The 123467-nt window shown below is 57.3% G+C and overlaps 10 protein-coding genes across 27 annotated transcripts; 5 read left to right on the top strand and 5 right to left on the bottom strand.

Moving 5' to 3' along the window:
- The first annotated feature begins 8352 nt into the window (after positions 1 to 8352).
- On the top strand, positions 8353 to 13285 carry TMEM134 (transmembrane protein 134). 2 transcript variants are annotated; one of them, XM_032153647.2, is made up of 7 exons: positions 8353 to 8587; positions 9519 to 9583; positions 10025 to 10114; positions 10227 to 10303; positions 12514 to 12558; positions 12758 to 12811; positions 12940 to 13285. In XM_032153647.2, the coding sequence occupies exons 1-7, from the start codon at positions 8414 to 8416 to the stop codon at positions 13020 to 13022; spliced, it is 588 nt and encodes a 195-aa protein (XP_032009538.1). In that variant the 5' UTR covers positions 8353 to 8413; the 3' UTR covers positions 13023 to 13285. The 2 variants fall into 2 exon arrangements, with proteins under 2 accessions (XP_032009538.1, XP_032009539.1); XM_032153648.2 differs by lacking the exon at positions 12514 to 12558.
- Positions 13286 to 15268: 1983 nt separating this feature from the next.
- On the bottom strand, positions 15269 to 22447 carry CABP4 (calcium binding protein 4). The gene is made up of 6 exons (XM_032153642.2): positions 21859 to 22447; positions 21430 to 21460; positions 21205 to 21348; positions 19961 to 20070; positions 19118 to 19265; positions 15269 to 19005 (listed from the first exon to the last, which is right to left on the bottom strand). Exons 1-6 carry the CDS (start codon positions 22285 to 22287, stop codon positions 18977 to 18979), a joined length of 891 nt encoding a protein of 296 aa, XP_032009533.1. The 5' UTR covers positions 22288 to 22447; the 3' UTR covers positions 15269 to 18976.
- Positions 22448 to 24935: 2488 nt separating this feature from the next.
- GPR152 (G protein-coupled receptor 152) lies at positions 24936 to 26340 on the top strand. Its single transcript, XM_032153630.2, has one exon. The coding sequence runs from the start codon at positions 24941 to 24943 to the stop codon at positions 26327 to 26329; it is 1389 nt and encodes a 462-aa protein (XP_032009521.1). The 5' UTR covers positions 24936 to 24940; the 3' UTR covers positions 26330 to 26340.
- A 6966-nt stretch (positions 26341 to 33306) lies between these two features.
- Positions 33307 to 38643, top strand: CORO1B (coronin 1B). Its single transcript, XM_032153629.2, has 11 exons — positions 33307 to 33580; positions 34354 to 34556; positions 34896 to 35018; positions 35122 to 35251; positions 35467 to 35648; positions 35738 to 35857; positions 36563 to 36667; positions 36739 to 36884; positions 37158 to 37215; positions 38068 to 38346; positions 38498 to 38643. Exons 2-11 carry the CDS (start codon positions 34356 to 34358, stop codon positions 38621 to 38623), a joined length of 1470 nt encoding a protein of 489 aa, XP_032009520.1. The 5' UTR covers positions 33307 to 33580; positions 34354 to 34355; the 3' UTR covers positions 38624 to 38643.
- A 337-nt stretch (positions 38644 to 38980) lies between these two features.
- On the bottom strand, positions 38981 to 49391 carry RPS6KB2 (ribosomal protein S6 kinase B2). 4 transcript variants are annotated; one of them, XM_032153626.2, is made up of 17 exons: positions 48310 to 49390; positions 47911 to 47951; positions 47693 to 47813; positions 47338 to 47406; positions 45435 to 45582; positions 44319 to 44376; positions 44139 to 44239; positions 43931 to 44021; positions 43757 to 43847; positions 43527 to 43634; positions 42918 to 42980; positions 42699 to 42776; positions 42490 to 42597; positions 42280 to 42392; positions 40935 to 41064; positions 39627 to 39677; positions 38981 to 39111 (listed from the first exon to the last, which is right to left on the bottom strand). In XM_032153626.2, the coding sequence occupies exons 1-17, from the start codon at positions 48385 to 48387 to the stop codon at positions 39085 to 39087; spliced, it is 1476 nt and encodes a 491-aa protein (XP_032009517.1). In that variant the 5' UTR covers positions 48388 to 49390; the 3' UTR covers positions 38981 to 39084. The 4 variants fall into 4 exon arrangements, with proteins under 4 accessions (XP_032009517.1, XP_032009515.1, XP_032009516.1 ...); XM_032153624.2 differs by lacking the exon at positions 38981 to 39111 and having other exon boundaries at positions 39534 to 39677; positions 48310 to 49391; XM_032153625.2 differs by lacking the exons at positions 38981 to 39111; positions 39627 to 39677 and having other exon boundaries at positions 40172 to 41064; positions 48310 to 49389.
- Positions 49392 to 50880: 1489 nt separating this feature from the next.
- Positions 50881 to 61888, bottom strand: CARNS1 (carnosine synthase 1). Of its 4 annotated transcripts, XM_032153623.2 has the most exons (10): positions 61803 to 61888; positions 61363 to 61389; positions 59863 to 60133; positions 59023 to 59112; positions 58300 to 58787; positions 57884 to 58058; positions 57707 to 57792; positions 56707 to 56938; positions 56329 to 56609; positions 50881 to 53873 (listed from the first exon to the last, which is right to left on the bottom strand). In XM_032153623.2, exons 2-10 carry the CDS (start codon positions 61363 to 61365, stop codon positions 52647 to 52649), a joined length of 2853 nt encoding a protein of 950 aa, XP_032009514.1. In that variant the 5' UTR covers positions 61366 to 61389; positions 61803 to 61888; the 3' UTR covers positions 50881 to 52646. The 4 variants fall into 4 exon arrangements, with proteins under 4 accessions (XP_032009514.1, XP_058294984.1, XP_032009512.1 ...); XM_058439001.1 differs by lacking the exon at positions 59863 to 60133; XM_032153621.2 differs by lacking the exons at positions 61363 to 61389; positions 61803 to 61888 and having other exon boundaries at positions 59863 to 60970.
- Positions 61889 to 67452: 5564 nt separating this feature from the next.
- Positions 67453 to 73956, bottom strand: TBC1D10C (TBC1 domain family member 10C). 3 transcript variants are annotated; one of them, XM_032153633.2, is made up of 10 exons: positions 73613 to 73955; positions 73199 to 73434; positions 72358 to 72457; positions 72035 to 72142; positions 71840 to 71946; positions 71524 to 71638; positions 70848 to 70913; positions 70523 to 70712; positions 68400 to 68554; positions 67453 to 68126 (listed from the first exon to the last, which is right to left on the bottom strand). In XM_032153633.2, exons 2-10 carry the CDS (start codon positions 73348 to 73350, stop codon positions 67779 to 67781), a joined length of 1341 nt encoding a protein of 446 aa, XP_032009524.1. In that variant the 5' UTR covers positions 73351 to 73434; positions 73613 to 73955; the 3' UTR covers positions 67453 to 67778. The 3 variants fall into 3 exon arrangements, with proteins under 3 accessions (XP_032009524.1, XP_032009523.1, XP_032009525.1); XM_032153632.2 differs by lacking the exon at positions 73613 to 73955 and adding an exon at positions 73596 to 73610; XM_032153634.2 differs by having other exon boundaries at positions 70848 to 70937; positions 73199 to 73956.
- A 1729-nt stretch (positions 73957 to 75685) lies between these two features.
- On the top strand, positions 75686 to 79351 carry PPP1CA (protein phosphatase 1 catalytic subunit alpha). The gene is made up of 7 exons (XM_032153631.2): positions 75686 to 75842; positions 76340 to 76471; positions 76620 to 76850; positions 77872 to 77976; positions 78372 to 78595; positions 78679 to 78813; positions 78890 to 79351. The coding sequence occupies exons 1-7, from the start codon at positions 75788 to 75790 to the stop codon at positions 78998 to 79000; spliced, it is 993 nt and encodes a 330-aa protein (XP_032009522.1). The 5' UTR covers positions 75686 to 75787; the 3' UTR covers positions 79001 to 79351.
- Positions 79129 to 85871, bottom strand: RAD9A (RAD9 checkpoint clamp component A). 7 transcript variants are annotated; one of them, XR_009213574.1, is made up of 12 exons: positions 85501 to 85870; positions 85348 to 85418; positions 84796 to 84924; positions 83955 to 84069; positions 83775 to 83874; positions 81732 to 81841; positions 81536 to 81669; positions 81382 to 81446; positions 81156 to 81293; positions 80147 to 80354; positions 79882 to 80069; positions 79129 to 79693 (listed from the first exon to the last, which is right to left on the bottom strand). XR_009213574.1 is itself a non-coding variant. In XM_032153638.2 (11 exons), exons 1-11 carry the CDS (start codon positions 85532 to 85534, stop codon positions 79974 to 79976), a joined length of 1158 nt encoding a protein of 385 aa, XP_032009529.1. In that variant the 5' UTR covers positions 85535 to 85871; the 3' UTR covers positions 79129 to 79973. The 7 variants fall into 7 exon arrangements, 5 of the variants coding, with proteins under 5 accessions (XP_032009529.1, XP_032009527.1, XP_032009528.1 ...); XR_009213575.1 differs by having other exon boundaries at positions 79129 to 79650; XM_032153638.2 differs by having other exon boundaries at positions 79129 to 80069; positions 83955 to 84027; positions 85501 to 85871.
- Positions 85872 to 104182: 18311 nt separating this feature from the next.
- Positions 104183 to 115718, top strand: CLCF1 (cardiotrophin like cytokine factor 1). 3 transcript variants are annotated; one of them, XM_032153620.2, is made up of 3 exons: positions 104183 to 104643; positions 110541 to 110707; positions 112535 to 115718. In XM_032153620.2, the coding sequence occupies exons 1-3, from the start codon at positions 104628 to 104630 to the stop codon at positions 113027 to 113029; spliced, it is 678 nt and encodes a 225-aa protein (XP_032009511.1). In that variant the 5' UTR covers positions 104183 to 104627; the 3' UTR covers positions 113030 to 115718. The 3 variants fall into 3 exon arrangements, with proteins under 3 accessions (XP_032009511.1, XP_032009510.1, XP_032009509.1); XM_032153619.2 differs by lacking the exon at positions 104183 to 104643 and adding an exon at positions 105126 to 105304; XM_032153618.2 differs by lacking the exon at positions 104183 to 104643 and having other exon boundaries at positions 110212 to 110707.
- Positions 115719 to 123467: the final 7749 nt, after the last annotated feature.

The following is a 123467-nucleotide window of genomic DNA, read 5'->3' as shown; positions in this document are numbered from 1 at the left end:
TCAATAACTGAAGTGACGTATCTTGTTAATAAATAGAACAACTTAACACAAAGATGTGATTTCTTCTGAAATTAATCTAGAAATTCAATGAAATCCAAATAGAAACTGGGAGGATTTTTAAAGAACTTGGAAAACATTTTTGTAACATTTCTATAAAGGTCCATGAAAAGCCAGGTCAAGTTTGAACAAGATAACCAAGGAGAAGGGGCTTGGTCTCTTGCGTTAAACCACACCAAAACCCATAAAAACGACAAGGATAAGATATTGGCGAGAAATAGTGAAGTGGGCCAAAGTGTGCCCAGAATTCGTGGGTTCTTCGTCTCACTGACTTTAAGAATGAAGCCGCGGACCCTCGCGGTGAGTGTTACGGTTCTTAAAGGAGGCGTGTCCAGAGTTTGTTCCTTCTGGTGTTCCGACGTTTTCAGAGTTTCTTCCTTGTGGTGGGTTTGTGGTCTCGCTGGCTTCAGGAGTGAAGCTGCAGACCTTCGTGGTGAGTGTTACAGCTCATAAAGGCAGTGTGGACCCAAGGAGTGAGCAGCAGCAAGATTTACTGCAAACAGCAAAAGAACAAAGCTTCCACGCTGTGCAAAGGAACCCGAACAGCTTGCCACTGCTAGCTCAGGCAGCCTGCTTTTATTCTCTTATCTGGCCCCACCCACATCCTGCTGATTGGTCCACTTTACAGAGAGCTGATTGGTCCATTTTGACAGGGTGCTGATTGGTGCGTTTACAATCCCTGAGCTAGACACAGAAGTTCTCCACGTCCCCACTAGATTAGCTAGATACAGAGTGTCCACTGGTGCATTCACAAACCCTGAGCTAGACACAGGGTGCTGATTGGTGTGTTTACAAACCTTGAGCTAGGTACAGAGTGCCAATTGGTGTATTTACAATCCCTTAGCGAGACATAAAGGTTCTCCACGTCCGCAACAGACTCAGGAGCCCAGTTGGCTTCACCCAGTGGATCCTGCACCTGGGCCGCAGGTGGAGCTGCCTGCCAGTCCCGTGCCGTGTGCCCGCACTCCTCAGCCCTTGGGTGGTCGATGGGACTGGGCGCCCTGGAGCAGAGGGCAGTGCTCGTCGGGGAGGCTCGGGCCGCGCAGGAGCCCACCGCGGGACCGGGGGGAGGCTCAAGCATGGTGGGCTGCAGGTCCCGCGGGAGGCAGCTAAGGCCCAGCGAGAAGTCGAGCACAGTAGCTGCTGGCCCAGATGCTAAGCCCCTCACTGCCCGGGGCCAGCGGGGCCGGCCGGCCGTTCCCAGCTCGGGGCCCGCCGAGCCCACGCCCACCTGGAACTCGCGCTGGCCCACAAGCACGCACGCAGCCCAGGTTCCCGCCCGCGCTCTCCCTCCACACCTCCCTGCAAGCTGAGGGAGCCGGCTCCGGCCTTGGCCAGCCCAGAAAGGGGCTCCAACAGTGCAGCGGCGGGCTGAAGGGCTCCTCAAGCGTGGCCAGAGTGGGCACCAAGGCCGAGGAGGTGCTGAGAGCGAGCGAGAGCTGTGAGGGCTGCCAGCATGCTGTCACCCCTCAAAAGGAACCAAAAAGAGAGCTTAGAACATACATATGTGTAGGCAGCTCTACAAGTGCTGTATGATAAAGATGGCACCACAGTCCAGAGGGAAAAAGAACTGGTTGTTTGGACTGGCCAGTGGTAGTGGCTCACACCTAATCCCAGTACTTTGGGAGGCCGGGGCAGGCAGATCACATGAGGTCAGGAGTGCAAGACAGGCCTGGCCAACATGGTGAAACCCCGTCTGTACTAAAAATATAAAAATTGGCTGGGCACGGTGGCTCACGCCTGTAATCCCAGCACTTTGGGAGGCAGAGGCGGGCGGATCACAAGGTCAGGAGATCGAGACCATCCTGGCTAACACGGTGAAACCCCGTCTCTACTAAAAATACAAAAAATTAGCCGGGCGTGGTGGCGGGCGCCTGTAGTCCCAGCTACTCGGAGAGGCTGAGGCAGGAGAATGGCGTGAACCCGGGAGGCAGAGCTTGCAGTGAGCCGAGATTGCACCACTGCACTCCAGCCTGGGCGACAGAGTGAGACTCCATCTCAAAAAAAAAAAAAAAAAGTATATATATATATATATAAATTAGCTGGGCATGGTGGTGAGCACCTGTAATCCCAGCTACTCGGGAGGCTGAGATGGGAGAATCACCTGGACTCAAGAGGCAGAGGTTGCAGTGAGCCGAGATCATGCCACTGCCCTCCAGCCTGTGTGGCTGAGCAAGACTCCATCCCAAAAAAAAAAAAAGGAATCTTGCCCTGTCGTCCAGGCTGGAGTGCAGTGGCACAATCTCAGCTCACTGTAACCTCTGCCTTCTGGGTCAAGCGATTCTCCTGCCTCAGCCTCCCAAGTAGCGGGAACCACAGGCACCCACCACCATGTCCTGCTAATTTTTTTGAGACTTTGTCTAAAAAAAAAACAAACTTGGAACAGAGGCGAATGTACAATAGCCTTGCCCCTCTGGAGGTCACAGTCTGTAACCCCATAAGACCCAAGAACAGCAGAAGTAAGTGAACAATAGGATTAATTTTGGCGGGAATCAGGGCAGCAATAGGACTAGTGGCACCCTAGGGTGGCCTTGCTTACCACATGTCAACCGTAAAGAACTGACTCAAACCCTAGAATCCTTAGCCACCAACACAGGTCAGGCCTTAAAGGGAATTCAAGAATGTCTAGACTCTTTGGCAAACATAGTTCTCAGTAATAGATTAGCATTAGATTGTTTACTAGCTGAACAAGGTGAAGTTTGTGCAGTTTTTAATAAAACCTGCTGCACATATATTACCAGCTCCAAACAGGTTGAGGCTAACATTCAAAAGATCTATGAGCAAGCTACTTGGCTACCTAGATAGAACCACACCACCAACCCCAGCTATATCTGGTCAACTATCAAAAATGCCTTCCCGAGTCTCACCTGGTTTTTTACGTCTGCTAGGACCTTTGATAGCCATCTTGTTATTCCTAATTTTTGGCTTTGGTTGTTTAAACTCTTAGTAAGTCTTCGAGATTGCAACAGTTTCAGGTAAACAAAATGCTGGCACAAGGCTTCCAACCCATTCATCTACTGACCTGGGTAATGAAAGTATCCTGTCTTTTGGACCCTTAGATCAGGTATCTGGAGATTTTTTTTTTTGGGGGGGTGGACAGAGTCTCACTCTGTCGCCCAGGCTGGAGTCCAGAGGTGAGATCTCGGCTCGTTGCAACCTCTGCCTCCCACGTTCAAGAGATTCTCTGCCTCAGCCTCCCGTGTAGCTGGGATTACAGGCATCTGCCACCATGCCCAGCTAATTTTTGTATTTTTAGTAGAGACAGGGTTTCTTTTTGTTTGTTTGTTTGTTTGTTTTTTGAGACAGAGTCTCGCTCTATCGCCCAAGCTGGAGTGCAGTGGCGGGATTTCAGCTCACTGCAAGCTCCACCTCCTGGGTTCATGCCATTCTCCTGCCTCAGCCTCCCAAGTAGCTGGGACTACAGGGGCCTGCCACCATGCCTGGCTAATTTTTTGTATTTTTAGTAGAGACGGGGTTTCACTGTGTTAGCCAGGATGGTAGAGACAGGGTTTCACCATGTTGGCCTGGATGGTCTCGACCTCCTGACCTCGTGATCCACCCGCCTCGGCCTCTCAAAGTGCTGGGATTACCGGCATGAGCCACCACACCCGACGGGGTATGTAGAGATTTTTACCTCTCCAGTGCTAGGCAGGGGCTATGCCCATAAACTCAACAGGAAGCAGTTACAGAAGATGGATCTCTGCCCTTCAGCTGTTCCCTTAAGATTAATAAGTATTTAATCTCTGAGCTGGGAAAGAGGTAGGTGGCAGGACTCAACTCTGGAGGTGGGGCACAGACACCAGACCAGACTAAGAACTAGCTAAAACAGGGAATGCTGGGCGTGGTAGCTCATGCCTGTAATCCCAGCACTTTGGGAGGCTAAGGCAGGTGGATCACTTGAGGCCAGGAATTTGAGACCAGTTTGGCCAACATGGTAAAACACCATCTCTACTAAAAATACAAAACTTAGCTGGGCATAGTGGCGGACGCCTGTAATCCCAGCTACTCTGGAGGCTGAGGCAGAGAATTGCTTGAACCCAGGAAGTGGAGGTTGCAGTGAGCCTAGATCGTGCCACTGCACTCCAGCCTGGGCGACAGAGGGAGACTCCGTCTCAAAAAAATAAAATAAAACAGGGAAGAGGCGAAAGCACCTCTCCATAAGACATAAGACCAGTAAGACCAGTGCATGTCAGTTTACCATTGCCATGGCAACACCTAGAAGTTACCACCCCCTTCCATGGCAATGACCTGACAGACCAGAAGTTACCACTCTTTCCCTAGAAATTTCTGGATAATTCACCCCTCAATTTGCATGTAATTAAAAGTAGGCATAAATACGGCTGCGGAACTGCCTCTGAGCAGCTGCTGGGGGCACACTGCCTGTGGGATGGCCCTGCTCCACAAGGAGCAACGCCTGTGCTGCTGCTGGGCGCTGCTGCTTCGATAAAAGTTGCTTTCCAAAAAGTAAAAAATAAGGCCGGGTGCCTGTAATCCCAGCACTTTGGGAGGCTGAAGTGGGCAGATCAACTGATATCAGAAGATCGAGACCAGCCTGACCAAAATGGCGAAATCCTGTCTCTACTAAAAATACAAAAATTAGCTGGGCGTGGTGGCAGATGCCTGTAATCCAAGCTACTTGGGAGGCTAAGGCAGAAGAATCGCTTGAACCCAAGAGGCAGAGGTTGCGGTGACCCGAGATCACGCCACTGCACTCCAGCCTGGGCAACAGAGCAAGGCTCAGTCTTAAAAAAATTTAAAAAATTAAAAATTTTAAAAAATGTTTAAGTTGCTGTCTACCACCACCAGCTCACCCTTGAATTCTTTCCCAGGTGAAGCCAAGGACTCTCTTGGGCTAAGCCCCAATTTTGAGGATCACCTGCCCTGCATCAGCCTTGCTACGCTGAGGCTGATCTTGAATTCCTGGCCTCAAGTGATCCTCCTGCCTCAGCTTCCCAAAGTGCTGGGATTACAGACGTGAGCCACTGCACCCAGCCTGAAAAGGAGTGATTATTCTTTAACTAAGAGCATGTTAGACAAGGAGTCAAAGACAGACACATAGGAAATATGTGCAAGGTCATAAACCAGCAAGGAATTAATGATTAGATATGTAGATATGCAAATTAGTAGAAAAGGCTAGAAAACCCAATAGCAAAAAGAAAGACAAAAGATATGAAGAGCCAGTTCACAGACAAGGGACACCCAATGGCTGACAAGGGCACAAAGAGCAGCTCAAACTCTCCAGCCATCAGAGAACCCAGTGGAACATGAGGTACCACTTTAAATTCATCAGATCGGCAAGCCATTAAAAAGTTGGATGGTACCGGCCGGGCGCGGTGGCTCACGCTTGTAATCCCAGCACTTTGGGAGGCCGAGGCGGGTGGATCACGAGGTCAGGAGATCGAGACCACGGTGAAACCCCGTCTCTACTAAAAATACAAAAAAATTAGCCGGGCGTGGTGGTGGGTGCCTGTAGTCCCAGCTACTCAGAGAGGCTGAGCCAGGAGAATGGCGTGAACCCGGGAGGCGGAGCTTGCAGTGAGCCGAGATTGTGCCACTGCACTCCAGCCTGGGCGACAGAGCGAGACTCCGTCTCAAAAAAAAAGTTGGATGGTACCAAGTCCTGAGAGAACCAGAAGCCTCCAGGTGGAGTGTCAACTCTCACAGTCACTCAGGAGAGCATCTGTGGTACCCTGTGAAGTCATGAGTGCGTGTGCCCTATAACCTGGAAATCCTACTCCAAGGGGAATTCTCCCACAGTCCAAAAGGGGACAGCAGGAAGATGTTAACTGCAGTGATGCCTGTGATGGCGGGGTTGAGGCCAGTTTGAGTGTGCAACACTGTGGAGGTGAGGTGGATCATAAAGGTGCTAGACACTCAACATGGTATAACCGCATGTAGCTTGTAGAAACAACGAGATGCATGTGGAAAACAGCATCGAGAGCGAAAATGTAAACGTGTAAATAACAGAACTGAATTTTCTGCATGATATCATGTTTGTAAATTGCAAACACATCCACGTAGGAGACAGTGCCATACATGGTACAGAGCCAGGCAGGTTTCAAGGATGCCAACTGAGCATGCTGACATGGGTCTGACAGAAGGCAGGGGAGAGGAAGGAACCTGGGTAGTGAAAGAGGGAAAGTGAATTAACATAACTCAAGTGGGGCCTTGTTCATAGTGTTGATGTGTAACAAACAGAGAAGTAGACTTGACTCAGCTCTGTAAAAACAGGGCCAGGGGTTGGCAGCCTGGAGTTTGCCACACCGCCCAGGTACAGTGAGATCTGTCCAAAAAAAAAAAAAAAAAAACGCTTGTAATCCCAGCACTTTGGGAGGCCGAGGCGGGCGGATCACAAGGTCAGGAGATCGAGACCATGGTGAAACCCCGTCTCTACTAAAAATACAAAAAAATTAGCCGGGCGTGGTGGCGGGCGCCTGTAGTCCCAGCTACTCGGAGAGGCTGAGGCAGGAGAATGGCGTGAACCCGGGAGGCGGAGGTTGCAGTGAGCTGAGATCGCACCACTGCACTCCGGCTTGGGCAACAGAGCGAGACTCTGTCTCAAAAAAAAAAAAAAAAAGAACTCTCTTGACTAAGGTCCATAAAGCTCTCAAGGCTCTGGGGCCCGTCTACTCCTCCCAGGCTCATCCAGTCACCCCGCCCCTTTCCTCGCTGCTGAGCCACACTGGCTTTCTCACATTCTTCCTCCACAGGCCAAGCTCCTTCCCACCTCCTGGCCTTTGAACGTGCTGTTCCCTGGTGCCAGGAAAACACTGAACCTTGCTTTTCTCACAGCTGGCTCCTTCATCATCTGCATTCCTGCTCAAATGTCACCTCTTGGAAAGGTCATCTTTGACTGTGAAATCTAAAGTCAGTTTTGCATCACACAGCACTTGAAATTGTCTCATTTTGCCCTGTTTTATTCACCACTGTATCTATAGTGCCCAAAACAGTGTTTGGCCCTAAATAGATGCTTAATAAATACTTGTGGCAGAAATGAATGAGGGGTTTGCCAAAGACCCAAGTACTTCCAAGTGGTAGAATGGGGATTTGAACCCAGGTCCACCTAATTCATAGAATACTTCTGCTTTTCCACCCCCCACCATCCCCCCGCATGGTTCATTTTTTTTTTTTTTTTTTGAGACGGAGTCTTGCTCTGTTGCCCAGGCTGGAGTGCAGTGGTGTGATCTCCACTAACTACAACCTCTGCCTCCAGGGTACAAGCGATTCTCCTGCCTCAGCCTCCCAAGTAGCTGGGATTACAGACACGGGTCACTGTGCCCAGCTAATTTTTGTATTTTCAGTACAGACTGGGTTTCACCGTGTTGGCCAGGCTGGTCTCGAACTCCTGACCTCAAGTGATCCACTCGCCTCGGCCTCCCAAAGTGTGAGCCCTGCCCTGAGTGCCCTGCCAAGAGTTCAGATTTTATTCCAAGTCCAATGGAAAGCCAAGGGAAGGTTTTTTGTTTGTTTTGTTTTGTTTTTTGAGATGGAGTCTTGTTCTGTCGCCCAGGCTGGAGTGCAGTGGCTCAATCTCGGCTCACTGCAACATCTGCCTCCTGGGTTCAAGCAATTCTTCTGCCTCAGCCTCCCAAGTAGCTGGGACTATAGGCATGTGCTACCACGCCTGGCTAATTTTTGTATTTTTAGTAAAGACGGGGTTTCGCCTGTGGGCCAGGCTGGTCTCGAACTCCTGACCTCAAGTGATCCACCCGCCTCGGCCTCCCAAAGTGCTGGGATTACAGGAGTGAGCCACTGAGCCAGGCCAGCAGCATAATTTTTTAAAAGGGTTTTAAGAATAACACACACATATAAAAAGATTTGTTTTAAAAGATCACTTCGGCTGCTGCGTGGAGACTGGACTGGAGAAATGGAAGACACATAAGCTCTCTGAGCCTCGGTTTCCACATTTGCAAAAATTGGGAGAGCACCCCTCCGGTGCGGGGCTGTTGGGAGTAAGGTGGGGAAACAGTTCCCAAGAGTCTCTTTGGCATTCGAGGAACGGGCTGCGGTGCAAAAGGCCCTGTCAGGGACCTGGAGGTTGGGGCGTGGAAGCCCCACCAAGCCCCCCCACATACAGGCCTGGGGGCTGTGTCCGAACCCGGCACGGGCTGTCGCTTGCCATGGCGGCCACTAAGCGGCATCACGGGCCGGGCACGCTCCGTCTGGAAGAGGCTCCCACCCATCAGCCCGCTCGGGACTCCGCAGCTCTGGCCTGCTAAGGGCGGGCGGGGGCGGGGCCGGCGCGTGGGGCGGAGCCAGGGCCGGAGGGGCGGGGCATGCGGGGGCGGGGCCGCGGCGACGCTGGGTGTGTGGGCGCAGATGGCGGCGGCGCACGGCGCCTGAGCGGGCCGGGGCCATGAGCGCCGCCCGGCCCCAGTTCAGCATTGATGATGCCTTCGAGCTGTCCCTGGAGGACGCGGGCCCTGGGCCCGAGTCTAGCGGGGTCGCGCGCTTTGGGCCGCTGCACTTCGAGCGTCGGGCCCGGTTCGAGGTGGCTGACGAGGACAAGCAGTCCCGGCTGCGCTACCAGGTGAACCGCCCGGCCCACCTAACCCCCTGCCCCTGGCTGGACGGGACCCCAGGCCGGGCCCCAAAGGCTTCAACTCGGGGGAGAATCTGCCTAGAGGCCCCAGCTGAAGCACGAGACCGCACCCCCGCCCCGCGGACGTGACTCTTGATCCAGAGCCCTGCCCAGGCCCTCCCGGTTCCGATACCGGGCCCCAGCCAGCCGGGAAGAGCCCAGAGCCCGGGCCCGGGAGCTCATCCCTCAGCTCCAGCTGGGGAACCCAGCCGGATTCCCCACTCATCGTGGCTACTCGCCCCTGGCCCCCGCTGGGTTAGGGGAGCTCCTCTGTATCTGAACCAGACCTTGCCCCACACGCAGGAGCATCTCCTGTGCCCCAGGCCAGCTAAGCTGATGGGAACCCGCACGCCTTTCTCTATTCTGAAAGCCCTCACCCTAATTCCACCACCACCCCTAAGAGCTGGAGCTCCTCTCACATGACCAGTCCTTGCCCACCCTTTGGCTCCCACTAAACCAGAAAAACCCATTTTCCCAGAAAACCTCCACCCACCCTAGGCTGCTTTTCTTGGAGACCTGGACCAGATCCCTGTGCCTTGAACCTGGGAACCCTGGGCCTGGTCTTCCCTGGCACCCCAATTCCCAAGCTCCCATTCTAGGCCACTGAATGAGAGCTCCACCCTGACTCCCAAAGTTGGGAGGGCTCCTTTCCCTGGAATCCGTGCAGGCTTCTGCTCCCCAGAGCCCTGGCATCCACCCACCTCCTACCTGGTTTCTGTGAATCACCAAACCCGTTCTGCGGGGAGGGCAGAGGGCCAGGTGAACAGCTGCCAGGCGGCCAGGCAAATATGGTTGTGTAGGCCTGCTTTTCTCTCCCCGGGAAGGGAGTGAGGAAGGGCCCCAGCCCAGCAACCCCCCTGAGACCTGTGTTCTGCAACAGAACCTGGAGAACGATGAGGATGGAGCCCAGGCCTCTCCGGAGCCGGATGGGGGAGTCGGCATCAGGTTAGGGCCAGGTGGGGACCCACCCCTGTACCCCAGCCCCAGCTCCTATGCCCAGGGACCCTGCTCAGTCGCCCACCCCACTTCACTGACTCTCTTCCATCCCATCCTATTGATTCCTAGCCTGACCCTCACTTTCCTCACAGGGTCCCCTACACTGTAGGGTCACCCTACCCTAGTGCCCAGCTGTACTCACCTCTTTCAGAAACACCCAGTCTGGTCTGGCCCCCACCTTCATACAGGTCACCTGTCTGTCCTACAGAAACCCCTAGCTCATCCCCAGCCCCTGAATTCATCCTCACCCACCGAGGCCTCTCAGGGCCCACTATCCTGCAAGGGGCCAGCCCCAGTCCCTGCACCATGCCCTGCACTTCATCAGGACTCCTGTCCCAAAGCAACACCGTCCTTGCCTCCCTGCCCCTCACTGGGCGCCTGTCCTTGCAGGGATTCCGGCCGAACTTCCATCCGGAGCTCCCAGTGGTCCTTTAGCACCATCAGCAGTGGCACCCAGCGCTCCTACAACACCTGCTGCAGGTGAGCCTGCCCGCCTGAGCACCCAGCCAAGCAGCCCTGGCTCTGCCCCCACAGCCTCCTGCACCCCCTCCCTCCACCTCCTTCACATTTACCCTGCTCTCCTGCCACCCAGCTGGACGCAACACCCTTTGATCCAGAAGAACCGCCGAGTGGTGCTGGCCTCCTTCCTGCTCCTGCTGCTGGGGCTGGGTGAGTGGCCCTGAGGGTTGGGGTCAAGAGGGGCCCCGTGGGAGGCTCTGCCCTCCTTGACAGCCTCCCAGCATCCTGAGGAGGCAGCTGGCTGCCATCATCACACTCCCATTTTACAGGTGAGGAGACAGAGGCCTTGGGACCTGGGCACACAGCCAGGAAATCACACATAGCTGAAAATGGAACCTGGCTTATCACTCCAAAGACTTTTCCTTTTTTAAAAAATTTAACCTGTTTAATCCATTAGGGGACAGAAGAGTAGCAGCTACCATTTTTTCTGTGTCTGCTTTGGGCAAGGTGCAGGGCAGTTTTATTTTCCCACCTTACAGAAGTCCTACAAGTGAGGTGGTGCCCAGAAGCCACGTGTAGGGGCTCAGGGATGCCAAGTGCCCAGCCAGTGCAGAGCCGCAGGGCACCTGGCACTTCCCCTTGTCTGGCATCTAAGCGCTGACAAGCACCCCTCTCCTACCCATTGCTCAGATGGGGGAACTTTTGGTCCAGAGCAGGCAGATCTCATACCAGGTGTTCTCTGGCTCCCAGGTGCCTCGTTCTTTGGGGTAGAGGAGGCAGAGTCCCCAGAAAGGATCCAGGGTTGGGGTCATGAGTGATCCATAAGGAGGGACTAACTGTGGCTGCTACCCTGGCTCATCTCTCTGCTTCTCCAGGAAGGCCAAGGCTCCCCAGCCAGCCAGGCCCCTGGCACACATTCTGGCCTCTGCTCTGGGTGTTTGAATGCAGGGGAGGGGGCTGCCACTTCCCAGCACCGCTGCACAGCGGCCCCGGTAGTGCTGCCAAGTTCTTTCATTTTTCCTCTCTCAACCCAGCAAGGCAAGCCTGGGGCTACCAGAGCGCCTTAGAGGGCCTTTGTAGGGTGCAGGAAGTGTTTCAGCCCCCATCATACCCTATACCCTTTTTTTTTTTTTTTTTTTTTTTTTTTTTTGAAAAGGAGTCTTGCTCTGTTGCCCAGGTAGGAGTGTAGTGGTACAGTCTCGGCTCACTGCAACCTACACCTCTTGGGTTCAAGGGATTTTCATGCCTCAGCCTCTGGAGTAACTGGGATTACAGGCGCCCGCCACCACACCTGGCTAATTTTTTGTATTTTTTTTAGTAGAGATGGGGTTTCACCATGTTGGCCTCAGGTGATCCACCCACCTCAGCTTCCCAAAGTGTTGGGATTACAGGCGTGAGCCACCACGCCCAGCCCTTTTTATTTTTTTAGAGACAGGGTCTTGTTCTGTTGCCCAAGCTGGAGAGCTGTGGTATGATCACTGCAGCCTCAAACTCTTGGACTCAAGCCATCCTCCCAGCTGAGCCTCCCTAGTAGCTGGGACTACAGGCATGTACCACCATGCTCAGCTAATTATTTTTTTTTTAAATAATAATAGAGACAAGGTCTCACTATGTTGCCCAGGCTGGTCTTGAACTCCTGAACTCAAGTGATCCTCCTGCCTCGGCCTCCCAAAGTGCTAGGATTACAGCCATGAGTCACCACGCCTGGGCTGGGCTAATTTTTTTTTTTTAACTTTTTATAGAGATGGGGATCTTGCTGTGTTGCCCAGGCTGGCTTCGAACTCCTGGCCTCAAGCGATCTTCCTGACTTGGCTCCCTGAAGCACTGGGATTACAGGCATGAGCCACCACACCTGGCCCACCCTTTTTGAAGTAGTCTGGGCAATGCACAAAGCAGTCCATGGTGGCCCCCCAATCCCCCAGGCTTACTACCCACCTTGTTGCAGAGCCCAAAGTCCAGCTCTTCATTCCCCCATCACTCTTCTAACTGGGGACCCAGGACTCCTGCACTGCCCTGTTCTTACCCCCGGTATCCCAATCACCTGTACTGTTAGCTTTCAGGTTCTTATTGGTTCCTCCACTAAGGACGGGCCATAAGGGCAGGGACCTTATCTGCCCTTCAGGGCGGAATTCCCAGTACCAGGCACGCAGTAGGTGTTCCATAAATGTTTGTTGAATGACTAAAAGCCCACCCCAAGGAGCAAAGAAAAATCTCTCCTTTCACACACTTCCCAGGGCCTGCTCAGTGCCTTGCTCTGGAAACAGAGCTTGGTGAGCTTCCTGGGGAGGGTCTCTGCCTAGGGAACCTTCAGCTCAGGTGGTGGGGGGCATCATTCCTTAGGGCTGAGCCGGGCTGGGGGTGGGAGCCCCCGCCCTCACCACTGCTCCTGCCCCCACCCCCGCGGCACCGTCTGTGTGCAGTGCTGATCCTGGTCGGCGTGGGACTGGAGGCGACCCCCTCTCCAGGTGAGCGACCCTCCCGCCCCCACAGGCAGCGGACACCCCTGTCTTGTGACCACGGGTCCACGGCAAGCCCTCCCACCTCCCAGCAGTACACCGCCCCTTTTCAGCCGGGAGTGAGGCTTGCCCGGGCAGTCAGCGGCGGCCCGGAAGGCCTCGCAGCCTCCGCCCCCTCGCCCTGACCGGGCTCTGGTCCCTCCCGCAGGTGTCTCCAGCGCCATCTTCTTCGTGCCGGGCTTCCTGTTGTTGGTGCCTGGAGGTGCGAGCGGGCACCGGGGCGGAAGGGGCGGGGCCGCGGGGAGGGGAGGGGAGAGGCTGTGGGGCGGGACTGAGGGCGGTGTTGCGGGGAGGGGCGGGGCCTCGGCGCTGATAGGCCCCGCCCCGCAGTCTATCACGTGATCTTCATCTACTGCGCGGTCAAGGGCCACCGGGGTTTCCAGTTCTTCTACCTGCCCTATTTCGAGAAGTGACCGCGGCGCAGCGTGGACTCCTTGCGTCCACGGGGGCGCCCCTCGGACCCGCGCCCTGTTCCGTTCCCCTCATCTCAAGGGAAGAGGCCCTCCAGGACCCTCGAAACCCCAGCCCCTAGGGAGTTTGCTCAGGAAGTTTGGGGCATGCAGGCCTGGCCCTGGGAAAGCCGCCGCTCGCCTGCTCTGTGCCTTAACTTATTCTCGGGCCGTGCGGCTGCTAGGTTGCTGTTATTTTGTGCTAATAAAAGAGTAATTCCACCAGAGGCAATTGCTCTCCTCCTCTCCTGCCACTGCTAGCCCAGCCCAGCCCACCAGCCTGACCACAGCCCCCCTCCCAAGGACTGACCCTGAGGCTGAAGGGCTTCGAGCACCACCGAACGCGCTGGCAGCCCTGATGCTGAGGCTTGCCCAAGGGCACGGGGCATGTTAGGGACAGAGGTGGGCGTAGGACTCCTGGCTTGCCAGCCAGGAGGCGGCTGGAACAGCCTGCCCCACCCCCAGCCCTTGGATGACTCAACCAGCCCGTCTCTGTCTAGTGGCCCTGGCCGAGGGCACTCAGAGATGACGCAGACCTGGGGCCTGGAGGCTGGTATCCTAGTTCCAGCCTGGCTCTGGGGCCCTGGGCTGCCACAGCCAGCCCTGAATGTGGGCCATGCCAAGGCAATGACCCAGCCCCCTCCACCCACTGCCCTCCTTCCCAGTCCCAGAGGTTGGGAGAACCTGGGGGCAGAGGGCATGGGAAGCCGCGCCTGACAGACACCCTCAGTGATCAAAGACTTAGAAATGCAGAATGTTAGAAACAAACCATCTCAGAATTTTGGAAAATCCGCATTTCAGAATCTTACGAACCAAGAAACAGAATCTTTGAGAAGCCTGAAATCTGAGATCATAGTAGCTACCAGTTATCAATTTGTTAAAAGGCCCCAGGATGGCCGGGCACAGTGGCTCAAGCCTGTAATCCTAGCACTTTGAGAGGCCAAGGTGGGAGGATTGCTTGAGCCCAGGAGTTCGAGACCAACCTGGACAACATGGCGAGACCCCATCTCTATTTAAAAAAAAAGAAAAGAAAAGGTACTAGGCCCTGCACTAAGCACTGAACACGGGTTCTATCTTGTAATCTTCACTACCTCTGTCCCATTTTACAGATGAGGACTGACTCACCCAAGGACAGCCAGCAGGTGGTGGGTAGAATTAGGAACATAGCCCAGGGCTTTTCCCATGACACTGCGGGGGAGGGAGAAGGAAACGGGCACTGAGCTGGTCCCTCCTACCAGCCAACCAAGAGGCTGGCTGAGTGAGCAAGGGTTGGGAGGCCCTGTTGGTGCACCTGCCCACACAGTCTATCTCCCCCACCGAAACACGGGCCCCACAAATCACTGCAGCACCCAACACAGCGGGGCCTTCAGGATTCTGAGTTAGAGGAATGGACACCCAGACTCCTGCTCTCGCTCCCACCTTTCCAGGCCCCACAGACTTCCCACCCTCATCCCCTATTCAAGGCACTTAGGGGGCACCCATTAGATGCAGGAACTCCTAAACCAGTGGTCCCCCAACGGGCTATGGTAAAGGACCAGTTTTCATTTCTAATCCATCATGGTCCAGTACTTTCATAAGAAGAACTAGCCAGGTGCTGTGCCTCATGCCTGTAATCCCAGCACTTTGAGAGGCCAAGATGGGAGGATCACTTGAGCCTAGGAGTTCGAGACCAACCTGGGAAACATGGCAAAACCCCATCTATACAAAAAATACAAAAATTAGCCAGGCATGGTGGGGCGCCTGTAGTCCCACCTACTTGGGCTGGGGTGGGAGGATCACTGAGCCTGGGAGGCTGCAGTGGAGCCGTGATTGCACCACTGCACTCCAGCCTGGAAGACAGACTGAGACCTATTTCAAAAAAAAATACAGTAACATAAAAGTTTTAAAAACTAGAAAAATGAAATAAAAAACATACAGAGGCTGGGCGCAGTGGCTCATGCCTGCAATCCCAGCACTTTGGGAGGCCGAGGCAGGTGAATCACGAGGTCAGGAATTCAAGACCAGCCTGACCAACAGGGCAAAACCCCATCTCTATTAAAAATACAAAAAAATTAGCCGGGCATGGTGGCGTGCGCCTGTAATCCCAGCTACTCAGGAGGCTGAGGCAGGAGAATCGCTTGAACCCGGGAGGCGGAGGTTGCAGTGAGCCGAGATCACGCCACTGCACAGCAGCCTGAGCGACAGAGCGAGACTGTCTCAAAAAAAAAAAATAAATAAATACAGAATACAAGTCCACAGTTTATCAGATTAATTAGACGTAAAATTACATTTCAATAAATATAATCAGAAAAAACATAGGAAAAAGGAAAAATGACAAAAACCATTGAATATGAACAAACAGACAATTAACACAACACAGAATCGCAACTAACAACTTTTTATTCCTTTTTTTTTTTTTTGAGACGAGTCTCGCTGTCTCCCAGGCTGGAGTGCAGTGGCGCGATCTCGGCTCACTGCATCCTCTGCCTCCTGGTTTAAGCGATTCTCATGCCTCAGCCTTCCCAGTAGCTGCGACTACAGGCACGTGCCACCATGCCCAGCTAATCTTTGTATTTTTAGTAGAGACAGGGTTTCTGGCCAGGCTGGTCTCTAACCCCTGAGCCACCTCGCCCGACTTCATTCTACAATCTTAACAGAAAGTAATTTCAGAAGTGGCGACTCCCATCATTAGAAGTCTGCATTAGGAATCAGCGAGGTATAGTCCACAGAATGGTTTTTATATTTTGTAATGGTTGGAGAAAAGTCAAATAATAATAAGATTTTATGACATAAAATTATATAAATTTCAAATTTCCATATCAATAAATGAAGTTTTACTGTTATTGATTAAATTTCCGACATAGCCACACATTTGTTGACTTGACTTGACTTTGCACTACAAACTTCAACAGCAGAGTTGCGTGAGCAGCTGCAACAGAGACTGAAGCCTCAAAGCTGAAGATAATTACTGTCCAGCCCTTTACAGAGTAAAGTTTCCCCACCCTTAGTCTACATGAACACTTTGACAGAACACCATGAATCTGACTTTTCTCTCCAGTTATTTATAAGATTTGCTGTTTATATTCTGCAGTTTCAGTGGGATATATCCAGATATACATTTATTTTTATTTACCCTACTCTGACTTCAGTTTGTTCCTTCAGTCTGGGGACTTGAAGTCTGTGGAAGTCTTTATGGAAAATTTTCAGCCATTATCTCTTTGGTTATTGCTTCTTGCTCATTCTCTATGTATTTCCTCCGTCTGAGACTCCCAAGGACTTATCTGTCTTTTTCTTTGAAACAGGGTCTCTTGCTCTGTCACCAAGGCTGGAGTGCAGTGGCACGATCACTGCAGCTTCCAACTCCTGGGCTCAAATGATCCTCTCACCTCAGCCTCCTGAATAGCTGGAACTAGAAGCATGAGCCACTACACTCAGCTTATTTTTTTATTATTTTTTAAAGAGGCAGGTTCTTGCTATTAGGCTGGTCTCAAACTCCTGGCCTCAAGTGATCCTCCTGCCTTCGCCTCCCAAAATGCTGGGATTACAGGCATGAGCCACCACACCCAGTCTCCAAGTGACCTTTTTTTTTTTTTTCAGAGACGGAGTCTCGCTCTGTAGCCCAGGCTGGAGTGCAGTGGCGCCATCTCGGCTCACTGCAAGCTCTGCCTCCCGGGTTCACGCCATTCTCTTGCTTCAGCCTCCCGAGTAGCTGGGACTACAGGTGCCCGCCACCATGCCCAGCTAATTTTTTTTTTGTATTTTTAGTAGAGATGGGGTTTCACCATGTTAGCCAAGATGGTCTCGATCTCCTGACCTCATGATCCACCCGTCTCAGCCTCCCAAAGTGCTGGGATTACAGGTGTGAGCCACCATGCCCAGCCTTCCACTGACTTTTAACTACCCTTTAATATTTTCCATCTTTTTGTCTCTCAGTGTTACATTATAAGTGATTTCTTAGATATAGCTTCCAGTTCGTTAATCTTCTTTAAATTGTGTTTAATCTGCCATTTAGCTTATCCATTATTTTTTATTCCAATGGCTGTGTGTGTGTGTATATAAAAAATATACTTTTTTTTTAACAGAAGCCATGTTTTTTTTTGTTGTTGTTGTTGTTGTTGTTTTTGTTTTTTTTTTATTCTCACTCTGTTACCCACGCTGGAGTGCGGTGGTGCAATCTCGACTCACTGCAACCTCTGCCTCCTGGGCTCAAGTGATCCTCCCACTTCAGCCTGCAGAATAGCTGGGACCACAGATGCAAGCACCACCACACCCGGCTAATTTTTGTATTTTTAGTAGAGACGGGGTTTCACCATGTTGCCCAGGCTGGTCTCGAACTCCTGAGCTCAAGCAACCCGCCCACCTTGGCCTCCCAAAGTGCTGGGATTCCAGGCATGAGCCATGTGCCTGGCCTGTTGGGTTACTTTTTAAATCTTCCGGTTCTCTCTTCATACTATCCTGTTACTGCATGTTGATCTCTTTTCCCCTTTTAGCCGTCTTTTATTTGCATGTATCTTGTGGTCTCTTAGGTGGCTGTATTATGTACATGAGATGCCAGTCCTCTTGCTTTTGTCTCTGCCTCGTCTCCTTCGTGGTGGTTTCTTTACTTTTATAATTGGTAGGCTTTTTTGTTTTGTTTTTGAGACGGAGTCTCGATCTGTTGCTCAGGCTGGGGTGCAATGGTGTGATCTCAGCTCACTGCAGCTCCACCTCCCAGGCTCAAGCGATTCTCCTGCCTCAGCCTCCGAGTAGCTGAGATTACAGGTGCGCGCTACCTCGCCCGGTTAATTTTTGTATTTTTAGTAGAGATGGGGTTTCACCATGTTGGTCAGGCTGGCCTCAAACTCCTGACCTCAGGTAATTCACCCGCCTCGGCCTCCCAAAGTGCTGGGATTACAGGCATGAGCCACCACTCCTGGCCCAATAATCTGTAGTTTTTATCACAAGTTCCCCTTTGGGAGCGGCAGGGTTTTTTCCAGTTTTTTTCAGCTTTTCACACCCTGGAGAGAGACTACACGCCTGCTTGAAGGACAGGCCCTGGAGCTCCAGGCTCTTGAGGGCAGCTGTTTCCACTCCGGGCCCTGAACATCTGTATCCTTGCCACTTTCTACCACTGGTCAGTGCAGACAGATTAATATCTTAGCCTTTGGAGACCCTGGAATATATCCAGGGGGGTTGTTTCTTGCTCCCCAGACTCATAGGGTTCTTCTGTCACTCACGGGTGTAGGAGTCCAGGCGCCCAAGCCTCTATCCAGATCTGAAACCCCCACAGGGTCAGCTCCCTCCTACAACCCCAGCTTCGATTTATTTGTCTTTAATACATGGAGCCATCCTTTTCTTTCTTTCAAGCTCACTTTTTTTACACTGGGGTTTTTTGGGTTTTTGTTTGTTTGTTTTTTGTCTTTCATTTTTCCTTTTCGTGGAGAATGGGGTCTCGATACATTGCCCAGGCAGGTCTCGAACTGCTGGGCTCAAGCTATCCTCCCGCTCCTGCCCCACTGACAGCTGGGATTACAGGTGTGAGCCACCGCACCTGGCTCAAGTTCATTAAAAAAAAAAAAATTATAAACATAAGTAGTGGAAGGGGTCCAGCCATCCTCTCCATTAATCATGCCACAGGGGGGTCCCCACTGAATGCTGCCAGTGCCAGGGAACTCCCTACCTCCCAGAGGTCTGGAGAGACCCAAATCTTGCTCACACTGAGGAACGGTGGGCAGCTGAGAGCAGGTCTTCTCCAGGCAGCTTGAGTAGGGGGAGGTAAGGATGAGGGCGGGCGGGTAACATAACAAGCCGACATCGAGGCCAGGTGTTTTCAGAGATAGAAGCAGTCTGGGGGCTGCTGGGTCTCCATCTCCATCCTGGAGGCTCCTGGGGGAGGGCTGCAGCCTGGGTCCGGCTGGTGTCTGGGACTGCAGGGGCAACAGATATTCCCTCCTGGAGCCTCAGTGGCGGGAGAGCATCATCACAAACTCTGTGGGAGAGAAGGGCAGGGCTTGGGTCAGTCCACGTCAGGGATCCCAGGAGGTGCTGGGCTCAGCCTAGGCCCTGGGAGGATGGGAGGGCTTTCCAGGAAGGAGACTCACCGTCAAAGTCTACGGTGCCATCCCCATTGAGGTCCACTTCTCGGAGCATCTCGTCCAGCTCAGGACCCGCCAGCGGCTCCCCGAGCAGAGCCGGCACTGCCTCCCGCAGCTCCACCACCGTAATCCGTCCATCCCTGTCCCTGTCAAACTAAGGTCCCCGCAAGGCTCAGCTCCTCCCACCCAAAGCTGCCTCAGCCTGCAGCCAGCTCCACCCTTTTATTTTTTATTTTATTTTATTTATTTTTATTTTATTTTATTTTATTTTTTGAGACGGAGTCTTGCTCTGTCACCAGGCTGGAGTGCAGTGGTGCAATCTCGGCTCACTGCAACCTCCGCCTGCAGGGTTCAAGTGATTCTCCTGCCTCAGCCTCCTGAGTAGCTGGGATTACAGGTGCCCACCACAACCCTCCGCTAATTTTTGTATTTTTAATAGAGATGGGGTTTCGCCGTGTTGGCCAGGCTGACCTCGAGCTCCTGACCTCAGGTGATCCGCTCACCTTGGCCTCCCAAAGTGCTGGGATTACAGGCGTGAGCCACCGCGCCCGGGCAGCCAGTCCCACTCTTAACCACTGCCTGTACCTAGATGCTCCCCTGCCCACCATCTCTGCCCATGCACACCTTCCACACCCTCCCACACCAAGGTGGTTTGCCTCCTACTCCAGGAAGTCCCCCTGGATGGATCCTCTAGCTGGGAGTGAGCTGAACCCTCTCTGACCCATCCCTGGGCCCCAGTCCCACCGCCTTCAGGGCTCTAGGCCTTCCCAAGGCTGAGACCTGAGTGAGAGGCCAGCAAGGATGCCACCCAGCCCTGCCCTCCTCTGCCCACCTCACCACACTCCGCACCTCTCGGAAGGCGATGCGCAGCTCTCGCACCCCCAGCATATGCGCCGTCTCCTCCCTCAGCTTTGGGCCTATCAGTTCTACAAACTCCTCAAAGTCCACACGGCCACCCACTGCAGACCCAGGAAGAGTGTCACAATGGTGAGGGCATAAAAGCTGAAGCCCAAGGAGGAACATCCCACAAGCCAGACACCCCCACCCCCAGGCTCTGCACCTAGGAAGAAACACCTGTGTCCACGCCTGCAGCAGATAGGAGGCCGGAACCCCCGTCCTTGGCTGCTGGGGTGCTGGGGCTGCTTCTGCTCTTAGTGAAGAACCCAAGTGTGTGAGGAAGAGACCAGGCTTTGGAGCCAGATAGTGCCCTGTTCAAATCTTTTCCCTGCTGCTGATGTGCGTGGCACTGGCTGACTTACTGACCCTCCCTTCCTCATCCTAGGAGCAGGGCAAGGAGCCTACTCCATGGGGCTCATGTTCATGGCCATGAAGTACTGGAGCCCAGTGGGCGGCAATAAATGCCACTTCCAAACACACCCATGTGGTCCATGCCTCAGTTCTAAGATGCCGTCAGTCACACAAAGCACTCATGGTCACGCAACAGCTTTGGGGACAGAAAAGAAGCATGACACCAAATGTCCATCTCAATTGTAAATCACATCCCCATTTTGGAAATTGTAAGGAAAAAATGCAGGAGTCCTGGAATGAAGTGAATACAAGACCTGTCTGAGGACAAACCAGTGAAGGGGAACCACACAGTTCCTGCCATCAGACACTGAGTCGCAAGGCGTGGGTGGGGTCCTCTCCCATCAGGGCGACCGAGATTCAGGCAGCTGCCACCAGGGCACAGGGCTGAGGCAGGGTCACAGAAAGAGAGAGAAAGAGAGAGGGTGCCAGGTGACTAGTATCAGCGGACAGCACTTTATCACTGAGTCAGGGGCTTCTGGGCCAGCGAGGCAGGAAGGGCTCAGGTGAAAGGAGCAAATGTGTACAGCGGCCATGGCAACAGACATCCCGAGCCAGGATCCTCAACCCAAGCCCCAAGGGGCTCTCCTGGGTCTCTGGGCCGCCTTGCTGGGCTGCCTTCCCACACAGAGAGGCAGAAGCTTGAACCCAGTGCCCCTGCCTGGAAACCGCCACCCTCCCTCACTCCCACCGGCACCCCAATGGACTCCCAAGGGCCACCTCCCGCCAGCCCTTCGTGACCCCCTGAACTACGCAGGCTGCCCAGGTGGGCGGGCTCCCGCACTGACTGCGCATCTTGATGTGCTGCGAGACCTCCAGGAGCTCCATCTCGGTGGGCATGTAGCCCAGGGTCCGCATGCAGTCACCCAGCTCCCGGTGGCTGATGTAGCCGTCACGGTCAGTGTCAAACTCCTCGAAGGCGGCCTGAAGCTCTGTGGAGGAGGGAGGTCAAGCCCAGGTGGCCAGGCTCAGGCACAGCTCCCCACCCCCTGCCAGCAGCAAGAGCCACTCACCGTCTAGCTCCTCAGGGCCCAGCTCGCGGTCCTGCAGAGGGAGAGTTCAGGATGTCCCCAGGGCCAGCCACAGCTCTGTCATCCTTCCTCCTCCATCCCCTGCTCATGTTGGCCTGGGCAGGGCCCAGCCCCACCAGAGTAGGAAAAGGATGCTGAAGCCTCGTGGGACCCAGGAGGAGCAAGCTCCCTTTTGTGCTCCTGGGGCCTAGAGCTCCCACAGAGCCCTAGTGTGAATTCTGGCTCTGCCCACCGCCCACGCTGGCCCGAGACCCACCCTTCCCCAAACCGGAGCAACTCTGCCCCACAGCCCAGCCTCAGTCTGGGGCAGAAGAGGCAGAGGGCCTCTCAGGGGCAGGGTGAGCTGAGCCCAAGGGGTGTCTCTCCAGCCCCACCCCCAGGACCCCCAACCCAACCCAGGTCCCACCTAACCTTCCCAAAGACTCGATTGAGCAGGGGCCCGTATGTCCTCTGAGCAGTGTCGTGCCGGGAGTCAGGACGATGTCGGTGGGACTGGCGAGAAGAGGCCGGCCCAGGGGATGCAGGGGGTGCGCCCGCCGGCCCCTCTCCAGTGCTGGGAGGGTTATTGCTGCTCCCCGGGGCCTCGGGGCCTGTCTGCTCCCCAGAGCTGCCAGTGCGCTTTCGAGACCCTCGGAGTCCCCTCTCCTTCTTGCTCCTCTTCCTGGTCAGCGGGGTCTCCTCTGCATCACTCTTGGGAGTCACAACCCCTGCAGGGGGCTTCTGAGGGCCAGTGGCCAGGTTTGGGCCGTGCTGCCCCCTTGCCTGCTCTGTGGCCATGGGGGAGGGATAACAGTGCTCAGAGACACTGCACCCCGGGCACCCTTGGCTTTCAGGACCCATAAAGCTGCTTATGCACCTCCACTGTTAGAGCTGAGAGCCTAGGATCGGGCTCTGAGGGGGATTAGGGTAAGTGAGGCAGGCAGCCCTGGCCCTAATCCCAGTCCTCTGCCCCAGGGCTGGCCAGGGCAGAGCCAGATGGGTCCAGAGAACTGTCCTTGGTCAGAAGCAAGGGACACCAGGACGTGGTGGCTGCCATGAGCCTCAGATGCCAGATCTGCCACTTATTAGCCGGGGGATCCAGCAAATTCCCCTCCCAGCCTCAGTTTCCCTATCTATAAAACACGGGGAATAATGCTAGGGCGCAGAAGACTCAGCCCATGTGTGACATGGGCGGAGGACTTCGTTAGGCAGAGAGGACCAGGGAAGGCATCTCAGGTGGGAGGAGGCATGTGGACAATAGCTGGGAGGTGGGAAAGGATGAGCAAGTGGCCTACTGAGGCCCCCCCGATGGGTGACATCCTGGCCAGAGCAGGGGGCATGTGAAATGGAGGAAGAGGCCAGATCACAGATGCCTCGAATGCCGGTTTGAGGAGCACAGGGAGTGATGTGGGAGGAGGTGGACCTCGGGGTCTTAGAGGCTGCCCTGGGCTAGAGAGGCCCTGGGGAGGAGGGTCTGACTGTCCAGGCCCATCAGGGCTGGGGGAGGGGGTCTGGCTGGTCACTTGGCCCTACTGGGCCAGGGTTAGGGTTTCCCGGCAAGCAGCCCCATGAATGATTGATGTCCTCTCAGCTTCAGTTTCCTGCCCACCTGCCTTAGCGCCGCCAGGCGCCACAAAGCAGGCCCCAGTGAGGGCCGGGGGGACAGCTGGAGCACTGGGCAGGCAGGCACGCCCTGCTCCTTCCACCCATCGGCCTCTGCCTCCCAGGTAAGCCAGGCCTCACTGGTCAGGGCCTCAGTCTGGGGGTGCCTGGGGCTCTGATCCAATAGGGAATGGAGACAGCAGAGGGGGTCAGCCTGAGGAGGAACCCTAGGGGTACGGAGGGCACCAGACTAAAGGCCAAGTGGCTAGAGCCGTGGGCCGTGGGCAGGGGCCAGCCCTTCAGGGCGTCCGTTCCCTCCCCAGACTACACCACCACCTGGGCTCTCATCGCCCTCAAAGGGAAACTCCCTCCCCTCTGCCAGTGGGGAAGGGCGAGGTGGGGCTGCAGGCCTCTTGGATCCCAGGTCTGGGTGCCCCTCAAATCCTCTCACCCTCACCATCCCACCACCATCCCACCGCAAAGCCCCTCCCCTTCTCTGTTTAGCAGCTCCAGGAGACAAACAGGGGTCACCTCCTGCCTGAGCTGTGGGAAGTGGGAGAGGGCCGCGGTGGGGTGGAAGATGCTGGAGAGGCACCAGGGGCTCCTAGGATGGCCCTCCTGACCCCAGGCTGCAGGGTCCTGAGGCTCAGAGACCTCATCCTGAGCCCATGAGTGACACTTGCTGGAGGGGAGGGGGTTCCCACTGCCCCAGACTCCCTACCTTCGGGTCCCCTGGGCCCATGGGAACCAGAGCCCTCCCTTCTTGGAATCCTAAACAGTCGAAACCCAGGGGAGCAGGCATAAAGGGGCCTTGTGATGAGCGGACCAAATGGTCTTCAAACTGCGTTCCCTGGAACCCTGGGGGGTAGGGGGTACTCTTCCCTCCCTTAATTTGAGCACCCCGTTTTAGTTCATATAGGAGTGCCACTAGAATACTTTTTTTTTTTTTTTTTGAGGTGGAGTTTTGCTCTTGTTGCTCAGGCTGGAGTGCGATGGCATGATCTTGGCTCACGGCAACCTCTGCCTCCCGGGTTCAAGCGATTCTCCTGAGTAGCTGGGATTAGAGGCATGTGCCACCACGGCCAGCCAATTTTGTATTTTTAGTAGAGATGGGGTTTCTCCATGTTGGTCAGGCTGGTCTCGAACTCCCGACCTCAGGTGATCTTCCCAAAGTGCTGGGATTACAGGTGTGAGCCACCGTGCCCGGCCTTAAAATACTTTACTTACAGACAAAATTCCATACCTTTAACAATGTTTGAAAGCCTCCAGGTTAGTCTACCCGGACACACTGGGACTCCACATGGCAGAAGATTAAGTCTGTCTGGACACAGTGTCTCATGCCTGTAATCTCAACATTTTAGGAGGCCAAGGTAGGAGGATCACTTGAGCTCACCAGTTCAAGACCGGCCTAGGCAACATAGTGAGACCTTGTCTCTACTAAAAATTTAAAAAGTAGTGGGTGCAACCTGTAGTCCCAGCTACTAGGGAGGCTGAGATGGGAGGGTTGCTGGAACCCAGGAGGTGGAGGCTGCAGGGACTGTGCCACTGCATTCATCCTGGGCAATAGAGCAAAGCCCTGTCTCTCAAAAAAAAACAAAGAAAAGAAAAGTCTGGGTTGAGGCCTGGCACCTCCCTTCCTACCTTCACTGATTCTCTGAACCTTCCCCTCCTTGCCTGTAAAGTAGATTGTATGAGGACTCCATGAGGTCATCCACTTCAAGTCCTTGGCGTAGGATAACTACTCAAAAGGCGATGACAATGGTGCAGGGAGGGATGGTGACTTGCCTGGAGATGCACAGCACCGTCTCTCCCATACTCGGTCATTCACACCATCATTGATTCACCAGGCACCCACTCCGTGTCCAGCAGCCAGGCACCCACTCCGTGTCCAGCAGGACTCTGGGGACCCCAAATGGACACTACTATGGAAGCCGACCTGGGTGCCACCGGCCACGGGCCCCGCACAGAGTTTGATGAGGAGGACTCCTACCCCCAGGGTGGCTGGGACACGGTCTTCCTGGTGGCCCTGCTGCTCCTTGGGCTGCCAGCCAATGGGTTGATGGCGTGGCTGGCCGGCTGCCAGGCCCGGCATGGAGCTGGCACGCGTCTGGCGCTGCTTCTGCTCAGCCTGGCCCTCTCTGACTTCTTGTTCCTGGCAGCAGCGGCCTTCCAGATCCTAGAGATCCGGCATGGGGGACACTGGCCGCTGGGGACAGCTGCCTGCCGCTTCTACTACTTCCTGTGGGGCGTGTCCTACTCCTCCGGCCTCTTCCTGCTGGCCGCCCTCAGCCTAGACCGCTGCCTGCTGGCACTGTGCCCACACTGGTACCCTGGGCACCGCCCAGCCCGCCTGCCCCTCTGGGTCTGCGCTGGGGTCTGGGTGCTAGCCACACTCTTCAGTGTGCCCTGGCTGGTCTTCCCCGAGGCTGCCGTCTGGTGGTACGACCTGGTCATCTGCCTGGACTTCTGGGACAGCGAGGAGCTGTCACTGCGGATGCTGGAGGTCCTGGGGGGCTTCCTGCCTTTCCTCCTGCTGCTCATCTGCCATGTGCTCACCCAGGCCACGGCCTGTCGCACCTGCCGCCGCCAACAGCAGCCCGCAGCCTGCCGGGGCTTCGCCCGTGTGGCCAGGACCATTCTGTCGGCCTACGTGGTCCTGAGGCTGCCCTACCAGCTGGCCCAGCTGCTCTACCTGGCCTTCCTGTGGGATGTCTACTCCGGCTACCTGCTCTGGGAGGCCCTGGTCTACTCCGACTACCTGATCCTGCTCAACAGCTGCCTCAGCCCCTTCCTCTGCCTCATGGCCAGTGCCGACCTCCGGGCCCTGCTGCGCTCCGTGCTCTCGTCCTTCGCGGCAGTTCTCTGCGAGGAGCGGCCGGGCAGCTTCACGCCAGCTGAGCCACAGACCCAGCTAGATTCTGAGGGTCCAACCCTGCCAGAGCCGATGGCAGAGGCCCAGCCACAGATGGATCCCTTGGCCCAGCCTCAGGTGAACCCCACACTCCAGCCACGATCGGATCCCACAGCCCAGCCACAGCTGAACCCCACAGCCCAGCCACAGTCGGATCCCACAGCCCAGCCACAGCTGAACCCCACAGCCCAGCCACAGTCAGACACTAAGGTCCAGACCCCTGGACCCGCTGCCAGTTCTGTGCCCAGTCCCTGTGATGAAGCCTCCCCAACCCCATCCTCGCATCCTACCCCAGGGGCCCCTGAGGACCCAGCCATACCTCCTGCCTCTGAAGGAGAAAGCCCCAGCGGCACCCCGCCAGAGGCGGCCCCGGGCGCAGGCCCCACGTGAGGGTCCAGGAACGCCCAGGCCCACCACAGCAGTGAAAGAGCCCAGGGCAGACAGAGGAACCAGCCAGTCAGACAGGTGAGGAGCTGCGGACATCGTTGTCCTTAAAAACCCTGCCGAGTCCGTCAGGCCTGGAAGGAGGACTTGAGGGAGGGGAAACAATCCAGCCAAAAGTCTCAGGCAGTTCCATGTCAGTGTCCCCTGCTCCCGGCCATCAGCCTTTTCTGTGGTTGCTCCCGACACACACACAGTTGCCCAACAGCCCCCGAACCGCAGCTAATGGCGTCTTGCGGGGTACTGTCCCTCAACACCCCAGACCCCGCTGACAATTCTCCCCTGGGCCTCCTGCTGGAGGAAGACAACAGGGGGCACTTTCCCCAGGCTTGACCTGACCTCCCTTTGGTCCTTCCCTACCTCTCCTCCTCCGGGCCTGAACACAAGGACGTGAAACAAAAAAAAGTCCCTGCAGAGAAGGGGGCCTCCAGGAGCCACCAGCCCCAAGCAGGAGCCTGAGGCCCTGGTGAATCACAAGCTGGCCTGGCATAGCCAAGCCTGGTCCACCAGTCCCCTTCCCCCAACAGTCATTGAGGCTGGGGCAGGGCCTCCCTCAGCAAGATGCCAGAAGAGGCAGGAGCTGCCTAGCCTGGATTCAAATCGAGCCCTGCCATGTCCCAGCTGAGCGACTCTGTGGGAGCAATTTCACCTTCCGAACTCCCATGTCATTGGCTGTTGAGAGGATGCAATGAGAAAGTGTGTAAGGCATCACAAGAGCCTGGCGCACGGAGGGGCCGGTGAACTGGCCTTTCTTCTCCTTCATCCACATAGAGGATGTCCCTTTAGAGGCTGGGGATGGATGGAGGAGGCAGTGGGGAAAGCCACCACCTGGCCCAGGCATCTGGGATCTTGTGACCAGTCTGGGCTGTAGACGCCCCGGTGGCCTAAGATCAGGAGGCTGCCTCTGTGCCTTGGGGGCCTGCAGAGGACTTCAAAGTCTGACTCTATTTAAAAGTTCAATTAGCATCCACCTGCTCCCCACCTCCCGTGGAGGGCTGCACAAGATTCTATGTGGGGGCTGCAGGTACGGAGGGCCCTGATCCTGCCTGAATAGCAGCCTCCCTGAGGAGGCTGAGCCCAAGTGCACGGATGGGAAGTTGTCCAAGCACACAGAGCTCAGGGCACCAGTGGGTCTAGAAAGGGCAAAGGCTCCCAGAGGTCACACAGCCTCTCTAGGGCAGAACCAGCTCTTCCCTCTCAAGCTGCTGATGCTGCAGAAAAAACTAGAAGTGCTGAAGGTCTATCTTCCGACCCCCACTCCACTTCCCTTTTCCTAACCATCGTCCTCTCCTGGCACCCACCCCACCGGCGTTCTCCTGACCCCTCAATGTTCCAGTCATGCCCCCTTATCCCATTAGCTCAGTATCGTGACCTTCAGCAACTGAGATGCCCTTCCCGGCAGGTGTAAATGACAATGATGTCTGATGTGCAACCCTTCCCAGAGACACCTGCATTTTCCAAACGCAGCAGGCTGTGCAGGCAGCCTAGAGTGATACAGTCAGGTCTGGGTTCTGGTTCCTAACTTCCTTCCTCTCAGCCTGTTTTCTCCTCTGTAAAATGGAGTGATCATATTCCCCTTGCAGGCTTGGCAGTTCTGATCATTGACTGAGCCCAAGGATGGGAAGTGCCGTGGGCGGTGATGGTGGTGATACCAGAAGCATAGTCGTAGTGATGGAATTGTGGGCACTGAGGCCCATGGGAGACAGATTTCTGGCCAGGCATGAATTTATTGAATTCATTCATCCAGTATTTCTCGGGCACTCGCTAGATGCCTTTCTGGACAGCCTTCCATTCTGGAGCCACTTGGGTGAGGTTAAGGGTGCACTCTCTTGGCCGGGCGCAGTGGCTCACGCCTGTAATCCCAGCACTTTGGGACCCTGAGGCTGGCGGATCACAAGGTCAGGAGATCGAGACCATCCTGGCTAACATGGTGAAACCCCGTCTCTACTAAAAATACAAAAAAAAAAAAAAAAAAAAAAAAAGTTAGCTGGGCGTGGTGGCGGGCGCCTGTAGTCCCAGCTACTCAGGAGGCTGAGGCAGGAGAATGGCGTGAACCTGGGAGGCGGAGCTTACAGTGAGCTGAGATCGCACCACTGCACTCCAGCCTGGGCGACACAGCAAGACTCTGTCTCAAAAAAAAAGAGTGCACTCTCTGGTGACCATCAGGGTTGGTTGTTTGAATCCTGGCTCCACCACTCACAGGCTGTGTGACCTTCCACAAAGCTCTTAGCCTCTTTGGGACTCAGTTTCCCTGTCTGTAAAATGAGGATCATAATAATGGTACCCATCTCACAGGAGTGTGAATCCCTATGAAGCATTCGTGATTGTTAGCCATTAATTTGATGACAGCAGTGGGCACCCCCCAGTCTCACTCAGCCCTGGGACCAATACTGAGCCACAGGCCAGCGCCTGAGTGGCAGATCGCCTGCCCCCCAGGCCTCCCCACCACAGCACTGCCTCCTGTTCCACAAGGGAAGCTCTCACCCTCCCCATCCCATTGAAGTCCACACTCTGAGCGCAGGGCCTGGACTTCAGTCCCCCTTAGGGCACTCTGCAGTGCCCTTCTCCCTTTTCCTGAGCAGGGCTCCCAGGACCTTTTCAGCATGGCAGGCAGATCAGGAAATAAAACCTCAGCACCAGCTGCTTGCTTTCAGCTCTGGTCCACACTCCAAACCCTACCTCTTGGAGAGTGGGCCAGTCCCACTTCCAAGGACCCCAAAGGGAATCCCACCCATAATGGGTGATTTCTATCCAGAAGAAAGAGCAGTGCTGACTATCACCCTTGGTCGGCCAGAGCAGTGGATGCTCAATAAAGGAATAAGTGAGGTAGCTGGTACCCCAAGGCCACCAGCCTGAGGGAGGTGGGGCAGACTCCACCTGTGGGACAGGATGGGGTAGAATGCCTGAAGGGTTTTACGGAATAAAGAGGAGTTCTCAGGCCAGGCATGGTGGCTCACGCCTGTGATCCCAGCACTTTAGGAAGCCAAGGCAGGCGGATCAACTGAGGTCAGGAGTTCAAGGCCACCCTGGCCAACATGGTGAAACACCGTCTCTACTAAAAAATGCAAAATTAGCTGGGCGTGGTAGCACCTGCCTGCAATCCTAGCTACTCGGGAGGCTGAGGTAGGAGAATTGCTTGAACCCGGGAGGCGGAGGTTGCGGTGAGCTGAGATCACGCCATTGCATTCCAGCCTGGGGCAACGAGAGCAAAACTCTGTCTCAAAAAAAAAAAAAAAAGAAATTATGGTTTAGGAGTTATGCAGCTGGAGGCGATGAGATTCGGACCCTCCCTAAACTGCTCCTAAGATCAGCACTTGAGATATTTTGCAGACCCTGCCCTTGATGGATCAGCTGGCACCACCAGATCAATAAACTGGCTCATCTGATCTTGTGGCCCCCACCCAGGAACTGACTCAGTGCAAGATGACAGCTTTGATTCGCTCTGATTTCATTCCTGACCAATCAGCACTGCTAGCTCACTGGCTTGCCACCACTCCTGACCTCAGGTTGTCCGCCCACCTCGGCCTCCCAAAGTGCTGGGATTACAGGCGTGAGCCACCATGCCCAGCCCTAAACCATAATTTCTAATCTTGTGGCTAATGTTAGTCCTACAAACGCAATCTAGTCCCCAGGCAACAAGGAAGTCTGCTTTGGGAAAGGGCTGCTACTGTCTTTGTTTATAAACTAAGTTTCTCCCAAAGTTAGTTCATCCTACGCCCAGAAATGAACAAGGACAGCTTAGAGATTAGAAGCAAGGGCCAGGCGCGGTGGCTCACGCCTGTAATCCCAATACTTTGGGAGGCCGAGGTGGGCAGATCACAAGGTCAGGAAATCGAGACCATCCTGGCTAACACGGTGAAACCCCGTCTCTATTAAAAATACAAAAAAAAATTAGCCGGGTGAGGTGTAGTCCCAGCTACTTCGGAGGCTGAGGCAGGAGAATGGCGTGAATCCAGGAGGCGGAGCTTGCAGTGAGCCGAGATCGTGCCACTGCACTCCAGCCTCAGCGACAGAGTGAGACTCCGTCTCAAAAAAAAAAAAAAAAAGAGATTAGAAGCAAGATGGAGTCGGTGAAGTTAGATCTCTTTCACTGACTCAGTCATAGTTTTGCAAAGGTGGTTTCCATTGCAGTGAGCCAAGATCGCATCACTGCACTCCAGCCTGTACAACAGAGCGAGACTCCATCTCCAAAAAAGACAAACAAAAAAAAAGAGTTCTCTTAGTGGTCCATGGAGGAGGGTTTTGTGTTAGAGAAAATGGGCATGAAGGTGGGCTCAGCCCCAAGACACTGCCCAGCCACACACCTCCTGCCTACCACATCCCAGGGGACCAGTCTCCTGCTGCCGTCTGGAAGACTCACTCCTTCTCCCATGAGAAATGCCCTTCCTTCCCTCTCCTTCATAGGCGCCAGACATTGATCCTGAGAGTTGTGATTATGAATATTGTTTAATTCTACATTCAGGGTTGCTGCTCATTCATTCATTCCTCATACATTACTTGAACCCATACTGAGTGTTGGGTCTTGTTCAGGGTGCTGGGAATACAGTAGGAAGATAGGCAAAGTCCTTCCCCTTGATTGGCTGACATCCTGGTGGAGGCTGACACAAAGCAAATACACCAATAAGCACGTGATGCAACATCAGGCGGCGCCGGAGAAGAACACAGGCCAGGTGGTGGCTCACACCTGTAATCCCAGAGTTTTGGGAGGCTGAGGCAGGAGGATTTTTTGAGGCCAGGAGTTTGGAACCAGCCTGGACAACATAGGGGACCTCCATCTCTACAAAAATAAAAATTAGCTAGGCATGGTGGCGTGTGCCTGTAGTCCCAGCTACTTGAGAGGCTGAGGTGGGAGGACTGAGCCCCAGAGTGTGAGGCGGTAGTGAGCTAGGACTGTGCCACTGCACTCCAGCCTGGGCAACTGAGCAAGACTCTGTCTCCAAAAAAAAGAACAATGCAGTCAGGATAAGTAAGGCCAAAGAATGGCTGGGTGAGGAGTGGTCCAGGAGAGCCCTAGGAGGAAGTGATGTCTGACCAGAGACCTGAATCAAGAGGGGAAAGAAGGCTTTTTGGGATCTGAGGAAAGAGCTTCCAGATGGAGAGAACATGATGTGCCCAGGCCTTGGGGTGGGAAGGAAGGTGGGTGGGATCTAGATGATCTTTCCAGCCCCAGGGTTTATAGAGCCCTAGGAAAAGCAAGGGCTTTGGACCCAAGCCGATGGGGATTGCATCCGGCTGGGTGACCTCAGGCAGGCACCGCACCTCTCTCTGCCTGTTTCCTCAATGGGGCGTGGCAATGGGAATGAGATGGGAGACAAGCCCGAGGTCACCCTCAGACACACAGTGGGGGCCTCTTTTAGCCAGAGACAAGGCTCCTGTGGCCTCTGCTCTTCCCCGGCTTCCTCCTCCATTCGTCTCTTTCTGGGAAAGGGACGGTGGCATCGGTCAGCCAGGGCAGTGGATGCTCAAGGAAGAATAAGGGAAGTAGCCAGGGCCCCAGAGCCACTGGCCTAAGGGAACGGGGTACATTCCACCTGTGGAACGGGATGGGGTGGATCTGGAGAGGCCAGTCTGGGCTCCTTGTCACAGGAGCTGGCTAGAGAAAGAGAGAGGCCCCTGAATGGATCTCCAGGCCTTCGAGGGAGATGGCGGAGAAAAGAAGGCAAGGTGCAAGGAACTCGCTGGCCATGGCCCCCTTTCGAATTGTAATAAGAAGGCTCAGCAGAATGCACGGATGTTTACCCCCAAAAATGGGACTCCTGGGTCTTCCACTCGCTCCATAAACACTGCTATTTTCTGGATGGGCACAGTGGCTCACAACTGTATTCCCAGCACTTTGGGAGGCTGAGGCAGGAGGATTGCTTGAGCCCAGGAGTTCAAGACCAGCCTGGCCAACACGGTGAAACCCTACCTCTACTAAAAATACAAAAAAAAAAACAGTAGGGCATGGCAGCAGGCACCTGTAATCCCAGCGAATTGGGAGGCTGAGGCAGGAGAATTGCTTGAACGCGGGAGGCGGAAGTTGCAGTGAGCCGAGATTGCACCATTGCACTACGGCCTGGGAGACAGAGCGAGACTCCGTCTCAAAACAAAACAAAACAAAAAACACACCAGCCTGGGCGACAGAGCAAGATACCCCATCTCTACAAAAAGTAAAAGAAAATTAGCCAGGCGTGGTGTTGTGTGTCTGTGGTCCCAGCTACTTGGGAGGCTGAGGCAGGAGGATCCCTTGAGCCTAGGAGGTCGAGCCTGCAGTGAGCCATGATCATGCCACTGCATTCTAGCCCAGGTGACAGACCTTGTCTCAAAAAAAATACCACCCCAACACCTGCTGTTGTTTTCTTTACATTGTTAACCAAGAGCATGAAATTTTGGCCCAGCATGGTGGCTCACGCCTGTAATCCCAGCACTTTGGGAGGCCAAGGCGGGCAGATCACGAGGTCAGGAGATGGAGACCATCCCGGCTAACACGGTGAAATTCTACTAAACATACAAAGAATTAGCCGGTCGTGGTGGTATGAGCCTGTAGCCCCAGCTACTGGGGTGAATTTCTTGAACCTGGGAGGGCGGAGGTTGCAGTGGGCCGAGATCGCGCCACTGCACTCCAGCCTGGGTGACAGAGACTCCACCTCAAAAAAAAAAAAAAAAAGAGCATGAACTTTTATAACTTAAAAAGAATCACGTGAACATATCCACTGTCTGTGTAGATTCTACATTTATTTGTTGGGGGCGGTAATGGGGCCCCTTGGAGGTGTGCGTTCGGTCGGGGGGCCGGGAAGGCGGGGCCTCACCCAATCCTGGAGACTCCTGCGGATGCCACTGTGAGGAGCAAGACCGCGAAGGGGCCTCGGGTCAGCGGTAAGGCTGCACCCGCACCTGCTGCGCCTCTGCGGCGGCCGCCGTCGGCCCTGCCCCGCCCCCTTCTTCCGGAGGAGCTGCAGAGGGCATCGCTCCACCTAGTCCTAGGGAAGCGGCTCTCTCTGGCCCTGTCCCCGGCGGCCCCGCTCCCGGCCCCCCGGCGCCGCTCAGCCTCCCGCCCCGCCCCTCCGCGCGTGACCTCGGCCCCGCCCCCGCGAGCCCCTGCCCCGCCCCCGCTCCGGGTCCCTCTGTCACTTCCTGAATCCTGCTTCCTGCTTCCCAGAGGCCGGGATCCGGAGCCGCCCGAAGCCGGTGCCGCAGCCCCCTGCGCCCCCGGTGCCCCCGGTGAGCGCGGCAGGGCCGGGGCTAGGGGCGCGGGCGGGAAGGGGCGGGGAGGGCTGGGCGGGGCTGCAAGGGCTGAGGGGGGATTGCGGTTCCCAGAAGCCTTTCGCCTCCCCTGTACCCCCCTCTCAGCCCCACTCCCCTTGGCCGCCCAGCCTCTCCTCTCCTGGGCGGGGGGTCCCTGGAAGTTGGGCTCCTGGTTTACCCTGGACCCCGATCCGAGGCCGCTCTGGGTTGCTTCGCGGCCGGCAGCTGCGTCTCGACCCCCGTCCCTTCCTGCGGGCCATGCCGGGGCTCCCTGGACATTCCCTGGGACTCAGAACTGGGCCCTCACTGGGCCCCACAGTAGAGAGACCTTTTCTGCCTCCTCTCTCCTTCTTCCCCATTACCCAGCTTCCAAATCTCTGGGCAGGAAGGAGGCTGCTCCCGACTGGCTGGGACCTGCAGTAGAGCTGAGAGCTCTCCAACCCCGGCGCCTCCCACCTCCTGCCCCCCACACACACCAGAGCCAGGGAGGGGCCCTGCGTCCTGCAAAGCCCCTCAGGACTCAGCAGTGGTCAGGGCCAGAGCATTTACCCCTCAGATCACTGCCTGCGGGGTGACAGGCGGCCAGGCTCTGCACCTGTGACCCCATTCTGTAACTGGGGAAACTGAGACCCAGGAGGGTTACGGTGGCCAGGCCCCTGGTTGCATCCTCCCGGCTCACCTTCAGCAGCCTAGGGAGGGCTGGAGTTGTTGGGATGGACTGGACTGACCCAGGCCTCTCTGTCCCGCAGACATGTCCTTCCGAAAAGTGGTCCGGCAGAGCAAATTCCGGCATGTGTTCGGGCAGCCGGTCAAGAACGACCAGTGCTATGAGGACATTCGCGTGTCCCGTGTTACCTGGGACAGCACCTTCTGCGCCGTCAACCCCAAGTTCCTGGCGGTGATCGTGGAGGCCAGTGGAGGGGGTGCCTTTCTGGTGCTCCCCCTAAGCAAGGTGGGTCCTGTCAGGGTTGGGGGAAGAGGAGGCACCTCGGCCACCCCTGCTGGGCCTTTGTGCGCACCTTGAAACCGTCATCTTGCCATTTCTCACACTGGTGGGCAGGCGTTATAACCCAGATTTATTGCCCCAAGTGTTAGCACAAATGGAGAGTGGCCTGTTGCCATAGCGTCAGGGTTAGAGGCAGCAAACATTTCCTGCTCACCTGGCAAGTGGGGCACAGTCACATCTGGGCCACCTGTGAGCCGGGACTTGCATGTCATTCCCACTCCATGGAGGGGAAAACCAAGGCTCCGGGAGGGATGGAGCCCCCTGACTGCCCCCTCGTGCCCACAGACGGGCCGCATTGACAAGGCCTACCCGACAGTGTGCGGGCACACGGGACCTGTCCTGGACATCGATTGGTGTCCCCACAACGACGAAGTCATAGCCAGCGGCTCGGAGGACTGCACGGTCATGGTGAGGCACAGGACTGGCTGGGCCAGGGTCACGGGCATGGCCCAAGGGGGCCAGCCATAGGACCAGCAGAGGACTGAGCTCGGTGGCCTTGTCCCTACCACAGGTGTGGCAGATCCCAGAGAACGGGCTGACCTCCCCGCTGACAGAGCCGGTCGTGGTACTGGAGGGGCACACCAAGCGAGTGGGCATCATCGCCTGGCACCCCACGGCCCGAAACGTGCTGCTCAGTGCAGGTCTGCACCACCCCCCATTTTGTCCCCCTCCCCACGGACCCCTCCATACATCCCAGCAGCCTCTCCAGGGCCCACATGACAGATGGGAAAGCTGAGGCCCTCAGAGTTAGAGAGACCCGTCTGTCCCAGGGTGGTGGGCAGAATGGGCCTCAGCCTGGTGAGCTAATGGCCTCCTGCCACCCGCTCGGCCCGAGCTGACAGCCCTCACATGCCAGGCTGCGACAACGTGGTACTCATTTGGAACGTGGGCACAGCGGAGGAGCTGTACCGCCTGGACAGCCTGCACCCTGACCTCATCTACAACGTCAGCTGGAACTGCAACGGCAGCCTATTTTGCTCAGCGTGCAAGGACAAGAGCGTGCGCATCATCGACCCCCGTCGGGGCACCCTGGTGGCAGTACGTGGCCCTGGAGGGCAAGGATGGCTGTGGATAGGCCCAGGGCCTTGAACAGGGTGCTGCACTGACCAGCCTGTCCCCCCCGACAGGAGCGGGAGAAGGCTCATGAGGGGGCCCGGCCCATGCGGGCCATCTTCCTGGCAGATGGCAAGGTGTTCACCACGGGCTTCAGCCGAATGAGCGAGCGGCAGCTGGCGCTCTGGGACCCAGTGAGTGGCCAGCCTGAGGGGGCAAACTTGAGACTTGGGCCCCACCCTGGGCCGGGCAGGCAGAGTTCACCCTGGGGAGGCCTGTGGTTCCTAGGTTCTCTGCCTGGCACTTGAGTCTCTCAGGGCCTGGGACTCTGTCAGACTTTCCTCTCTTGCCCTCTGCTCGCCCGACTGCCCCGCCACTCCCCCATGGCCTCCCACTGCCTCCATGTCTTTGCCCATGTTGTTCATGCCAATGGAAGGGCCCTTCTCTCCCTTGCTTGCCTGTACCACCCACTGCCTGTGAAGGGCTCCCAGCTCCTCCAGAAAGCCTCCTCCTCCAGCGAGCCTCCTGGCCCTGCCCTGAAGCATCCTCTCCACCAGCCCTCTCTGCTTCTGCAGTGACCTCCAGGGCCCCTTGAGCAGGGGCTGGTGCCACTGGCACCCCAGCTCCCCATGGTGGGGTATGTTTCAGCACTTGCCCAGTGGCCTGGGCATAGCCTTAAGGCCTGGAGGAGGCTGGAAAAGAGGGACCTTGGGAATAAAGTGAAGCTAGGAGGGCTAGGTGGGGGTCATCGTGTGGGAAAAGGCATAGAGGCGGCAGAGGGCCCACCTGCATTTAGGGGCAGTGCTGGCTGGCCTTAGTGAGGCCAGCTAAGACCCATCCTGGTTTGGGATTAGGGGGTGAGGAGGTTCTGCTTGGCCTGACTGCCCCCAATGTGCCAGGAAAACCTCGAGGAACCCATGGCCCTGCAGGAACTGGACTCGAGCAACGGGGCCCTGCTGCCCTTCTACGACCCCGATACAAGTGTGGTCTACGTCTGCGGCAAGGTGGGGCTGGGCAGGGCTGGTGAGGGGCAGGGAAGAGGCGTGCCCGGGTGCTGAGCCCCCTCCCCACACAGGGTGACTCCAGCATCCGGTACTTTGAGATCACAGAGGAGCCCCCCTACATCCACTTCCTGAACACATTCACCAGCAAGGAGCCGCAGCGGGGTATGGGCAGCATGCCCAAGCGGGGCCTGGAGGTCAGCAAGTGCGAGATAGCCCGGTAAGAGGGCTACAGAGGCCACTCGGGGACAGGGGCATCTAAGGTGAGAGGTCAGGTCATTGGAGGCTGCTTGGGAGCAGGAAACCTTGTGCCAGGGAGGCCCAGCAGGCCATGGGAACTGTCACGAGGCAGCCTGGGTGGGGGTCTAGCCACCTTAGGGGTCAGCCTGCGGAGGTCCTGAGGTGAGGACTGGAAGTGGAGGATGCCAGGAGAGCTGGCGGTGGGTAGGGGGGCGGTGAGGGTTCCACCCATGGCTCCTCCTCGCATCCCCAGGTTCTACAAACTGCATGAGCGCAAGTGTGAGCCCATCGTCATGACTGTGCCAAGAAAGGTGAGGCCGCCTGTCCCTCTGCTCACTTGGCCCTTTCTCCAGCAAGCAGGCCATGCAGTTGTGACCAGGGCGAGGCCTGTGAATGGAACATGACCTAGTATGGTTTGTGGGCAGTGAGCTTGACAGATGCCAGCTTGCCCTTGTACCAGCCAGCTGTTGGGATGTGCCAGTCAGGGGGCAAGTGGGGATGAGACACAGGGTGAGCGGGGGCCCTGCTCTGGATGAGCCACAGGAGAAGGACACCAGGCAGTCAGGGAGGGAGTGGCAGCCACGGAGATCTTCCTGAAGGAGGCAGGACTCAAAGCACAGCTGGGGTGGCACCATCCACTGGGGGCAGGCCAGGCGAAGGGCACGGTGGTGGGAATGGAGAGAGGAACATGGAGTCTGGCTGCAGTGGGGAATCCCATGAAGAGGGGACCAGGCCACATGCGGCTTGGCTTCAGATGCCAAGAGCCTCGGACACACCTCCATGATTCTCTGGCCAGCATTTGCCGACTGCTCTTTCAACATGCCAGGCACATTTCGGGGAGTGGAGCTGAGCTGATAGGGCCTGCTCCAGGAGCTCACAGTCCATGGGCCCCAGAATCCCACAAAGCCACATAGTGGTCCCTGTGGTTTGCAGGGGAAGGTAATGACAGGGGCCTTGCTCAGAAGGGTGGGAGAGCTTCTGAGGGAGCTGTTGATGGTGTCCAGATGGGAAGTGCAAGGCCAGATCTGAACTTTCGAAAGGCCCCTCGGGGCCAGGCCGTGGGAGAATGGGTTAACAGAGTGCAAGCCTGGAGGCCAGGGGAGGGACGAGGGGACCCTGATGGGGCCTCCTAACTGATCCTGATCTCCCCGGCCCCCTGCCAGTCGGACCTCTTCCAGGATGATCTGTACCCCGACACAGCCGGGCCTGAGGCGGCCCTGGAGGCTGAGGAGTGGGTGAGTGGGCGGGATGCCCACCCGATCCTCATCTCACTGAGGGAGGCCTACGTGCCCAGCAAGCAGCGGGACCTGAAGATCAGCCGGCGCAACGTGTTGTCTGACAGCCGGCCCGCCATGGCCCCGGGCTCCTCCCGCCTAGGGGCCCCTGCATCCACCACCACTGCTGCTGATGCCACCCCCAGCGGCAGCCTGGCCAGAGCTGGGGTATGCACGCGCAGGCAGGGGTGGTGCTGGGAGCCCAACGTGTGGGCCTGGGCCATTCGCTCTCCCTCTCTGGGGTAGTGGTGGGTTTGGGAGGGCTATGGCTTAGCAGCCCCTGACCACCACCCCCTACCCCTGCTTCATGTCCCCACAGGAGGCTGGGAAGCTGGAGGAGGTGATGCAGGAGCTGCGGGCCCTGAGGGCGCTGGTCAAGGAGCAGGGGGAGCGCATCTGCCGCCTGGAGGAGCAGCTGGGCCGCATGGAGAATGGGGATGCGTAGGGCCACAGCCACGCGCCACCTTCATGTCCTCCTCCGCCCCCTTCCCACTCAGCTTCTGCCAGCGGGTCGCACCGGGCTAGCTGGCTGCCCAGAGCCTCCGAGGCAGCGCAGGGGTCAGTTCCCACCCCGACCCATCCCAGGCCCAGGCCAAAGCCAGCGCCCAGCTTTCCTCACTGTTCCTGTGGAGGATGTCTATGCCCAGGCGAGCTCCTCAACCTCTGAGGGACCATCTCCCCGGCCACTGCCCAGCCCTCTGCTCCCTCCCCAGAGGAGGCGGGAGGGTGGGCTCTATATTTTCATTCCAAATAAAATTCTCTTTCTAAAAGTCAGGCTGACCTGCCGCTGCAAGGGTGGGGCTGAGAAGTCTGGAAACCTGGAGACAGATGATGTCACGGGAGTCACACATGTGCAGACGGTCTCGGGGCAGTGAGCAACCCCACAGACATTGTTCCCCTGGATTGTCAGGCAGGGAAACTGAGGCAGAAGACCTGAGAACACATGCAAGGCTGCCTCCAGCTTCAAGTTGGTGCTGCTTCTCCCTTGGAGGACAGGCCCGGCAGCCTAGCCTCCTCCAGAGAGACTGGGGAGGGTCTGGTGTGGACCAGGGGTCCTGCAGCAGGGAGGGGTAGGTGGGGTATGTGGGCAGGAAGCGGAAGCCCGGGCCACCCTTCACTGCAGACGAGCACTGAGCTCACTTCTCGCTCAACACAGCCAGAGCTGGAGGTGGGTGCCCGGCACGGAGGGGCCTGCGGACCAATGGTGAGCCTCGGAGCCCCCTGGGTTCTTGGGATGGGGGCCACAGGCGGTCGGGGCTAGAATGTCTGGGCCTGTGGAGCTGAGGAGGGCCCCACACTGGCCCCAAGGAAGAGGTGAGACCTAAGAGGAGTATGGCAGAGGCTGGACCTTTCTCTCACCTGAGCTGGGCTCCCTGGGACTCCGGGCATGGCCCCCGGCACCCCATACCGGACCAGGCCCCCGTCAGGAGCCCTGGGAAGGCCCTTACCTGGTCTTCCTGTGAGCGGGAACTTGCATTCCTGGAGCCTGGGCGGACAGCCTGGGGTGGTGGGGGGAGGCTGGCTGCACCTCAGCACCTCTCCCCCGACACCCCCCACCTAGCCTGTTCCAACCGCAGACTTCCTCTGGCAGCTGCGCCCGCCTCCCCCAGCCCCCAGCCCTGCACGCCTGTGGCCCTCAGGGACTGGGAGTGGAACGGAAACCCTGCAGCTGGGGCAGCCCTGTGGTGGGGAGGGAGGAAGAGGGGCCTCACGGACCCCCGTTTGGGGACCTGGCCAAGCAGAAGATGAACAGTTGCCTCTGGGTGGGTCCAGGCCCCTCCACCCCCCATCCCAGGCCTCAGGGAGAGCCAGCCCTGACACCAGCTAGCAACCTCCTTCCCTCCCTCCCATCTCCTCCCCCACCCACCCAGGCAGCCTAGACACGTTTAATCCATACTTATTGAGCACCTACTAACATGCTTGACCCAAAAAGCCCCCGTCTCCTAGCAGCTTATTGTGGGGGGTAAATAAGACAATAGACATAAAAAACGAGTACAATTATCTCCTGCGTTAGGTGACATGGAAGGAAAAAGGCGTTGAGTGCTGGGGGGTGCCGGGGTGGGCTGCAGACATCAGGGTAGAGGTTAAGGTCAGGTTCAGCTTCACTGGGGTGACATTTGAGCATGGTGAGCAGGCCATGCAGCCAGGGGGAGGGGAGGATGGGAGGAGGTGGAGCTTTCCGGGCAGAGGGAACAGCCAGTGCGAAGGCCCCAGGCGGGTGGCTTAATGCAGCTGTTGGGGGAGGTGAGTGGTAGGGAAGAGGTTGGAGGGATGGGGGCTGATCTCACAGGGCCAGAGCCTGGTTGACCAAATAAGGCCTTGGCCTTTTCTGCTTGGCTGTCCCAAGAGGATCCCGAAGGGAAAAAAAGGAAAGTGGTCTTGGTCACCCAGCCTGCCCCACACCAGGCCCCACCCCAGGTGCTGAGCCCTCTGCGCCCTGTCTCCCACAGGCTCTGCCCTGCACCCTAGGGCTCGGGATGCTGCTGGCCCTGCCAGGGGCCTTGGGCTCGGGTGGCAGTGCGGAGGACAGCGTGGGCTCCAGCTCTGTCACCGTTGTCCTGCTGCTGCTGCTGCTCCTACTGCTGGCCACTGGCCTGGCACTGGCCTGGCGCCGCCTCAGCCGTGACTCAGGGGGCTACTACCACCCGGCCCGCCTGGGTGCCGCGCTGTGGGGCCGCACACGGCGCCTGCTCTGGGCCAGCCCCCCAGGTCGCTGGCTGCAGGCCCGAGCTGAGCTGGGGTCCCCAGACAATGACCTTGAGCGACAGGAGGATGAGCAGGATGCAGACTATGACAACGTCGCGGATGGTGGCCTGCAGGCTGACCCCGGGGAAGGCGAGCAGCGATGTGGAGAGGTATCCAGCCCAGAGCAGGTCCCCGTGCGGCCTGAGGAAGCCAGAGACAGTGACACGGAGGGCGACCTGGTCCTCGGCTCCCCAGGACCAGCGAGCGCAGGGGGCAGTGCTGAGGCCCTGCTGAGTGACCTGCACGCCTTTGCTGGCAGCGCAGCCTGGGACGACAGCGCCAGGGCAGCTGGGGGCCAGGGACTCCATGTCACCGCACTATAGAGGCCGGTCTTGGTGTCCCATCCCTGTCACAGCCGCTCATTCCCTGTGCCTCTGCTTCCCAAAATGCCATGGCTGGATTGGACCCCCAGACTACATGACCATGCCTCAGACTGTCACCCCCCCCCCCCAGTTCCCAAGTCCATGTGTACCCCGCTCACCACGGGAAGGGCCCCCCAACCCACAGGCATCAGGCAACCCTTTGAAATAAAACTCCTCCAGCCTGTGGCCCTGTGGTCCTACAGAGACCCCTCCCTCCCGGACTAGGGGCTTCTCCTGGCACAATCCAACCCAACCCTGCCCCCAGGGTTGTGCAGCACAAAGAGCCAGGTAAGCGCCATGATTCAGCCCTTTAATCTTCCACGGGAGCAGCTGAGCGCGGGGCATGGCGGGCGGCCCTCCGTGCCCATGATTCAGGGGCACAGCTGCCCCAGCAGACACACACTTTCACACGCACTCACACCCCACCCCCAGGTCTCTGGAACTGGTCCAGGGTCCTGCTGCCCTCACAGCCGCAGGGACAGGGCTCAAGGGCTACCCTCACCCCCACCCAGCTTCCTAGCGCCCTGGATGCCCACGGCCCCTCTTGAACTTCTTGGTCCCTGAGGGGGGACGGATGGGGAGAGGGGCAGTGATCGAAGGTGGTGGCGGCGGTGGCAGGAGTGGAGGTAGAGGTGGCTCCGTGGGCTCTGGCAGGCTGGGACTGGGCCGAAACCCCTCAAAAGGGGAGAACTTGAGGGGGCTGCAGGGGAAACCAAGGCAGAATAAGAGCCTCCTAGGCCCTGCCAGGGCCTGCCAGCACTCAATCAGGGAAGGCAGCCTATCCCACCTGCCCAGGCACACAGGCCGTGGGCTCCACAAACTCCCATCCAGGCAGCCTGGCCTCAAGGGGTGTAGGGACTGAGGTCCCTATGGTAGACACAGCAACCGAAGCCAACACTGGCTGACAGACGTGGCCAAGGCACCCAAGGCTGGAGCTGGCGTCCTGCCTGCTAGCGTCCCTACCCCAGCCACACACCTCCACGTCCCTCAGTACCTGATGGGGGCCCGGGGGCTACTGTTGAGGCGCCTGGGTGAGCGCAGCTTGGGCTGGAAGGAGAAGCCCTCCTTGATGCTGTCCAGGACAGACGGCGCCACATACGTGAAGCCCTGGGGGGCAGAGGCAGGGCCATGCGACACTCAGTGCCTGCCATCCTTAGTCACAATCCCTGCCCTGGTCCCACAAGCCTCAGGCCCCCGCACTCACTAGGAAGGCCTGGTTGGCACTCTCGCTGAGGGCCGTGTCATCGGGACTGTCCACCGGCGTCTGCCGTGTGAAGCGGGTATCAAACTGGCTCACGTCCTCCTCTGACTGCTGTGGGCCGACCAGAGTGGGGAGGGGTCAGAGGGCACCAAGATGCGGGTTCTCCACTTGCCACCCGCCACCGGCCACCAGCCACTGGCCCTCCTGCTCACCAGACAGGGCCTGAAAGGGGGGTCCACACGCCAGGCCAGAAGGTCGTCCCAATTCATGTGCCGGAAAAAGGGATGTCTCTGTGGGTAGAGAATGCCCCAAACCCACTCACAGCTCACCCTGCTTGCCCCCTTGCTCACTCCCTCTGCCCTCAGGCCCTGCCCCCATTCCCGGCACCCTTAGAGACTCAGCCCTGCCCCTGGTGGTGGCTCCAAACCCACCTGCACATCAGCAGCATCCCCTGGGCCACCCCCAATCCGCTGGCTGGGATTCCGTTTCAGAAACTGCGGGACCAGGAGAGAGGGTAAGGGCCTGGGCGGGTACTGCTCATGTGTCCCAGGTCCCAGGGCTAGCTGGAGTGGGGGTCAGGTGACATGGGAGAGAATGCCTTTGGGTGTGGTTCCCACCTATGGATACCCTCAGGACTTTCAAGGTTTGGTCAATGGAGCCACCTTCTCCACAAAGGCTTTGCAGAGGCTCCTGGGCCCTGGCATTGCCCCAGGGCGCTTTGGTGAGGCTCCAACTCCCCACGTGGCTGTCCGGCCCCCCCAACACCTCCGACGCTTGCCTTTGATGGAAGTGTGGCCAGCTCATCACAAGCGTGTCACTGGTTAGGACTCACCCTAAGGACTGGGCCAGGGCAGCAGCTGGTCTGTGACAGGGCCGAGACCTGGGCTCAATCCCGGACTTCAAGGGAGGGGCTCCTTTCACTCCCAGAGGCAAACTGTTTACAGGCCAGGCTGGCCCTGGCTTCCCCACAGCCCAGAGAGACTCAGGAACACGTGCAGAATGGCTGGCACGGCCCCAGAGAAGAGAGAAGGGAGCCGCACCTTTTTGACAAGGTCCCGGGCATCTGGGGTGAGGTAGGGGGGCAGCGCCAGCTTGCCCTTGATGATCTTATCCATGGTTTTCTTCCGGTTCTCTGCAGTGAAGGGCGGCTGGAGGAGGAGGAAGGTGAGAGGAGCCTTGTGGGCCTCCCACCACACCCTGCCCTTGCCCCAGGAGGGGGCTACTCCCACCTCTGCCCCTGCTCCTCCTCCTCCCAGGGGGCTGGACTTGCCGATCCAGTGAGCATGTCGTACATCAGGGCCCCCAGGCTCCACCAGTCCACAGCCCGGTTGTGGCCACTGCGCACCAGAATCTCAGGGGCCCTGGGGTCCAGGTGGAACTGTCAGTCAGGCCATGTCCCTTCGGGCTATCCTCCCGACCCCTGGGCCAGCCAGGTGCCACTTACATGTACTCAATGGTGCCGCAGAAGGTGTGAGTGACGGCACCCTCATGGATCGACTCCTTGCAGAGTCCAAAGTCGGTCAGTTTGATGTGGCCTAAGGAAGAGTGTTGGAGAGGCGTGACCAGGGCCCCATCCCACCCACAGAGCTCCTCAGCCCCCCCCCGCCCACAGATTGCAGAGCCCGCCTGCAGCTGCCCGCGCACACACGCACCCTGGCTGCTGAGCATGATGTTCTCGGGCTTGAGGTCCCGGTAGATGATGCCCTGCGAGTGGAGATGGCCCAGGGCCAGCGTGATCTCCGCCAGGTAGAAGCTGCAGAAACAAGACAGGGTGAAGGCGGGAGTAGGGCAGGGACCTGGCGGCCTCAGGAAAGCAGAGTAGTAACACTCACCAAGCCGTATCTTCCAGGAAGATGCCCTCTCGCTCCAGATGCGTGAAGAGCTCGCCACCTGCCACACAAACACGTCAGCAGCCACGTGCTGGGTCCAAGCCCCTTTGCGCTTTCTGAGTCGTTATTTCTTCTTGGGGAAAGAGGGGCTCATAATTCCCGCCCTACCTGCCTCACAGAGCTGCCATGGGGATTCAATTCAATTCAGCAAACATCTACCGACGCCTACTCGGTGCCTGGCCCTGTGCTGGGTGAAGCTGGGGACAGGATGAAGAGACCCAGCCACTGCCCTCAGGACGCTCAGTCTACTGGGGAGACAGACATGTACACAACAGCTCTAATACGCCAGGCCCAGGCCACAGCTCCAAGAGCTTAGCCCAAAAGATCTCGCAGAGGAAACAGGGAAGACAGAGTGAATCCCAACACAACAGAACAGAGAAAGCGCAGTTGAGATGGACGGAGTGAATGCAGAGCATGGAGGCAGAAGCTCGCAGGGTTCATCTGGTCCAAACGAGGGAAAGGCAGGCCAAGACTGCTCACAGCCAGCAGGGGACAGTCGGCCTAGGGGCAAGGTTTGATCTGGGCGGCCAGCCACAGGACTCTGAACAGAAGGGCTGGGAGCAGCCCCAGGCTCTACGACCTCAGCAGTCGGGAGAGGAGACACTAGAAAGCAGGTGAGCGGGAGGCCTCAGCCCAGTTAGAAAAGTGCTCTGGCCACCCCACCAGGCCCCTGAGAGTGGACAGATGGAGGAGGACGCTACAGAGAATGAACCAGTTGGACTGGGGACCTGACAGGATGCAGGGCACACAGGAGAGAAGAACAAGACAGGGAGGGGAGTAGGAAGAGACACAACCATCCTCTGGACTTCTATCCAAATTCCCACCATGCCCATCCACCCCCAACACACGTGAGGGACACAGTAGGTGCTGGACAGACGTTTGCTGAATGAATGAATGATGGGACGGATGCACGGATGGATGGGTGGATGGGTAGGACAGAGTGGGGGCCCCCTAGCCAACCCCCACGGACTCATCTCTCAAGAGCTTCCCCCTAGAGCTTCCTTTGCTGGCTTCCTGCCCCACCGCCCCCAACACCCCTGCCTGGGCCCGCACTCATACCACTGAGACACTCAAGGATGAGGTAGAGTTTGCCACCAGTCTGGAAGGCATAGGCCAGTTCCACAATAAAGGGGTGCTTCACTGACTCTAGAATGTTCCGCTCAGCCCGTGTGTGTGCTGTGTCCTTGGCGTTGCGCACAATTTTGGCCTGGAGATACAGGAATTGGTTAGAAACTGAGGCATCCAGGCTGGGCGCAGTGGCTCACACCTGTAATCCCAGCACTCTGGGAGGCCAAGGCAGGCGGATCACCTGAGGTCAGGAATTTGAGACCAGCCTGGCCAAACCCCGTCTCTACTAAAAATAGAAAAATTAGCTAGGTATGATGGTACACGCCTGTAATCCCAGCTACTCAGGAGGCTGAGGCAAGAGAATTGCTTGAACCCAGGGGCAGAGGTTGCAGTGAGCTGAGATCACGCCACTGCACTCCAGCCTGGATGACAGAGCAAGACACTATCTCAAAAAAAAAAAAAAAAAAAAACACTGGGGGCATCCAGAGCGCCTCAGACCATCCATCTGTTACCTGCTGCCATCCTCTGTCACTGCATTGTATTTCTCCATAATTCTGCTGCTGTCAGCCACCATCATTTTCGGGGATGGGTTTATCCTCTAACACAGGGTTTCTCAACCTCGACACTACTGACACCTGGGACCAGGTCATTCTTTGCTGTGGGAGGCTGCCCTGCGCATCATGGGATGTTCAGCAGCATCCCTGGTCTCCACCCACCAGGTGCCAGTAACACTCCCCTCTTCCCTTGACAATCAAAAATGTGTCCATGCCAGGCGCAGTGGATCACACCTGTAATGCCAGCACTTTGGGAGGCTGAGGCGGGCGAACCACCTGAGGTCAGGAGTTCGAGACCAGCCTGACCAACATGGTGAAACCCTGCCTCCACTAAAAAGTACAAAAACTAGGCCAGGCACGGTGGTTCATGGCTGTAATCCCAGCACTTTGGGAGGCCAAGGTGGGCGGATCGCCTGAGGTCAGGAGTTCAAGACCAGCCTGATCAACATGACAAAAACCCATCTCTACTAAAAATACAAAAAAATTTAGCCAGGCGTGGTGGTTCATGCCTGTAATCCTAGCTACTCGAGAGGCTGAGGCAGGAGATCACTTCAACCTGGGAGGTGGAGGTTGCAGTAAGCCGAGATCGCACCACTGCACTCCAGCCTGAGTGACAGAGTGAGACTCCATCTCAAAATAAGTAAATAAATAAAAATACAAAGAGTAGCCAGGTGTGGTGGCACAAGCCTGTAGTCCCAGCTACTCAGGAGGCTGAGGTGAGAGAATTACTTGAACCCGGGAGGCAGAGGTTGCAGTGAGCAGAGAGTGCACTACTGCACTCCAGTATGGGGGACAAAGCAAGACTCCATCCCCAAAAAAAAAAAAAAAAAGGCTAGGCATGGTGGCTCATGCCTGTAATCCCAGCTCCCAGCACTTTGGAAGCCAAGGCGGGCAGATCACCTGAGATTAGGTGTTAGAGACCAGCCTGGTGAAACCCCGCCTCTACAAAAAAAAAAAACAAAAATTAGCTGGATGTGGTGGCAAGCGCCTGTAATCCCAGCTATTCCGGAGTCTAAGGCACGAGAATCGCTTGAACCTGGGAGACAGAGGAGGCAGTCAGCCAAGATCGCGTCACATGGTGAAACCCAGGCACTCCAGCCTGGGTGACAGAGCAAGACTCCGTCTCAAAAAAAATAAAATAAAATAGTGTCCAGACATTGTTGTCAAATGTCTGCTGGGAGTCAAAATTGCCCCCGTTGAGAATTACTGCAAGACAATACACATCACAACAGACAATAAACCAGCAAATGCCAAAGTCAGGGATCCTCCTCCACTGTGTTCCCTGCTGTCTTCCCAAAGCCTGGTACACACAGTATTCGTTGGCTGAACGAGTGACTCACCTTCCTTAGGACTTTCATGGCATATATTTTGCCCAAGTTGGTGCCTTGCACCTTTCGCACCTGGAACACCTGTAGGGCAGGGGAGACAGGATCAACTTCCCTCTCCACATCCTATCTTCAAGAAGCCCCACCCTAAAGCTCTGGCTTTGGGACCAGGAGGCCTAGGCCCTGCCAAGGGTGGGGCAGTGAAGATTTCAAGTCCGATTGGAGAAGATTTGGCCTTCCCTCCTTTATGTTTCTGGCTCTGAATCCCATTAGAGGCCCTGCTAATTCACAAGTCTAATTTGTTTTGAGAACCCTTTGCTGCCTCCAGATGGAGGCTGTGAGGCCAGGAGGAGGGTGCGCCCGCCCCTACCTTGCCATAGCCCCCCTTGCCCAGCACACGAAGCAGCTCAAAGCAGTGGGGCCCGATGCGCTCTGGGCCAAGGTTCACGTTGGTCTCAGTCAGCTCCACCTCTTCGTAGTGTCCCACAGGCCTACGGACACAAGGAATTAATGAGGACAAGGCTCCAGTGCTCCCCAGTTCCCCTTCCCCACTCCATTCCCCTCTCCCCCAACACGACCCTCACTCACTCTAGGCCAGCTGCCCTCAACTCGGCAAGGGGACACACGTCCTGTGAGAAACCGAGGGGTAAGAGCCAAGGAAGGTGCCAGGATACCTCCCCGCTCCCGTTCAGGTTGGACTGCTTGGCCCAGGAGAGAAGGGTGTCAGGGATGGCAGCTAGTAGGGGATGGGCAAGAATTGGGAAGAAGCCGAAGGCAGGGAAGGGAGAATCGGGAGAAAAGGCTGGGGTTCTGGAAGAGAGGTCGGGGTGAGGGTGGGATCAGAGCTTAATAGAGACTGGGATCTGAGAAGGATCTGGGTCTGCAAAGGGTCGGAGCCCGCTCTGGGCGTGCGGAGCCTCCCCTCCGGCCTCGGCTAGGTGACAGGATCGGCTCCAGGATCCAGTCGCGCCAGGGCAAGGCACTCACCGCGGGGCTGAGCTCTGGCTCGCCCTCGCCCTCGCTGCCTTCCTCCGTCTCCAAATCCAAATCAAACACGGCCGCCATGGCGGCGCCGGCCCCGCGGGCCCCTCGGCGGGTACCTGGCCGCTCACTGCCTGACAGTCCCAGACCTAAACATCATCTCTCCGCGACGGCAGCTGCGCGCGCCGATGACGCAAGCGGTCTTACTCCCCCTCTGGAAAATCGCTTAGCCTGGTGGGGAACAAAGATGGCGTCCGTCGCAAGGCCTCTCGGGAATTGTAGTCCTAGAGTGGCGAGGCGCCTAGCCTTCAGTCTGCAGAATCCTTTCCGCAGGACCCTCGGTCTTCCCAGCAAGGCTCTCTGGGAGCCCGTTTTGGTTCTACGGAGAGTTTTGAGTTTGGATGGAGCGGGGTCGGAGGTGTATGCAGGTGTGAATGTAAATGCAATCCCCAGCCCTGTTGGAGCCGGGTACTGCCAGGCCGGCTGCGTGATGAAAGGCAGGTCGCGTTGCTTTCCGTTCACTCCAGAAAGGGAGGCGGCTGCATCAGGGTCTCCTCAAAGTGCCTCTGGCTCGAGAACCCTGCAGATCGGAGCATTTACTGAGTGGCCAGCTCACTTCCAGGTTATGTTGCCAGGTTCCCGCCTTAAATAGGGTTTGGGGGTCAGTGATACACCTGTAAATATGGGATTTTGTTGGCGTTTACTCCCTTGTTAATTTAAGCACATTTAGGCACCTGGTACAGAATAGACACTTCAAAAAACGTTGTTGAGGCCGGACACGATGCCTCACGCCTGTAATCATAGCACTTTGGGAAGCCAAGTTGGGAGGATCACTTGAGGCCAAGAGTTCAAGGTTACAGTGAGCTATGATGGTGCCACTGCACTCCAGGCTGGGTGACAGAGTGAGATCCTGTCTCAAAAAAACAAACAGACCGGAGGCGGTAGCTCACACCTGTAATCTCAACACTTTGGGAGGCCGAGGTGGGTGGATCACTTGAGGCCAGAAGTTGGAGACCAGCCTGGCCAACATGATGAAACTCTGCCTCTACTATAAATACAAAAATTAGACGGGTGTGGTGGCACGCACCTGTACTCCTAGATACTCGGGAGGTTGAGGCAGAAGAATCGCTTGAACCTGAGCGGCAGAGGTTGCAGTGAGCCAAGATCGCACCACTGCACTCCAGCCTGGGCGACAGAGTGAGACCAAGTCTCAAAACAAACAAATAAAACCCGAAAACTTGGCTGGGCGCGGTGGCTCATGCCTGTAATCCCAGCACTTTGGGAGGCTGAGCCGGGCGGATCACCTGAGGTTGAGAGTTTGGGACCAGCCTGACCAACATGGAGAAACCCCGTCTCTACTAAAAACACAAAATTAGCTGGGCATGGTGATGCATGCCTGTAATCCCAGCTACTCGGGAAGGCTGAGGCAGGCGAATCACTTGAACCTGGGAAGCGGAGGTTGCAGTGAGCCAAGATCATGCCATTGTACTCCAGCCTGGGCAACAAGAGCGAAACTCCGTCTTAAAAATAAACAAACAAACAAAACAAAAAAAAAAAATTTATTTTTTTTTCCTTTGTTTAGTTTTTCAGACAGGATCTTCCTCTGTCACCCAGGCTGGAGCACAGCGGCAAAATCATAGCTCATTGCAGCCTTGACTTCCTGGGTTCCAGCGATTCTCCCACCTCAAATCCCAAGTAACTGGAATGACATAATCACATAATCTTTTTTCTTTTTTCTTTTTTTTTTTTTTTTTTTTGAGATGGAGTCTCGCTCTGTCGCCCAGGCTGGAGTGCAGTGGCGCAATCTCGGCTCACTGCGAGCTCCGCCTCCCGGGTTCACGCCATTCTCCTGCCTCAGCCTCTCCGAGTAGCTGGGACTACAGGCGCCCGCCACCATGCCCGGCTAATTTTTTGTATTTTTAGTAGAGACGAGGTTTCACCATGGTCTCGATCTCCTGACCTCGTGATCCGCCCGCCTCGGCCTCCCAAAGTGCTGGGATTACAAGCGTGAGCCACCGCGCCCAGCCGTATATAATCTTTTTTCTTTTCTTTTTTTTTTTTTTTAAGAGAGGAGGTCTTGTTTTGTTGCCCAGGAGGCTGGTCTTGAACTCCTGGACTCAAGTGATCCTCCTGCCTTGGCCTTCCGAAATGCTGTGATTATAGGCATGAGCCGCTGCACCCCAGCAAAAACCAAAAACGCTGTTGATAGAATGAACTTAGGCCAGGCAGGGTCGCTCATGCCTGCAATCCCAGCACTTTGAGAGGTTGAGCCGGGTGGATCACTTGAGGTCAGGAGTTCAAGACCAGCTTGACCAACATGGTGAAAACCTGTCTCTACTAAAAATACAAAAATTAGCCGGCGTGGTGGTGCATGCCTATAGTCCCAGCTACTTGGGAGGCTGCGGCAGGAGAATCGCTTGAACCTGGGAGGCAGAGGTTGCAGTGAGTCAAGATCATGCCGTTGCACTACAGCCTGGGCAACAGAGTGAGACTCTGTCTCCAAAAAAAAAAAAAAAGAAAGAAAGAATGAACACACTCAACACAGCAAATCTGGTCTGTGACATGTGGTCTGCGACTTTAGATTGGGTATGGATTTGGTGGGGCGCGGAGGCTCACACCTGCAATCCCAGCACTTTGGGAGGTCGAGCCGGGTGAATCACTTGAGGTCAGGAGTTCGAGACCAGTCTGGCCAACATGGTGAAACCCCGTCTCTACTAAAAATACAAAAATTAGCCGGGTGTGGTGGTGGGTGCCTGTAATCCCAGCTACTTGAGAGGCTGAGGCAGGAGAATCACTTGAACCCGGGAGGCAGAGGTTTCAGTGAGCCGTGACTGTGCCATTGCACTCCAGCCTGGGCAACAAGAGTGAAACTCTGTCTCAAAAAGAGAAAAAGAAAAAAAGATTGAGTATGGATTCTTATTGGATGGGGATGTGTGGGTGTGAATTTGGGCCAGACCAGGCCTTGGATGTGAGTTCTGATTGTTGGAGGTTGTCTAGGTGTGCCTTCCATTTGCATAGGGGAGGTTGGGTATGAACTGAGGTGGACAGAATTCAGGGGTCTCCAGGCATGCAGAGGGTTATCTGGTTGGATGTGGCCCTCTGGTTGTAATTCCACCAAAGGAGATCCTCAGGTTCGGGTCTTGATGTGGGTGTAGGGCAGGCCCCTAGCAACCCAGGGCAACCCAGACACCAGGCCAGTGGGATGGTTTTCCCTTAGCTCCAGATGCTACAAGTATCCCCTACCCATCTCTTGATCCCCCTTCCCCATCCCCTATCTAGCTGATCCTGGGAGGAGTTGTCAGTCAAGAGAACCTATCTAGACACTTCACTAGTACATAAGCCTTTATTTGGGGAGGGATGCTTGGGGAGCTGCCTCCAGCTCCTGTGCTGCACAGAGGCAGGATTTCTTAAAGCATTTTCCCTGAATGAGGAAGACTGTAGACTGTCCTCTGCCAATGCTAGTTAGGTGTGCCAGAGGCCAAAGTGCCAAAGCTCGGTGGAGAAGGTTTCTGATGCATAGGAGGGAGGCATTCACATATCTCAGGGCCACTTGTGAATGAGGGCAGGGAGGCGAGGGGGGCCTAGAAGCTGAATGGGCATGTAAGACTTGATCAAAACAGAAACCTGGACCCTGCATCATGTCCTGTGACCCACCCTCCACTGTGGTGTAACCCTGGAACAGTCATTTTTCCTCTCTCAGCCTGTTTCCTCTCATCGGGGGAATATAGGCAGTTGTGTCTGCCTGGGGTGAGCGGAAAGAGGATTACTTCTGTCCACAGGCCACCTGCCTCTACCGCTCTGGCCAAATGAGGCAGGTTGGATGCCGCCAAGTTTCCAGCAGGCTCTAGAGCTATCCTAGAATTTGGGTAAGAGGAAGACAACGGTTCTAGTCTCAGGTTTTCCCAGGATTTGTCCAAGACTTGGGGCCCAGCCAGGTCCTCTCCTCTTGTAGGTGGCAGGAATAGAGTGAGACCTGGAGAGGTGGACAGGAAGGGCTGGGTTTGGGCCCACTCCCACCTGGGGAGCTGGCGACAGAGGTGTGTGTGTGTGTGTGTGTGTGTGTGTGTGTGTGTGTGTGTGTGTGGCCATTGTCACTTCTCCAAGGCTAGAATGCTGGGGAAGCTGTGGGCTGGACTGGGGCCTTCGGGAGGGCAAGAGGCCCTTGAGTCCAGGATGCCTTGGTGTCTAAATTGCCCTGCTGCTCTGGAACAGACCTAGGCATTGCAGCGGGCAGGCTGGGGCTGGGGCATGGCGATGGGGAGAGAAGCAAGAAGAGCTCCAGGGAGCAGAGGGCACCACAGTGCCTCCTCCCAGCACTGCTTCCCTGCCCCCTGGCCCCAGTGCTATTTGAAGTGAGACAGGAAGTGAGCAACAGGGTAGCTGGGCCCATCGATGCCCAGGCCCTGGCAGAGGCCCAGCAGGCGGAGGCGGGCCTCGGTGGGGCTGGGCCCGGCACAGGCCACACTGCAGTAGGGCTCCTCGTACTCGCCAGGCACCAGGGCCTCCTCCAGCAGATTGAGGCGTAGCAGGCCACGGTCGTGCAGGGCCTGCAGGGTCTCACGGCTGGCGGTGGAACTCAGGGCCTGTAGGTGCTGGGACACAAGGCACATGACGCCCACCAGATGGCCACGAGCACGTGGGCGGGTGGGCAGGGCAGGCCGCAGGCCGCAGGCCACCATAACAGCAGCCAGCAGCAGGTCCACGCCATAGAGCTCCAGGATCCAATCACGCAGGTAGAAGCCACCCATGCGGGGGTTGATCTCAATAAGCCGAGGCCCAGCCCCGGTCAGCTTGAGCTCCACGTTGAAGACTCCATCGAGCAGCCCACAGCCCAGGCAACAGCGAAAGGCTGCCTGAACCATCTGTGCCTCCTGCTCTGGTGCCAGCCCGGTAGGCATGCAGGCTGCTGTCTCAGTGAAGCCAGGCAGCCTCGTAGGGCCATTGTCGGAGACAAAGGCAGCCAGCAGCCGCCCACCAAACAACACCAGGTCCACATCGTGCTCGGTGCCCTCCACAAACTCCATCAGCAGCATGGCATTGCCCCAGCCCAGCCCAATGCCTGGGTGGTCAGCCTCGCCCTGCAAGTCTCGGGTAATCCGGGAAAAGTGCTCATGGCACTGTGGCGCATCCTCTACCAGCCGCACGCCCACCGCACCTGCCCCGAACTCCAGCTTCATGACACCTGGAAGGGGTACCTGGTGCACGGCCCTCTCTACATCAGCCTCGCTCTCCAGTGGGCAGCAGGGCACAGCATGGAGGGAGGGCGCAGGCCAGGGTGGGCCATGGTGGCGCAACAGGTGCAGCTGGGTGAGGCTCTTCTGCTTAGCCAGGCGCATGGCAGCTGGGGAGCTGCAGGGCAGGCCTAGCTCCTGGCAGAGCAGGGCTGTGAGCACCAGGCAGTCGTCCCAGTAGGAGAAGCAGCCATCTAGCTTGAGGCCGCGAGCCCGTACCAACTCTGCCAGCAGCCGTGCGTTCTCCTCATCCCTCCGGTGCTCGGTCATGTCAAAGTGGATGAAGGTCTGTACCAACTGTGATGCAAAGTGGTTGGGGTCTGACTCCACGAGGTGCAGCTGCAGAAGCCACAGGGCGGGGCATATCCAGGTCAGCTAGTACTGGGCGCTAGAGGGATAGGATGGGGCCTAGGAGGGCCCAGGCCTTCGGGGGATACGAGTGCACAAACACTATGTGCTCAATAAATATGTGTTGAGGATTGACTGAATAAATGGAAGGGGCAGAAGTGGGACACCTAATACAGGCTGGAGGGGAGGGAAGGCATCCTAGAGGAGGCAATGCCTAAGCTGGGAGCTGAAGAATAAGAGTCAGCCAGGTGGCTGCAGGAGGAAAAGGCATGATCTGGGTGGGAGGGGCTGCAGCACAGATAAGAGGGTGTGAGAGAGCACAGCAGACTCTTTCCCACGGGCAGCCTCACTGGCCGGGGACTGCACAGAAACTACCAGGGCTGGGGCTTGGGACAAGTGGTTTGGTCATCATTCACCCCATGTGCTCTGACACTGGGAAGTGCCCACGGAGGAATCCAGTAGGGCCCCGTGCCCCTAAAGCTTACTGCCTGCTGGGGGAACCCAGGGCAGGGCAGCCTCTGAAGAGAGAGGGAGGGTGGCTCTCTGCAAAGTAACACAGCCTCAGCAGTGGAGTGACATTCCAAGTGGAGAAAACACTGAGCAAGGCAGGGGACACAGAGGTGGTGTCCCCAGGGGGTGCTGCATGGTGGGAGAGGGGAGAGGAGGCCAGTGTGCTAGATTAGGGCCAGTTTGAGACGGCCTCAGTTTTCTTATCTGTTCAGTGGGGATAAGAATGTCTACTCGAAGCCGGGCGCGGTGGCTCACGCCTGTAATCCTAGCACTTTGGGAGGCCGAGGCGGGTGGATCACCTGAGGTCAGGAGTTTGAGACCAGCCTGACCAACATGGAGAAACCCCATCTCTACTAAAAATACAAAAAAAATTAGCCAGGCGTGGAGGCGCATGCCTGTAATCCCAGTTACTCAGGAGGCTGAGGCAGGAGAATCACTTGAACCCAGGAGACGGAGGTTGTGGTGAGCTGAGATCATAAAAAGAATGTCTACTCGGCTGTGCAAGGTGGCTCACACCTGTAATCCCAGCACTTTGGGAGGCCGAAGCAGGAGGATCGCTTGAGCTCAGGAGTTCAACACCATCCTGGGCAACAGAGTGAGATCCTGTCTCTACTAAAAATTTTAAAAATTAGCCGGGCAGGCGGGGCATGGTGGCTCACACCTGTAATCCCGGTTCTTTGGGAGGCCAAAGCGGGCAGATCACTTGAGGTCAGGAGTTCGAGACCAGCCTGGCCAACATGGTGAAACCCTGTCTCTACTAAAAATACAAAAATTAGCCGGGCATGTTGGCGCGCGCCTGTAATCCTAGTTACTCCAGAGGCTGAGGCACGAGATTCACTTGAACCCAGGAGGCAGAGATTGCAATGGGCCGAGATTGCACCATTCCACTCCAGCCTGGGAGACAGAGCAAGACTCCGTATTAAAAAAAAAAAAAAAAAAAGGCCAGGCACGGTGGCTCACGCCTGTAATCCCAGCACTTTGGGAGGCCGAGGCGGTTGGATCACGAGGTCAGGAGATCGAGACCATCCTGGCTAACATGATGAAACCCCATCTCTACTAAAAATACAAAAAGTTAGCCAGGCATGGTGGCAGGCGCCTGTAGTCCCAGCTACTCGGGAGGCTGAGGCAGGAGAATGGCGTGAACCCGGGAGGTTGCAGTGAGCCGAGATCACGCCACTGCACCCAGCCTGGGTGACAGAGCAAGACTCCGTCTCAAAAAAAAAAAGAAAAAAAAATTAGCTGGGCATGGTGGCACGTGCCTGTAGTCTCAGCTACTAGGGAGGCTGAGGTGGGAGGATCACTTCAGCCCAGGAAGTCGAGGCTGCAGTGAGCTGTGATCGCACCACCGCACTCCAGTCTGGTCAACAGATTGAGACCCTGTCTCAAAAAAAAAAAAAAAAAAAATTCTACCTGCCTGGCTCGCTCCAGATTCTGTAAAGTGATGCCCTGCTATGAACTTGATTCAGGATCTGTATGCGGCTCCCCAGCACCCTCTGCGGGTCCTGGGTGCCAAGTGTCAGGAATTCAACCTCAAAGGGCCCGCCCTTTCCCCAAGACAGAGCCAGGCTCCTTAGCCTGGCATTCAAGGCCCCCACTCTGGCGCTAACGCTGTCTCTCGCCCAGCCCATCTACCCAGGCTCCTCTCCTCTTTCTGTGGAGGACTCCCTGCCCTCCCCAGGGCCTCTCACTCCAGGCAGGGACAGAACTAGCGGAGTCCCCTCACCCTCGCAGGGCGGCGGACTCAGCCCCTACATCTGGGCTTCCGTGTACCTGGCCAGGATGCCCCGCCCAAGCACCGCCCCTAGCGCGGGTGGTCCCGCCCCAAGGACGCCCTTTTGCTCCAGGCCCCGCCCCGGGATCCCGACTCCACCACTCGGGCCAGGACCTGGGGCCCGGCCAGGACCTGGGGCCCAGCCCCGCCCCGCGCCCCGCCCACCTGGAGCCCGTAGTCGCGCGCCGCCTCCCACACGAACTTCTTGCTGACGCCGCCAGCACCGACCACCAGCAGCTGCTTTCCCTCCATGAGGCAGCGCGCCGACCGCCGAAGCATGGTCTCCACCAGCGGCGCGGCCGCCGCGTCGTCGGCCGCCGGCCCCAGCCGCGGCGCGGCCCACAGCCCCTCGAGCGCGCCGCACGCCTCCAGGCACAGGCCGCCGTTCAGCTCCAGGGCCACTGGGGTCAGCACGCCGCCGGCCGCCGTCAGCGCGAAATCCACGCCTGTGCCGGGCGGGGGCGCGAGCTCAGCGCCGGCAGCCCCCGCCCTCCAGCCCCTGGCCCTCGGCTCCCGGTCCCGGCCCCGGCCGCCCTCACTCACCCAGGAAGTCCGTGTGCGCCCGGCGCCCGCCGCGCTGCTCGGCACTCAGGCCGGCCTCCAGAGCCAGCACGGCGGCCAGCGCGGCCTCGGCCGCTGCCTTGACGCGCTGCCGCACGGCCGCCACCTGCGCCTCCTCGCCCAGGCCGCACTGGGCCAGCGCCACCTCCAGCGTCCTCGGCAGGGAGTTGTGGTGCTGTAGAGGGCGGTCCCCGCGGCCCACGCCGCACACCACCTGGGCAGGGGGCGGCTCAGGGGGAGGCCCACACACTCCTGCCCCCCACGCACACCCCCACCGCCTTGTGCCAAGATTCAGACCAGACACCTCACTGGACATTCAAGAAGCTGCGTCCTCCAACGTGTCTTAAATTGCACACGAGCTATTCCTGCCACTCCTCATCTGGTCCCCAGACCTCTCCAGGGATTCTATCCAGGCTTCCAGGCCCAGCTGGGGTCCCCCTCCAGGACGGCTCCTGCAGCCCTGGGGGCCTGGGCCACCCTGGTGTGCCCCACCCTAGCATCTCCCTGGGGTGCACCTCTCCCTACCCCACTGGAGCTCCCTGAGGGCAGGGTCGAATCTCTCCCTCTCAGTGTAGCCTAGAGCTGGGTACTCAGGAGGGTCCGTAAACCTTCCTGAACTCCCCAGCTTAGAGGCCCCTCCTGAAGGGGTCCAGGCACTAGAGGGTTATCAGGAAGCCCTGGGTCAGCCTCTACGTGGGCAAGAGCTCTCTGGGAAGACCATTCAGCCCCCTGGGCCCTGGTACTACCCAGCGTGGGGCTGAGCACAGGGGCAGGGGCTCTTGGTGTGGGAGGGATTCTGGAAGGGTTGCAGGAGAGGGAAGACGGGTCAGACCCAGTAGTTTCCCCAGAGGCAACTACGACCCCCCCTAAGGATTTTGTCCTCTCTGCCCAGAGATGGCTCAGGGGCCCTTGGCAAACCACTACTGGGACTGGGCTGGGGTGTGGCGGGCAGGGTCACAACCTGGGCCTGGGCCACGCTCACCTTGCTCAGCAGTGGCCTGTCGCCCTGTGTCCGACACACCACAGCACAGATTCGCACGGCCAGGCCAGGGCCGGGTGAAGGACCATCTAGGAGAAGACGGGGAGGTCTAAGGCCAGCACAGAGTGGCCAGAAGGCCACACCAAACTCCCATCCCTGGCCAGCCCAGGTGGCTCTCACCTGAGCAGGGCAGCTGGACAGGTGGGTACACAGCCTCCACCAGGACACTCTCCTCCTCCTCCAGCTTCTCCAGCAGCGCCAGCACTGTGTCCACCACTGCACCCAGCTCTACCCGCGGGTGCAGACGCAATGCCTGCCGCCCCCGCCAGCGCCAGCCACTGAGCTTCACAGCCACCTGCAGCAAGGAGGGGAAAGGGGCCTCCTGGACACCACCCCAGGTACTGCAGGGTGGGGCGCTTCCGCCACAGGAGCCGGTGAGTAAACTGAGGCAAAAGGGCAGGGGATTGCCCTAGAGATGGGGCAGGGCAGCGGCAGGGCTAAGAGGTAGGGACACCTTCCCAGCCAGACTTGGTAACTGCCTGGGTCCCATCCTGCTGGCATCTGTACAGACCTCAGGGTGGGCGAGAGTCTGTTACCTGCAGGATATCGCCCAGGGCCTCGGAGCGCAGAAAAGCTTCCACTTCCTCTTTCACCAGCGTCTCCTGGCCCTCTTTGCCACTCAGCTCCACCAGCCGTAGCCCTGGGCTGGCATCCCCTCCCCGCAGCAGCCCTGGCGGCTTGTAGGTGAAAGCCAGGGTCTCTGGCACAGCCACACCACCCTGCTGGGCCAGCAACTGCCTTGTCAGCAGCCGGTCCTCCAGCAGCCGGGCCAGCTCAGCCGAAGCTCCTGTGGGGCAGGTCAGGTCACGGGCGAGTTCTGCTGCCTCTCGGCCCCGGCCGGGCCCCAGGCCCAGGCCTGCCAGAAAGTAGGTGGCACGACGTGGGGGGACAAAGTCATCCAGGAATGTCAGGCCCCCAGGGTGGAAGCTCACAGCCTTGGAGACTAGCAGGGCTGCCTCACCCGGCTGCCCGGGTGCTGGCACCTTCATCAGCCAAGCAGGGGACAGGCAAAGGAGCATGTTTCCTGTGGGCAGAGAAGGCAAGTGGCTGGCCAGGGAAGGCTTGATGCCCCATGCCCGGGCCCCTGGATAGCGGAGTGGAAGCAGCTGATCCCAGAACCCATCCCCACTCAGCATGGCAGCTGCTCTGGTGGAATGCAGGCAGTTGCCAGGGTTGGCGGGTATTTTGGGATGTGGCTGGGCCAGGGCAGGACTGCCCTTTCTATAGAAGGGGATGGGGAAACTTGAGCACACACTCACCCGGGCTCTGGACCCCACCCTCCAGCAGCACAGGCAGAAAGGTGCTGGGGGAGCCCAGAACGCACAAGGTCACCTCCGCCCCAGGACAGCCTCGGGAAAGAGAACATGGCCCAGCTCACCAGGGGCGCCCTTGCTGTCTCTCTGCCCACCTTCCACCACCTCCACACCCATGGCCCCACCCTGGGCCCCCAGAGTTTTCCAAGGAATTGGACGAGACAGGGGACAGGCAGGGAGTGGAGGTGCCCGCCAGTCCTGCCCTGTGAAGCTGGTTTCCCCTTTCTGCAGCTGTTCCAGAGGTGCCATAGACTGGGTGACTAGAGACCTGCATTCTAGCCCGAGCTCTGACTTTCTGTGTAACCTTGGAGGAGTCAGTGTTCCTCCAAGCCTCAGTTTCCCAGTTTGTACAATGGGACCAAGTCTGTGATTCTCAGGTATTCTATCTGTGAACCCTCTGTCCACAGAAAGTCTGGTATATACAACAGGTGTGGAGGGGCAGAAGGGGAGGAGTCTGGGGGGTCTCAGCTGCTGAGCTGCCTCCACCACAGCTCCCAAGACCTTTCTTTAGAAGCTTCAGTGCCACACAACGTGGTTTCCCAATCCCAGGGCTGGGTCTTTTTGGGGAGGGGGTGAGGGCAGGGAGCCCAATCCTTGACCTCACTGGTGCCAGATGCCCTTGCAAACGATGTCTGCCTACCCTAGGCCAACTGGCTGTGCCTTCCCTGCCTTCAGATGGAACCAGAGCCTAGGGGAAGGGGCTGACCTTGACAGGGATGAGAAAGACTGGGCTGAGGGCCCCTCCCTGCCCCCAGAGGTGCCCCCCTCCAGGGAGCCCTTGGGCACCTGTGCGGGGCACCTGGCTGCGGTCCTGGGTCTCCGGAAGGCCAGCTTGCTGCAGACAGCTCTGCAGGAGGCTGTAGTAGTAGACACTCCAAGCCCGGGCCTCGGCCCCCTCGGGGGATCCCTTGCAGTCCAGGCCCACGTCCTGGCGCCAGGAGCCAGGGAAGCAGCCTGTGGGCGGCAGGCCAGAGCCCCCTCCCCAGGGGCCCTCTTCCTCCAGGTCCTTGGAGCCCAGTGGGCAATCCCACTCGGGACCCGATGGATCCAGGGAGAGCTGAGAGGGCAGAAGTGGTGGGTCTTGGGCAGGGTGGGCCAGTGGGCACATTAAGTCACCCAAGGGTGTAAGCCCCCCACTCTCCCAGCCTGGGCTATGTTCAGAGCTGACACCATCCCGGGGACTAGGAGAGGAAAGGCTTGTGTTGGGGGTGAAGGCTTGTTAATGGGAACGCAACCGTGGGAGTGCTTTGTAAACTGTTCTGTGTGGTGCCCCTGGGGGGATGGCAGGAAGCAATGTCCTGCTGGCCAGCCCCTCCCGCTCCCACCATGCTGGGCTCCGCCTTAGCTTGCTTCACAGCAGCAGAGTTTTCTGCTTGTTTTGTTCATGGAGGCAACCCCAGCACCTAAAGCGTGCCTGGCACACAGCCACTTTTCAGTAAGTGTTTGTTGACTGAAGAGTAGATGAATGAACGAACCCAGCCATCACTCTGGGGTGGCTTATTTCTCTCTTATGACCTGGCATGGAGTGTGCTGATACCTAAATGTGATTCCACTGTCATCCCCGCATAGGTCTTGAAGCCCTACTGTGTGCCCAGCCCTGGGCTAGACATGAGGAGACTAGACAGTATCCCCTCTGCAGATATTTTGAGTCATGGAAATGCTTTCTTTGGATGAAACCTAACATCCCTCCCCTCTCTGAGGCTGGCACCCCCCCCATATGGGGCTGCTGGGAGGCTTCGTGTGAATGGAATTCTTGTTCGTTGCAGTCCCCAGGCCTGGACAGGCCTGGCAGCTGGGTCTGTCCTCCAGGGGACAGGCTCAGCCACCTTGAGCAAGTCGTGAGGGCTCTTTGGGCCTTGTTGCCTGAGGGCTCTTTGGGCCTTGTTGCCTGGTGTCTGCCCTCTCCCATCCCCTGGGGGCTGATGAGGCTGGGACGAAGAGAATCTCTTGGTTGTTGGGAGATGGTGTGCTGTGGCCCAGACGGCAGAGGACTGGGCCTCACTCCTGGGCTCGAATCCCAGTTTGCCAGGGCCAGAGCCTCTGTGCCGTCTCCTAGAAGGTGAGCTCCCTGAGGGGCCATGGAATGAATGAATGTCATAGGGCACTAAGAGTGCCCTGCTCCCAGGACGCAGCCGCAGGGTGGGGGTGGGGGAGCTGGTTGTGGGTCTGAGCTGTCTGCAGGGGGCAACTCCCAGGCTTAGGTCCTGGGTGCTGTCTGCTGTCCTCTGGGCCCACTCTCTGCCCAGGGACTTGGGCCTTGTCGGGGAGGGACCACAGGAGACTCACCATCTCGTGGGTGGAGTGGCTGAGAGACTGATGGCAGAGACAGAGGGACAGAGAGACGAAGGAGTCAGGGCAGCCAAGTCCCTGCCTGGCCTTCCAGCCCCTAGACTTTGGGAGTGGAGAGGTGGCCGACACCTGTCCCTGCAGAGAGAGGCCAAGGCCGCCCCACCCCCACCCGGAAGATGGGGAGGAATTTCTGCTGCCCAGACCGAGTGGCTCCTGCCCCAGCGCGGCTCACAGGTCCTTCCTGCCCTGGGGTCCCAGCTCGGCTCTGCCCCTCCAGCGCGGGGGGGGAGTGGGGGGCGCCGGGTCCCGGGGGTGGGGGGCGTAGCGTCGAGGGTCCCGCCGCGGGGCGCGGGCGCCCGGGGCCCTCGTCCCCGCGACTCCTGCCCCCGCCTCCCCCCTCCCTGGCTCTCCCCAGGGCGGGGCCGGAGCCGGGGTACCTGGCGGCGGCAGCGGCTCGGCGGGCGTGGCGGGCGGACTCGGACCGGGCGGGATGCAGCAGCGGCGGCGGTGGCAGTGGCACAGCGCCCGGCCCAAGCGGCGCCGCTTTATATAGAAACGCCTGGGGCATGCCCAGTGCCCAGCGGGGGCGGCGCGGGGCGGACGGACCGACAGGGACCGATAGGGACCCGCCGGGGACGCGCCCCCCCCTCACGCCCGTCAGCCACGAAAACGTCCCAGACCTGGGGGCGTGGGGCGGGACACAGACCCAGCAGGAGGAGGGCATGGAGCAGGCAGGGAGAGACGGGGATCTTCAGAGACACAGAGGAAGCCCTGACAGAGGGCCAGGTACGGATGGACAGGGACTGTCGTCGAGGGTCACAGACGTAGGGCTGCCATGAAGAAAGAGGGAGGCCCACCATGTAGAAGAGATGGAAAGGAGGGGTGGAGAGAGCCGGAGCGGGCAGAGACTGGTACTAGGGCCCGCCCTTAGGGGTGGGGTGCCCGGGAGAGCAGCCTGGGCTACACGGCCCTGAGCCCTACCTTTGGATGGAGGCCGGAGGTCGCAGCCCTGCAGCTTTCTGTCCCAGCTGCCAGCGCTCTGCCCTATTGCACGTTCTCCCAGAGAGGCCCTCCTGGGCCAGGGTCTCCACACATCTGTGCAGCTCCCTCCTCACTTCTGGACCCAGTGGACTTGCACACAGGGGCCAGGATGTCTATAAGATCCAGCCTCTCCTGGTGCGGTGGCTGCCTATAATCCCAGCACTTTGGGAGCCTGAGGCAGGAGGATTGCTTGAACCCAGGAGTTTGCGACCAGCCTGGGCAACATAGCAAGACCCCGTCTCTACAAAAAAAGAATTTTAAAACTGGCTGGTTGAGGTGGTGTGGGCCTGTAATCCCACCTACTTGGGAGGCTGAGGTGGGAAGATCACCTGAGCCCTGGGGATCGAGACTGCAGTGAGTCCTGGTTGTGCCACTACACTCCAGCCCGGGCAATACAGTGAGAGCCTCTCTCTCTCTCGCTCTCTTTTTTTTTTTTGAGACAGAGTTTCACTGTGTCGCCCAGGCTGGAGTGCAGTGGTGTGATCTCAGCTCACTGCCACCTCTACCTCCCAGGCTCGAGTGATTCTCCTGCCTCAGCCTCCTGAGTAGCTGGGATTACAGGCACACACCACCACGCCTGGCTAACTTTTGTGTGTTTAGTAGAGACGGGGTTTCGCCGTGTTGGCCAGGCTTGTCTTGAACTCTTGACCTCAGGTGCTCCTCCTGCCTCGGCCTCCCGATGTCCTGAGAATACAGGTGTAAGCCACTGTGCCCAGCTGAGACCTATCTCTCTTTTTTTTTTTTTTTGCCCCCTCCCCTTTTTTTTTTTTTTTTTAAGACAGAGTCTCACTCTGTCACCAAGCTGGAGTGCAGTGGCACAATCTTGGCTCACTGCAACCTCCACCTCCCTGGGTCCAGTGATTCTCCTGCCTCAGCCTCCCAAGTAGCTGGGACTACAGGTGCAAGCCACCATGCCCAGCTACTTTTGTTTTGTTTTGTTTTTGAGATGGAGTTTCGCTCTTGTTGCCCAGGCTGGAGTAGCTGGGATTACAGGCATGTGCCACCATGCCTGGCTAATTTTGTATTTTTAGTAGAGACAGGGTTTCTCCATGTCGGTCAGGCTGGTCTCAAACTCCCGACCTCAGGTGATCTGCCCGCCTCAGCCTCCCAAAGTATTAGGATTACAGGCGTGAGCCACCGCGCCCAGCCCACCCAGCTAATTTTTGTATTTTAGTGGAGACGGGGTTTCATCATGTTGGCCAGGATGGTCTCAATCTCCTGACCTCGTGATCTGCTCACCTTGACCTCCCAAAGTGCTGGGATTACAGGTGTGAGCCACTGCACCTGGCCCCCCTATCTCTTTAAAAAAAAAAAAAAAAAAGAAAAGAAAGGAAAAGAAATCTGCTCTGCTCCTCAACACCTACCCAGGTCAACTTCACACCCGGAGTTGAAGCTACAATCTCCCCAAGACACACATACTCACACCCAAGTGCACCCACCCAACCACAGAAGCATACCCCAGGAGACCTGGGTCGCAGCCACAATTCACCCACAGAAGCACAACCAGAGATTCATACCCTCTCCTAGAGTGTGTCCCACCAGTGGGTTTCAATCCTAGCTCTGGCTGTGGAACCTGGGCCCCTCCCCTTTGTGATCTGAAGCTCACTCTCCCCATCCTAGAATGGGGCTGGTTTCCCTCTCCTAGGCAGGGCAGCCTATGGCTCTAACTCCTCCCTCTTACAGTCCCCAGTCAGCCCCTCTCCCTGCCTGTCTCAGAACTGGACACATATTGAGCCCTGGCTGTCCTTGAGAGTCTCCTGGCCTGGGGGAGAGTACTGAGGGGCCCACACATGTCAAGGACAGAGATGACAGCTGTTGGACCCTTTCTGCAACTATATACAGGGCAGTCTGTGCAGACCCATCCCTGTCTACCACTGGAGAGGGTCGGCAGAGAGGGGAAATGGCTTCTCCAGGGTGCCCAGTCCAGCCCACGTTCCCCACACAACTTCCAGGCCCACGTGCAGCCCTCCCTGCAGCTGGCCCAGGCTCCAGGAATGGGAACCAGTCCCATTCTAGGCTGGGGAGAGTGAGCTTCAGATCACAAAAGGGAGGGGCCCAGGTCCCACAGCCACCCCAGGAGACCCAATCGCTTGCAGCCTGGGTGGCCTGAGAGCCCATGGGGTCCCACTGTGGGGCCTGGGTGTGATCCAAACAGCATGAGCTTTGACATTTAACAACATTTAACAAGCTCTGCAGTCCTGGGGACTCAGTTTTCTCATCTTCAAATGGGGATACAGTGCACACTCAGCCCAGGCTTAACACTTCACATGCAAGGCAGCAATTATGAGACTCAGAGAGGTCATGTGACTTGCCCAAGGTCACACAGCTGGTAAGAGGCAGAGCTGGGATCTGCCAGAATGCGTGCATGCATACACAGAGAGCTGCGGGTGTACCCACTCCTAGGCCACCCTGTCTGGTCCCTGGCTGCTCTGGCTTTTGTCTTGTGGATACAGGGAGGAAAATCAGAGTTGGGCAGCTGCAGCCCAAGCTCAGGATCCTGGAACTTGGGGCAGGCAGGTGGGCGGGGTGGTTCTGCTCTGCCCCTGCCAGGAAAGGCTGGCCATCACCTGAGGCGGAGCCAAGTCAGGTAGGGCTGGGGTGAGGAGAGGCAGTGCTCTGGCTGCTGCCCAGCTGGACTGAACCATCATCATCATATCATCATCATCATCATGAGCTGGCAGAGCCCTCTTGAGGCTGGGTGGGGGCTATTATAATCCCAGTATCCGCAGGAGAATACTGAGGCTCAGAGAAGGAGAAAGGGCCTTTCCCATGCAGGGGAGTCCAAGTCTGACCTTTCTGGGAGCCTGGAACAGTGTGGGAATTCAGGGAACCTCAAGTGGGTGGCAGTGCAAGATGGAGACCTTGGGTCCCCCTCGCGATCCATGGCAGGCACCCATTTGCCCCCCTCCACTCCTTTGCATGCCCCCACTCATGTCCACTCTGCATGCCGCATTCTGAGGCAGGCTGACAGACATCCCAGGGGCCCTCCCAGCTTCAGTGTCCACACACTGAGTCCTCTCAGATGCATCACTTCCCTTCTCTGAGCCTCTTTCCAGGCAGATCTGTAGGGACTTTGTAGGTTCACTGAGCATGTTTGTGTAGGTTGCTCACTGCACAAAGGCACCTGGGAGAGAGATCACACCCCCCTCTGCTACACCGTGCACTCTGGTGAGGCTGCATGTTGCCTGGAGGAGAGACTTCTTTCCCTAGCTGGCAAAAAGGTGCCGTGGGGGCCGGTGCAGCCCTGCGGAGGAGAGCCTGTGAGAACGCATGTGTGCGAGGGTTCACATCGGGAGGGCACTGGTCCTCTTCTGTGCAACCTGTGAGTTAGGGCTCCCATGCAGATGACTGATAAGGAGACCTACAGAAGAGCTGCCCAGGAAACAGTCTCCTGAGTAGGAAAGGCAATGACTGAGCCCCAGCTGGAGGGACCCTGCTGGAGACCACCTGCTCCTAGGGTTTGTGTCCAGGGTGAACCACTGCCACCACACCCCCACAGGCTCATGACAGGCCCTTGGCCCAGGGCTGAGGCTGCTGCACCTTGCTCCTCTATTCTCCCAGGCAAAGAGCTGAACTGTGGAGGGCGGGGAGCTCCCAAGTGGATTTCAGGGACAACTGCCCCCTGACCCCGGCCACCCTGTCTGCTACAGTGCCTGAGATTCCACCAAGACACTCCTCGTTTAAGGCTAAGGCATAGTCTACACAGCACAGAGCCTTGCCTCTGCATTCCAGCTGGCTCTGCCTTTCACTGTGGGCCTGGGTGAGGTCCTTGTCCTCACTGAGCCTCTGTGTCTCTAACAGGGGTATCAGGGGCCACCTGCAGAGAGAGGGCCTGGGGGCTGGGGAGTCTGGGAAAGGGTTTTGTAAACTACAGGTAAGGAGGCTATGATTAAGTTGCAGGTACCCCAGCGGGGTGAGGAGGAGTGGGCAGAGGAGGCTCTGGAGTGCTCTCTAACTCACAGGAGTCCGGCTATTGCCTCATCCACACACTGAGGGGCTGGTACAGGATTGGGGGTAGAGTGGGGAAGGAGCAGGAGAAAGCACTCCCAGGGGGCTGTCCAGGGGGGAGCTGCCAGTAGTCGGGGCAGGGGTAAACCTTGGGTCTGCCATGGATAGTAAGGCTTTCTGCAAGTTCCTGCTCCTCCTGAGCCTCAGTTTCCCCCAGAGAAACGACAGATAAGGGTCTGGGCCACCATGAGTCCCTCTTCCAGGGGGTAGGCTCCTTGGGAGTAGGACAGGTCTGCCCAGGACCCAGGACCTGGCACTTGCCGCATAGACGCAGCCTGTGGCCCTGTCGCAAGAACATTCCAAACCCAGAGTCTGACAGGTGCCTCCACTGACACCCCACCCAATGGCCACCTCTGGAACCTGGGCCTGCAGATGCCTCCCATCCATATGGAGTCCTGTCGTGTTCCCCATTGAAGGGAGGGCACCTGGGAATGGGCACTGCGGGACACACGCCTGTGTCGGAACCAGCCCTGTTGCCCTGGCGATGGCTCAGGTCCTGGGCACCCAAGGGGGCTATTAGTAAGTGTGGGAGGGGGTTTCCATGGTGGCAGTCCTGAGGGGGCAGATGCAGGGCTCAGGGAGGGGCGAGGGCCGGCGGGACCTTTCTCCTTTGTCCGCGGCACACTAGGCCTTTGTTCTTGCCTGGGTCCTTTTGACAGATGTGACCAGGACCATGGGTGCGGGGAGGACTTGGGTTAGAGTCCCCCATCCCAGCGAGTACTGAACCACCCTGGAGGGAGGGGAAGGAGGGCAGAAGAGGGGGTAGAGCCCCTGGACTCACCATCCACTGGGGCGCCCTCCTCCTGCAGGTGCAGAAGCCACTCCTGTCCCCAGAGGCTGGGCAGGGCGACTTTCAATTGGCTCTTATTACTGTAAACACCTTCCCCAGCGGCCAGTGGGCAGCCTGGGTGTGTTCCCAGGGCAGGACCAGGAGAGGGCGGGGCTAGGAAGGGCAGGTGAGGGAGGAGGGGAAGGGGCTGCCTGTCTGGGGTTGGGAGGAGGGCATTTGATCCAGCGCCATCCAAGGCATCTGTTCAAGAACATTTTATTCCTGGTGCCCTCTGGGGTCTCTTGACCCAGCCAACCCCTTCCCTGACTCCTTTGATGCTGGCTTTGGTACTTGTGAGGGCCTGGGCACCAGGACGGTTCCATGGGTCCTCACGTGCCCCACTCTGTGACCCTCCTCCATGCTAGTGCCTGACCCAGTATGTGCCACGGAGGACCTCCTCCTCCCGCACTGCCTGGTCCTTGCCGGGAAGGAAGCCAAGTCCCCGAGTCCCCAGAGTAAAGTGCGGTGCCCATTTGCCGGGCTGGCATCAGCCATCAGGCGATTTTGCCTGGGGGACACTGAGTCCATGGTCCTCTCAGAAGCGGGTGTCCAGGAAGGAGGTGGAGCCTCGTTGGGGCCTGGGGGGCCCCTCGATGGGGGGGCCCCGGGCCCGAGTCAGGAGCCCATGGAAAGTCTTGCCGCGGGTCTGGGGTTTCCGCCGTGGTGGTCTGGGCTCCTCCGGGGGCTGCACCACAATCCGAGGCACCTCAGGCTTGGCTCCTCGTCGCGCCCCTGCCAGCTGCTGGGCCTCGAAGATGGCTTGGGCCCCAGCGAGGCGGACCTGTGGCCTGGGCGGGGGCCCCGGCACGGAATCGGGCAGCTGGGCCAGCTGGGCCTTGATCTCCCGCTGCAGGTCCCGCTCCGACAGCACCACGCTGTGCACCTGTGGGGAGTAGTTGGTGCTGTGTTTGCCCGGCCTCAAGGCAGGAACAGGAAACTGTGAGGTCCCCAGCCCAGGAAGTGGCTGAGGACTGAGGGGCTGACAGCCTCACTGGGGAGCCACAGAAAGCCACTGGAGACCTCAGGTTTTTGTGTTCTCTGAAGCTCAGGGGACAGGAACTAAGTCCCCATTCTCACTTTGGCTTCCTGCTCTGGGACTCAGTTTCCCCCGTGCAGCAGGGGCTGGGCAAGTCCGAGGAGAGGCGGGGGCACCCACCTGTGACATGAAGGCCTCCTCCTGCAGCTGCGCGGCAGGGATGGCTCGAAGGGCTCCCAGTGTCTCCAGGAGGCCAGGGCAGGCCCCTCGCTGCTCTGCAGTGCCCAGCGCCAGGCGCACCAGTGTCAGCCCCACACGGAACAGTACTTTGGCACCTGCAAGCCGGGGGCTCATTCACTGGGAGGCTGGCCCTGCCCCTTCACAGTTCTGCACCCAAACCTGCCCTCAGCCATATGCCTGCCACTCTCCTGCCGCTCTGCCCTCCCTGGTTCAGGAACAGTGACAGGGTGGAGTTGCATTTCGGGTAACACAGGCCACTGCACTGGCCAAGTTAGCCTCAAGAGCCACAGATGCTTTGGGGAAGAGTTAATATCTTGTGAATTTGGTTACTGTCGCCTCCCATCCCCACCCCTGCCAGAATGAAGGTCTTGATCACCTGATGCTCAGATGCCATCCACATCTGGAGCCAGCAAGCACCCAGCAGGTGCCTGTGGGCTCCGGGGAGGAGCACCTCCTACTCTCCCTGAGCCAGGTCAGGCCTCCACGTGCTATGATCACCCAGCTCCTGCCCCAGGCGGCATCCGGGTGACAGGTGATGTGCCACCAGGCACAGGGCCATCACCTTCAGCACACCTGGTCACATGACTCGAGGCTCCAAAAGGGAACCCCAAAGCTGGTGAGCTAGCTCCCCGCCCACACCCCAAGGCTCCAGACCCCTCCAAGCCACCAGCTTCCTGCCAGGAGCCCAGGGCTACTGATGCCTTCACACCAAGCCCTCCCTGGGCCTCAGCTTGCTCATCTCCATGAGGAAAGGTCAGGTGGAGCCCTTTAAGGGCCTTTCCAACTTGGATCTGTGACCCTCTGATTCTAGAAAGATCCTAGGCAGAACTGCTCTTCCCTAAGCCAGGAGCATAGCACTTGGTGCACACTCCCCACAGTGTGAGCTTGGGCTAGTCCTGGAGCCTCAAAATCCCTTTCTGGCAGCCTCTGATCTGAGAAGAGCCACCAGGGGACCAGTGAGGTTCAGTGATGACAGTGACTGTCAAGGAACAATCACTACTCATACTATTGTCCTTCTGATAAAGGGAGCCTGTGTAGTGTTTGCCCTCAGGTGGGCAGGTCAGGCCCTGCCCAGCTCTGCCCAGCCCTGCTCTCGAGGTCTGAGGCTGGTTGGGAGGTGACCGCATGGATAGTGACTTGGACACCGGTGGCCAGAACTCTAAGCCAGCCAGTGGTCCTCCACTGTGTGGAGGGCAGGAAGCCGGCTGAGCACACGACAGGTGTTCAGTATGCACAGTATGCATATGCTGACTGATTTCTACCACGTTTTAAGGTGAAACCTCCAGACCTCACATATAGAACAGAATGCAGGTGGGTTACCAATGGCAGTATCAAGGCAGAGTCCCAAAGACACAGGGAGTGCAGCTTGCTTCTGCTCCGACTCCCCTCCTGTTCTTGGCCTGGCCCCCAGCCTCCACCTCTCTGGCTTCATGGCTCCAAGCCCTCCCTCCTTCGTAGACTGTAGCCTGGCCCCTGGGGACAGTGGCCTCTCTGGCCCCAGGCCTCCACAGGCACCCCTGTGAGTCCTCCTCCTGCACAGAGCAGCCAGAATGAGCTTAAATGCAGCCATCGCCCCTGCACTCCCCTGACACTCCCTGTCACATCCCTAGTTTTATTTTCTTCGTGACACTTCTGACAATCTATAAATATCTTGTGAATTTGGTTACTGTCGCCACCCATCCCCACCCCCATCAGAATGAAGGTCTCCATCACTTGATTCTCAGCTGCAGATCCACGTCTGGAGCCAGTGAGCACCCAGCAGGTGCCTGCGGGCTCTGGGGAGGAACGCCTCCTACTGTCCCTGAGAAGCTCAGGCCTCTGTGTGCTGTGATCACCCAGCTCCTGCCCCATCTGCCTCCTCTGGAAGCCTCCCTGGCCCAGCTCTGCACCAGGCGGTGCCTGGGTGATGGGTGATGGGTGATGTAGCGCCAGGCACCAGGCCATCACCTTCGGTACACCCAGTCCTGTGATTTGAGGCTCAAAAAGGGAACCCTGGAGCTGGTGAGCTGCCTCCCCACCCACGCCCCAAGGCTCCTGCCCCAGCCACTGGCTGCCCCACTCACCCTCACTGAGGAAGGCATCCCAGACACGCAGCACTGTGGGGAAGGGCAGGGAGCGGGCGAAGAGACACAGGAACCACTCGGGCAGGTACAGCAGGGGCCCGACGCCCACCTGCTGCAGGTGCTTGTGCACGTGTGGAAGCAGCCGCCGCAGCAGGGCCATGAACACCTCAGCGTCCAGCCGCACAGCCTCCTGTGGCCACGTCCATCAGCAGGCCAGCACCGCCACCCCCAGAGCCCAGGCTCAACCTCCCTCAGTCCCCAGACCCCCCACCCACTCACCGGGCCCCTGCCCCTCCTTCCTCCAGCCCCCATGTCAGCCTCTCACCATGTGGGGCCCGTAGTACCCAGGGAGGTAGACCTCACAGATCTGCACCAGGCACCAGAAGGCCTCCTGGGGAAGGGGCAGGGCACAGGTCTGTAAGTGCTCACCAAGGAAGGGACCGCAGAGGGGAAGGCAGGACAGGGGAAAGGAGTGAAGGGGAGGGCCTGGGCACCACAGGAGCCTGGACTCAGGGCCACTGCCAACCTGCTCAGTTCCTGGAAGCCCTTCCCAAAAGCCCCCTCCTCTGCCCAAGACAGCGTGTGCTGAGGGGTTTAGAGTGTTGGAAATCGCAGGGCTCATGGTGTTAGATTTGAAGGTCACAGGGTTGGGGTTCACTGGCCAAGGGTTGGGAGTGTCCCAAAGTTCAAGTCCTGGGTTTCTGGGGTCTTTGGGGTTGGGGTCACAGTCCCCAAGTTCAGAATCAGGAGTCGTGGGGTCAAGGTGATAACATCCGGATTCCTAGATGACTGGGGTCAAGGCTGGGGTCAAGGGTCCCAGGTTCCTGGAGTCAAGGTCATTAGGCTTGAAGGTCACTGAGGCTGGCAGTCATGAGGACCTGGGTCACTAGGACAGGGTCCAGGAATCAAGGATCGCAGGTTTCTGAGGCCACAGTTCCTGGGGATGGGGTTCCCTGGGCCTAGGTCACTAGGGTTCCTGGAGCAGGGTCAAGGTCACTCACCTCCGGGGGCAGGTGCATGAGCAGCACAGCAGCCACGGGCCCCTGGGCCTGGCAGTAGCCCTGCTCCGGTCGATACAGGGTGTAGGCCTTGAGCACCTGCAGGAGCCCCTGCTGCCTGTGCCGGAAGACCCCATAAGGGGCCAGTCCTGCAGGCACCCCCTTCTCCACCCTCTGGGGGCCTCTGCCCCGGCCTCAGCCTCCCTGGGCCTTGCTGGGTCCCCTGAGATGCAAGACTGTAGAGCTGGGCTGGGGAAAGTGGGCTGGAGCACCTGGGGCTTGTGGGGCTGGGGGTCCCTGGGCATCACCGGCCTCGTACCCGTGGCCCTGAGGTGACACAAACATCTCATGCAGAGGGAACTGGCGGTGCAGGTCCCTGCCAATGGTCTCCATCCACTGTGGGTCTCCAGGGGCCTCTGCCAGCTCCTGTGGATAGCCGGGAAGGTGGGTGTGAGGGTTCGGTGTGGTGAGGGTTTCTGGGTAGGGGAATTGGGGCCCCTGTCCACTCCCTCACCTGATAGGTGCCAGGGCTGTTCTTCTGGCACACATGGGCCCCGCACAACAGGGGCCAGCACCGGGCACGCAGGGCAGACGGGATGCCTTTCCGGCATTGCATCTTTACCTGTGGGTGAGGCCAAGGGCTCCACTAGGCAGCCTCCATAGCTCCTGCTGGCAGGCCCCAGGCACAGCTCATCAGCAGGCAGGGGCCCACTTTGGGTGGCAGGGAGCAAAGACAGGAGATGCTGGGACATAGGGTGGGTGCATTTTGCCAAGATGTGGGCTGAGGCAGAGAGGAATGAGCCACGGAGGCCAAGTGGGGCCCCTGTCCCCCCTCACCTTCTTGTACCGCCGGGACATGGTTTTCTCCCAGTGCAAGGTCATCTCCACCCACTTCATCTCCCGTTGGCGGATGAGGTCTGCAGGTGGCTGGCCTGGCCTGGGGATGCATGGCACAGGTATCCAGGCGCTGGGCAGCTGTTACCCAAGGCCAACACTGCCACCCTCAAGGCTACCCAGGTGAACCCAGCTCCTGGCCCTAGGGATCTCTGGGAGCCCTGTGGGGTGACCTGTGACCCAGAAGCTGCCAATGCTTGTCACGGGGACAGGAAAGGATGTGGCTTCGACGTGGGCAGAAGCAGGAGACTGAAGGGGTGAGTGGGTGTGTGTTGGGGGAGGGGCTGGTTGGCTGTCACCCAGGACAGGGACACAGACAATTCATAGGGGAAGCTGGCTGGAGAGAGCCCTGGACTGGAAGCCTGGAGTCCTGAGTTTGAGTCTGGGTCTGGGTCTGATCTCCTGTGTGACCTGGGGCAAGTTTCTGTCTATATCTGGACTTGTGTTTCTGTCTGTATCTTGGGGAAAGGGGGAAGGAGGAGGTATGGGTTCTGTGATTTGGATCTGGGATTCCTGAGCCAGAGATTCAAAGGAGAAGGATATTTTGCCCCAGTGGTGGGTGCAGACCCTCGGAGGCTGGGGGTAAGAGACGTACAGAGGCCTCCCCCGACCCTTCCCACCTTAGGGTTCCACCTGGTGCCTGCGGAGGGGTGCTACTGGCTGAGTCCCCCTCCCAATCCCTACCACCAGACCCTCCCAGCCTCCCTCCAGAATTCAGCCCTCAGCCCCCCGTCCTCTGTCCCAGCATCCCAGCATCCCACCATCCCTCACCCTGCCCCCTTACCCTGGCTCTGCCGAGCTGCCCCCAATGAATCCATAGCGGTCGGCCTGGCGATATGGGCCAGGCCCGCTGAGCTCTGAGTCGGACCCCAAAGAGCTGGAGTCATCCTGCAGCTCGGGAGGCTGCACCAGGTCCTCCCCCAGGGCCTGGGCCATGGTACCTGGGGCCTTCGATGCCACAGGCAGAGCAAGTGGGGAGAACCAGTGTGAGGGGCCACTCCCGGCCAGCCTGGGGCCTGGCTGTGGGGTCAGAGGGGGGAGGTTTCAGGGTATCTCACCAAGCCCCCTATGTCTCCTCTTTCATGGGGGCGGGGGCTAGGCCCTGCCCTGACAGAAAAGCCAGGCCTCTGTCCGGAGACCCAGCCCCAGGCCCAGCCCCTGTCCCCACCAGCCCAGCTCACCTCCCGCAGCACCTCACCTCCTCCTCTCACTTCCTCCTCCTCCTCCTCACACAGCTTCGGCAACCGCTGGGGGCCCCTCCCAAGGGTGGGGGGTGTCACCTCTTCCTCTCTGAGGCTCTTCCTGCCTGCCCCAGTGCCCCTGAGCTGTGGGCTCCTCCCACCCTCCCCATTGCCCCAGTGACTGCAGGCTTGAGTTCCTGTGCTGGTGTGGAGGGCCCAGGACTGTTAGACACAGGGGCCGGGCCACCTCCAGTTCTTTTGTTTGTTTCTTTTGAGACAGAGTCTTGCTCTGTTGCTCAGGCTGGAGTGCAGTGGCGCCGTCTCAGCTCACTGCAACCTCTGCCTCCCAGATTCAAGTGATTCTCCTGCCTCAGCCCCCCAAGTATTAGGGACTACAGACATGGGCCACCATGCCCGGCTAGTTTTTGTATTTTTAGTAGAGACAGGGTTTTGCCACATTGGTCAAACTCTTGACCTCAGGTGATCCACCCACCTCAGCCTCCCAAAGTGCTGGGATTACAGGCATGAGCCACCGCGCCTGGCCTTTATGTTTGTTTCTTGAGACAAGGTCTTGCTCTGTCACCCAGGCTGGAGTGTAATGGCACGATCTGGGCTCACTGCAACCTCCACCTCCTGGTCTTAAGAGATCCTCCTGCCTCAGCCTCCCTAGTAGCTGGGACTGCAGGCGTGCACCACCATGTCCAGCTAATTTTTCTATTTTTTATTGAGACAAGGTTTCGCCGTGTTGCCCAGGCTGGACGCAAGAGACCATCCCGCCTTAGCCTCCCAAAGTGCTGGAATTACAGGCCTGAGCCACCACGGCAGGCCCACCTCCAGTTCTGAGGTTACTGGCATGTAAAGCACCCAACTCAGGGTTCCAACAAGAATTAAGGTTCATTTATTGTCTGTTCTTTTTTTTTTTTTTTTTTGAGACAGAGTCTCTCACTGTTGCCTGGACTTCACCTCCCAGGTTCAAGCGATTCTCCTGCCTCAGCCTCCCAAGTAGCTGGGATTACAGGCGGCCGCCATCATGCCCAGCTAGCTTTTTGTATTTTTAGAGAGATGAGGTTTCACTATGTTGGCCAGGCTGGTCTTGAACTCCCGACCTCAAATGATCCACCTGCCTCAGCCTCCCAAAGTGTTGGGATTACAGGCGTGAGCCACTGCGCCCAGCCAGGTCTGCTCATAAAGTAATTATTTTTATGTGCACACCCTGCAATATTACTGTGCTACTCAAAAGCTAATTATGGGGCCAGGCTTGTTGGCTCACGCCTGTAATCCTAGCACTTTGGGAGGTTGAGGTGGGTGGATCACTTGAGGTTAGGAGTTCAAGGCCACCTGGCCAACATGGCGAAACCCCACCTCTGCTAAAAATACAAAAATTAGCTGGGCACAGTGGCGCACGCCTGTAATCCCAGCTACTCCAGAGGCTGAGGCAGGAGAATCGCTTGACCCCGGGAAGTGAATGTTGCAGTAAGCCAAAGTCGCGCCACTGCACTCCAGCCTGGGCGACAGAGCAAAACTCTCTCTCAAAAAAAAAAAAAAAAAAAAAGCGAATTATGGGACTTGTAAGAAAATATTAATTTAGCATGCCCCAAGGACCACAGTGCGCTGGGAATTCAGCCGTAGCTGTCTTTGAGTGTGGTCAGCAGCCTGGGGGCCACAGAGACCCACGAAGAAGGGGGGTCCTCCGTGAATGCGAGGTCCAGTTCTTGAACCAGCCTGTTTTATCTCTTGAGCCTCAGTTTCCTTTCCTGCACTTCGAGCAGTTAACCCTCAATGCCTAGCAGCCGGTTATTAACATGTTCACAACACCCTCCACCCAGGGAGGGGTGGGAAAGTCTGTTCGGCTTTTGAAAGAGAAAAACAACTTCCACAGCCCTTCCGGCCCCACATCGTCTGAACAGGGCTGGGCACCTCCTCTGGGGCGTGACCAAGTTGGTCACGCCCCGACAGACCCCGCCCCCATCCCATCGCCGAGGCCCCGCCCCCCGTGCCGCCGCGCCTCACGTCCAGCGGGGGCGCTAGAGCGCGGGGGACTGGGCGGGGCGGGCCCGGGAGGCCCGGAGGCGGGGCCGCGGGCCGGGGGCGGACTGGGGCGGGCGGAAGGAGAGCCAGGCCGGAAGGAGGCTGCCGGAGGGCGGGAGGCAGGAGCGGGCCAGGAGCTGCTGGGCTGGAGCGGCGGCGCCGCCATGTCCGACAGCGAGAAGCTCAACCTGGACTCGATCATCGGGCGCCTGCTGGAAGGTTGGTCGGGGCGGGGGAGGCCCGCGTCCGCCGCGCCCCGGCCTCCTGCCCGGCCCGGAAGTGGCGCGCGGGCGGGCCCCCGGGGCCAGCTTAGACTGGGCGGGGACGGACCGCGAGGTTCCGTGGCCTCAGCTGCCCCCCCCGCGGACGCGCCTGAGAGGTCCGGGGCCAGCTCCGAGGCGCGGAGCAGCCCCCTCTCCCGGGCTGGGGGCGCACGGGTTGCCTGGGCTCTTGGGGCGAGGGAGAAACCCGGGAAGCCCGGTCCAGGAAGGGGTCCTGCGCTGTGAGGTTTTGGGTGGCAGCCCCCTGCGCACGACAGTCACGTCCCGAGGCGCTGAGGGTAGCTGGGGGCTTCCCCTGGGAGGCTTCACAGCTGCCTGTGGGCAAGGAGGGGCCGAGGAGGCCTAGGCGCCCCCGTAGGTATCCATGGGGCCACCCGTGTCGCCCACCCTCCTCCTGTCAGGGTCCAGGGTCCTGACACCCCATTGCGCCCCCAGTGCAGGGCTCGCGGCCTGGCAAGAATGTACAGCTGACAGAGAACGAGATCCGCGGTCTGTGCCTGAAATCCCGGGAGATTTTCCTGAGCCAGCCCATTCTTCTGGAGCTGGAGGCACCCCTCAAGATCTGCGGTGAGCCCCCAGCCCAGGTCCCCTTGCCTTCCTAAAAGTGGCACTGGACCCCACAGAGTTCCTGGAGCCCTCCTCCCTTGAGCCCAGTCCTGGCCCTGGGTTCAGGTCTAGACCCTGCATCTAGCTTACCCGGTTCCCTGGGTCACAGGTGACATACACGGCCAGTACTACGACCTTCTGCGACTATTTGAGTATGGCGGTTTCCCTCCCGAGAGCAACTACCTCTTTCTGGGGGACTATGTGGACAGAGGCAAGCAGTCCTTGGAGACCATCTGCCTGCTGCTGGCCTATAAGATCAAGTACCCCGAGAACTTCTTCCTGCTCCGTGGGAACCACGAGTGTGCCAGCATCAACCGCATCTATGGTTTCTACGATGAGTGTGAGTGGTCTGAGCATCTGGGGCTGCCTGGGTCCTGAACTGCACTCCTTGCCATTCAATGGGACCTTCACATTGGCCTGATATCTGACAGACACTTGCTAGACTATGCGCTCCACGAAGGCAGGGCCCAGGTCCGTTCTCGTGCCTGCCCTGCCCCTCCTGGCATGGGGTCTGGGGAATGGTTGCTGACTGAAGGGCTGCCCGGATTCTAGTGCTTTCCCCCAGGGCCCTGCCTGGTGACACTCCCCCTACATTTGCTACTAAGCACTTAGGATGTTTGCAGATGGGCTCTGCTGTCCAGAAGCTGAGATAAACCAGACCTGGACCTGGCCCGGCTTGCTGGTGGGGGCATTCGAGGAGAGACAACCCTGAGGCTGGTCCAGATTGGAACTCAGTTTCCAGTGGACTCGGTGCTTTAGAATTACTTCTGGCAGGCCGAGGCGGGAAGATCACTTGGACCCAGAAGCTCCCAAGTTACAGTGAGCTATGATCTTGCCACTGCACTCCAGCCTGGGTGACAGAGCAAGACCCTGTTTCTTTACTTTTTTGAGACGGAGTTTCACTGTTGTTGCCTAGGCTAGAGTGCAATGGCGTGATCTCGGCTCACCACAACCTCTGTCTCCCGGGTTCAAGCGATTCTCCTGCCTCAGCCTCCCAAGTAGCTGGGATTACAGGCATGCACCACCACGCCTGGCTGATTTTTTTGTATTTTAGTAGAGACGGGGTTTCTCCATGTTGGTCAGGCTGGTCTCAAACTTCTGACCTCAGGTGATCCGCCCGCCTCGGCCTCCCAAAGTGCTGGGATTACAGGTGTTAGCCACCGTGCCCGGCCAGATCCTGTTTCTTTAAATTAAAAATTAAAAAGTAACTAGATTGCTCCTGGAAGGCTGACAGGCGGCTGGGGTGGGGGGTGGTTTGCATCGGTGCCTGACTCTCTCCTCCCAGCTGCGGCTGAATAACCCAGGGACCTCGGCTGAGGGTGGGGTAGGCAGGCACCTCACAGCTACCTCCCCCTGGGCAGGCAAGAGACGCTACAACATCAAACTGTGGAAAACCTTCACTGACTGCTTCAATTGCCTGCCCATCGCGGCCATAGTGGACGAAAAGATCTTCTGCTGCCATGGAGGTGAGGGAGGGGATGGCTGGAGAGGAGCCCTGGCCGCATCCCCTGGCACCCGGCAGCTCTCCTTAGGTCTCATCTGGGAAGCCACTCCTTCCAGGAAGTGTTTCCCAAACCCCACTGCGCTGGGCTGCACTCACTTCCTTGACGCGCGTCCTACATGGGGTGGGCTTGTCTCCTTTCTCCAGGGAGCTCTGTGCTCCTGAGGGCAGGGGTGCCTTTGTGCCTGTTTGGGAGCTTGAAAAAGCTGAGGGGAAGGGGATGACTTCTGCCTGTCTAGGCGCCCAGGAGACCAGTGGCGGGACCAGGAGGGTGGTGGGAAAGGTGAGGCTCATTGGCCAAGGCTTCCTGGAGGGAGGATGTCCTTGTTTGAGGAAGTGACCTTCCCCCTGGCCCCCCAGGCCTGTCCCCGGACCTGCAGTCCATGGAGCAGATTCGGCGGATCATGCGGCCCACAGACGTGCCTGACCAGGGCCTGCTGTGTGACCTGCTGTGGTCTGACCCTGACAAGGACGTGCAGGGCTGGGGCGAGAACGACCGTGGCGTCTCTTTTACCTTTGGAGCCGAGGTGGTGGCCAAGTTCCTCCACAAGCACGACTTGGACCTCATCTGCCGAGCACACCAGGTGGGCTGGTGGCTCCGGCCTGCGGCGGGGAAAGGGGAGGGCAGTGCCTGCGCTCGGGACTGACTGCTCCCATCCTCGCCCAGGTGGTAGAAGATGGCTACGAGTTCTTTGCCAAGCGGCAGCTGGTGACACTTTTCTCAGCTCCCAACTACTGTGGCGAGTTTGACAACGCTGGCGCCATGATGAGCGTGGACGAGACCCTCATGTGCTCCTTCCAGGTGAGTGTGGGGAGGAAAGGAACCGCTAGGCCCTGTGGCTCAGCCCCATGAGCCTGACCAAGCCTGTCTCTTTTAGATCCTCAAGCCCGCCGACAAGAACAAGGGGAAGTACGGGCAGTTCAGTGGCCTGAACCCTGGAGGCCGACCCATCACCCCACCCCGCAATTCCGCCAAAGCCAAGAAATAGCCCCCGCGCACCACCCTGTGCCCCAGATGATGGATTGATTGTACAGAAATCATGCTGCCATGCTGGGGGGGGGGGTCACCCGGCCCCTCAGGCCCACCTGTCACGGGGAACATGGAGCCTTGGTGTATTTTTCTTTTTTTTTTAATGAATCAATAGCAGCGTCCAGTCCCCCAGGGCTGCTTCCTGCCTGCACCTGCGGTGACTGTGAGCAGAATCCTGGGGCTGAGGCTGCAGCTCAGGGCAACGGCAGGCCAGGTCGTGGGTCTCCAGCCGTGCTTGGCCTCAGGGCTGGCAGCCGGATCCTGGGGCAACCCATCTGGTCTCTTGAATAAAGGTCAAAGCTGGATTCTCGCCATGGCCTCCGTCTCGCGTCTAAAGCACTGCCTGGCAGCTCTTCTGCACAGAGCCGCTTGGGAGGCTGGCCACCGGGCCCCAGCCAGGGCAACCCCAGCCACACACTCGGGTCCGAGGCTCTTAGAATTCGAAGTCAGCGCCAAAGAGTATCAGTAAAGCAGGAAAAACTGTCAGCTCCACGAGGGTCCCAGATGCATGCCCAAGACTTCAGGAAGGAACAGGTCATGATTGGCAGAGAAGCTGGATCACCAGGGGCCAGCAGCACCTACTGTGACATTTTCCTTAGGAAGGTGAGCCTGAGGGAGACAGGATTCCAGCCTTGGCCAGCTGGAGTAGAGCCTGAGACTCAATGGGAAATAAGAGGTAGGAACGTCAGTAGTTCAGGGCCAAGTCTGGAAAATCATGATTGGCTGGGGGTTGTGGGGAGATAACAGGGCCCAGGCCCGACTGCTGTGGGACAGTTTTACAGTGACAGCCAGCTGGGGCCTGCGAGAGGCAGTGAGACAGCTCAGCTCCAGCACGCCCACCTTTCTGATCCCCAGGGCTGAGACCCAGCTCTGCCACTGGCTGGGGCTTCATCTAGTCCAAGGCCTCTGGGTACAGGCTTCAGGTTCTTGGTTCAGCCTTCGCCCTCACTGTCTTCAGCCAGCACAGGGCTGGGGCCCTGGGGGGAGCGTACAGGGGCCAGGATGGAGCCGAAGAACAGTGAGCGGAACTGGAAAGAGAACAAGTGAGTTCTGGAGGCTGCTCCCTTCCCTACCTCCCACCCCTGCCTCTACCTCCAGTCCCTACCTTCTTGGGTGGGGGAGTCCCAGGCACTGTACTGGGCTCAGCCTCATCTTCCTCCTCGGAGTGGGGGCCAGGGCTCTTGGGGGGCTGGGGGCCAGGTGAAAGGGAAATGGAGGGCAGTGCCCGCGAGCCCTCATTGCCTATAGTGGTTTCCATGGCGATCATGTAAGAGTCAATGTCGTCATTGGCAAAGTCGTCTGGGTGGGGTACGCTGTAGGCAGAATCGGAGTATCAGAGAGGAGCAGGGAGGGGATTGGGGGAGCAGAGGCAGGGCCCCACCTTGGAGGGCTCCAAGGGAGCTTTGGGGCCCCCTGACCACTGGAGATCTCTTGGTTTTATGACTTCCTGATTTGGCTGGAGAGGAGAGAATGCAGGGGTTAAGTGGTGGCTTCCTGGAGGGGGTGGGCCAGGAATCTTTGATCAGAATTCAGGTAGGGGCCTGAGGGAGGCATCCTGGGGGCTACTTTAGCTCAGCTAGGGGAGAGGAGCAGCAAGTCCTGTGAACTGGGCCACATGGGGCCCAAGCCCCTACCTTCCCAGGGGACAGGAGCTGGAGAGCACAGGAGCCCAGGGACAGGCTGGGCCAGGGGCCAGCCCCAACTTCCTGTGCTGAAAGTGCACTGGGCCGTCCTCCCCAGCCCACCTGCCCTTCCAGCCACCTGCTTCCCCCAGCCCAGGCAGCTCCTGCCTCCCAGCAGCCCTTTCCCTCCTTGGCCTGGGAAGAGGCTCAGAGGGGAGGCCTCAGCCAGAGAAGGAAGCCGGCAGGGCCTTGGGGGTGCTTCCCTGGGTGGGAGGGGTCTCTGAGTACAGCTAACCAAGAAGGCTGAGTCTGCAGGGCTGGCAGCTGTGAGCACCATAGGGGTAGGGGCTGGGGCCTGACAGAGAGAGGAGGAGTGGGAGGGAAGGGGCGGGAGAGAACACATTGCGGGGAGGTGCAGAAGCTAGGAGTTGCAGTCTCAGGCTGGAGTGCACAGACATGGAGAGAGGAGGAGTTGGGGGGAGGTGCCCTCACCTGTGAGCCTGGAGCTGAGGCACTGGCTGGTGATGCTCTGGGGAGCCCAGGTCCTGGGAGTGCGAGTCGGTGTCTGAGAGTGTGGCCAAGACAAAGTGGCCGTCCAGCAAAGAGTCCTTGATGGTGAAGATGGCAGGCCTGGGCAGGGGAGGGGGCCCCAAGCTAGGTCATCCCATTCAGCTCCTGGCATCCCAGAGCCCTTCCCTGTCCCAAGGCTGGGAATTACCTGCCTGGAGCATCAAAATGAATGCTAAGATTCAAGTTCGCTGACTCTGCAAAGCTCAGGAGCCCCTGGGAGGAAAGAGGTAGCAGGTGAGGCCCCGGGCTGGGCTGAGCTGGGCAGGGAGGACAGGACGGCGAGCGCCTGGGGGGAACCTCACCCGGAATTCCTTGAGGCAGAAAGTGATGGACACCCCTTCCTGGGCCTGCAGCTGCTGGAAATCCTCCTCTCCAAGGCACATCTCGGTCACCATGGCTTTGGCAGTGCTGTCTGTTGGGGAAGAACAGGAGAAACCTGGGCCCCGCCCCTCTCCCACCTGCCGCTCTGCTGTCCCAGGCCACGTCCAGCCCCCTCACCTGCCTCCTCCTCGTGGTAGCTGCGCAGGATGACCCTGCGGCCACGGCCAATGCCCAGCGTCACTTCAGCCAGCGCAGGAGGGAAGGGCAGAACAGCCTCCCCCAGAACCCTGTGAACAGGGCGGAGCATTACCCCAAATGCTTGGCCCTGCCCAGGGCCTTGCTCTCAGAGGACCTGAGGTGGGGGTGACACATGCACATGCATGCATGTGCGCAGGCCTAGCGCACCGTGGATGAGGCCCAGAGAAGGTGGCAGGGAGGGGGCTGGTTGCAGTGGTCGCTCAAACCTGGCAGGCAGCACTTGACCATGCAGAGCGAGGAGAGAGCCCAGAAGCAGGACATGGCACTCACACCAACCGACAAACCCAGCCTTCAGAAAGAGCCCTGAAATCCTTATTCTCTAAGGATACCCATTGCTATACAGATGAAATCACATCTGGAAATTGCTTCAAGTCAAGTGGGGACGGGAGCTGCGTCTGCTTTTACATATATTTGAAATTATTCATGAGACAGACAGTGCTTGCTTCGGCAGCACATACACTAAAACTGAAACATGCAAAAGATTAGCAAGTCCCCTGCGCAAGGATTAAAAAAACAGTGGCCGGGCGCTCACGCCTGTAATCCCAGCACTTTGGGAGGCCGAAGCAGTGGATCACTTGAGGTCAGGAGTTCAAGACCAGCTTGGCCAACATGGTGAAACCTTGTCTCTACTAAAAATACAAAAATTAGCCCGGCGTGGTGGTGCATGCCTGTAATCCCAGCTACTCGGGAGGCTGAGGCAGGAGAATCGCTTGAATCCGGGAGGCAGAGATTGCAGTGAGCCAAGATTGCACTACTTCACTCCGGCCTGGGTGACAGAGCGAGACTCCATCTCAAAACAAATAAAACGAGAGAAACAATTGCTCATTTTTTAAAAAAGAGACTGGGTGCAGTGGCTGACGCCTGTAACCCCAGGACTTTGGGAGGCTGAGGCGGGCAGATCACCTGAGGTCGGGAGTTCAAGACCAGCCTGACCAACATGGAGAAACCCTGTCTGTACTAAAAATACAAAAAAATTAGCTGGGCATGGTGGCGCATGCCTGTAATCTCAGCTACTCAGGAGGCTGAGGCAGGAGAAATCACTTGAATCGGGAGGCGGAGGTTGTGGTGAGCCGAGATTGTGCCATTGCCTGGGCAACAAGAGCGAGACTCTGTCTCAAAAAAAAAAAAAAAACACCACCCTAAATGCAGACCAAGGAATTGGCCCCCGTCTCTCACTACCCAAAAGAGCTCTGAGCAGTGCTGGCTCAAGAGAACCTGGGGAAACAGATGTCAGGACCCAAAGGGACCTTCAGTCACCCTGGGAAATGAGCAGGACCTTGGGCCACTTGAATGCAAGCAGTGACCAGCATGGGGCAGGGGGAGAGCCCACTCCTCTCTGAGCTAGTCCTCGCCAGGGACATTTGCTTCCACTGGAGTCCCTGTTTCCCTGGCCCTAGACAGCCCCCGGTGCTCAGACTGCCCAGAACAGCTCCACCCCATAGCTGATTATTCAGCCTCCCTCCAGCCTCCTGCCCTGGCCTTAGGGACTCCTCGATCCTGGGCAGTCAGGAAAAGAGGCTGCCGTTGAATGGGGAACACCTCTGGAAGGATGCCCAGGCCGGAGAAGGGGTCTGAGCCTCTGAGCCACAGGTTATGGGCAGACCTTCAAGGTTACTCAAGCCAGACGAGATTTGGTGGCAGGCCAGAAATGTGCTCCCTAGAGGAGGAATTGGAATGGGTTTGAGCAGCCAGCAAGTCAAGTCAGACCTTTGGGATGGAGAATGCAGGCTCCTAACAGTGAGGAGAATGGAGCAAGGAGGCGCCTGCCCCTCCTCCATGCCACCGTCTGCCTTTAAAGAGCCAGGCAAGGACCTGAGCACATAGCGGGCCATGGGATGCTTTTGAGGTTCACAGAAACTCTGTAGGGAAAATGAAGGAGGTACCTTCTAAAATCAACCCCTTGGGGCCCCAAAGAAGGAAGAGAGAGACCCAGGGCTGAACTGAGGGCAGGGGTGTGCTCACCGTGCTGGGGCGCGGAGCATGTGGGGGCACGAGGCTGGGTCGAAGACGGCCTGCAGGGACTCACAGTCCTGGAAGGACAGGTTGTGAGTCTTCCGCACCCCTGGATGGGCGATAGGGTCTCAGTGGGCCTCGCCGACCTCCCTGCTGAGGCACCCCTTGGCTGGCTGGCTGCCCACTCACCGAACTTGCAATGCAGCTGGACCACCAGGCGGCTGCTCCGGCCGTTCAGGGAGATGCAGCATTTTTCCACCGTCTTCTCCAGCGTGGCCAGTGAGCGGAAGACAGACAGGAAGGACTGCATGGGATAAGACAGCTCAGCCTAGTAACGCATCTCTGCGACAAGCTCTCCTGTCCCATGTAGGCCCACACCCACATGGGCCCAGCATGTAACTCTGGGAAAAGGGCTCCCACATCACGCGGGGCACTGGCATCCTTCTAGGCCTCATCCAGGCTCTTCCTTATGCTTGGAATGCCTTGAAAGACCTGCTTACCTTTTACCTTTTTTTGTTTTTTTTTTTTTTTTTGAGATGGAATCTTGCTCTGTCACCCAGGCTGGAGTGCAGTGGTGCCAGCTCAGCTCACTGCAACCTCCGCCTCCAGGGTTCAAGCAATTCTCCTGCCTCAGCCTCCCAAGCAGCTGGGATTACAGGTGCGTGCCATCACACCCAGCTAATTTTTGTATTTTTAGTAGAGATGGGGTTTTGCCATGTTGGCCAGGCTGGTCTCGAACTCCTGACCTCGTGATCCGCCTGCCTCGGCCTCCCAAAGTGCTGGGATTACAAGCATGAGCCACCGCGCCCAGCCAAAAGACCTGCTTACCTTTCTTGACGAACTTGAGCGTCACCACCCTCTCAGGTCCCCGCTGTGATGCTTTTACCATGGCCCTCCCTGTGTTTTGCATGGATTGGGCTTGCACGTGTCTCTCTCCCCACTTAGCATCTACTGAGTACCCCAGGGCAGAGGCACAGCTGGTGGAGATTCCTGGGGTGGGGCAGTGCCACTGCTGAGGGAAGGGCCTCACCTTCATCAGGATCTTACAGCGCAGCAGGTCCTGACCAGGGGTGGCTGCCTGGTATTGCTGGAAGAAGAGCGGGGCAAAGAGAAAGCAGGCATAGGCAGAGCGGGAGGAGTTCACCGTCCGGAGGGAGAGCTGGGCCACGAAGAGCAGGAAGAGGGACGTGGTCAGGGGGCAGCCACAGACCCAGCCCTCTGGCTGCTTCTGCTCACACACTTGCCCTATCGTCCTCCCGCTCCGCCACCACCTGCTGAAAAACCCTCCTTCCCCATGAAGCCTTCAGAGTCGGCCCCGGCGCTGCTGCCGCAGAGGAGGGGTCGCACACCCAGGCCTTCCCCGAGTTTCTGTAAGTGCACGTCACCCCCTGGGAGCTCGCAGGAGGGCAGCTTTCCTCAATTCACACACCCGCCTGGGAAGATGACAGGCGCCAGGCTAAGAAACTGAAACTCTGCCGACAAATCTGCCAGCGGTCATCCCGCCTACTGGGGGCGAGACTCGAGTCCAGGTTACCCGCTCCCGGCTGGAGTCCCACCCGCCCCCCACACCCTAGCCCCTCACTCCGTCCTCCAAGGGTTCCAGGTAGAGCTCGTCCCCGATGCGGGACAGGGAGTGGACGGCCTTGCCGAGCACTGCGGGGAGGAGAGCGGAAGGGGGTTAGGCTGGCGGCTCCGCGGCTCCTGCACCGCCGCTGCCAGGCCGACCTGCACTCACCCTTCACGTTGCCGCCCGTGACCAGGCACTTCATGCTGCCCCAGCGATCCGCCAGCGGCCAACACTGCCCAGCTCTCCGCGACCTCCGGGTCCGGGGTCCCTTCCCGCGCACCGCCCCTGCCGGCCCCGCCCCCGCCTCCCCATTGGTCCACGTGCAGGCGCCTCCATCATGTGAGAAAAACGTTCACAGGCTCCGCCGTCACATGACGGCGCACGTTGCCCGGGGGTGTCACGTGACCGGGGAGCCCGCGGCGCCCGCCAGCCAGCTGCTCCTGGCTACCCCGGCACACCTCGGCCTTCCGTGCCCCTGGAGATCGGGGCGTTCCGCGGGCCGCGCACCGGATCGCGAAGGTCAGAGAGGACGCAGCTCTGGGGCGCGAGGTCCCTGTGCAGTGGACCGAGTGCTGGACTCGAAGTCGGAGTGTGGGGGCGAGCTCTCTGGGGTCACCCACTTAGTAGAGTTCCCCGGCGTCTGTCGGGGGATACAGGGTGCAAGCAAGACCATCGCACCCACTCTGGGCTGGACACTCGGACTCCAGCAGCAATCCCCAACTCTAGAAAGAGGTCAAAGCAGCTTGCTTGCAGCAGCCAGGAGTGGGAGGTGGCTGCTCTTTCTGGCTTCGAGGATCCTTTAAGGAAAAACGGCAGTTTCTCCAGGCAGAAAGGGGTAGAACGGTGCCTCTGGCAGAGGGAAGAACAAGAGTAAATGCTCAGCAGTGTGGGCTCCGCCCCCTGGAGAGGGGAGTAGGTCTGTGAGTCTCAGAGAGGCGTAGGGGCCGCCAGATGATGAGGGGCACTGCTGGGACGCTCCGGAAACTGGAAACGTTTTACAAGGGTAGATAGTGGTTATGTGCCTTTTTTTTTTTTTTTTGAGACATTCTTGCTCTGTCACCCAGGCTGGAGTGCAGTGGCGCGAACACGGCTCACTGCCGCCTGGAACTCCTGGGCTCAAGGGATCCTCCCACCTCAGTCTCCTGAGTATCTGGGACCACAGGCACACCCACCACGCCCGGATTTTTTTTTTTTTTTTTTTTTAGAGACGGAGTCTTGCCATGTTTCCCAGGCCGGTCTCAACTGTGGGTTTGAAGCTATCTTTCCGCCTTGGCCTCTCAAAGTGGAGTGAGCCACTGCACCGGCCTGTTTTTTGTTTTTGTGGGGGGGGGGGGGGGGTTTGTTTGTTTGTTTTTTTTGAGATAGAGTCTTGCTCTGTCGCCCAGGCTGGAGTACAGTAGCACGATCACGCCTCCCAGGTTCAAGCGATTCTCCTGCCTCAGCCTCCCAAGTAGCTGGGATTACAGGCGCCTGCCACAACGCCTGGCTAATTTTTGTATTTTAGTAGAGACGGGTTTCGCCATGTTGGCCAGGCTGGTCTGGAACTCCTGACCTCAAGTGATCTGCCTGCCTCAGCCTCCCAAAGTGCTGGGATTATAAGCATGGGCCACCGCGCCCAGCCCTGGGCCTGTATTTTTAAAAGACCCCAGACTGGCCGGGCACGGTGGCTTATGCCTGTAATCCTACCACTTTGGGAGGCCGAGGCGGGCGGATCACGAGGTCAAGAGATCCAGGCCATTCTGGCCAACATGATGAAACCCCGTCTCTACTAAAAGTACAAAAAGTAGCCGGGCATGTTGGCACGTGCCTGTAGTCCCAGCTACTCTGGAGGCTGAGGCAGGAGAATTGCTTGAACCCGGAGGCGGAGGTTGCAGTGAGCCTAGATCGCGCCACTGCACTCTAGCCTGGCAATAGAGCCAGACTGCATCTCAAAAAAACAAAACAAAACAAAAACCCAGACTGTGTGCCAGGTGGAGATGCATCAGCTGGAAGGTCTTCCCTTTCCCCTGGGCTTCCGGGTCCACGTGTGTAAAATATAAGGGAGTCCTGGAGAAACTCACTGACCCCTACTCTCCCCACAGTACCAAGGCTCTGGTGGTTCTTGGTAGGGCCCAGGGCATCCCTGTGTTCCTGTAGGGCCTGCCTGTGCCTTGCCCCTCAGGTCCTGTGGTAGTGCAGAAGATATGTTTGTCTCTGCGACCCTTGCTCTCCAGACCCACTTTCAAATGAGTTGAATTGATACATAATAATTGTACACATTTGGATACATGCATACACTTTGTTTCTTCCTCTGCTTCCGTTCTGCTCCCCTCCTCACCAGCCCTTGCCCCTTCCGTGGAGCCCTGGGGGAGGAGGTTACTTTTCCCTTCCCCTTCCCCGGGGATCCATGGAAATAGTGCCCTCTGTCCCTGGGCATCCGGCTCAGTATGCTGGGAGTCATCCTTGACCTCATGCTCGCCCTCACCCCTACAAAATCTTTCAGTTAAGTCCTGACCACTCTGCCTCCCAAACAGGTGGCAACTTTGCCCTCCTCTTCCATCTCTAAGGCCTAGGCCGCCATCCTCTCACCTGGATGACTGTAACAGCTCTCAATGGTCTCCTGCCTCCACCCTGCCCCCTCCAGGCCACTCTCCATACAGCACCAAAGTGACCCTCCTAAAATGTCCTTTGTGTCATGTCTCTCTCGTGTTTGCACACTCCAGTGGTTGCCATAAAATCCAAACTCTGCCCTGAACCTGCAGGAGCCGCCCCCACCCATTTCTCCACGTGTCGCCTCCCCTTGATCACCTGCACAGCCATGCCAACCCTGTGGGCTCCCTGAACCCTCCACTTCCTCTTCCACCTGGGGATCTTAGCACATCCTTAGCTGTCCCCACCACTTGGCATCGTCTTACCCCTTCTAACGTGGCGGTGCTTCTCTTCCTCCAGGCTCAGTGCAGTCTTTTCTGCCCCCACCAGCACCCCATTACGCTCTAGCTAGACCCTGTTTTAGCCACAGCACTTATCACATTATTTCATACACGTGTTTGCCTGTTTAACATATGTCTTCCTCACTAGTGTGTCTGCCTCACAAGGGCAGGAACCATGTCTGGTTTTTTGTTTTTTGTTTTTTCTGAAGACAGAGTCTTGCTCTGTTGCCCAGGCTGGAGGGCAGTGGCGCCATCTCGGCTCACTGTAACCTCCGCCTCTGGGGTTCAAGCAATTCTTGTGCCTCAGCCTCCCAAGTACCTGGGAATACAGGCGTGTGCCACCACGCCCGGCTAATTTTTGTATTTTTATTAGAGATGGGGTTTTGCCATGTTGGCCAGGCTGGTCTCAAACTCCTGACCTCAACTGATCTGCCCGTCTCAGCCTTCCAAAGTGCTGGGATTACAGGCGTGAGCCACTGCACCCTGCCTTGGCTTTGTTTTGTTTTGTTTTGTTTGTTAAGATGGGGTCTTGCTTTGTCACCCAGGCTGGAGTGTAGTGGCACGATCATGGTTCACTGCAGCCTCAACTTCCCAGGCTCAAGCGATCCTTCCACCTCAACCTCCCAAGTAACTGGGGCTACCAGCGCGTGCCACTACAGCCAGCTAATTTTTTAAATTTTTGTTAGAGACAAGGTCTCCTTCTGTTGCCCAGGCTGGTGTTGAACTCCTGGGCTCAGGCGATCCTCCTGCCTTAGCCTCCCATAGTGCTAGGATTACAGGCGTGAGCCACCACACCCAGCATCCATGTCTGTTTTGTTTGTTGCTGTATGTACCTCACACAGGGTCTGGCACTCAGTAAATAATGAATAAATAGGTGTTACATTTAAAAATGTGTAAACCAGCTGGGCGCGGCGGCTCGTGCTTAATCCCAGCACTTTGGGAGGCGGAGGCACCTGGATCACTTGAGCCCAGGAGGTGGAGATTGCAGTGAGCTGAGACAGCGCCACTGCACTGCAGCCTGGGTAAGAGAGCCAGACCCTTTCTGAAAAAAAAAAAAAAAAAAAAAAGAATAGGCCGAGCACGATGGTTCACGCCTGTAATCCCAGCACTTTGGGAGGCCGGGGCAGGTGGATCACCTGAGGCGAGGAGTTTAAGACCAGCCTGGCCGACATGGTGAAAACCCATCTCTACTAATAATACAAAAATTAGCCAGGCATGGTGGCACGTGCCTGTAATCCCAGCTACTCAGGAGGCTGAGGCAGGAGAATCGCTAGAACCTGGGAGGTGGAGGTTGCAGTGAGCCAAGATCGTGCCACTGCACTCCAGCCTGGGCGACAGAGTGAGATTCCGTCTCAAAAAATGAATGAATGAATGAATGAATCTCTATAAACCATTCCTGTTGACAAAGGGCATGGAAAAATAAGCAAACAAACAAATAAATAAATCAGTGTAAGCCAAATGCAGCTGAGATGTCTCTAAGTCACCCTTAGCACAGTGCTGAGAGAAACATCGGACTTCCAGCCCTCCACCCACAGTCGCATCTCTCCCTGCTTGACAGTTGTCCCCATGCTCTCAGCCTCATCCTGCACTCTGGACCCCTCCCCCACCACGTGTAAACCAGGACCGCCTTCCTACCTCTGCCTCGTACTCATTACCTGAGCGGCCGCCTGGAATAAGGGTAGATGCCGAAGCTCCATGAAGGCAAGGGAGGGAGAGGCTGTGAATCTTCACACAGTCCTGTTTCTGCCCCTGACACCTATGGGGTTATGGGGTCCTATGGCCTTGAGGACCCTAGGCAGAAGAGAAGGGACACATACGCTTTTTTTCATACGTTTCATATCTGTCTTCTCCACTAGTGTGTCCACCTCACAAGGGCAGGAACCATGTCTGCCCTTTATATCAGCCAGGGGCAGGTGTGAGCCACTGCCCCCAGCTGACATACACTCTTTCGACTCGTATTGAGCATTTTTCAGTCACCCCTTGCCAAAAGTTAGAACTCGTTGGAACTTTCTGAAGGGCTTAGAACAGCAAGAAGCCTAGAGCGAGAAGTCGGGAGCTGTAGTAGGATGTGTCCCTGCCCCGCTGTGTGATTTGTGCAAATCCCTCCCTGTCTTGGCTGCTTCCTCATCTGTATGATGTGATGGTGGGGGCTGGGGAGAGTAGGAGGTACTCACTGAGGTCCCTTCCAACCTTGACATGCTGTGATCCTGAAGGGGCCCCGAGGCTCCCCTATGCCCCTCATCCACCCCAGCTTGGGGGAGAAGCTGTCCTGCCTCCCCCCACCCTCTGGCCCCTGGGCTATGGGGCTGGAAAGTAGCTTTCCAATCTGAGCCAAGGATCCCTTCCAGGCCTGCATTTGGCATATCCAGTAACCCACCTCAGGTGTAGAAAGGGGGGCACACAGGGGGATAAGGAGCTGGGAGCGACCAGGAACCCTGTGTGTGGGTGAAAGATAGGTACTGGAACCCCAAGAGGACCTGGGGTCTGTGCTGAAAGTCAAGGACCTGGATGCAGCTTCAGCCCTACTCAGATGGCATCAGGCCCTTGTCTGAGCCTCAGTTTTTTCCTGAATAAAATGAGGGCCATTCAATGAGATGCTCTCTCAGGAGCTTTTTTTTTTTTTTTTTGAGACAGGGCCTTATTCTGTCACCTGGGCTGGAGTGCAGTGGCATGATCCTGGCTCACTGCAGCCTCAACCTCCTGGGCTCAATGATCCTCCTACCTCAGCCTCCCGAGTAGCTTGGACTACAGGTGCATGCCACCACGCCCAGCTAATTTTTTAGCCAGGATTCTTTCAAACACCAAATTTTTAGCTGGGCATGCTGGCTCATACCTGTAATCTCAGCATTTTGAGAGGCTGAGGAGGGAGGATTGCTTGAACCCAGGAGTTAGAGATGAGCCTGGGCAACATAGTGAGACCCTGTCTCTATAATGAAGAAAATAAAAAAATTTCAAAAACACCAAATTTTTGGTCTTTGGCATACCCCCATTAGCGGTGGCCTCCTATAAGCAGGTGGGCATGTAAGTATGTGTGACTGTGTTGGGGAGCAGATATGGAATGGAAGCTTGAGACCCTGGTGCTCACTCATTCATTCATTCAACATATCCTGGATGCACTTTTTTAACTATGGGAAAGACAGCACAGGACAAAAATCCTGGCCGGATGCGGTGGCTCACACCTGTAATCCCAGCACTTTTGGGAGGCCAGTGTAGGCAGATCGCTTGAGTCCAGGAGTTCGAGACCAGCCTAGGCAACATGGTTTCTACCAAAAATACAAAAATTAGCCAGGCATGGTGGCACATGCCTATAGTCCCAGCTATTCAGGAGGCTGAGGTGGGAGGATACCTTGAACTTGGGAGGCAGAGGCTGCAGTGAGCTGCGATCGTACCACTGCACTCCAGCCTGGGCGACAGAGTGAAATCCTGTAGTATGCAAGAACATGGTGGGTGTTATGAAAAAAAAGAAAACCCAGAGAGGGAGAAAGGAGTGTCAGGGGAGAAGGGCTTCTATTCTAACTAGCACAGCCAGGTTGGCCTCACTGAGAAGTCGCCATTTGAGCAAAGACCTGCAGGAGGCAAGAGAGTGGGCAGTGCAGATGTCCGGGAAGGAGCGCTGTGGTAGAGGGAATGGCCAGTGCCAAGTCTCTGAGCAGAAGTGTGGGTGGTTGGTACCTTCTGCAGAGTCCGGTCTCCTGAGCTGGGGAGGGCGGGAGTCTAGTGGGGGAAGACTGAGATTAGCCAAAGAATCATCAAGGTAAATATGAAATTATGCCTTTGAGAAGGATCAGGAATGATGATGATGTGGGCTCTGCGAATATGTCCCTGGGAAGACCTGGTCAGGGGCACGAGGGAGAGCTTCCTGGAGGAAGAAACAGTCTGAGAGGGGTGAGGTTAGAGCACGGGTTGGCCAGGAAGGCACAGTTGCTGAGAAGCCATTGGTGGGGCTCCTTTGCCAGGCACTGCTCCGTCCCACCATGGGATGCCCCATGCAGCCCTCCTTACACACACAGGAGCACAGACGGGATTACTCGTGGCGGCGTTTTTCCAGATCGGGGTAACTAAAAGTCGGAAAGGGCAGAGGAATAGAGGAGTTTAGGGTTTGGGAGTTTACTCTGGCTTGTCTTCATCTCATCATGCACACACAGGGACTGGCATTTGTATGGTTACTGTGGGGTAACCAGGCAGGCAAGGCAGCTCTGAGCTGGCGGGGCACCTGCCCTGCTTGTAATGAGTTTGTGGCATTCCAAGTGCTGCCAGCCCCCCAGCCAAGCTCTGCCCCTGCCTTTCTTGTTCCCTGGCATTTCTCCCAGAAATCAGAATGATGCTTGGCACAGAGCAGTGGTGTAATAAGTCTGTGCTGAATGACTGAAGAGTACGGAATTCAGAGAGGTTTCAGGACTTGAACCCACAATTGTCTGTTGAGGTTGAGAATGCAGTTGTGGATGCCAGCCCGTGTAGGTCTGAATCCGGCCTAGCCGCAATCTCCATCACTTAACAAGTTGTGCAAAAATGGACAAGTTGCTTATATTCTCCAAGCCTGTTTCCACCTCAAAGGGCTGTTGTGAGGAGTAACTTAATACGCAGCTCTTAGAATCTGCTGTTAGCACTGCTGGGACGATGATTGCTACGTCCTGCCCCACCAGCTCGAGTCATCCTTACAGTAGCCTTGGGCCGGAACTGGAGACAAAACAAACCATCAGCTTGGACAAAGCCAGAGTGAATCTACACAAGGAACCCAAGAGGAAAGTGTCCCAAGGAAATATTACAGAGAAAAGGCCTGGTGTCCAGAACCTGGAAAATATTCAGAAGACTCTTGGCCAGGCACGGTGGCTCACACCTGTAATCTCAGCACTTTGGGAGGCCAAGGTAGGCAGATTGCTTGAGGTCAGGAGTTGAAGACCAGCCTGGCCAACGTGGTGAAACCCCGTCTCTACTAAAAAAAAAAATACAAAAATTAGCCGGGCGTGGTGGCACACACCTGTAATTCCAGCTGCTCAGGAGGCTGAGGCAGGAGAATCACTGTTTTTTTTTTTTTTTGAGACAGAGTCTCGCTCTGTCGCCCAGTCTGGAGTGCAGTGGCACGATCTTGGCTCACTGCAAGCTCCGCCTCTTGGGTTCACGCCATTCTCCTGCCTCAGCCTCTTGAGTAGCTGGGACTACAGGCGCCAGCCACTACGCCCGGCAAATTTTTTGTATTTTTAGTAGAGATGGGGTTTCACTGTGGTCTCGATCTCCTGACCTCGTGATCCGCCCGCCTCGGCCTCCCAAAGTGCTGGGATTACAGGCGTGAGTCACCGCGCCCGGCCAGGAGAATCACTTTAACCTGGGAGATGGAGGCTGCAGTGAGCCGAGATCCCTCCACTGCACTCCAGCCTGGGCAACAGGGCAAGATTCCATCTCAAAAAAAAAAAAAAAAGAAGACTCTTGGTTAAGGTCAGAAGAGTCAGCCCATGGGGAAGAGGCTCCGGAGAGACGCTGCTGCTGCTGCTGCCTCCAGCGGCACCGCGTGCTGGCCCCATGACTCTGGGCCCTCCAAGTCCTCTGCCTGGAGAGGAGAGTGTGAGCCCTTGCCTTCCTCCCAAGCTGCTGGAGCCTGGCATGAGATAATGGATGTGCCCACACTGCCAGGCACTGTGCACAGATGAGAGACCAGGTCTTTTGAGTCTGCAGGGCTGGAGGTGGAGGGGAGATGGGATGATTTTTTTTTTTTTTTTTGAGACAGTCTCCCTCTGTCGCCCAGGCTGGAGTGCAGTGGCGCGATCTCAACTCACGATCAGCTCCGCCTCCCGGGTTCACGCCATTCTCCTGCCTCAGCCTCCTGAGTAGCTGGGACTACAGGCACCTGCCACCATGCCTGGCTAATTTTTTGTATTTTTTAGTAAAGATGGGGTTTCACCGTGTTAGCCAGGATGGTCTCGATCTCCTGACCTCGTGATCCGCCAACCTCGGCCTCCCAAAGTGCTGAGATTACAGGCGTGAGCCACCGCACCCGGCCGGGATAAATTTTTTTAAACCCACAGTGAGGATGGGAAGGGAGAAGTTCAGGCTTGTTCACCAAAACCTGGCACACTGGAATTACAGGCCCCCTTGGAGCGCAAGTGAGGTAAGTTTAGGACAAATCAAAGGCAGTGTGCTTCACCCAGCAGGGGAGGACACTGATGGAACTCATTACCCCAAGATGTCGTCTCAGCTGGAAATAGAAACAGCTTCGCAAAAGATTTAGATACATCCATGGATGATGGCTCTATTCATGGGTCAGAAGGGGAAGGAGGCTGTTTGAGGCCTGTCCCCCAGGGCAGGCATCAGGGAGGTGGCCTGGTCTCCCTGGGACCCCCCCTTTGCACTTCTGTTAGAGGCAGGTTTCTGGCAACATGGACCCCAAGAGGCAACGTGGAGTCCCTTAAGTTAGAGCCTGGCCTGTGTCCCTGGCCTTTTCTTCAACCTCCCCAATACTCAGCATCCACTGTCTGGGAGAGAGAAGGTGCCACCAGCTTCAGGGAAAGCATCCCGGCTGGGCTGTCCCCTAAGAGACCGGCAGAGGGAGACAGACACCATGTCCAGTCCCAGCTTCGGCAACAGAGACCTTGCTGATCCGCCTTGGGCAGGCCTCTGTGGGGGCAGTTTTGTGCTCATGTTGTGCCGGGTGGGACAGAAGGGGACAAAGAGGGCATCCTTCCAGGCTGAGACAGGCTTATTACTGGGGAGATGGGGGCAAGGAGGAGATTTTTGGGAACTAGGGGCAGGGTGAGGAGGAGGCTACTAATTAAGAGCCGGGTGGCTCCAGAGCCAGGCTGCCTGCCTGTGTAACTTGGAAAAGTTATATAACTCTGTGCCTCAGTTTACCCATGGTAAAATGGCAACTACAACAGCACTGGCCTCAGGAGGGCCATGTGAGATTGCGTGCCATATTCAAATGCTTCACTGCAGTGCCAGAGAATTGGGAAGAGCTCAGTAAATGGGAGCAATAGCCTACACCGTGGGGAGATCAGAGGTCTCCCCCGTCTCCTTAGAGCTCTGGAGCTTGCAAAGCCCTTTTACTTTATTATCTCATCTGGGCCTCACCGAACCCTGGAGGTTTGGTGAGGCTAAGAGGCTCACTTTTTTTTTTTTTTGGAGATGGGGTCTCACTCTGTCACCCAGGCTGGAGTGCAGTGGCTCAATAGCTCACTGCAGCCTTGAACTCCTGGGCTCAAGCAATCCTCTCACCTCAGCCTCCCAAGTAGATAGGACTACAGGTGTGTGCCACCATGCCTGGCTAATTTTGGGGGGAAGTAGGGGGGATCTTGCTATGTTGCCCAGGCAGGTCACTTATAAGTGGTAGATCTGGGCTTTCTGATGCTAAAGAATCCAGGGATCTTTCTCAAGTTCCCTGCTGAGCTGGAGGCTGGAGGAGGCCTGCTCCAGGTGCCCTTGTCTGCACTGAGCCTCCTGGCAGGCCGCCCATATCTTTAGTTGGTTATTGAAGTTATCTTGCCCTCTGTCCCACCAGTTCCCGAGTCCCTGGCAGGCAGGCTGTGTTTCTCTGTAGGTCCACACCATTCAGCAAGGCATATATAGCAGGGGCTTCCAAAAGCTTTTGGGAGGTGACGGGATTCCGTGGGTCTGAATGCCAGCTCCTGTCCTGGTTCCAGGCCAGGTGTGGCCCCCAACTTTTTGCTGCTCAAATTCTCCCTGCCGCATCTCCAAAATCTCCCCTAACGTCTCCCTCTTCTGACCTCTCCTTTCTTTCTTTCTTTTTTTTTTTTTTGAGACGGAGTCTCGCTCTGTCACCCAGGCTGGAGTGCAGTGGCGCAATCTCGGCTCACTGCAAGCTCCGCCTCCCGGGTTCACGCCATTCTCCTGCCTCAGCCTCTCCGAGTAGCTGGGACTACAGGCGCCCACCACCACGCCCGGCTAAGTTTTTGTATTTTTTAGTAGAGACGGGGTTTCACCGTGGTCTCGATCTCCTGACCTCGTGATCCGCCCGCCTCGGCCTCCCAAAGTGCTGGGATTACAAGCGTGAGCCACCGCGCCCAGCTCTGCCCTCTCCTTTCTCTGCATTACAGCCCTTTGTATATCTCCTTAAGTTCCTGTTTCATTTTGAAATTTTGCAACAGCCAAAGGCTGAAACGGAAATATGTACAGAGTGCTCTGTTAAGGACCACAAGGTGGGAGTCAGAAAGATGGCTGTGGGTGCTAGAAAGTGGGTGAGCTCAAATCAGCCGGGCATGATGGTAGATGCCTGCATCCCAGCTACTCGGGAGGCTGAGGCGGGAGAATAGCTTGAACCCAGGAGGGGGAGGTTGCATTGAGCAGAGATCACGCCATTGGACTCCAGCCTGGGTGACAGAGAGAGACTCTGTCTCAAAAAAAAAAAAAAAAAAAAAAAGAAGAAAAAAAGAAAGTGGTTGAGCTCTTCCTAGACCTAAACCACCCATGTCTTCTAGACAGCCTGAAAGCCTAGCACGGGACTGGGTCACGACTGCTTGGTTTCTCTCATGCCTTCAGAGCTGATTGTGCCCTGAGATTCCACCCTTTCCACCTCCAGCCCTCTTCAACCCGCTGAAGTCCTACAAGAATCTCTCGGGGACAAAAGAGGAGAGAGATGAGACGGGTCCTTAGAGAGCACTAATAACACAAAGTGGAGAGCAGCAAGGGCCCTGGAGAGTGAAGTCTGTGGTGGGGAGCAGAGCTGGGGTGATAGTGACAGGCTTCAGGAAGAAGGCAGAAGAACAAAGGGTCTAGATGAGTAGCCATGGGGAGCTCGCCACGGGCAGCTGCATTTTGGGTAGAGAGGACACCATTAGCAAAGACAGAGCGATACAGTTTGAGGGGTAGGTAACAAGATTCTTTAACATTATTGGCTGGGCGAGGTGGCTCACGCCTGTAATCCCAGCACTTTGGGAGGCTGAAGCAGGCAGATTGCTTGAGATCAGGAGTTTGAGACCAGCTTGAGCTACATGGCAAAACCCTGTTTCTACAAAGAAATACAAAAAAATTGGCCGGGAGTGGTGGCTCATGCCTGTAATCCCAGCACTTTGGGAGGCCTAGGCGGGCGGATCACCTGAGGTCAGGAGTTCGAGACCAGCCTGGCCAGCATGATGAAACCCCGTCTCTATCAAAAATACAAAAATTAGCAGGTGCCTGTAATCCCAGCTATTCAGGATGGTGAGGCAGGAGAATTGCTTGAACCTGGGAAGTGGAGGTTGCAGTGAGCCGAGATCGCACCATTGCACTCCAGCCTGGGCAATAGAGCAAGACTCTGTCTAAAAAAAAAAAAAAAAAAGAAAGAAAAGAAAAAAGAAAAAAAAAATACAAAAAATTAGCCAGTCGGCTGGGCGCGGTGGCTCACGCTTGTAATCCCAGCACTTTGGGAGGCCGAGGCGGGCGGATCACGAGGTCAGGAGATCGAGACCACGGTGAAACCCCGTCTCTACTAAAAAATACAAAAACTTAGCCGGGCGTGGTGGTGGGCGCCTGTAGTCCCAGCTACTCGGAGAGGCTGAGGCAGGAGAATGGCGTGAACCCGGGAGGCAAAGCTTGCAGTGAGCCGAGATTGTGCCACTGCACTCCAGCCTGGGCGACAGAGCGAGACTCCGTCTCAAAAAAAAAAAAAAAAAAAATTAGCCAGTCATGGTGATATCCATCTGTAGCTATTGAGGAGGCTGAGGTGGGAGGATCGCTTGAGCCTGGGAAGTCAAGGCTGCAGTGAGCCATGATCATGCCACTGCACTCCAGCCTGGACTCTGTCTCAAAAACAAACAAATAAATAAATAAATAAATAAATAAAACATCATTGATTGCTTCTAAGTGCCAGCAATTTGACTTATATTCACTCAGTTGTCCCTCATTCGGTTTTACATGCAGAAAACAGAGGTGTGGAGGGTTAGAGACTTGGTGGGGGTCACACAGCTGGTGGAGGCAGAGCAGGCACTCTCCCAGGGGTGCTGGAATGGAGGCCCGTGAGATGGGACTTCCCATCACTGGGATGGCCCCAGGGAAGGTGGTGTCCATCCTTTGACCCCGGGGGCTCCTAGAGCAGGAGCCCAGACAGTCTGGAGAAAGCTGGGAGAAGCCTGACTGAGGGGAGGACAGCGGGGTAAGAGGGGAGGAGAGCTCGGGAGGAGCCGGCATGACTCAGCAGGGCAGGATAAAGATCTTGCAGCCCAGGGAGAGGCAACCCCACTCGGCTGCCAGGGGAGACGGAGTCACAGAGCCCGCGGCATGGGCTGGCCAGGGCAATGGAACATCCTGGGAGAACAGCGGGGAAAGCTCCTGGTGGGTGAGGGAGGAGTGGAGCACCTGGGGTTATCCCTTCTGCCCTGCCCTCCACACACCCATCACCCAGACACCCTGGCAGATCAGGAGGCAGCGCCCAGCTAGGGCAGGAGAGGGACAGGCAGAAGGCCCTGTTCCTCTCAGCTTCTCTCTGGCTTCCCTGGGAAGCAGGGGGTGTTGGGGGGAGTCTTTTGGGAAGCCTGAGCTGGGTCAGGTGTGGGTGGGGACCCAAGGCAGGGTAGGGCCACTGCTGACGTCAGAAGAGGCCCTCTGCCTCCGGGTTTCCGCTGACATCACAGCCAGCTTAGGGTGAGGCAGGGCCCTCTGGGCTCCTGCCTACTGGAGGGCAAGGGAAAGTGTGTGCATGCACACACATACACACACATACATACACACACACACACACACACACACACACCCTGCCTTTCCTTCCCGCTCCTGCCCTCGGGGGCCCCAGTGGTGCCTGCACACGCACACTGGAGGGTGTGCACACGAGGCAGTGGAAAGGAGGGCCTCCTCCTGGGGACGCCAAATCCCAGGGGATGTCCTGGGTGGGACCTCTGAACCTACCTAGGGCTCACTTTGCCCTCAGGAAGCAAAGGGAAGCCTTTGCTCTTGTTCTGCTGGCGGGGGTGGTGGTCATCTGACTCCCAGTTTAATGCTCATTCCAGGATTCCCAACTCCCTGCTAATGGAATCCAGAGTCCTAGCTGAGCCCTCTAGTGTGAGAAGGCGATGTGAGGCACCTGGCCCATCTGCACATTGCCAGTTCATGTAAGGGGTCGGTGGTGGGCAGGAAACCCAGGTCTCCCTGTGCTCCAGGCCAGGACTCTCCAGGCACTGGAGGACTCTCTTTATGCCCCAAGCAACATCTGAGTGACCTGAAGAGACCAGCTGTGCCAGGCTAGATGCCTCATAGCCAGGGGCGCTCAGCCAAGTCCTGCTGTTGCTGAAGTCTGTTCCCAGCACCTGGACTCCTCTTTTCAAGATGTGCCTCTGGCCCCCTTCCCCAGGCTGGCACCTGCATGGTGGAGTTAAAAAAGCATGTTGCTGAAGTTGGATAGCACTGGGTTCCAGTCCTGGTTCTACCATTGCCAGGCTTGTGTGACCTCAGACAAGTGACTCTGTCTTATGAAGCCTCAGGTTCCTCATGTATAAGTAGGGAAATGACAGCTCCTGTCTCGAAGTTACTGTAAAGATGAAATAAACTAGGCCGGGCACGGTGGCTCACGCCTGTAATCCCAGCACTTTGGGAGGCCGAGGCAGGCAGATCATGAGGTCAGGAGATCGAGACCATCCTGGCTAACACGGTGAAACCCCGTCTCTACTAAAAATACAAAAAAAAAAAAAAATTAGCCGGCCGTGGTGGCAGGCGCCTGTAGTTCCAGCTACTCGGGAGGCTGAGGCAGGAGAATGAAGTGAACGCAGGAGGCAGAGCTTGCCATGAGCCAAGGTCGTGCCACTGCACTCCAGCCTGGGCGACACAGCGAGACTCCGCCTCAAAAAAAAAAAAAAAGATGAAATAAAATAGCCTGTGGAAAGCCTTAGCACTGTGCCTGACGTGGGGAACGGCTGCGTACACGTAAACTATTGTTAGTATTTCAGCAAAGTAAATGTCAGTGAGAAATACTAGCATCACAGCAGGCTAGAGGAGTTGCTGTACCAGGCATCTGCCTCTCCTCCCAACACGCAGGTCAGCCTCTGCCCCTCCACCCCACCCCCTAGGGCTCCTCTCTGTGTCCCCAGCACCAAAACTTAGGGAATGTTTGGTGAACAAATGAATGAATGAGTGAGTGTCCCTACTCATCTCTGTGGGTTTCTCCAACACACCTGTCAGGAGGGGGCCAGCTAGAGGCTCCCCTAGTTCAGGAACCCGGACACTCCCTGGGCCAGGGCCCCGTCGGTGCTAATTGTGCAGCTGTGTGTGACATGGTGTTTTGGGTGCCTGGAGAGCCTTCCTTGGGGATGTCACCATGTGGGAAGAAAGGGTGGGACACTAGCCGGTCCTTGAGCCAACACTGACTCACCCTCCCCCCTTGGAGGGCAGCTCAGTCATCACCTGGTGCCAGCTGTGGCCCCCAGCCAGCCACACTTCTTGAAGGCCTGATCTGCCACCCCTCTGTGGATGGTGAGGCCTGGAGTCTAAAAGGCCAGAGAAGGCAGCAAGCCAGTGGCCCCTCGTCAGCTCACGGACTACTCCCACCATCCCATGGAGAGGAGGACAGAGATGGTCAGACCCCATCACACAGAGAGGGGACAGGCTTGTCCCAAGGTCACACTGGCCAATTGGAATGGAGGTTTCCTGACTCCCAGAGTAGCTCTGTGCCTGCTGCAGGGAACCCTGGGCTGTACTTGGTGCTACCTTGGCACTTTGCCTGTGGTTGCCACTTTTCTTCTAGCTCAATCCGTCCACATTTCTACCCCAAAGCTCTACCTCCTCCAGGAAGCTCTCCTCCCACCATCCTCCTTGGCCCTAAATGTACCCACTGCCACCTATGGCTGACATCAGACAGTTTAATGAGTGTCCCTAGACTGTGGAATTCTTTTCTTTTCTTTTGAGAGAGGGTCTTGCTCTGTTGCCCCAGGCAACGAAGACCATGTGTAGTGGTCATAGCTCACTGCGGCCTCAAACTCCTGGGCTCAAGCAATCCTCCAGCCTCAGCCACCTGATTAGCTGGGACTATAGGCATGCGCCACCATGCCGGGCTAATTTTTAAATTTTTGGTAGAGATGGGGTCTCTATGTTGCCCAGGTTGGTCTCAAATTCCTCAAGCAATCCTCCTGCCTGGGCCTCCCAAAGTGCTGGGATTACAGATGTAAGCCCCAACTGTGAAATTCCTAAAGGCAGGGATGGGTTTTCCTTGTCCTCTCCCTGTCCTTAACAGGACCTGGCAGAGACTGAGAAAGTGCCTGCACAATGTACCCCTGGAGCAGACGGAGCGCTTCTCTTTCCCATGCTCGTCTGGAGCTGGGGGCACTGGCGTCTCCTCTAAGCTCTGCCCTCCCACCAGCAACCCCAGATTGTTAGCACTGGAAGGGCCCCTAACAAGATTCTCTTTCTGAGAGCCACAGGGGAGCAGGAACTTTCCCAAGGTCCCCCAGCTGGAAATCAGAGGGCAGCCACCTGTCCTGCCCCATCCCGCGGAAACCCTGGAGGGGCTACTCCTGCTCCGTCTTTCCTCTCTTCCTTCTTCCCCAAACCCCAGCAGCTACCCCCATTTAGGGACTTGACAGGATAAAGGCACAGTCTTTATTCCAGCCCCCGACCCAACCCGACTGGCAGCTCCCAGCCTGCTGCCTTTGCCCAGGCATGGCAGAGGGGCACTGGCAGCTTGGAGATGGAGCTGCTTTTCCCTTTGGCAGTGTGGAAGGTGGGGGAGGGGAGGGGAGAGTCTTGGCCCCTACTAGGTGAGGGGAGAGGGCAGAGAGGCAAGTCCAGACAAGAGGCAGAGGGAGAACACAACTTTCCCAGCTTGCGGGGTCACTACATTAAGATTCAAAGACAAACTGGGGGCTGGGGGGCTGTGTGTAAAGCCAATTGTCCCTGTACCCACCTGGCCTGGGTCCCCGTTTCACAGCTGCAGCCCTCAGTTCCTGCAAACCAGTGCTTTCTGGCTGCCCCAGGTGGATGTCTGCTGGGGGTGGCGTGGTCCACTCCCACCTTCTGCTTCAGTGTCTTCCTCTCCCCGCATCCGCTGCTTCCCCCTCTTCCTCCCAGCTCCCTCCTCCCCTCTTTCTCACTCCCACCCATTGGCCTCTTTGTGTCTCCTCTTTCCTTCCCAGTCTTGTCCCTTCTCTGGTCTCACCCCTCTTCTCTCGCCCCCGCCCCTTTCTTCAGCGCCCCCTCCCCTCCGCTCCTCCCACACTGGGGCTGCTTTCTCCCTGACTCAGCAAGGTGCTTTATAAGGTGCTGAGGGGCTCAGCCAAATCCAAACCACATTGTGCAGACTCCACAAGGAGCGGCTGCGAGGCGGAGGGAGAGGCTGAAGCTGCTCTCCTTCTCCCTCTCCCCTCCTTGGCCCCCTCCCTCTGAAAGGGTAGCAGCTAGGGGGACCTCCTGGCTGGCCTCCGTGCCATGCACCCATGGGCATCTGCCTTCTTGACCTTGGCATGGGCATCAAGAAATCACTGGGCTCACCCACCAGGAATGTGACTGAAACTCCAGAGTCCTGGCTGGTGGGGGCAGGGAGGAGGTGCGGCGCGGGGGCCCGGCGCGGGTGGGGGGGCAGAGGGAGGCCCTGAGCACTTTTCACAAGGGTCCCTCCAGGCAGTTTTCATCAGAGCTGCTACTGAGGTCCCTCAAAGTCCCCTGCCCCCCACCCCAAGCCAGCTCTCCTTTCCCAGCCTTTTTCTCCTTGTTTAGGAAAAAAAAAAAAAGTAAGAAAGGAGAGAGAGAGAGAGAGAAAAAAAACCCAACAACAAAGTCTGTCCCACTCCAGTGAGGTAATTGAAAACAAACTTCTTCCCCACCCCCCCACCCCCCCACCTCAGTGCTCGCGGCACAGAGAAGGGAAGAGCTGCCCCGGGACCCAGCACTGGCCATGATCAGGATGCCTGCCCCAGGCCACAGGCTGGATGGAGGCGCTGGGGCTGGACTGGCAGAGTGCCCTCCCTTTCCAGGGGCACCAGGAAGGAGTGGGGGACAAATCTCTGATGCCACTCCAGGGAGAGGCATCACCTTCCAGGTCTGGCCCACCATTGGCCTCTCCCACTTTGAAACAATAAATAAACAACAACAAAAGCAACTTATTACCCAGTGATTTAATTGGTGGTGTGGTTATAGGGCACCCAAGCCTTGGGGACCACATGACTCTCTCCCAGGAAAATCATGAAGCAGGGCAGTCCCCAGCCCTGGGTGACAGCTGCCTCCTCTGAGCGTGTTCTCCCCAGCAGCCCTTGGAGAGGGAGGAGGGGACCTCCTCTGGGAGGGTCCAGGCATACCCCCAGGTATCCTGCCCAGCAAATCCCAACCCAGGCCTGCGGGAAGGAGGGGGAGCCCTCACCGCCAAGCCACCCCCACCTCACCACCGGAAAAACCAACAACCCGAAACCCCAAAGGAAGGAGAATGCCAGGCGTCCTCATGGGGAAGCATTTCACAAATGGGTACGCTCGGGCGGTCCATCGCCTTGAATCGGAGCATTCCCGCTGAGTCACCCAGGAAGCCTGTGGTGTTGAAACTGGTCCGGTGCCTCGTGCTGATTAATGAATTACAAATCCCCCACCCATGTGCATTCTCCCTGGTCACTGGAGGAAGAATGAAGAACCTTGTGAACTTGAGGGAAAAAGTCCCGCCAAGTGGCCTCTTCTCGCCTCTGGGCCGGGCAGTGGGCCTGCGGTGCCCTCTTCCTCCCCCGCAGGGGGCATTGTGAGCTGGTTAGTCACCTGCCCCAGCCCCAGCGCCTCGCTTAGCTCTAGCTTTTGGAAATGGGACAAGCGGCGGGACAATAGGCAAGGGGGGCGGTCAGCCCAGACAAAGGGCAGCAGGAAAAACACCATCACTTGCTCCCAGGCCAGCTCGCTGGCATTTGGGAGAATGTGTCATTGCATTTACTCAAGGAGGAGGAGGGAAGGTTAGAGATGAGGAGGCAGAGGTAGGGTGGGAGTAGGGACCTCGCACAGGCAGATGTAGGGTGGGATCAGGGACCCCGCACGGGGCAGGGGGCGGTGTCCCCAGGCCAACGCCAGAGGAGAAGCCCACCCGAAGCCGGCGCTGTCCCCCGGCTCCTGGGAGTCCTCAGACGGACTGATGGCCTCCCCGCCCCCTCCCCCAGGAGGCCCAGGGTGGTACCGCCACAGCCTCGCCTCACCTCACCCCCCCTCGGTGCTGTGGGAGGGAGAGGGAGCCCCAGAAGCCCTCCCTTCCCTCCTCCCCCGTCCTACCCCCACCCCGGGGAGGGCCGCTACAATTTGTGGTTACAGCTTTACACGTCAGAAAAAAAAAAAAAAAAAAAAAAAGTTTGCAGAATGTCCCACACCGAAGAAAAAAAAAAATCCGAAACCGAGCGAAAAAAACCTGCGAGTGGGCCTGGCGGATGGGATTATTAAAGCTTCGCCGGAGCCGCGGCTCGCCCTCCCACTCCGCCAGCCTCTGGGAGAGGAGCCGCACCCGGCCGGCCCGGCCCCAGCCCCATGGACCTCCGAGCAGGTAGGAGCCAGGCGGCCGAGGCCCCGGCCCCCGCCCCGCCGAGCAGCCACGAGATCCGGTTCCCGTCCTGCCCTGACCCCCGGGAGCCCCGCGCCGGGGCCGGGCCAGGGAGCTGGGCTCGGGCCGGGGGAGGCACGGCTGGGCGCCCTCGAGAGGGGCCGGGCGGGGACGCGGCATTCCTGGAGTCTGCACGGCGGAGCCAGGAGGTGGCCGGGAGCGGCAGGGAGCCCGGACGATCGCAGACCTGGGGAGGCGGCAACCTGGAGCCCCAGCGAGGCGGGTCGCAGGAGCCGCAGCCCCAGAGCCCCGCGCACAAGTCGGGGCCAGAGAGTCCGAGGCGGGGAGCGAGGCTGCGGGTGGGAAGAGGGGCTGGGAGAGGAAGAGGGAGGGAGGCCGGGGGAGCCCGAGGCCGGGCGACGGGAGGCGAGGGGAGGCCGACACCTCGGGCCGCGCCGCTCTTCCTCCCCGGCCCGCCGGGAGGGGTAGGAGGGCGGGCGGGAGGAAGGGCGGGCGGCGGAGAGGAGGGCGGAGGGCAGCGCCGAGCCTGGCTGGGGCGGGCCGGACGGGCCGAGCCGCGCCGCGGGACTCGCGGCTTCCTCCTCGCTGCGCGCCGCGCGGCCGGAACCCTCCATGGTGCCCACGGCCGGGGAGCCGGCAGCAGGTAGGGGCGGCGGGCGGCGGCCGTGAGTCCCCCGGGCCACCGTGGCCTGGGAGTGATTATTGTTGGGCGGGGGGCGGGCGCAGCCGGGCCGGACCCGGCAGGAAAAAGTCTTGTCACCGGCCAGGGAGCGGCGGGAGCAGCCGCTCAGCCCGGGCGGGAGAGGAGTTGACGCGCGGGAAAGGGCAGCGCCGGGCAGAGCCCGGAGCCCGGTGCCCCGGACCCCGCCCCCGCCCCCGCCGCCGGGAAGGAGCGACCGGGCGGGAGCGGGAGGGGGCGGGGCCGGGGGCGCCGAGGCCACACAGGGGGAAGGCGCAGCGCCAGGAGGGGTCCCGGAGCGAGAGGTCACCGCCGGGAGGGAGGGCCAGCTGGCAACCGCCGCCGTGCAGCTTCCCGGCCGAGCCCCTCGAAGGAAACCTTCGAAAGAGTCCCTGGGGCTCGCCAGAGGTCCCCTCATGCTTGCTCTCCCCACCCGCCTTCCTTTCCACAACTCCGTGCTGGGCTCCTGGAGCCCTCCCCACAGACCCCCCCCAATCCCGGAGGACCCCTGTTCCCCCAGCTCCCAGCCTGTCCCTCCCCCCGGGGTGTGAGGGGCTACCAGGAGAGGAGGGGAGACGGGCGGGTGCAGGCTAAGCCTTGGAGAGAGGCGGGGGGTGGGGGGCACTGGGCACGCTGCTCTTCTCTTACCCTGACCCAGGGATACCTCCGTGCTTTCACTGCCCCCGACTGACCTCCGCCACAGCTCGGGAGCACACGTTGCCCCTCACACCGGACAGGACGCGAGTACATATTCCCCTAACAGACCAGACGCGCTCCTGGCCAGCTCAGACACCCTCGCTGCCCTGGAGCCACACACTCCACCGGGGAGGAAGCAGAGATGGCAATTGTCACCCGGCAGCCCCAGAAGTGACACTGCTGATCTCTTGTCCGTCACACTTCTGCACACCACCCCTGCCCGCCACCCCTGCACACCAGCCACTGGCTCACTGACACTTCACATTCCTCCCCACGTCCCACCTCTTGTGCACACCTGGCTCCTGCACTCTCCCCCAGCCCCTCCCGTGCCCCTCTTGATAACAACACCCTTTCCAACTCACCCACCACTGCCCTGGACTCCTCCTTCACTGCTCCCCCTGCCTCTGGCTCTCAGTGGGCTGCTGGGCTCCCCCCTGGCTCTCCGCTGGCCTCCCTGAGCACACCCAGGGCCCTCTTGCGGCACAATCAGGAACCCTCACTCCAGCCAAAGCCCAACTCCTGTCTCGCTTGCTTGGTTACTGACTTCATAAGGCAGTGGGGCTGGCCCACCCTCAGCTTCTTCCCCTGGGCCTCAGTGACCTCTGTCATTTAGGCTGGAGGAGAAGGGCACGAAGGGAGATGCTGGAGAGGAGAGGAGAGATGAAGCCCCGTGTGTTTCCTCTAGGAGGAATTGAGCATGCATAGTGTGACCTCCTTGTGCAAGCCCACAGTCACCAGACGGGTTGGTGGCAAAGCTAGGTCTCCCGATTCCCAGGCCCATGTGTCCCCACTCACCAAGCCACTTCTCAGTGGCCTGGGGGAAAGGGAACCAAGGAAAAGGCAGAAGGGAGAGAAGTAAGAGAGGGGAAGGCAGCAGCCCAGAGGTTGTAAGGAAGATGGGTTTCTGTGGGCCTTTGCCTGGGAAGGCAGGTCAGGACACGCCCCTAGGGCAGTTTCCTACCGTCACAATGCCTGGACCTCACCCACTCCATCCCTAACCCACTCCTCACCCACTCTACCCACCTAACCCACTCCATCCCTCAATTCCCCTCAACAGACCCCTCCAACCACAGCCAGCGCTGGTCCTGGTCTGGCCTTTCCTCCTGGCTCCCATATTCAGCCCAGCCTGAGGCCACCATGCCCCACCTCTGGAGCTCTGCAGTGCCTCCCTGGTTGCAACATTTAGGGCTTACAGTTCTTAGCGTAGCTCTTATAGTCCCAGGTGCAGAGATGCCCGTTGACTTGTCCTACCACCCTAACCACTCTGGCACATCTGCACGGCTGAACCCTCACCCTCACTGGGAAAGGTCAGCCTGGGGGCGTCCAGGCTAGGGACTGAGGGGCAGCTGGCTAAAGTGGCTAAAGACATGTGCTCACGGGTGCGCCTGCCTGTGCAGCTGTCTGGGTGGCCAGTCACTTCCTCGGGCTAAGGGAGAGAGAGAGAGAGAGAGAGAGAGAGAGAGTGTGTGTGTGTGTGTGTGTGTGTGTGTGTGTGTGTGTGTGTGTGTGTTCATGAGGAGAGCCTTGGTTCCCAGGGCCCAGGGATCTGGATGGAATTAGGGGCTGGCTGGGGGTGGGGGCCAGGATAGGGGGTGGGGGGCTGCTGCAGGAAACGTGAGCTGTACTGGTTAGCTCCTCACGTGCTCAGCCGGATTTATAAACACACAGAGAAGACGGGATGTAAACAATCAGTGGGCAGCAGCCAGAGGCAGAGCTGGGGCGGGGGCTGGGCTGGGGGCCAGGACTGGTGGGGAGAGGGAGAGGGGGACCTAGGACACAGCCCCAGTGGCCGGGGTCCACCTGCACAACATGAGCCTGAGAGAGGATGGATGAGGGCTCCAGGAAGCCCACCACACACTCTCCTCAGGAGGCAGGCGAGCTGTGCTGGGTTCCCGAGCTCACGACTAAACCGCAGGTGTTCACCCCACGCTGCTTTCCCTCTTGCTGCCTGAGACACGGCACGGCTTTGCCCAGAGTGGAAGCTGTCATAGCAGGGGCAGAGCCCTGTCCTTCTACTCCCCTTTCTCCTCTCCTAACCTCTTCTCCCTCTGGATTCCTGAGAGCCCTTCCCTCTTTCTGGTTCTCTCTGTGGGCCGTCGGATCCTTCTGTTCTCCCCTGCCCCCTACCCGCAGCCTGCAACTACACAGTTACCTCAGAACTGAAATATTCCTGGAAACACCGGCCTCGTCTGGTTAATTTCATGAGCCGTTTTTTCTGCCCAGATGACTTAGTTCTTGTCTATCCAAAGGCTTCTCCCCCTGCTGTCCCTGTGTAGGGAGCTGATCTCCCCTAGGGATGTCCTACAGGGCTCAGAATGGGAGAGGGTAAGTCCCGAGCTGGGTTCCTGACAATACCTCTTGGCCATGACAAAGGCAGAGCCTAGGACTCTGGCCAGCATGTGGGTAAAGAGGCAAGCCTAGCTCCCAGCTCCGGCTTCGGTTGGGACCTTCCGCCTCGCCACTAACTTTGAGTGAAGCCAGACTTGATGCTGAAAGCGACCTCAAGGCTGGGAGTGCCGCTGCCCAGTTCAGCAGGTCTCCAGTCTCCAAAACTAATGCTATTCTGTACCCGTAGGATCCTAGAGGTGACTGCCAGATCCCCAGGCTTGGAGTTGTGTTGGGATGTGAGGAACAGGGAGGAGAAAGGAACTGAGTCAGGCAAGAGCTGGGGATAGAAAGGAAGAGTGAGGAAAGCAGCGTCCAGGAGGAAGCCACAAGCTCAGAGGGGACAGGAAAGGGTGAGCTGGTCTCCCCAGGGAGCAGTTGAGTGCCTGACCCTACTCTCTGTCTTAAAACACACGGGTGTACACACACTCACACTCGCCTCAAACCAAGACCCTGTGACTGGTGGCACCCCACCCCCATGCTCCCTCAGTAAAGCCAGCCAGTCACACATCTGAAGGAGTCCAGACTGACCAGGTGGGCCACTGCCCAAGTCCTCACTGACCCCTGTCCTCCATGAGAGATGTTTTATACAAATGGAGTCTTGCATCCTTCCTAGTTATTAGCCCTCTCCAAAACTCTGCCCCAGCACTGTGATTAGACCTAACCTAGTCTTCATTCTTTCTTGAATCCAAACCCCATCCTAACCATGGGCAAAGCGTTACACCTATCTAAGTTATTTCTACCTATCAAAGCAACCTATGTCGTTATAGAAAAATCTGAGAGTATAAAATATGAACTATAGGGGTGGTGGAAAGAGAAGGTGGCAGCAAAAAAAAAAAAAAAAGGAAAAAAAAGAACTATAGGAAAGAAACCACTCATGACCTCACACCTATTCAAGCTGAAAACCCAAACTAGCCCTGCTCTTCATAACATGACAAGCAGCACCCCATCTGATACCTAAACCGACCAAGTTACAGCCCTCCAACTCACCCTCTGCCTGCCCAGACCTCACCACATCCCCTGCTGGACTCAAACCTCAACCGCACTAAATCAACCAAATCCCAAGTCTAAACTAATCTGAAGCTTCTAAAGTAACCCAGTCCTTAAACCTAACCTAGCCCAATGCCAATTATATCTACCCTAGCCAAACACTAACTGCCTTTGCCAGTCCAAAGTATCCACTGAATCCTCACCTTGGTCCTCACTTAAAATCCCAGAAAAGCACATTTCCCCACTGCCCATGTCCCTCCTTACAGCACCCAACCCTGGCCTCTGGACTCCTGGTATCCTGGGATGTCCAAACTCTGCAGTGCCATCAGCCGACAAGCCCAACTCGTCAAATGCACCTCTCTCCCTTCCTGTCCCCACCCTCGCAGGCTGATGGAAAGGCCTCATTGAAGTCCAACTTTTCCCCACCTAACACCAAGAATGGGGTGAACCTACACACTGCCACCATTCCCTGACAGCGAGCACTAAATCTCCTTCAATCTAACCCCACCCTACGCTTCCTACACTCAGGAATCACATCCTAGAATATACCGAAAACTAGCCCCATAAGGCAGCCCGACCCTGGTGGTCTAACCCTATACCTTGCTTCCTATGGGCGACTGTGTTCTTGGCGGCTGCCTCTCTCCTGCTTCCTCCCTTAGGGCTGACTGTGCTCAGCCTGCCAGCTCTGACATGTGCTGTCTCCCACCCTCTGACTCCCCTCAAGCTGCAGTGGGACTGGGAGACTGGCAGGAAGCTAGGGTACAACTGGAACACAGGTAGGTCGACCTGCAGTCCCTAGGCCTGGCCCTGTCCCACGCATACATGTTGGCACACACACAGTGGCACACATGCCAAAAACTCTCGCAGCTGACACACAGATCCACTCTCAAGTATCTACTGATAGACACTCATGCGTGCCAAGTCCTCATCCTCAAACATACACATGCCTCCTTTTCTCTCCCCTCTCGCCAGGAGTGTTTCCCCTCCTCCATCCCCTCTGCCTCCCATCTGGTGTCCCACCCTCACCCCCCTCCCAGCCCAAGGTGGGGACAGACACCTGAGGGGCTGCCAGCTGCTTCCCCATGTGGGCCCGGGCCGCGCTCATGCTTCTTGTCCCTCCTGCCCACAGGGGACTCGTGGGGGATGTTAGCGTGCCTGTGCACGGTGCTCTGGCACCTCCCTGCAGTGCCAGCTCTCAATCGCACAGGGGACCCAGGGCCTGGCCCCTCCATCCAGAAAACCTATGACCTCACCCGCTACCTGGAGCACCAACTCCGCAGCTTGGCTGGGACCTATGTGAGTATCCAGCGTAGGAGTCTTAGAGTTGGGGAGGAGTGAGGAGTTGCGGAAAGAGTCCTAACCGTGGAGGGTCCTGGTAAATGATGGGGTAAGGAGGGGCTCTTTGGCTCCCACCAGTCCCCCTGTCTGGTCTATCTCCTGCCCTTCCCTCTTAGGTGGCCCCCCCACTTCCCCATCCCTGGCCCCAGGACTAGGCATGTGGGCAGGCCTCGCACCCGCCTTGGCCCATTGCCCCACTGGCTGCCAGCCCAGCCGCCCGCCTCTCCCTGGGGGCTGGGGAAGTCTCCTCTGTTTACACCGTGTTGTGGTGTCTCTTGCGCGGGCGGGGTTGGGTGGGGACAGAGGGGCCCCACCTCCCATGCCTGCGTTCCAGCTCGCCTCTGCCCCTAGACCTGGGGCCCTGCTGCTCTGGACCCAGGGGCCTCCCTTCCGTCTGCCTCTCCCATCCTAGCGGGGCCTCCTAGGGGGGTCATGGGGGAAGGGGACTGTAGGGAACCCAGGCAGTAGTGGCAGGGGGTTTAGGGTGTGGATGGAGGTTATGCTTTAAGGATTTGGGGGTGGTCCAGAGGTGTTCAGAGAGCCCAGGAGAGAAGGAAGGAGGGTTGGAGAAGCTGAGGACCATGGGGAACCGGCCCCCTCTTCCCATGTTCCTCTTCCACATCCCAGACCCTACTCTGGAGCCAGGGAAAGAAAAGGGAGGAGGGTGGCGGGGGAGCTGGCTCCAGCCCCAGGATACACCGAGGAAATTAGTTTGTCTCTGTGCTTGTCAGCGTGTGAACCTCCCCCTGGGCCCTTGCCTATCCCAGGCCTCTCCCCTTGCTTCTCCCTTCTTTCTCAGTTATACATCTCCCTCATCCCTTTCCCTGGGCCCCAGCCGCTCCCTCGAGGGTTGTCAAGGGCTCTGCCCTCTTCCCTATACCATGCTGTCTTCTATAGCCTTCCTCCTGTCATACTCATGAGACTGCCTCCACTTCTTCCTTCTGCAGCCCTGCTCCTATCAGCTGAACCCTTCCTTCAGAGTGTTAGTGAGTACCCGTCTCTCCCCAGCCCCTCAGCTGGTGGGCCTGGGTGTGTCAGTGGCAAATGGGGCTCTGGTACCAATGGGCCACTCTCATCTCTCTCTTGTTCCTTGTGCAGAAAACCTTTGCTTCACTCCACTGCCCTCTCTAGTTCCCGACCCTTTTTCTCTCCTGGCTTTCCCTGCCAAATTTCTCGAAGGAGTGGTCTACACCCTCTGCCTCCACTTCCTCTCCACCCACTCACTTCTTAACCCCCTGCAATCTGGCTTCCAGGCCCCAGCAGTGGTTCTCTCCAAGGTCGTCAGGCACCTCCTTGCCAAGCCCGACAGTGTTTTGAAGCCTCATTCTCCTTGCTGTCTGTTTTGCAGCCACACTGCTGAGCGCTGCTGCCTTCTTGAACTCCTCTTCCTTGGTCTCTGCACTCTCCTGGGCCACCTTCTACCTCTCCAGCTCCTCCAGGCTCCTCTTCCTCTCTGTCCTGCCCCCACAGCGGGCACTCTCCCAAGGTTTGCCCACCCAGCCAATCAGCACGTCCTTCCTGAGCGTCTTGTGCGTCTCCTCCTCCTTCTTTTTGTACGCCTCTCCATTGGAGAGCTCATCACTGCTGCTGCTTCAACTGTCACCTGCATACAAATGATATCCTTATTGGAGAAACTCAGGGAGGCCATGAACAAAGAAGCCTAGCATGGAGACAGGGCCAGTGTCAGGGGACACAAAAAATAGAAACTTTGGGAGCAGGTAACTCCTCGGTGGTGAGCCAGCGGCTCTGCCCTCCTCCTTCCCCATCACCCTCTCCTTTTCACAGCTGAACTACCTGGGCCCCCCTTTCAACGAGCCTGACTTCAACCCTCCCCGCCTGGGGGCAGAGACTCTGCCCAGGGCCACTGTTGACTTGGAGGTGTGGCGAAGCCTCAATGACAAACTGCGGCTGACCCAGAACTACGAGGCCTACAGCCACCTTCTGTGTTACTTGCGTGGCCTCAACCGTCAGGCTGCCACTGCTGAGCTGCGCCGCAGCCTGGCCCACTTCTGCACCAGCCTCCAGGGCCTGCTGGGCAGCATTGCGGGCGTCATGGCAGCTCTGGGCTACCCACTGCCCCAGCCGCTGCCTGGAACTGAACCCACTTGGACTCCTGGCCCTGCCCACAGTGACTTCCTCCAGAAGATGGACGACTTCTGGCTGCTGAAGGAGCTGCAGACCTGGCTGTGGCGCTCGGCCAAGGACTTCAACCGGCTCAAGAAGAAGATGCAGCCTCCAGCAGCTGCAGTCACCCTGCACCTGGGGGCTCATGGCTTCTGACTTCTGACCTTCTCCTCTTCGCTCCGCCTTCAAACCCTGCTCCCACTTTGGGAGAGCCAGCCCTGTATGCCAACACCTGTTGAGCCAGGAGACAGAAGCTGTGAGCCTCTGGCCCTTTCCAGGACCGGCTGGGCGTGTGATGCGATCAGCCCTGTCTCCTCCCCACCTCCCAAAGGTCTACCGAGCTGGGGAGGAGGTGCAATAGGCCCTGTCCTGTCCTGTTTCTACAGGAAGTCATGCTCGAGGGAGTCTGAAGTGGTTCAAGTTGGTGCAGAGGCTCTCATGGCCTCCAGCTTCTTGCCTACCACTTGGCCAGTGCCCACCCAGCCCCTCAGGTGGCACATCTGGAGGGCAGGGGTTGAGGGGCCACCACCACACATGCCTTTCTGGGGTGAAGCCCTTTGGCTGCCCCACTCTCCTTGGATGGGTGTTGCTCCCTTACCCGCAAATCACTCTATACATCTAATTCAGGAAACAAACATGGTGGCAATTCTACATAAAAAGAGATGAGATTAACAGTGCAGGGGTGGGGTCTGCATTGGAGGTGCCCTATAAACCAGAAGAGAAAATACTGAAAGCACAGGGGCAGGGACAGACCAGACCAGACCCAGGAGTCTCCAAAGCACAGAGTGGCAAACAAAACCCGAGCTGAGCATCAGGACCTTGCCTCGAATTGTCTTCCAGCATTACAGTGCCTCCTCTCTGCCCCCTTTCCCAGGGTATCTGTGGGTTGCCAGGCTGGGGAGGGCAACCATAGCCACACCACAGGATTTCCTGAAAGTTTACATTGCAGTAGCATTTTGGGGTGTGGGGTGGCAGCTCCCCCAGGCCCTGCCCCCCAGCCCCACCCACTCATGACTCTAAGTGTGTTGTATTAATATTTATTTATTTGGAGATGTTATTTATTAGATGATATTTATTGCAGAATTTCTATTCTTGTATTAACAAATAAAATGCTTGCCCCAGAACTTAGTCTCTTTGCCCAGCCTCACCCCTCCTGGTGCTCATCAGACTCTTGCCGCCCCCGGCTCCCACTCCCTGCTTGCCTCTGGTGGATCTGCACAGAGCTCTGGGAAGAGGCCCTCTTCCTCCCTGCACTGGGGCGATGGGCGCACCTCAGACTTGCCCACTCCTGCTGCCACCACCAACCCCTTGATCCCTCAGTCCTCCCACACAGCTTCTGTCCACCCTAGGTTTCCCATACCTCGCCTTTGCTCAGTCTTCCTCACCTTTCTGGGATTTGTTTTCTTTTTTTTTTTTTTTTTTTTTGAGACAGAGTCTCGCCCTGTCGCCCAGGCTGGAGTGCAGTGGCGCAATCTCAGCTCACTGCAATCTCTGCCTCCAGGGTTCACACCATTCTCCTGCCTCAGCCTCCTGAGTAGCTGGGACTACAGGCGTCTGCCACCACGCCTGGCTAATTTTTTGTATTTTTAGTAGAGACGGGGTTTCACAGTGTTAGCCGCGATAGTCTCGATCTCCTGACCTCGTGATCCATCCGCCTCAGCCTCCCAAAGTGCTGGGATTATAGGCGTGAGCCACCGTGCTCGGCCTTGGTTTTTCTTTGAGAGAGTCTCACTCTGTTATCCAGGCTGGAGTGCAGTGGCGTGATCTTGGCTCACTGCAACCACTGCCTCCTGGGTTCAAATGATTCTCGTGCTTCAGCCTCTCGAGTAGCTGGGATTACAGGGGTGCACCACCACGCCCGGCTTTTTTTGTATTTTTAGTAGAGACGGGGTTTCACCATGTTGGCCAGGCTGGTCTCAAACCCCTGACCTCAGGTGATCCACCTACCTCAGCCTCCCAAAGTGCTGGGATTACAGGCGTGAGCCACCTCGCCCGGCCAGCGTCACCTTCCTGGATTGCATTAATGGTCTCACAGGTCTGTCTTCCCACCTTGAATTTCTATTTCTGCCCTCTGGCCCAGCCTCCTTATGATGAGCAAAGCTATTCATCTGCCCTTCTGGTGCTCTACCCTGAGCAGTCAGCCCCTGGGCTTCACTCCCCAGCTTCCCCAGGACTCCTGCCTGTCTCTGTCCACTGGGGCTTCAGGAGCAGTGACCCTCACTTCAACACCCTTCCTCTCTTCAGGAGGGAAACAGACTGTGACCAAGTCACAATCCTCAGCTATAAATTCTACTCCTTTCTCTCCAATGTAAGACAGCATATTTGGGAAAAGAGAAAAACTCAGATTGTGAGAGAATGGGATAGATGCTATTCAAGGGATGGCCTAAGCTCAAATCTCAGACTCATAACCTATGAGTGACCAGTTCCCATCAGTAAAGCGGGGATAATTAAATACCCTTCTAAGACTGCTGGAAAGGATAACAGGAACAACAAAGGGCAGACGCTTGGCTGTAGCAGCAGCAGCTGTAGCCATTACAGATTACTTAGGCTCTAGCAACATGTCATGACAATTTAGTTAGGAACCACTGGGTAAGTCAATGGATGAACAGCTCCCAGGTAATACATGGATATTTTATGGACCTTGAGAGCTTGTTTGGAAGTTCTAGCAGGGGAGCGAGGCTACTCGTATACCCTTGACCAAAGACTGATCCTCCTCTATCAGGGATGGTCGTCCTCTTCAGCAGAGCGCACAGCTTCGGGAGGGATGCACGAGGAGCTGTGAGGGAGGAAGGGGACAGTCGCCTAGACAGCCAGATCAGCCGAATCAACCCTGGTGATCAATGGGGTGACAGATGTCACAGCCAGATCGTCCTCACATCCTACATGGATATGTTATAAGGGCCTCCTGGAGATAATGCCTTAAGCAAAGAAAGTAAGAAATGATGGCAATGTCAATCAGTTGACAAATATTTTCAAGATCGAATTACCTGCCTGTGGTGTAGAAAAGCCAAAAGAAGCCTAAAACCTAATTTGGCTCCTGCCCTTACGGAGCTTCTAATCTACTTGAGAAGAAAAGATCAATGTACGTGAAATAGTAAGGGCCACAGGCATATCTGTGCGACGCAGACACAGAACTGCCGGCAAGTGCAAGAATCACTAGAAAAGGGAGAAGTCAGAATGTAGGTGCAGGAGCTACTAACTTGCTTGTGGGTGAGGCAAGCCAGCTCTGCTGAATGTCCCTGAGTCATCTGACCCAAGTTAGAGGGAACATGCCCCACCCTGAGGGGTCCAGGCTCCTCAGGTCGAGACATCTGCCTAGGCATGGCTAGGGGCACCTGCAGGCCCTGCCCCCTGCATAACAAGATAGAAAGGAGAGGGTATCAGGGCTGTCTCCATACATAGTCAAAATAAGCTGTGGCCTGTGATATGCAAAGCATTAAGTAGGGGCTATAAGGAATACAGAGGTAAGTAAGGAGGAGGTTTTATCATCAGAGAGCTTACACAGTACTATCCTGTTGAGTTTCTTGGGGACAGCTTTTGAGTCTTCTTCTCACTATACCAGCACCCAGCTTAGACTCCATCCTAAAGAAGGTGCTCAATGAGTGTGTTGGACAAAACAATCTAGAAAAGGGAACAGAAACCCTTCCCTGAATGGTAGAATACAAGGCAGAACTCGATTAAATGCAGAGAGATCCAGGCAAAATACTACAGAAGACTAGAAAAGAGAGACTGCATCTAGTTACGTGAAGGCCCTCTAGGCTGTGAGCCCTATTAGGGGAGAAAACAGCATCTGAAGTTATTGCTGACTTCCATAGCTGTATTTCCAGTGCAGAGCACACAGCAAGTGCTCAATAGTTACCTTTTCCATAAATGCATGTGGTGGGATTTGACACCATTCTTGGAGGATGGGCAGAATTCAGACAGATGGAGATGGGGCAGAATAAGAGTTAGTTAAGTGTGGCCGGGTGCAGTGGCTCACGCCTGTAATCCCAGCACTTTGGGAGGCTGAGGTGGGCAGATCACCTGAGGTCAGGAGTTCGAGACCAGCCTGATCAACATGCAGAAACCCGTCTCTACTAAAAATACAAAATTAGCCGGGTGTGGTGGCACATGCCTATAATCCCAGCTACTAGGAAGGCTGACAGGAGAATCGCTTGAACCTGGGAGGCGGAGGTCGCGGTGAGCCGAGATCATGCCATTGCACTCCAGCCTGGGTGACAGAGTGACTCCAACTCAGAAAAAAAGAATTCAGTGTATTTGTCTTTTTCTTTTTATTTATTTATTTATTTTTGAAATGGAGTCTCGCTCTGTCACCCAGGCTGGAGTGCAGTGGCATGATCTCGGCTCACTGCAAGCTCCGCCTCCCGGGTTCACGCCATTCTCCTGCCTCAGCCTCCCAAGTAGCTAGGACTACAGGTGCCCACCACTGCGCCCGGCTAATTTTTTGTATTTTTAGTACAGACGGGGTTTCACCGTGCTAGCCAGGATGGTCTCGATCTCCTGACCTCTTGATTCGCCCACCTCGGCTTCCCAAAGTGCTGAGATTACAGGCGTGAGCCACCACGCACGGCGTATTTGTCTTTTTCAAGCAAATAACATCTTGAGGGCAAGGCCCACGATTTATTCATCTTTGCATCCCTACAGCATTTTAGTGCTTTGTTGTTTTTTTCTTTTGAGATGGAGTCTCGTTCTGTCACCTAGGCTGGAGTGCAGTGGCACGATCTCAGCTTACTGCAACCTCCGCCTCCCAAGTGCAAGAAACTCTTCTAGCTCAGCCAACCAAGTAGCTGGGATTACAGGCATCCACCACCATGCCTGGCTAATTTTTGTATTTTTAGTAGAGACGGGGTTTCACCACATTGGCCATGCTGGTCTTGAACTCCTGACCTCAAGTGATCTGCCCACTGTGGGCTCCCAAAGTGCTTGGATTACAGGCGTGAGCCACTGTGCCCAGCCCTACAGCATTTTAGTGTAATGCCTGGTACAGTAAAACTTTGATAATTTTTTTTTTCTTTTTTTTGAGACACAGTCCTGGTCTGTCCCCAGGCTGGAGTGCAATGGTACGATCTTGGCTCACTGCAACCTCCACCTCCCAGTTCCAGCAATTCTCCCACCTCAGCCTCCTGACTAGCTGGAATTACAGGCATGCACCACCACATCAGCTATTTTATTTTATTTTTTTTGTATTTTTTTTATTAGAGATGGGGTTTCACCGTGTTGTCCAGGCTGGTCTCGAACTCCTGATCTCAAGTGATCCACCTGCCTCGGCCTCCCAAAGTGCTGGGATTATAGACGTGAGCCACCGCACCCAGCCAAACCTTGATAATTTGACTTAAACTGATTTAAAGAGTGTCAAGACATCAGTTAACAGGGTTGCTATATTAGAGAAAAATTTAAAAAGTGTGTCAAGACAATAGTGTTTTGGAAATTGACAGAAAAGGCCAGGCACAGTGGCTCACACCTATAATCCTAGCACTTTGGGAAGCTGAGGCAGGAGGCTCGCTTGACCCCAGGAGTTCAAGACCAGCCTGGTCAAAATGGCGAAACGCTGTATCTACAAAAAACACAAAAATTGGCCGGGCGCGGTGGCTCACGCCTGTAATCCCAGCACTTTGGGAGGCCGAGGCGGGCGGATCATGAGGTCAAGAGATCGAGACCATCCTGGCCAACATGGTGAAACCCCGTCTCTACTAAAACTACAAAAATCAGTTGTATGTGGTGGCACACGCCTGTAGTCCCAGCTACTCGGGAGGTGAGGCAAGAGAATCGCTTGAACCTGGGAGGCGGAGATGGCAGTGAGCCGAGATTGCGCCACTGCACTCCAGCCTGGTGACAGAGCGAGACTCCATCTCAAAAAAAAACCCAAACAAACAAAAAACAAAACAAAACAAAATTAGCCAGGTGTGGTGGCACACCTGTGGTCCCAGCTACAAGGGAGGCTGAGGCAGGAGGATCGCTTGAGCCTGGGAGGTCGAGGCTGCAGTGAGCTGTGATCACACCACTGCACTCCAGCCTGGGTGAAGGAAGGAGCTGATCAACAGTCTCAGATGCCCCAGAGGAGCTCAAGAAGAATGCTGAGCAAAATCCACTGGCTTTGGCAATCAGGAAGTCTCAGGCAACCTTTGTGAAACAACAGGTGAGAGGCAGCCACCGAGTTGTGAGATTAATGAAGGCCATGGTGGGCAGAAGTAGAAGGGGTAAATCAAGTCCCTCAGAGTTTGCTGGCAAAGAGACCAGGCACGGCGGCTCACAACTGTAATCCCAGCACTTTGGGAGGCCAAGGTGGGTGGATCACATAAGGTCAGGAGTTTGAGACCAGCCTGGCCAACATGGCCATCTCTACTAAAACCATAAAAATTAGATGGGCCTGGTGGTGCATGCCTGTAATCCCAGCTACTCAGGAGGCTAAGGCAGGAGAATCGCTTGAACCTGGGAGGTGGAGGCTGCAGTGAGCCAAGATCCCACCACTGCACTCCAGCCTGGGCGAAAAGAGCGGGACTCCGTCTCAAAAAAAAAAAAAAAACAAAAAAAAACCCCCACCATCTAGAAAGGTTAGCAAGGTCACAGAAGGCTTTTGTTTGTTTTGTTGTTGTTGTTGTTTTCAATAGAAGTGATCTAAACATGTTATTGCTGAGTGAGTAGGGGGTGGGTGGAGAAAAATGGGGAGGTTTGGAGAATGGAGTAAGGAGACAACCAGAGGAGAGCCAAAGTGTGTCTGGGCAGCCAAATAGAACCCAGTGATATCAGCAGGCACCTTTGCCGTGGACCTGTCACCATGGGCAGTGACATTCCTTAGCATTTCAGAGGGAGGGGATTCTAGGCTGCTGGAAACTACTGGAATTGGCAGTAAGGGAAGGGTGGTCAGTGGAGGGAAACAGGAGGGGATAGGCCGGGAGAAGAATCCTGAATGGGGAGCACTGGGGTTCCTGCATGCTGAGGACACAGAACGCTCCCACGGTGGCGGTGGCGTGGCGGAGGGAGAGGCGGATGAGAACACCATCAGAAAGGGCGCTTCAGAGTGTGAGTTCTTGAACTCTCTCAAATAGCCCCTAATGATGGTGACAGGGGATGTGAGCTGCTCCTTCGTGTTTTGGCACTGTGTCCTACAGGCATATTGTGAAAACGCCAGCACCACGGCACAGGGAGCACCTGGTAGATCACAGGGCACTGGCGTTTTCTGTGAGTGAGTCATTGGTTTTCCATCCAGAGCTGCTTCAGGAGATTCGATGAGTTTTGTTGGTTATCGAGGTTCTACCTCATAAGTATGGCCTTAGAGTCAGAGGCCCAGGTATCCAGAGGCTAACATGAGACTCTAAGGCCTTGCAATGTCAAAGGGTGGAGGGTGCGTTATCTCTAGTAGTCCTTATGTCCCCACAAGGATAGGGAGAGTGGGCAAGAGAAGACCCTCCTCTCCATCATCTCCAGATAGCATGTAAGGATTGGAAATCTCGTTGTCATCTTGGGTGCTTGGAAACACACCCATGTTTGAAAGAATGAGCATAAAATGGAGAACTATCACTTGGGGCAGGGGCAACCTCTGGGGGAAGTGGGGCTAGAGGAGGCTCTGATGGGAGATGGCACAATACTCAGACCTTGCCAGTTTTCCACTTTTGCAAAGACTGACCCACCATCCAAGACTTACAGGCCGCCTCATGATATGAGAGGCTCATTCAAGCACTGAGTTTACACACACATGCACACACACACTTTCACTTGCCACAGCCACCCCAAATGGGGAAGAGCAAAGGGAGGCCCTCTGTTCCCCTTAACCTAGAGGGCAAGGGCTAGTGACTCAGTCCTGGCTGGGCACTCTGATGGGCAGCTTCGTCTCAGCTTCCCCTTCTGCTGTGGAGCTACAACTGTCCCCGCCTTTGTTCCTTCAATTCTCAAGCTCCCTGACTCAGCCTCGTTCCTGAACTTCCCAGCAGGGGACAAAGCCCTTGTCAGTGGGGTGGTGTGGGGGCAGTGGCAGTGAGGGGGATCTGGGGGAAAGCTGTAGAGTCAGAGTTTCTGTCCTTTTCCCAGTCTCAACCTTCAGGGTCCCTCAGCCTTGCCAACTTCAGCGGTCACCTCTAGGCTCCTCCCCAGCTCGCCCAGATCTCTCTCTGAGGCCAGGCTGATGGGGTGGAAATGGTTAACTAGAACCTTCCTCCCACCCAGCTGGGCAAAGTCTGACACCTGGTGGCCAAGGTGAGGAATGGCCAGAAGGCCCCTTTTCAAGTCTGCGCGGAACTGCTCCAGAGCCTGGATGGCCAAGGTGAAAGAGGAGGTGACTAGAGGAGGAGGTGACTAGAGAAGGAGGTGTGGAGGGTGGAAGGAGCAGGACAGAAGACAGCAGTGGTAGAAAAACCCAGAGATAGGGCTGGGTGCAGTGGCTCACGCTTGTAATCCCAGCACTTCGGGAGGCCAAGGCGGGCGGATCACGAGGTCAGGAGATCGAGACCACAGGGAAACCCCGTCTCTACTAAAAATACAAAAAATTAGCCGGGTGTGGTGGCGGGCGCCTGTAGTCCCAGCTACTCGGAGAGGCTGAGGCAGGAGAATGGCGTGAACCTGGGAGGCGGAGCTTGCAGTGAGCCGAGACTGCGCCACTGCACTCCAGCCTGGGCGACAGAGCAAGACTCCGTCTCAAAAAAAAAAGAAAAGAAAAACCCAGAGACCCCTTCCTTTCCCCTCAAGCTGCTGCAATGGAAGCACATTAGGCCAGAGAACCTGGACCAGGAGAGGAGGGAGTGTCTGGGAAGGCAGTGAGGGACTAGGAAGGACTGCCTGAAAGAATTCTGGCCCACAGGGTGAGGAATGGGGCCCACGGTGTGTGAGTATGTTGGGGGCTGGGGCCAGGGGTATTCTGGCTGCCAGAATCTCCTGAGTGGGACTGACTTCCAGCTCAGGGTGGGTGGCAGGGCCCAAGGGCCTGAGGAAGGAGGATACTGGCGAGAGGGAAGAAGAGCTGGATCCACCCCATAGCCCACTGGGCCCCAGGCAGCTGCTCCCCTCTCTCCACCTGCCTCCACCTTCCCAGCTCTACCTGGCTCTCCCTACAAACCTCATGGTGAGGTGGGGGAAGGGAATGCAGGCACAGTGCTGAGGCCCCCATTCTGCCACATTGTCTGAGCTAAGCCAGACATAATCCTTCCCTTGGGTGCAGTCAGCGGTGGGCCTCAGCCCCCGGGAAGGTGCTGGGTTTCTGTTTCAGTTCTTTTCTCTCCTGGACCCCCAGGACTCTGGGCTTGGCCCTGAAGCAAGGGTCTTGGGTATTACCAGGCTGAGGTGCGAAGGTCACTCCTACTAGTCTCATCACCAGCCTCTGGGTGTCAGGGCTGACACAAGGGTCTCAGGACATTCCCCCAGGGAGAGAGAACTCAGCACCCAACCCAGACCTCTGGCCTGGCCATCCAGCCTGAAGCCTGAACAGGCTCCAAGATAGCAGTTTAGGGAATGAGGCCAGGATGCTGCCTGAGTAGGGGAAGGGGTTCTAGGCAAGAAGGTACAGAAGGTGGATAGGGTTGGACAGCAAAGAAGGAAAAGACCTGAGGATGGGAAGGCCAAGGTCCAGCCTAGTCACCAGCGCACCTTAGGGATCCAGGTGCTGAGTCAGGGCATGCCAGTTGGACAGGGATGGTTCCAAAATCCCTGGGTGCCAACTCTTTCCTAGGGGCTCAACCCCACTGCCATCTAAGAGAGAACAGCAATGCTGCCTGCAGAGAGTTCCCTCAACTCCAAGCCAGAAAGCCAGGCCTAGGGTGCCTGCACTTGAGTTGACCACTCTGAATCTTTTTCTGGGGTGTGGGGGTAGCTGAAGCCTGAGGGAGACATCTTCTAGGCTGGGTGGGGGCCTGAGCCAGGCAAAGCTGGGGAAGCTGGCGGGGACAGCCCAGCCAACATCTACAGAGCAGCTCAGGATGCCAGAGGCTGCCCAAGGAGAAAAGGCAATAGGCCCAGGCGGTGGTAGGAGCTACTGTGGCTGCCCAGCGGCACACCCCATTTCACGCTCCCTGGGCGGTGGCAGGGCCCCACGGCTATCAGCTTTCAGGGGTGGGAGGGACTGGGAATGAGGAGGGGTCTGCCCCACCCATGGCTCCCCACTCCCTCAGGGCTTGGTGGACTCAGGAGGTGGGTGCCACACACCTCTGGAAACAGCCCAGGAACCCTTGCTGAGGCCCTCTGGGGAGGGGGTAGTAAATCCCCCAGAGCCTAGACACCATCCCTACCTAGCATGCTCAGTGCCTGACTGGACTCAGCACCTAGGCCCTTCCCAGCCCTGGCAGAGACGCCTCCCTGCTTCCATCACTCTCTGCAGGGACACTGTCTCCCTGAATGTGGGCTCCACTTAGTCCACAAGGCAGCTGGGGGGATTAGACTAGGCCCAGCCCAAACAATACAGCAGAAAGGGCCCTCCAGCTCCATGCAGTGCCCCCACAAGCTCCCTCCTCCAGCAGCCCTCCTCCAGGACACCGATGGGGAGAGCCAGGCAGGACGCGGACCCTGAAGACATGGCCTGCTCCTCTGCCTCCCCTCTGGTGGTCTCCTCTCCAGAGCAGCTTCCTCCCTTGTGCTCACGTGTACCAGTGGCTTAGCCCTCTTCCAGTGCAGA

This window comes from Hylobates moloch, unplaced genomic scaffold (assembly GCF_009828535.3).
Source record: "Hylobates moloch isolate HMO894 unplaced genomic scaffold, HMol_V3 SCAFFOLD_5, whole genome shotgun sequence".
In the NCBI taxonomy this organism is placed as follows: domain Eukaryota; kingdom Metazoa; phylum Chordata; class Mammalia; order Primates; family Hylobatidae; genus Hylobates; species Hylobates moloch.
This window is presented reverse-complemented; position numbering and strand designations above follow the sequence as displayed.

Bases quoted from the DNA above. Each gene is read 5' to 3' on its own strand.
- CABP4 (XM_032153642.2), bottom strand. From the start codon at position 22,287: ATGGGTCCTGAAAGCCAAGGGTGCCCGGGGTGCAGTGTCTCTGAGCAC. The intron at 20,071-21,204 runs GTCAGTGCGGGA...CTGGGTCTGCAG, and splicing joins GCAGCACATCAAGATGCGCA to TGGGTGGCCGTGTGGACTTT. The intron at 19,266-19,960 runs GTGCGGAGTGTG...CGGGGACCTTAG, and splicing joins TGCGCATCGCCTTCCGAGAG to TTTGACAGGGACAGGGATGG.
- CLCF1 (XM_032153618.2), top strand. From the start codon at position 110,234: ATGTTGGCACACACACAGTGGCACACATGCCAAAAACTCTCGCAGCTG. The intron at 110,708-112,534 runs GTGAGTATCCAG...TCCTTTTCACAG, and splicing joins GCAGCTTGGCTGGGACCTAT to CTGAACTACCTGGGCCCCCC.
- CORO1B (XM_032153629.2), top strand. From the start codon at position 34,356: ATGTCCTTCCGAAAAGTGGTCCGGCAGAGCAAATTCCGGCATGTGTTC. The intron at 35,858-36,562 runs GTGAGTGGCCAG...CCAATGTGCCAG, and splicing joins AGCTGGCGCTCTGGGACCCA to GAAAACCTCGAGGAACCCAT. The intron at 36,885-37,157 runs GTAAGAGGGCTA...TCGCATCCCCAG, and splicing joins AGCAAGTGCGAGATAGCCCG to GTTCTACAAACTGCATGAGC.
- RPS6KB2 (XM_032153624.2), bottom strand. From the start codon at position 48,387: ATGGCGGCCGTGTTTGATTTGGATTTGGAGACGGAGGAAGGCAGCGAG. The intron at 47,407-47,692 runs GTAGGGGCGGGC...CCTGCCCTACAG, and splicing joins GCAAGGGGGGCTATGGCAAG to GTGTTCCAGGTGCGAAAGGT. The intron at 42,777-42,917 runs GTGGGTTTGGAG...CTCTACCCACAG, and splicing joins GGGATGCTGCTGATGTGCAG to AGACATCCCTTTTTCCGGCA.
- PPP1CA (XM_032153631.2), top strand. From the start codon at position 75,788: ATGTCCGACAGCGAGAAGCTCAACCTGGACTCGATCATCGGGCGCCTG. The intron at 77,977-78,371 runs GTGAGGGAGGGG...CTGGCCCCCCAG, and splicing joins GATCTTCTGCTGCCATGGAG to GCCTGTCCCCGGACCTGCAG. The intron at 78,814-78,889 runs GTGAGTGTGGGG...TGTCTCTTTTAG, and splicing joins CCCTCATGTGCTCCTTCCAG to ATCCTCAAGCCCGCCGACAA.
- CARNS1 (XM_032153621.2), bottom strand. From the start codon at position 60,184: ATGTGCCCACTGGCCCACCCTGCCCAAGACCCACCACTTCTGCCCTCT. The intron at 58,788-59,022 runs GTGAGTGTGTGC...CTCTGCCCACAG, and splicing joins GGGTGGGGTCCAGAGCCCGG to GAAACATGCTCCTTTGCCTG. The intron at 56,610-56,706 runs GTGAGTGAGGGC...CGCCCGGCACAG, and splicing joins GGCGCACACGGACTTCCTGG to GCGTGGATTTCGCGCTGACG.
- GPR152 (XM_032153630.2), top strand. From the start codon at position 24,941: ATGGACACTACTATGGAAGCCGACCTGGGTGCCACCGGCCACGGGCCC.
- TMEM134 (XM_032153647.2), top strand. From the start codon at position 8,414: ATGAGCGCCGCCCGGCCCCAGTTCAGCATTGATGATGCCTTCGAGCTG. The intron at 9,584-10,024 runs GTTAGGGCCAGG...CTGTCCTTGCAG, and splicing joins GATGGGGGAGTCGGCATCAG to GGATTCCGGCCGAACTTCCA. The intron at 12,559-12,757 runs GTGAGCGACCCT...TCCCTCCCGCAG, and splicing joins GGAGGCGACCCCCTCTCCAG to GTGTCTCCAGCGCCATCTTC.
- TBC1D10C (XM_032153634.2), bottom strand. From the start codon at position 73,350: ATGGCCCAGGCCCTGGGGGAGGACCTGGTGCAGCCTCCCGAGCTGCAG. The intron at 72,458-73,198 runs GTAAGGGGGCAG...ATGCATCCCCAG, and splicing joins GGCAGCTCGGCAGAGCCAGG to GCCAGGCCAGCCACCTGCAG. The intron at 72,143-72,357 runs GTGAGGGGGGAC...CCTCACCCACAG, and splicing joins TGTCCCGGCGGTACAAGAAG to GTAAAGATGCAATGCCGGAA.
- RAD9A (XM_032153636.2), bottom strand. From the start codon at position 85,534: ATGAAGTGCCTGGTCACGGGCGGCAACGTGAAGG. The intron at 81,842-83,774 runs GTGAGCACACCC...CCCTGTTCACAG, and splicing joins ATGCTCCGCGCCCCAGCACG to GGTTCTGGGGGAGGCTGTTC. The intron at 80,070-80,146 runs GTAGGGACTGGA...TTCTCTTTCCAG, and splicing joins GGACTCCCCCACCCAAGAAG to TTCCGCTCACTGTTCTTCGG.